General features: G+C 43.8%; 2 protein-coding genes across 4 annotated transcripts in view; both read left to right on the forward strand.

Annotated features, from left to right (window-relative positions):
* The first annotated feature begins 286 nt into the window (after positions 1–286).
* LOC119946748 (A-kinase anchor protein 8-like) lies at positions 287–110,377 on the forward strand. Of its 3 annotated transcripts, XM_038768184.1 has the most exons (15): positions 288–423; positions 40,733–40,804; positions 81,186–81,447; positions 81,574–82,012; positions 82,290–82,395; positions 82,516–82,583; positions 85,019–85,082; positions 86,374–86,482; positions 86,878–86,948; positions 87,237–87,366; positions 88,223–88,364; positions 89,216–89,321; positions 89,828–89,958; positions 99,278–99,373; positions 109,432–110,377. In XM_038768184.1, exons 1-15 carry the CDS (start codon positions 411–413, stop codon positions 109,792–109,794), a joined length of 2,172 nt encoding a protein of 723 aa, XP_038624112.1. In that variant the 5' UTR covers positions 288–410; the 3' UTR covers positions 109,795–110,377. The 3 variants fall into 3 exon arrangements, with proteins under 3 accessions (XP_038624114.1, XP_038624112.1, XP_038624113.1); XM_038768186.1 differs by lacking the exons at positions 99,278–99,373; positions 109,432–110,377 and adding an exon at positions 92,215–92,427 and having other exon boundaries at positions 287–423; XM_038768185.1 differs by lacking the exons at positions 86,878–86,948; positions 87,237–87,366 and having other exon boundaries at positions 290–423.
* A 22,945-nt stretch (positions 110,378–133,322) lies between these two features.
* LOC119946722 (A-kinase anchor protein 8-like) overlaps positions 133,323–144,179 on the forward strand; it is a 15,234-nt gene continuing 4,377 nt past the window's right edge. Inside the window, exons 1-13 of the mRNA XM_038768135.1 lie at positions 133,323–133,356; positions 134,241–134,502; positions 134,629–135,067; positions 135,345–135,450; positions 135,571–135,638; positions 138,074–138,137; positions 139,429–139,537; positions 139,934–140,004; positions 140,292–140,421; positions 141,278–141,419; positions 142,271–142,376; positions 142,883–143,013; positions 143,212–143,475. Of these exons, the coding sequence (XP_038624063.1) occupies positions 133,323–133,356; positions 134,241–134,502; positions 134,629–135,067; positions 135,345–135,450; positions 135,571–135,638; positions 138,074–138,137; positions 139,429–139,537; positions 139,934–140,004; positions 140,292–140,421; positions 141,278–141,419; positions 142,271–142,376; positions 142,883–143,013; positions 143,212–143,475 (1,926 nt within the window). The remainder of the gene's footprint in view (positions 133,357–134,240; positions 134,503–134,628; positions 135,068–135,344; positions 135,451–135,570; positions 135,639–138,073; positions 138,138–139,428; positions 139,538–139,933; positions 140,005–140,291; positions 140,422–141,277; positions 141,420–142,270; positions 142,377–142,882; positions 143,014–143,211; positions 143,476–144,179) is intronic.

Consider the following 144,179-nt stretch of genomic DNA (forward strand, 5'->3'; position numbering starts at 1 on the left):
GAAGTTAGTCAATCCGCTATTGGCCGTGCTTTCCGAGAAAGTTTGGTCTTCAGGAACTTCATCTTATAGTAGGGCCCTAAGTGACTTTCAGCCAATCAAAATACATAACGTCATCAGGGGCGGACCTTGCCTGCAACTGATTGGCAAATCTGCCGACTGACGACTATGAAATGACGTACAACTTGGTGATAGGTAGAAGTGGTGGCCAATGAAAAAGGAGGTCTCGGTGTCCTGCCAGTCTATTTGGGAGGCGGGTTAGGCGGAACTGACGCAAGGTTGGTGCAGGAAGAAAGCGGAGGAAGGGTGGCTGTCGGGACTCTGAGTGATTCGCTGGTCCGCGCCGTTGCAGCTGTTGCTGTCACTGCTAATTACTGCCATCTGCGCCACCATCGCCAACCCCATCACACATCATGAGCTACACAGGTAGAGCCGGGGCCCGAGGAATAGAAGTATAGAACGGGAACTGGAGCCTGCATTCCAGTAACTCTTGGGTCGGGGAAACCGGGGGTTGTCTTTCCCGCGGCTTCAAAATGGCGCCTCATCGGTTAGGCCCACCACCTCCTCAGGTGACTTTCTCTTTCCCTTTTTCAGCCGTAGGCCTTCCTTTCTCCTGCACGGTATTGTTTTCAGAATACCCTCAGTCCCCTCTAATATCTCTTCATAAACTTGTTCAACCTTATCCCCCTATCCTTTTGAGGCCCCCTGCCTAAAACCCAACTGAATTATTTTGCCAGCTTAAACCGTTTCCGAGTGTAATTTTGCTTAGTCCTCCAAGTTATTTTCCCCCATCAAAAAATTCAGAGTATTAAAAAATATTTTGTTGCAGCACGGTTTACCATTTTTCATATTCAGAAAAATCCGGAAAGGCCCACTTTGTTTCTGGCTTCATAATAGAAAGAGACGAGTACAGAAGTAACGAGAATGTTCATTCCTTCTGTTCAGGACAATAGGTGATGAATTGTAAATCAGATCCCTGTTTTATCCTAGTTTATATTACATTATCCCGTTCGTGACTTTTAAGTACTTACGTTTTTATCCCTAAAATTTATTCCGGACAAAAAAGGAAAGCAGTTAATTTTTTCTACAAAATTCATTTTTGGAAAGAAAATGAATTTTCATCCTACTCTGAATAACTTTAATTAAAACTAAGAACTGGATTCGAAATTACGGTGGGCTATGAAATAATAATATTATGACCTAATTAATGTTCACTTACCCCAGCGGCTAGAACAGTGTTTGACATATAGTAAGTTCTTAATAAATTACATAAAAAGTGAAATCTAAAGTGTTGAATGCCTACTTAAGTTATTGCACTCTTTGTGCCCCGATCTTGCCTACTATCACTGACACCCTTCCTACTTCCTTCCCCTGGCCTGGAGTTCTCTTTCTCTCCATAACCATTAGACCACCACGCTCCCCACCGTTAAAGCCTCATTATAGTCTTCAAGAGGCCTTCCCCGATTCAGTTTCCTTTTTTACCAGCCCCCTCTCTCTTTTGTGTCACCTTGGTGCTTGTGCACTTGGTTCTTTGACTTTTGAGCATCTGATACTCACTCCATCCTCAACCCCATAGCACTTATGCACACATCTTTAAATTAAATATTATAAATTATTCATATTAATGTCTGTGTCCCCTTGGAGCCTGTAAACTCATTGTGGGCAGGGAATGCTTCTACCAACTCTGTTGGATTGTATCCTCCCAAGCTCTTAGGACAGTGCTCTGTACATAGTAAGCCCTCAGTAAACACAGTTGATTAAGTGTTTTACTCCCTGGTGAAATTTAACAGGGGAAATAAGCAGTAATTATTTACATGTAATTCTATTTATTCTGATAATAATAATAATAATAATGGCATTTGTTAAGCAGTTACTATGTGCAAAGCACTGTTATAAGCGCTATTTTGACACCTGTCTACCTGTTTTGTTGTGTGTGTCTCCTTTCTAGACTGTAAGCCCGTTGCTGGGTAGGGACCCCCTTTATATGTTGCTGACTTGTACTTCCCAAGCACTTAGTACAGTGCTCTGCTCACAGCAAGTGCCCAATAAATACGATTGAATGAATGAATTTACATATAGTGGAGGTGAAAGAGTAAAGACTTGATGTATCTCTGTAAGGCTATAAACATATATATACATGAAATTGAACTTATAGTGAGTCTACAAATAAATCAGTGGCCAATCGGTAATCAATCTATAGGGAGGCACAAACCTTAAAATAAATTACTATGGGAGAAATGGCAGAGTATAAGCTTATGGACCATTAGAATGGGGTAAATATAAGTCCTTAAGGGGAACAGATAGTAGATAAAGAAGTGAGTAAATGCTGTGGAAAGGATGATGAATAGGGAAAATGAGGTCCTAGTTGCAAATAAGTGCTCTGGAAAAGTTGATATTTTAGGAGAGTTTTGAATTTGGGGAGAGATGGATTGTCATAAATGGGGAGGGAGTTCTAGGCCAGAGTAACAAGTGGACAAGGGGTCAGTGGCAAGGTAGATGCGATATAAATACAATGAATACATTGGCATTATAGGAGTGAAGTGTACAGGCTGTGTTACAGTTGGAAATAATCAGGAAATAAGTAGGCAAGGAAGAGAGGTTGGGTGCTTTAAAATCAATGGCAAGGAATTTCAGTTCAAACAGGACAGGTGAATGGGCAACCTTTGGGGGATTTGGAGGAGTGAGAAGACGTAGACTATTTTGTTTTGTTTTAAGAACGGTGATCAGGGCTGCCAAGAAATGTAGATGGGGTAAGACTGGAGGCAGGGAGATCAGCAAGAGCATTGATACAGTAGACAAGGTGGGTAATTACTTGGATCAGTGAAGCAGCATGGCTTAGTGGAAAGAGCCTGGGCTTGGGTTGTGGGTTTGAATCCCGACACCTCCACTTGTCAACTGTGTGACTTTAGGCAAGTCACTTAACTTCTCTGTGCCTGTTATCTCCTCTAAAATGGAGAGTAAGACTTTGAGCTTCAGATGGGACAACCTGATAATCTTGTATCTTCCCCAGTGCTTATAACAGTGTTTGGCACATAGTAAGCGTTTAACAGATACCATCATTTTTATTATCAGCATGGTAGCAGTTTAGATGTAGAGGAAGAGGTAAATTTTAGAAATACTGTGAATTAGAACCAATTAGAGGAAGAGGTAAATTTTAGAGATATTATGAAATTAGAACCAGTTAGATTTGGAGACAAACAGTTTGTGGGTTGAATGAGAGAGATGAGTTGAGGATGATTTTGAGTTTTGGGCTTGTGAGACAGAGGATGTTGATACTGTCTACACTGGTAGAAAAGTTAGTGTTTGGGTGGGAAGATAAGGAGTTCTGTTTTGGACGTGTTTAGCTTGAAGTGTTGTCGCGGACATCTAGGTATAGATATCGTGAAAGCAGGAGGAAATGCAAGCCTGCTGGGAGTCAATCTCTGATATTTATTATTATTATATTGTTTATTATTATTATTACAATGGTATTTGTTAAGCACTTGTGTGGCAGGCACTGGGGTAGATACAAGCAAATTAGGTTGGACACATCCTTGTCCCATGAGGGGTTAGCAGTCTCAATCCCCATTTTACAGATGTGAGCCAGAGAAATGAAGTAACTTGCCCAAGGACACACAGTAGACAAGTGGTGGAGTAGGCATTAGAATCCATGACCTTCTGATTCCCAGGTCTGTGCTATATCCACTGTGCTGTGCTGTTTCTCATGTATTTAGTATGTACTGTGTACAGAGTACTGTACTAAGTGTTTGGAAGAGTACAGTGTAACGGAACTGAGAGATACATTCCCTGTCCACCACAAACTACAGAGGGGAAAGAAGTTGGGCTTGGAGATGTAAATTTGGGAATCATCCACATAGTTGGTGCCACGGGAGTGAATGAGTTCTCCAACGGAGTGGTGTAAATGGAGACTAGAAGGGGACCCAGAATGGAGCCAGGAGGGATTCCCACAGTTAGAGGGTAGGTGGTAGAGGAAGAACTCACAGAAGAGACCTAGAAGGAGCATTGAGACATAAGAGGAGGTAGGGCAGTGTCACCGAAATCAGGGTTAGATTTTTCTAATATTGAAAGCAGCTGAGTGGTCAAGGAGGGTTTGGATGGACTAAGAGGCTGCTGAATTTGGGAAAGAGGTCACTGTTTAAAAGGTAAGTTTTTATGGGATGACGGGGGCAAAAGGATGAAGGGGAAGCATAGGTGGGGAAATGCTGATTTGAGGTAAGTTGAGAGTCCTGAAGATGGTGGGATTTTAAGATATCTTTAAAGATGGAGGCAATCAATTGTATTCATTCATTGTCAGTCATACTTATTAAGTGCTTACTTTGTGCGGAGCACTGTCCTAAGTGCTTGGAAAGTAGAATTCAGTAAATAAAGAGAGAAAAATCCTGCTCATAGCGGGCTTACAGTCTAGAAGGGAGGAGATGGACATCAAAACAAACAAACAGGCACCAATATAAATAAATAGAATTATAGATATGTACACATCAAACTAGTAAACAGGTATTAATGTAAATAAATAGAATTATAGACATGTACATGTATACACAAGTGCTGTGGGGTGGAGAGGTGGGGTAGAGCAAAGGGAGCGAGTTGGGGCAATGCCGCGGAGCGGGGGAGTTGAGGAAAAGGGGGGCTTAGTGTGGGAAGGCCTCTGGGAGGAGGTGAGCCTTCAGCTGGGCTTCGAAGTGGGGAAGTGTGATTGTTTGGCAGATTTGGGGAGGGAATGCGTTCCAGGCCAGAGGTAGGGCGTGGGCCAGGGGTCGATGGTGGGACAGGCAAGAACGAGGCTGGCTGTAGAAGGAGAGAAGGGAGGGGAGGCAGGAGGGGGCGGGGGGATGGAGAGCTTTGAAGCAGACAGGAGTTTCTGTTTGATATAAGCAATGACTGCAGATTCTGAAGGAGTGGGGTGACATGTCCTGAACTTTTCTGTAAAAAGATAATCCAGGAAGCAGTATCCTTTCCCCCCTCCACAGCACTTGTGGATATTTGTAAATATTTATTACTCTATTTATTTTAGTAATGGTGTGTAAATAGCTATAATTCTATTTATGTATTTTGATGGTACTGACACCTGTCTACTTGTTTTGTTTTGTTGTCTGTCTCCCCTTTCTAGACCGTGAGCCTGTTGCTGGGTAGGGACTGTCTCTATCTGTTGCCAAATTGTACTTTCCCAGTGCTTAGTACCATGCTCTGCACACAGTAAGCACTCAATAAATACGATTGCATGAGTGAAAGAATGAATGAAGGAATTATAGACTGAAGTGGGGAGAGACAGGAGGTTGGGAGATTAGAGAGGAGGCTGATGCAGTAATCCAGTCAGGATAGGATGAGTGATTGTACTAACATGATAACAGTTTGGATAGAGAGGAAAGGGTGGATCTTGGTGATGTCATGAAGGGAGACCAGCAGGTTTGGTGACAGATTGATCATTTGCGGTGTGCAGAGCACAGGCTAAAGCACTTGGTAGAGTACAATGTAACAGATTTGGTAGATGTGTTCACCCTCCACAAGACGCAGTCTGGAGAGGAAATGAATTGTAGTCTTTGGGAATGTTGGTTCTTTTACAAGTATTTTACATAAAGCCAAAATACTAGCAAATAAATTAGGCAAGGAACAGTAAAGAGATTCAGTACAAGAGAATATACTGAAAATCAGGTTTAAGATTTTGGAATTTTTATATATTTGTTAAGCACCTCCTATATGCCAGGCACTGTAGTAGTAGTAGTAATAATAATAATAATAACAACAGTAATTGTGATATTTGTTAAGTGCTTACTGTATGTCAGGCACTGTACTAAGTGCTGGGGTGGATACAAGCAAATAGGGTTAGATGCAGTCCCTGTCCCACCTGGAGCTCACTGTCTTCTTCCCCATTTTACAGATGGGATAATGGAGGCACAGAGAAATTAAGTGACTTGCCCAGGGTCACCCACTAGACAAGTGGCATAGTTGGGATTAGAACCCATGACCTTCTTGACTACTAGGCCCCTGCTGTGTCTTCTACTCCATGCTGCTTCTACAGTCCTGTACCAAACTCTGGGATTTATACCAGTTAACCAGGTTGGACTCAGTCCATGTCCCTTCGGCAGACTTCATCCTCATTTTATACGTGATGTAACAGGCACAGTGAAATTAAATGACTTTCCCAGTCACACAGCAGACAAATGCCAGGGCCGGGATTAGACGCCAGGTCCCCTGACTCCCGGTCCTGTGCTTTATCCACTAGGCCACACGGCTTCAAATGCCATGGCAAGTCCCACTGGAATTTCATAAATAAATTTGGTGACTAGATAAAATCGAACCAGAAAAATCAAATAACATGCGAAGCCAGTATCCTAGGATTATTTGAAATAGAAGTTTAACACCAGATTTGCAGGTATCTAGTCCAGTATTCACATTTCATGTAGGTTTTGTTTTATTGTGTTTGGGGTGAATGAGCTGCAAGTGTTGATGAATCAGAAAGGCATATTTGTGAGACTTGTAGAAAAGGAGTCTGGTCTAGTGCAAAGGTCCTGGGAGTCAGAGGACCTGATTCTGATCCTCGCTCCGCTGTTTGTCTGTTGTGGGTGACCATAAGAAAGTCATTTAATATCTCTGTATGTCATTTTCCTCATCTGCAAGCTCTTAGTACAGTGCTTTGCACACAGTAAGTGATCAATAAACATGATTGAAGGAATGAATGAATGAATGTAAAATGAGGATTAAATCCTCACTCCTATCTAAACTATGAGCCTTAAGTAAGACAGGGACTGATTATTTTGTATGTATCCCAGTGCTAAGTACAGTGCTTGGCACATAATAATAATAATAATGGTATTTGTTAAGCACTTACTCAATGCCAAGCACTGTTCTAAGCTCTGGGTTAGATGCAAGGTAGTCAGGTTGTCCCACATTGGGTTTACAGTCTTAATCCCCATTTTACAGATGCGGTAACTGAGGCCCAGGATGTTGAGTAACCTTCTCTTGACCCCACTGCCCCTTCTAGTTATCACCCTATCTCCCTCCTACCCTTCCTTTCCAAACTCCTAGAATGAGTTGTCGACACTTGCTGCCTTGAATTCCTCAACACCAGCTCTTGACCCCTTCCAATCTGGCTTCCGTCGCCTGTACTCCACCGAAAGAACCCTTTCAAAAGTCACCAGTGACCTTCTTCTTGCCAAATCCAATGGCTCCTACTCCATCCTAATCCTCCTCGACCTCTCAGCTGCCTTCGACACTGTGGATCACCCCCTTCTCCTCAACATGTTATCCAGCCTTGGCTTCACAGACTCCATCTCTCCTGGTTCTCCTCTTACCTCTCCGGCAGTTCATTCTCAATCTCCTTTGCGGGCTCCTCTTCCCCCTCCCGTCCCCTTACTGTAGGGGTTCCTCAAGGGTCAGTCCTTGGTCCCCTTCTGTTCTCTCTGCACTCACTCCTTTGGTGAACTCATTCACTCCCAGGGTTTCAACTATCACTATCATCTCAGTGCTGATGACACCCAAATCTACATCTCCTCCCCTGCTGTCTCTCCCTCCCTCCAGGCTTGTATCTCCTCCTGCCTGTAGGACATCTCTATCTGGGTGCCTGCCTGCCATCTAAAACTCAGTATATCCAAGACTGAACTCCTTATCTTGCTTCCCAAACCCTGTCCTTTCCCTCACTATCCCATCACTGTAGACAGCACTGCCATCCTTCCCTTCTCACAAGCCCACAACCTTGTTGTCATCCTGACTCTACTCTCTCATTCACCCCACACATCCAATGCATCATCAGAACCTGCCAGTCTCACCTCCACAACTTCGCCAAGATCCACCCTTTACTCTCCATCCAGACCGCTACCTTGCTGGTTCAGTCTCTCATCTTATTCTGACTGGATTACTGCATCAGCCTCCTCTTTGATCTCCCAGCCTCCTGCCTCATCCCGCTTCAGTCTGTACTTCACTCTGCTCCATTATCTTTGTAAAGGTAGGCTTTGGGCTTGTCACTCCCCTCCTCAAAAATCTCCAGTGGCTGTCTGTTAACCTATGAATCAAGCAAAAACTCCTCACTCTCAGCTTCAAGGCTCTCCATCACCTCGCCCCCTCCTACCTCACCTCCCTTCTCCTTCTACAGCCCACCCCGCACCCTCCGCTCCTCTGCCGCTAAGCTCCTTGCTGTGCCTCATTCTCTCCTGTCCTGCCATCAATCCCTGGCCCGCGTCTTTCCACTGGCCTGGAATGCCCTTCCTCCACACATCCGCCAAGCTAGCTCTCTTCCTCCCTTTAAAGCCCTACTGGGAGCTCACCTCCTCCAGGAGGCCTTCCCAGAATGAGCCCCCTTTTCCCTCTCCTACTCCCCATCCCCCAACTCTGCCCTACGTCCTTCCCCTCCCCACAGCACTTGTATATATTTGTATATACAGCTTTATTACTCTATTTGTTTTACTTGTACATATTTACTATTCCATTTATTTTGTTAATGACGTGCATATAGCTATAATCGTATTTGTTCTGATGATTTTGATACCTGTCTACATGTTTCGTTTTGTTCTCTGTCTCCCCCTTCTAGACTGTGAGCCCATTGTTGGGTAGGGACCGTCTCTGTATGTTGCCGACTTGTACTTCCCAAGTATTTATTACAGAGTTCTACACACAGTAAGCACTCAATAAATACGATTGAATGAATGAGTGAATGACTGTAAGGCATTCTGTTTCAGACACGTTTAATTTGAGGCATTAGTTAGACATCCAAATAGAGATGTCCTAAAGGCAGGAGGAAGTACGAGACTGCAGACGAGGAGAATGGTTAGTACTGAAGATGCAGATTTGGGAATCATCCAGAGAGGAAAAGATTGTAGGCTAATGTAAGGAGTACTTACCTGGGAGTTGGAAGATCTGGATTCTAATTCAGGCTCCACATTTGTCTGCTGTGTGACCTCGGACAAGTCTGAGCCACAGTTACCTCTGCTGCAAAATAATATTGTGGCATTTGTTTAAGTGCTTACTATGTGCCTGTCACTGTACTAAGCACTGGGGTACATACAAGGATATGGGGTGCACACAAGTCTTATCCCCGTCAGAGAAGCAGTGTGGCTCAATGCAAAGAGCATGGACTTTGGAGTCAGAGGTCATGGGTTCAAATCTTGGCTATGCCAATTGTCAGCTGTGTGACTTTGGGCAAATCACTTAACTTCTCTGGGCCTCAGTTATCTCATCTGTAAAATGGGGATTAAGACTGTGAGCCCCCGTGGGACAACCTGATCACCTTGTAATCTCCCCAGTGCTCAGAACAGTGCTTTGCACATAGTAAGTGCTTAAATGCCATTATTATTATTTTACAGGTGAGGGAACTGAAGAAGAGAGAAGTTAAGTGACTTGAAAATTGAAGACACAAGACCTATTCTCCCTCAGACTGGGAGCCCTGTTGTGGGACCTGAATACCCCTCCTTGGCACATTCATTAGTTCATTCAGTCGTATTTATTGAGTGCCTACTGTGTGCAGAGCACTGTACTAAGTGCTTGGGAAGTAAAAGTCGGCAACATAGTAAGCCATTAACAAATACCATTATTATTATCAGTATTATTTTTATTATTGAGATGGTAGTTGAAGATATGGAAGAGAATAAGTTCTCTAAAGGCAGAACTGAATGAAGACAGGCAGTGGTGTAGTGTTAAAAGTCCCTGAGAGGTTGAGGAGGATTAAGATGGAGTAGAGGCCATCAGATGTGATGGTAAGAAGGGGAATTGGTGACCTTAGGAAGGGCAGTTTCATGGAGTAAAGGGAATAAAAGCCAGTATGGTGTGGATCAAGGGGCGAGTAAAGGGAATAAAAGCCAGTATGGTGTGGATCAAGGGGAGAATTGGAGGAGAGGAAATGGAGACAGTGGATGTAAGCAACTCACTGAGTTTGGGGAGGAATGGTTAGAAAAAGATGGGACCAAAACTTGAGGGAGATATGGGGTCATGAGAGCTTTTTTAAGATGTGGAAGACATAAGCATGTTTGAAAACATTAGGAAGGAAGCCATTGAAGAGTAAGTGGTTGAAATGGCAGAAAAAGAAGGAAAAAGGCAGGAGGCAAGTGTTTTAATAAGATATGAATAAATGGGGTCAGAAGTCAGTCAGTCAGTGGAATTTATTGAATGCTTACCATGTGCAGAACACGGTGCTAAGCACTTTGGAGAGTACAGTATAACAATAAACATATTACATGCCAAAGCGAGCTTTCAGTCTAGAGGAGTAAAGAGATGGTAATATAAATAAATAAAATACAGTTATGTTCATAAGTCGTGAGGGGCTGGGAGGCAGGATGAATAAAGGGAGCAAGTCAGGGGAATGCAGTACGGAGAGGGAAAGGAGGGCTTAACCAGGCAAGGCATCTTGGAGGAGATGTGCCTTGAGTAAGGCTTTGAAGGGAGGAAGAGTAATTTTACGTCAGGCATGATGTGGGAGGGCATTACAGGCCAGAGGCAGAACATGGGCGAGAGGTCGAGGATGATTGAGGTACAGTGAGAAGGTTAGTATTAGGGGAGCTAACTGCACAGGCTGGGTTACAGTAGGAGAGTAGCAGGGTGAGGAAGGAGGGGGCAAAGTGATTGAGTGCCGTAGAGTCAATGGTGAGGAGTTTCTGTTTGGTGCATGAGAAGCAGCTTGGCTTAGTGGAAAGAGCCTGGGCTTGGGAGTCAGAGGTCGTGGGTTCTAATCCAGCCTCTGCCACTTGTCAGCTGTGTGACTTTGGGCAAGTCACTTAACTTCACTTAGTTATGTCATCTGTAAAATGGGAATAAAAAACTGATGGCATTTGTTAAGCATTTACTATGTGCAGAGCACTGTTCTAAGCACTGGGGAGGATACAAGGTGATTAGGTTGTCCCACATGGGGCTCACAGTTTTAATCCCCATTTGACAGATGGGGTAACTGAGGCCCAGAGAAGTTAAGTGACTTCCAAAGTTAAAAAGCAGACAGTGGCAGAGCTGGGATTAGAACCCATGGCCTCTGACTCCCAAGCCCGTACTCTTTCCACTGAGCCATGCTGCTTCTCTAAGACTATGAGACTGTGGGCCCCAGGTGGGACAACCTGATCACCTTGTATCTACCCCAATGCTTAGAACAGTGCGTGGCTCACAGTAAGCGCTTAACAAATACCATTATTATTATTATTATTATTATTATTATTGTTGTTGTTATGCAAAGGAGTGTAGACAACCTCTGGTGGTTCTAGAGGAGAAGGGAGACATATATCAAACATTTTTGTAGAAAAATGATCCAGGCAGGAAGAGAGAGGTGTGGACTGGAGTAAGGAGAGACAAGAGGCAGGAAGGTCAGCAAGGAGGCTGATGCAGTAATCAAGCAGGATAGGTAAAGTGATTGGATTAGAGTGGTAGCAATTTGGATGGAGATGAGAGGATGGATTTTAGCCAATGTTTGAAGATTGAACTGACAGGATTTAGTAATGGATTGAGTATGTCGGTTGAGTGAGGGCGAGGAGTCAAGGATAACACCAAGATTACAGGCTTTAGAGACAGGAATAATAAGAATAATGTATTTGTTAAGCTTTTAATATGTTCCAAGCATTGTTCATTCATTCAGTCATATTTATTGAGCGCTTACTGTGTGCAGAGCGCTGTACTGAACACTTGGGAAGTACAAGTTTGCAACATATAGAGATGGTCCCTACCCAACAGCGGGCTCACAGTCTAGAAGGGGGAGACAGACAACAAAACAAAACATATTAACAAAATAAAATAAATAGAATAGTAAATATGGACAAGTAAAATAAATAGAGTAATAAATCTGTACAAACATATATACAGGTGCTGTGGGGAGGGGAAGGAGGTAGGGCGGGGGGTGGGGAGGGGGAGAGGAATGAGGGGGCTGAGTCTGGGAAGGCCTCCTGGAGGAGGTGAGCTCTCAGTAGGGCTTTGAAGGGAGGAAGAGAGCTAGCTTGGTGGATGTGCAGAGGGAGGGCATTCCAGGCCAGGGGGAGGATGTGGGCGGGGGTTGATGACGGAACAGGCGAGAACGAGGCACAGTGAGGAGACTACTGGCAGAGGAGTGGAGGGTGCAGGCTGGGCTGTAGAAGGAGAGAAGGGAGGTGAAGTAGGAGGGGACGAGGTGATGGAGAGCCTTGAAGCCGAGGGTGAGGAGTTTTTGCCTGATTGTTCTAAGCACTGGGGTAGACACTAGGTAATCGGGTTGTCCCACTTGGGGCTCACGTCTTAATCCCCATTTAAGGGGTAGGAGAGGTGGTTGAAGCAAGGGAAAGGGCCAAGACTCGGGAATCGAGCAGGGAGAGGGCTCAAACCCAGGGGTCTCACGCTCAAGAGGCATTCCCAGATCTCACCCAGGAAAGATGGTGGTGCCATTTTACAGTGATGGGAAAGTCAAGGGGAGGAGAGGGTTTGGGGGAAAGATAAGAACTTCTGTTATAGACATGTTAAATTTGAGGTGACTGGAGGAGGATATCCAAGTAAAGATGTTTTGAAGGCAGGAGGAAATGACAGACTGCAGAGAGGGATAGACATCAGGGCTGAAGATGTAGATGTGGGAATCATTCATATAGAGGAAGCCATAATAATAATATTAATAATTATGGTATCAATTAAGTGCTTCCTGTGTGCAAGATATTGTACTCAGTGCTGGAGTAGATACAAGCACGTTTGATTGGACTTGGTCTCTGTCCCCTGAGGGGCTCACAGTCCCAATCCCCACTTTACAGATGAGGTAACTGAGGCACAAAGAGCCGAAATGACTTGTCCAAGGCCACACAGCAGATAAGTGGTGGAGTTGGGATTAAAACCCATGACCAAGTGAGTGAATGAACTCTCCAAGGGAGTGGATGTAGATGGACAAGAGAAGGGGACCTAGAAATGAACCTGAGGGACCTCCACAGTTAAGGGGTGGAAGGCAGAGGAGCCTGCAAAAGAGACTGGGAATGAGGAGCCAGAGAGATAGGGCAAGAACTAGGAGAGAACAGTGTCACTGAAGCCAAAGTTGAATTGTGTTTTCAGAAGGGAGTAGTCGATAGTGTTGAAGGCAGCTGAGTGGATGAGGAGCATTAGGATGGAATAGAGACTGTTGTATTATTATTATGCAAAATCATAATAATAATGGTATTTGTTAAGTGCTTACTATATGCCAGACACTGTTCTGAGTGCTGGGGTAGAATCAAGGTTATCAGGTTGTCCTACATGGGACTCACAGTCTTAATTCCCAATTCACAGATGAGGTAACTGAGACTTCCCCAAAGTCACACAGCTGACAGGTGGCTGAGTTGGAATTCGAACCCGTGACTTCTGACTCCCAAGCAAGCCCATGCTCTTCCCACTAAGCCACGCTGCTTCTCAGGCCTCTTAGACAATAGAGAAATGATTGGTGACCTTTGAGAGAGCAGTTTCTGTGGAGTGAATGGGATGGAAGCCAGATGGAGAGGGTCAAGGAGAGAATTGGAGGAGAGGAACTTGAGAGAAAGACTTCAGTCAACTTGCTCAAGGATTTTGGAGAGGTATGGTAAGAGGGCATTGGGGTGAGCCATGGGATCAAGGGAGGATTTTTTGGGGGGATAGGGGAGACATAGGTATGTATTTGTAGGTGGAGCGGGTAGATCTCTTCTTGGGTTCATGCAATAAAGTTTGGGAGAGTCAAACAGATAGGAGGAGGGAGGACTGGAGTGGAGCAGGGAAAATTTTAGGGAGATAATGCCTAATGGATTGAATTTTGTTAGTGAATGCTGCAGCCAGGTCATTAGGGGGTTATGTCCAGATCATATTGTGGAGCCCTCTAGGGCTTGGGGAACTGCTGAGTTCCCCCCAGCATTTCTGTGCATACCTTTAAACTCTTGCTTCATTCAGTCAGGGGTACTCATAGAGCACTGATGATACTATTCATTGTGCTGGGACTGTACTAAGCACTTGGGTGCCACATGGGGCTGCAGTCTTAATCCCTGTTTTATAGGTGAGATAATGGAGACAGTTGAAAGATGTTCCATGATCGCAGTGAGCGTACAGTGTAGAGAGGGAGACAAACATTACTATAAAAAAAATTGTAATATATAATTTTAAGATATGCACAAGAATGCTGTGGGATTGAGGGAGGGGCAAATACCAAATCCCCAAAGATAATAGGTCCAAGTGTAGAGATGACACTGGTAAGATCGGGAGCCAGAGAAAAGAGTGCTTAATTGGGGAAGGCCTCTAGGGGAAGTTGTAATCTTAGAAGGTGGAGAGAGTGGTGGTATGGTGTATGTGGAGAGGGAAGAAGTTTCAGGACAGAGGGAAGATAAGGGAAAACGATTGGAGCCGAGATAGACAAGATTGGGGCACAGTGAGTAAGCTGTCACTTGAGTGTGCAGGTTGGACTATAGTTGGAGATCAGTGAGGTGGGAAGGGGGACAGGTGTTTTAAAGGCTATGGTAAGGAGTTTCTGTTTGATGTAGAGATGGATAGGTAATCACTGCAAGGTTTTGAGGAGTGGAGAGACCTGGACAGGATTGATTGATTGATTGATTGATTGATTGATTGATTGATTGATTGATTGATTGATTTGGAAAATGATCTGGGCAGCAGAATGATGTATGGACTGGATGGGGGAGAGACAGGAAGCTGCAAAATAAGCAAGCAGGCAGGTTCAGTAGTCAAAATGGGATAGGATAAGTGTGGTAACAGTTTGGATGGAAAAAAAAGCATGGACTCCTAACTATGTAGTTAAGATAGAACTTACAGAATGTGATAACAGATTGAATAACAAGCACTTAGTTCAGTGCTCTGCACACAATAAGCACTCAGTACATATGTTTGAACGAATGAGTGAATGAGATGAGTTGAGGGCAGAACCAAGGTTACAGGCTTGTGTTTCCCCTGACCTGTGACTTATTATCATGTCTGACTCTTCTGTCAGATCGGGATCATTTATCCTAACTATTGCACTCTCCCAAATGCTTAATTCAGTGTTCTGTCCAATCAGTGAATACAGTATTTATTAAATGTGTATTTTGGTCTAGGAGGGACAGAAATAAATTTGACTTCTCTGCTAGTTTTAAAGGTAGTTGTTCTTCATTTACCATACTTAGAAAGTGAGAACTGGAGGGTCAGCCTTGTATTTATTGAGCGCTTACTGTGTGCAGAGCACTGTACTAAGAGCTTGGGAGTGTACAACACAACAGTATCACACATTTCCTGTCTACAATGAGTTTACAGTATAGAGGAGGAGACAAACATTAGAATAAATAAACTGCAGATATGCACATAAGTGCTGTGGGGCTGGGATGGATGATGAATAAAGGGAGCAAGTCAGGACGATGCAAAACGGAGTGAGAGAAGAGGAAAGTAGGGCATAGTCAGGAAAGGCCTCTTGCAAATGTGCCTTCCATAAAGCTTTGAAGTGGGGCAGAGTAATTGTCTGTCGGATGTGAGGCAGGAGGGTACTCCAGACCAGAAGCAGGATATGCACGAGTTTCTTTTTAATGGATGGGCAACCACTGGAGTTTCTAGAGGACTGAGAAAATATGTCCTGAGCATTTCTGTAGAAAAAATTATCTGGGCAGCAGAACGAAATACGGATTTAGAGTGGGGAGACACAGGAGGCAGGGAGTTCAGCAAGAAGGCTGATTTCAATAATCCAGAAGAAATAGGGTGAGTGATTGAATTATCATGATAGCAGTTTGGTTGGAGAAGAAAGGACGGATTTTAGTGAAATTGTGAAGGTGTAATCGAGAGGATTTAGTGATTGATTATGTGCATCACCTTGACTTGCTCCCTTTGTTCCCATCTCCCAGCCCCCTGCACTTATGTACATATCTGTAATTTACTTATCTGTATTGCTATTTGTCTCCCCTCTCTAGACTGTAAGCTTGTTGTGGGCAGGAAATGTGTCTATTTATTGTATTGTACTTTCCCAAGCTGTTTAGTAAAGTGCCGTGCACACAGTAATCATGCAGTAAATATGATTAAATAAATATCTTGAAGACTGAGTCTGCCAAAAGAATTGATTGTAATGATAGTAATTTGCACGTTCACAAATCTCTCCTTACAACCAGCAAAGTTTTCACGATCACAGAGTACAAGCAGACAGGTAAAATGCAGTATTGGAAATGTTAAATGAACTTGGAAAAACTCTAGAACAAGGGCAAGTATTGGCTGAATTAATCATGAGAATTAAGTAATTAAGTTTATAGCCATATGTAATTTACGTTTGTAATTTATTAATGTTCGTCTCCCCCTCTAGACTGCAAACTCCTTGTGGGCAGGTATCATGGCTACCAGCTCTGTTGTTTACACCTTCCCAAGCTTTGTACAGTATTCTGCACAGCGTAAATGCTGAGTAACTATCACTGATTGATTGAGAACTGACGGTAAGGTTTTGGATGCTGCTGTCCCCCAACTCACGAGTATGTAGAACTGACCCTGGAGCAGAATTTATTCATTCGTTCATTCAGTCAGTCAGTCACTTATATTTATTGAGCGCTTACTGTGTGAAGAGCACTGTACTAAGTGCTTGGGAAGTACAAGTCAGCAACATATAAGAGGTGGTCCCTACCCAGCAACAGGTTCACAGTCCAGAAGGGGGAGACAAACAACAAAACAAAACATGTAGACAGGTGTTAAAATTGTCAGAATAAATAGAATCATAGCTATGTGCACCTCATTAACAAAATAAATAGAGTAGTAAATATATACAAGTGAAATGAATAGAGTAATAAATCTACATATATATACAAGTGCTTTAGGGAGGGGAAGGAGAGGGTAGAGGGTAGAGGCAGAGTGAGGGTATGGGTACAAGGAGAGGAAAAAGAGGGCTCAGTCTGGGAAGGCCTCCTGGAGGAGGTGAGTTCTCATTAGAGCTTTGAAGGGAGGAAAAGAGGTAATTTGGTGGATGTATGGAGGAAGGGCATTCCAGGTCAGGGGAAGGACGTGGACCAGGGTCGACGGCAGGACAGGTGAGAACGAGGCACAGTGAGGAGGTTAACGACAAAAGAGTGGAGGGTGTGGCCTGGGCTGGAGAAGGAGAGAAGGGAGGTGAGGTAGGAGGGGGCGAGGTGATGGACAGCCTTGAAGCCAAGAGGAGTTTTTGCTTGATTCATAGGTTGTCAGGCAACCACTGGAGATTTTTGAGGAGGGGGGTGTCATGCCCAAAGCCAATCTGTACAAAGATAATCTGGGCAGCAGAGTTAAATATAGACGGAAGCAGGGAGAGACAGAGGATGGGAGATCAGAGAGGAGGCTGATGCAGTAATCCATTCAGGGTAGGATGAGAGATTGAACCAGCAAGGTAGCGGTTTGGATGGAGAGGAAAGGGCAGATCTTGGCTATGTTGAGGAGGTGAGATCAGCAGGTTTTGATGACGGATTGGATGTGTGGGGTGAATGAGAGAGTGGAGTTGAGGATGACACCAAGGTTGCAGGCTTGTGAGATGGGAAAGATGGTAGTGTCATCTAGTGTGACGGGAAAATCAGGGAGATGACAGGGTTTAGGAGGGAAGATAAGGAGTTCAGTCTTGGACATATTGAGTTTTAGATTAATTAACTCATTCAGTCGTATTTATTGAGTGCTTACTGTGTGCAGAGTACTGTAGTAAGCGCTTGGGAAGTACAAGTTGGCAACATATAGAGATGGCCCCTACCCAACAACAGGCACACAGTCTAGAAGGGGGAGATAGACAACAAAACAAAACATGTGGACAGGTGTCAAGTCATCAGAATAAGTAGAAATAAAGCTAAATGCACATCATTAACAAAATAAATAGAATAGTAAATATGTACAAGTAAATAAATAGAGTAATAAATCTGTACAAACATATACAGGTGCTGTGGGGAGGGGAAAGGAGGTAGGGTGGGGGAGTGGGGAGGGGGAGAGGAAAAGGGGCTCAGTCTGGGAAGGCCTCCTGGAGGAGGTGAGCGTTCAGTAGGGCTTTGAAGGGAGAAAGAGAGCTAGCTTGGCGGATGTGCGGAGGGAGGGCATTCCAGGCCGTGGGAGGACATGGGCCGGGGGATGACGGCGGGACAGGGAAGAACGAGGTACAGTGAGGAAGTTAGCGGCAGAGGAGTGGAGTGTGCGGGCTGGGCTGTAGAAGGAGAGAAGGGAGGTGAGGTAGGAGCGGGCAAGGTGATGAAGAGCCTTGAAGCCGAGAGTGAGGAGTATTTGCTTGATGCGTAGGTTGACTGGAAGCCACTGGAGATTTTTGAGGAGGTGAGTAACATGCCCAAGAGTGTTTCTGCACAAAGATGATCTGGGCAGCAGTGTGAAGTATAGACTGAAGTGGGGAGAGGCAGGAGGTTGGGAGATCAGAGAGGAGGCTGATGCAGTAATCCAGTTGGAATAGGATGAGAGATTGAACCTACAAGGTAGCGATTTGGTTGGAGAGGAAAGGGTGGACCTTGGTGATGTTACAGAGGAGACTGGCAGGTGATGGATTGGATGTGAGGGGTGAACAAGAGAGCAGAGTCGAGGATGACACCAAGGTTGTGGGCTTGTGAGATGAGAAGAATGGTAGTGCCATCTACAGTGACGGGAAAGTCAGGGAGAGGGCAGGGTTTGGGAGGGAAGATAAGGAGTTCAGCCTTGGACATACTGAGTTTTAGATGGCGGGCAGACATCCAGATGGAGATGTCCTGAAGGCAGGAGGAGACACGAGCCTGAAGGGAGGGAGTGAGAGCAGGGGCAGAAATGTGAATTTGGGTGTCATCAGCATAGAGATGATAGTTGAAGCCGTGGGAGCGAATGAGTTCACCAAGGGAGTGAGTGTAGATAGAAAACAGACCAAGAACTGATCCTTGAGGAACCTCTACCATTAGGGGATGAGAGGGGGAGGAGGAGCCTGCAAAGGAGACTGAGAATGAACAGCTGGGGAGATAAGAGGAGAACCAGGAGAGGACGGATTCTGTGAAGCCGAGGTTGGATAATGTATTGAGGAGAAGGGGGTGTTCCACAGTGTCGAAGGCAGCTGAGAGGTCGAGGAGGATTAGGATAGAGTAGGAGCCGTTGGATTTGGCAAGAAGGAGGTCATTGCTGACCTTTGAGAGGGCTTGAGAGTTTTGGTGGAGTGAAGGGAACAGAAGCTGAATTGGAGGGTGTCTAGGAGAGAGTTGGCGTTGAATTCGAAGCAGCGAATGTAGATGACTCGTTCTAGGAATTTGGAAAAGAAGGGTAGGAGGGAGATAGGCAATAACTAGAAGGAGCAGTGGGGTCAAGAGAGGGTTTTTTTTAGGATGGGAGAGACGTGGGCATGTTTGAATCAATCAATCAATCATATTTATTGAGCACTTACTGTGTGCAGAGCACTCTACTAAGTGCTTGGGAAGCACAAGTTGACAACACAGAGACGGTCCCTACCCAACAGTGGGCTCACAGTCTAGAAGGGGGAGACAGAGAATAAAACCAAACATATTAACAAAATAAAATCAATAGAATAGAAATGTACAAGTAAAATAAATAAATTGACTAATAAATATGTACTAATACAAACATATACATATATACAGGTGCTGTGGGGAAGGGAAGGAGGTAAGGCGGGGGGATAGAAGGGGAAGGAGGGGGCTCAGTCTGGGAAGGCCTCCTGGAGGAGGTGAGCTCTCAGTAGGGCCTTGAAGGGAGGAAGAGAGCTAGCTTGGCGGATGTGGAGATGGAGGGCATTCCAGGCCAGGGGGATGACATGGGCCAGGGTCGACGGTGGGACAGGCGAGAATGAGGCACGGTGAGGAGATTAGCGGCAGAGAAGCAGAGGATGTGGGCCAGGCTGTAGAAGGAGAGAAGGGAGGTGAGGTATGAGGGGGCGAGGTGATGGAGAGCCTTGAAGCCGAGGGTGAGGAGTTTCTGCCTGATGTGTAGGTTGATTGGTGGCCACTGGAGATTTTTGAGGAGGGGAGTAGCATGCCCAGAGCATTTCTGGACAAAGACAAACCGGGCAGCAGTGTGAAGTATGGGGCAGTGGCGTGAAGGCAGAGTGGAAGGAACCAGTGGAGAGTGAGTGGTAGAAGATGGAAGTTAAGGAGGGGAGGAGGGAATGGGTGGGAGTTTTCATAAGATGAGAAGGGATGGGGTCCAAAGCACAGGTGGATGGGGTGACACTTGAGAGAAGGGAGGAGATCTCACCCGAAAATACTGCTGGGAAGGATGGGAGAGTAGTGAAGAGGGTTGAGAGCAGTGGGGATGGAGAGGAACGAGGGGTGTCTGGGGAGCTCAGACCTGATGGAGTTAATTTTACTAATGATGACATTTATTAAGTGCTTACTGTGTGCAAAGCACTGTTCTTAGTGCTGGGGAGGTAACAAGGAGATCAGGTTGTCCCACGGGGGTTCACAGTCTTAATCCCCATATTACAAATGAGGTGACTGAGGTCCAGAGAAGTTAAGTGACTTGCCCAAAGTCACACAGCTGACATTTAGCAGAACTGGAATTTGAACCCATGAACCTGACTCCAAAGCCCATGCTCTTTCCACTGAGCCACGCTGCTTCTCGTAATGAAGCTCGCTGCTTCTTCAAATGAAGTAGGAGTCCAGATAGTTGCGGGTGAGGGATGGAGGAGGGGGAGGAATAGGGTTCCTGAGAAGGGAGTTAAATGTATGGAACAGCAGATGGGGATGATGGGCATGGGTGTCAATAAGGGAGGGAAAATAGTTTTGCCTGGCAGAGAAGAGGGTAGAGTTAAGGCAGGAAAGGATAAATTTAATCAATCAATCAATCAATCAATCAATCAATCGTATTTATTGAGCGCTTACTATGTGCAGAGCACTGTACTAAGCGCTTGGGAAGTACAAATTGGCATCACATAGAGACAGTCCCTACCCAACAGTGGGCTCACAGTCTAAAAGGGGGAGACAGAGAACAGAACCAAACATACCAACAAAATAAAATAAGTAGGATAGAAATGTACAAGTAAAATAAATAAATAGAGTAATAAATATGTACAACCATATATACATATATACAGGTGCTGTGGGGAAGGGAAGGAGGTAAGACGGGGGGATGGAGAGGGGGACGAGGGGGAGAGGAAAGAAGGGGCTCAGTCTGGGAAGGCCTCCTGGAGGAGGTGAGCTCTCAGCAGGGCCTTGAAGGGAGGAAGAGAGCTAGCTTGGCGGATGGGCAGAGGGAGGGCATTCCAGGCCCGGGGGATGACGTGGGCCGGGGGTCGACGGCGGGACAGGCGAGAGCGAGGTACAGTGAGGAGATTAGTGGTGGAGGAGCGGAGGGTGCGGGCTGGGCAGTAGAAGGAGAGAAGGGAGGTGAGGTAGGAGGGGGCGAGGTGATGGAGAGCCTTGAAGCCCAGGGTGAGGAGTTAGCAAACAAGGTTTGCTTGGTGTTTAGACTTTTGCCAGCAGCATTCAGCAACTGGAGCATAAGAGCGAAGGAGGCGGACAGTGGCAGTGATCCAAGGCTTTGGGTTAGTGGTGCGAAAGTGGCTAAAGGAAAGGGGAGCAAGCGAGTTGAGTTGAGTAGAGTGTACTCAGTCTACCTGGCACCCAAGGTGTTGCGAGCATCTTTCTTTTTAAATGTCAGTATCTAGATTACCTGTGTCACTAATTGCAAGAGAAGAACAGAATAAGACTTCCTCCTAAGGTAAATTTGTTCTGGATCAGCTGTTCCTTGAGCAAATCAAGATAGCACATTGGATTAAATTTGAAATTGTGACTAGAATCCTTCGCATCAGCTCAGTATAGGCAACCCACTGCCATTTTAACCTGATGGTATCATAGTGGGAAGTCCAAAATATGTAACATTTAATGTCAGGAAAGGAAATTATAAGTAAAATTGTTTGGGAGGTTCTTAGGAAGCTGTTTAAAGAGTGTTAAAAGGCTGTTTAGAACCATTGAAAAAAACTGTTTTAGGGGACCTGGTAAAATGAGTAATAATAATAGTAATGATGGTATTTATAATAATGGCATTTATTAAGCGCTAACTATGTGCAAAGCACTCTTCTAAGCCCTGGGGAGGTTACAAGGTGATCAGGTTTTCCCATGGGGGGGCTCACAGTCTTAATCCCCATTTCACAGTTGAGGGAACCGAGGCCCAGAGAAGGGAAGTGGCTCACACAAGGTCACACTGCAGACAAGTGGCAGAGCTGGGATTAGAGCCCACATCCTCTGATTCCCAAGTCCGTGCTCTTTCCACTAAGCCACGTTTCTTCTCTGCAACAAAGAACAGTACAGTAGGGTATCAGGACAACAGGACAGAAAAAAATCAAGATACCCAAGCTGTCCTACTACCTGTCAAATTTACAGGGTAAAAAAAAATCATCAAATGTAGGGAATGGGGAAAGTCATCCATTTAAAAATTTAGGTCCCTCAGTGAAACTAGGAAATTGATAAGAAGGACAATCTAGTGGAAAAAGAATGGACCTCAGAGACCCATCCTTCAGAAGCAGCGTGGCTTAGTGGAAGGGACATGGGTTTGGGAGTCAGAGGTCATAGCTTATCAGCTATGTGGCTTTGGTCAAATCACTTAACTTCTGTACCTCAGTTACCTCATCTGTAAAATGGGTATTAAGACTGTGAGCCCCACATGGGACAACCTGATCACTTGGTAACTTTCCCAGTGCTTAGAACAGTGCTTGGCACATAGCAAGTGCTAAACAAATACCATCATCATTATTATTAGAGTCAAGAGAATATGAGTTCTAGTATTGATTCCACTTCATGCCTGCTGAATGACCTTGAAAAGTTACTTAAACTTTTCTGGGCCTCAGTTTCCTCATATGGAAAATGGGGATTATATGTCTTTTCTCCCTCCTTAGATTGTGAGCCCAAAGCAAGTCAGAGATTGTGTCTGACGTAGTTATTTTGTATGTATCTTGGTGCCTAATACAGTGCTTTGCACTTATCATTTACCACAGTTATTATTATCATTTTTAAATACATAATGAGTCACATTTAGGGAAAGAGAAAATTAGTCACACCAAAAAAGATTGAAGAGAGCAGTGCATGAGGTACCAAATCAAATAGCAAGCAATAATTCAAATAGAGGCTTCTGATTAGGGAATCAGAGGGACATGTGGATAATAATAATAATAATAAATAAGAAAGATAATAGAGGTTCATAATATTTTAATTTGGTCTTTACTGAGGAGGATAGGTCACCAAATCCAAATTTAGCAAGCAGGTGAAATGGAACTGGATTAAAGATTGTGAACACAACAAATGTTTAATCTAAACTGATAATTTGATGTAAATAAGCACAAGACAAAATGGTATCCTGGAAGTTTTAAAAGTACTTAAGGGTAATTTGCAAGAAGCACTGTGGTCTAGTGGAAGGAGCTTGGGTCTGGGAGTCAGAGGCCCTGGATTCTAATCCCAGCTCCTGCACTTGCCTGCTGTGTGACCTTGAGCAAGTGATGTTAAACTTCTCTGTGCCTCTGTTATCTCATCTTTAGATGAAGTTAGGATTGTGAGCCCCACATGGGACACGGACTGGTTCCAACCTACCCCAGTGCCTAACTTAGCACTCAAGTGCCAGTAAAAAAAAAGAGACATACAAGAGAATAGTAGATGGCCTGTTGTAGCAGGGGACGAGTGAACCACCAGTATAACCTCTGTTTATAATAACAGTTTCAGAGGTGATTGTTGGAAACTGTAAATGAGAAAAATCTCATTTTTAAACCTGGTAAATTGTTAGAATCTGCAACATGACTTTTCATTTAAAAAAACATTGCTCAGTTGTTCTTTGAGGTTCTTTGAAGGGATTAACAAGTATGTGGGTAGATGGGAAATCAGATGACTTAATATATTTAGATAATTTTGAAGTCCTGTGACAGTTTCAACAACAGAGATTTTCAGTAAAATTGAGAAATCATGGGATTGTGGGGAAATTTTTTTTCACAGACAGAAAGCCAACCAAAGGATGGAAAACAAAGGAATTGATAAATGGCCACTTTTAGGATGAAAATGAAAATTTTCTTAACAATCTTCGTAAATGACCTTTAAACTGGCGGTGACCCTAAGTTTTTTGGATGCTGAAATGAAGGAGATAAACATCAGCAACATCATATAAAGCTGAGTAACTCAGCTAAAATTGTCATTTGTGTTTCACATGCAAGGGTAAGGAAATATATGTAGGGAAAAGCACACTAGGTTCTTCCAGAATATGAATTTACACTGCACATTTTTGATAGAATGCATTTTGACTGTTGGGAGAGATTGTCCACTTATGCAGATTGGTCTTGACAGAGCATGCTGTTGTGTTGGGGAAATGGTTATGCATGTAGTCAAGGTAATACTGTGATAGGGCAACTTTTCTGTAATGCAGGATTTTTGATAAGACAGTGCACAGCCTTTTCTTGTATAATGCAGTATTTGCATTCTTAAATCAATCAGTCACAAGTATTTATTGAATACCTTCTCTGCAGAGAACCTTTACTAGGAACTTGGAAGAGTACTACTGGGTCTACAATACAATGGTAGATCCTATCTGTGCCTTCATGGACCTTAGGTTCTAAAAGCAGGAGAGACAAACAGTAAATTTAGTTGCTGGTAGGGAAAGGAACTGAGTTTAAGGATATTAAGTGCTGTGAGGGTGGGGAAGGCGGTAGTTGCAAAATGCTTAAAGAGCAGGCCCAGTTAAATGGTATGTTACCTTCTTACTGTGCCTCCATCTCATCTGTTTCTCCCCAACCTCTTGACCACATCCTCCCTGTGGCCTGGAACCCTTTCTCCCCTCAAATCAGACAGATAATTTCTCTCCCCAACTTCAAAACCTTATTGAAGGCACATCTTCTCCAAACCTTCCCTAAGTCCTCCTCTCCTCTTCTCCCACTCCCTTCTGCATGTTTCTTTATTCATCCTCCCTCTTAGCCCCACAACACATATGTGTAAATCTGTTATTTATTTATTCATGTATTATTATTTATATATTTAAATTAGCGTCTGTCTTCCCCTGTAGACTGTAAGCTTGTTGTGGGCAGGAATGTATCTGTTCGTTATTATATTGTACTCTCCCAAGCGCTTAATACAGTGCTTTGAACACAGTAAGTGCTCGGTAAATATGATTGAATGAATGAATAAAATGATTCAGGTAGTAGATAGAGAAGTAGCATGGTATAGTGGATAGAGAGCATAAGCCTGGGAGTCAGAAGGTCGAAGTTCTAATCCCTGCCCCACCACTTGTCTGCTATGTGACCTTGGGCAAGTCACTTAACTTCTCTGGGCCTCAGATACCTCATCTGTAAAATGGGGATTGAGATAGTGAGCCCCAAGTAGGAGAGGGAACATGTCCAACCCGATTTGCTGGAAGCTACCCCAGGGCTTATTTTAGTGACTGGCACATAGTAAGCACTTAACAAATACTATTATCATTATTATTATTATTATTAATATTATTAATATTATTTAATGAAAATAGGGTTGGGGAAGAGAGCCTACTCAGGGAAGCCTTTCTCGAGGAGATTTTCGCAATGTTTTGTACATGGAAAGAGTGGTGGCCTCTTGAATATGAAGGAGGAAGTGTCAGGAAGGAGGGTGGGAGAGTGTGACAAGGGGCGGATGATGTAAGAGACAAGGCGAAGGCACAGTAAATAGGTTGGTGAAAGTGAAGGTTGGTGTAAGTGAAGTATCCTAACTGGGGTTTAGTGGGAAAGAAGCAAGTTTAATATGGAAAAAATTGACTGAGTGCCTTGAATCGAAGGTAAGGAGTTTCTGCTTTGTGCTGAGATTATTGAGCAGCCATTGTAGAGGGATTTTTGCAGAATGGTATTTTAGAAAAGTGAACTGGGCAGTAGAATGAATATGAACTGGAGAGGGGAAATGCTGGAGGTCAATCAGTGAGGAAGCTTGTCAAGATGCCAAGTGCTTGGGTCAGTGTGGCAGCACTTTGATAGAAAAGAAGGAACAAATTATTGTGATATGGAAATAGACTCAGCAGGATTTAGTGACTGAATATGTTATCATCCTCCCTTCAAGGCCCTACTGAGAGCTCACCCCCTCCAGGAGGCCTTCCCAGACTGATCCCCTTCCTTCCTCTCCCCTTCGTCCCCCTCTCCTTCCCCCATCTTACCTCCTTCCCTTCCCCACAGGACCTGTATATATGTATATATGTTTATACATATTTATTACTCTATTTATTTATTTATGTATTTTGCTTGTACATATCTATTCTATTTATTTTATTTTGTTAGTATGTTTGCTTTTGTTCTCTGTCTCCCCCTTTTAGACTGTGAGCCCACTGTTGGGTAGGAACTGTCTCTATATGTTGCCAACTTGTACTTCCCAAGCGCTTAGTACAGTGCTCTGCACACAGTAAGCGCTCAATAAATACGGTTGATTGATTGATTGATTGATTGATTGATATGTGGGTTGAAGGAGAGAGAAGAGGTGAGAATGACACCATGGTTGTAAGCCAAGAATGAAGAAACTTTTGGAATTAAAATGTCCTGCTGAAGAAACTTGCATTAAGGAGAAATCACATACTTATGGTCCAAACATTTAACTCCCTCCTCAGAACCCCTGTCCCCTCGCCTCCCCCATCCTTTGACCTGGCCACTTCAGCAAAATAGACAGTATCAGGCGTGACCTACTGAAAATCTCCCCTGCCCATCTCCAGTCCCTTCTTCAATTCCCCCATCTTTCCCAGCACTTTCTCTAGAAGAAATATCCTCCTTCTCTCAAAATCCACCCCCTCCACCTGTGCATCTTTAAACCTCATCGAAACATGTGCCCCCTCCCTTCTTCCCTTCATGACTGCCATCTGGAACTGTTCACTCTCCAGTGACGACTTCCTCATTGTTCTTAAACATGCCCATATCTTCCCTATCCTAAATAAGCCCTCCCTTGACCCCACAGCTCCCTCCATTCATCACCCCATCTCCCTCCTACTCTTTCTAACCAAAATCCTTGAGCAGTCTGCCTACTCTTGCTGCCTCAAGTGCCTACTCCCGCTGCCTCAAGTGCTTCTCTTCGAATTCACTCCTTGATCCCCTCCAATATGGCTTCTGTCCCCATCATTCCACAGAAACCACACTCCCAAAGGTCACCAGTGAAGACCTCCTTGCCGAATCTAACAGCCTTTACTCTATCCTAATCCTCTTCAACCTCTGAGCTGCCTTTGACACTCCCGTCTCCTGGAAACATTATCCAGCCTCGGCTTCACTCAGTACTGTACTGTACTCTCCTGGTTCTCCTTCTACCTCTCTGGATGCCCATTCTGTCTCTAATGTGGGCTCCTCATACCTAACTGTGGTGTTGACTCAAGTTTCAGTCCTGGATCCCCTTCTTTTCTCCATCTACTCTCACTTCCTTGGAAGACTTATTCACTCAAGTGGCTCCAACTCTCACCTCTATGCTGATGACACTCAAGTTTACATCTCCTGCCCTGATCTCTCTCCCTCTTGGTAGTCTCATTTCTTCATGTCTTCAGGAAATCTCTACTTGGATGTCCTCCCTTCACCTCAAACTTAATATGGCTAATACTGAATTTCTTGTCTTCCCACCCAAACCTTGACTTCCCACTCTCTTTCCCATCACTGTTGATGGCATCACCACCGTTCCTATTTCACAAGCCCATAACCTTGGCATAATCTTTGACTCCTCTTTCTCTTTCCACCCACACATTCAAGCCATCTCTAAATGCTGTCAGTTCTACTTTCAACATCGTCAAAATCCACCCTGTCTTCTCAGTCCAAACTTCTACCACATTAATGCAGGCACTTGACTTATCCCACCTTAATTATTGCAACAGCGCCTTGCTGACATCCCTGCCTCCCGGCTCTCCCATCTCCAGTCCGTACTCCATTCTGCTGCTCAAATCATTTTCTTTCAAAAACGTTCAGAACAGTTTCCCCACTCCTCAAGAAACTCCAGTGCCTGTCCACCTCCGCATCAGACAAGAATTTACCTCACTATTGGGTTTAAAGCACTTAATCACCTTCCCATGGCATCTACCTCACCTCACTACACTACTCTTCTACTACATCCTAGCCTGCACACTTGGTTTCTCTAATGAGGAACAGGACGAGAAGCAGCATGGCCTAGTGGAAAGAGCACAGGCCTGGAAGTCAGAGGTCATGGGTTCTAATCACAGCTCTGCCACATGTCTGCTGTGTGACCCTGGTCAAGTCACTTAACTTCTCTGTGCCTCTGTTACTTCATCTGTAAAATGAGAATCAAGATTGTGAGCCCCTTGAGAGACAAGGACTATGTCCAACTTGATTACCAAGTATCTACCCCAGAGCTTAGAACAGTGTTTGGCATATAGTAGGCACTTAATAAATACTACCATTATTATTATTAACACTAACCGTCTCACAGTACGTTGATCTCATCTATCTCGCTGCTGACCTCTCCCCCACATCCTGCCCCTGGCCTAGAACAGATTATTGCTCTCCCCTACTTCAAAACCATATTGAAGGCACATCTCCTCCCAGAAGCCTTCCCTGACTAAGCCCTTCTCTCCTCTTCTCCTACTCCCTTCTGCACTGCTCTTGCTCCTTCATTCATCCTCCTTCCCATCCCCAAAATACATGTTTATATATTCTGTTGTATTTTCAATAGTATATATAAATATATCTACTTATAGCTGTTATTTACTTATGTATTTCCTTATTTATATCAATATCTTTATCCCCCGCTAGACTGTAAGCTCGTTGTGGGCAGGCATATGTCTGTTATTATATTGTGCACATCCAAGTTCCTAGTGCAGTGCTTTGCACACAGTAAGTGTTCAGTAAATATGGATGGATGGGTGAATGGACAGATGGACAGACGGACGGACGGACCACTGTGTTTTGTTAGTGGAATGATTTTAAATTCTCAATCAACCAGTGGTATTTTTCGAGCACTTATTCTGCAAGTACCATATTAAGTGCTTGGAAGAGTACAATACAACAGAATTGGTGGATATGTTTCCTGACCAAAAGGTGCTTAAAATCTAGAAGGGGAGCTTACAATCTAGAGGCAGCATTCCTTCCAGACAAAAATGTGGCTAATCCAAACAAGTTACTAGTAAGAGAGGTGTAGGAAAGAAATAAATAGAAACTAAAGGCAAATTTTTGCTACTCTGGAAAACCATTTCTGATCAACACAACATTTGAAGGGTTTACAGCACTGAATAAAAATAATAATAAATGTGGTATTTGTTAACCACTTAAACTGTATGCTAAGCACTGGGATGGATACAGACAAATTGGATTGGACACAGTCCCTGGCCCAAATGGTTCTCACAGTCTCAATCCCCATTTTGAAGAGGAGGGGACTGAGGTACAGAGAAGAGAAGTGATTTGTCCACGTTCACACAGGAGACATTTGTGGTGCAGAGATTAGAACCCATGACCTTCTAACTCCCAGGCCCATTTTTTATCCAGAATGCCGTGCTGAAATACATAGAAAACTGTAGCTTCTCAGGTACCACATTAAGAACTTTTTGTCACCTCTGCATTTCTCTACTTGAATATTTCTATTCAGATGAGTATATTCTGCTATGTAAAAAAATATAAAATATATTGCAATATATATTTATAATTTTAACATATATTTATGGAATACTGATTGTGAACCCCTCCGTATTTTTCCCTTCTGTATTTCTTTTTTTAATGTCTGTGATTATTATGTCTGTCTGTCTCCCTTCTAAATTGTAAGCTTCTTGAAGGTAGAGATCATGTATACTAATTTTATTTTCTCCCATACAGTAGGTCTTTAATAAACATTACTGAGTAGTTTAAGCTATCAGCGTGGAAATATTGTTTTTATATATTACTATTATGTAGACTGTAAGATCCTTGTGAGCATGGCAATATCAATCTACTCTATTGTATTGCACAGTACAGCATGGTGTAGTGGATAGAGCCTGGATCTGGGAGTAACAAGGACATACGTTTTAATCCTGGCTCTCACCCTTCTCTGCTCTGTGATCTTGGGCAAGTCACTTCCCTTGTCTGCCTCAATTATGTCATCTTCAGAATGGGGATGGAAACTGTGATTCCCAAGTCCAACCCAATTTACTTGTATCTACCAAGAGCTTAGTACAGTGCTTAGAACAGTGCATGGCACATAGTAAGCACTTAACAAATACCATCACTGTTATTACAGTTTCTGTCACATAATAAGTGCCTAACAAATACCATAATTACTATGATTATTACTTTTCTAAATGCTCGACTGGTGTGCTGCACACAGCAAGCACTCAGTAAATGCCATTGGTTAATTGATTGATTGATTAATTATGAGTTTTTGCAGGCTATTTCAGAAGTAGAATGTTGTGCTGCTGAGTTACTGTGTGACCTACAGTACTGATGAAGGCTTTGTCTAAATTAAGAAAGAAACAGCTTACTTCCTGTACCTAGATCCGTGGAAGCAGTGTTGCTTTATGGATAGAGCACTAGCCTAGGAGCCAGAGAACCTGTGTTCTAAGCCCGCTTCCTCCACTTCCCTGCATGTAACCTTAGGCATGTCCTTAACAGCTCTGTGCCTCAGTTTCCTTAACTGTAAAGTGGGAATTCAGTGCCTGTCCGATCTCCTGTATAGACTCTGAGCCCCATGTTGGACAGGGACTGTGCCTTCCCTGGTTAATTTGTATCTATCCCAGCTTTTAGGATGGTTGTCACATAGTAAGTGCTTAATTATGACCATATAATAGATTATATTCCTCTGCAAACTACTGAATTTGGTTGAATTTGGTTCATTATCAAGCTATTCATAGTATTTATTGAATTCCTACTTAGTAATTGTTGAATGTGTTAAGTATTTCTTACATCCCTAGGACATAAGAATCAGAATGGATACAATACCTCGTCCAAATTAGGTTCACAGTTTTAAGTAGGACAGGGAGTAATGGTGTTTAATCTCGGTTTTACAGAAGAGGAAACTGATGAACAGAAATCAGTCAGTGCTACTTGTTATTCAGGGAAGGCTTCCTGGAGGAGAGATAATTTCAGCAAGGTTTTAAAAGATGGGGAGGGTGGTGCTCTTTCAGAAGTGAAAAGGGAGGGATCTCCAGGCGACTGGAAGAGCCTAAGTAAGGATAACAAGAGACAAGGGTGGGACACATTGAGTGGGTTCAAAGCTGGAGTTGGGTGCAGCTGGTTTGTGAGGATAGGTAAGGAGGAAAGAAATGATTAAGTCCCTTTAATATAGTAAATGGCTTGTTCATGATAATGCAGCTCACAAGTGGCAGACCCACAATTAAAATCCAGATCACCTGGCTCTGTGATCTTTTCCCTAGGCCACAGAGCAGTACTTGAAAGGGGAGTTAAAAGTGTTATTAATTAAAGAGCTCTTCCCTCAAATTGCTTACAGCCTAGGGATTATATTTGTCAATCATACTTCTAGATTCATAGGATTTCTTGAAAATTTTAATGAAGGATTTTTGGCCCTGAAAATTTGGTAGCCAAGGATGTAGAAACCGTAATAATTTCTTAGTATGTTTTTACATTTTCCAGTGATACATGGAGTTATAGATGTTAGGTGTGATCCTCATTGGTCCATTTACTCTAAATGAGATGCAGTTAATTTGGTTTCTGCAAAACCTTAAAAATCTTACCAAAAATTTTGTATAGAACTATAGAGCTGTTTATTGCTTAATCTCATTTCAGGTTATTGGTGGGATTGAGAGATTTTTATTAATGGTAAGCAGAGATGCTTAGTAGTAGGCAGCAATAGATAAAATAATAAGGTCCAGTGAATAGGTTAATTTGAAAGGAGGGAGGCATGTGAACTGAGGATTTAATGGGTGAAGACTGAGAAGAAGAAGCTAGGAGAGGGCTTTGATTGACTTAAAATCACTTATCAGGAATTTGTATAGTATGGAAAGAGAATGGGCAGTCGGAAATTTTTGAGGAAAGGGGGCATGTATGCAGAATGAAGTTTTTGAAAAATTATCCAGACATTAGAGTGCTCTCTAGATCAAAGACAGCTAGAGTTAGAGAGATCAGCAAAGAGGTGGTTGTATAAGTCATGCCAGAATTTGACAAGGATTAGGATTAGAGGGCAATATATGGAGTTGTTATAGAGGAAGAAACAACATGATTTTGTGAAAGATGTAATGTGGGGGTTGAAAGAGAGAGAAAAGTCAAGGGTAATACCCAGTTAATGCCTCTGTAAACTAGTTTTATACAGGGATCATGTCTTCTAATTCTACTGGTATTGTCCCCAGTACTTAGTACAGTGTTCTGCACATAATAAGTACTCAATAAATACCACTGATTGATTATCCTCCTTGCTGACCACCCTGCCTCCTGTCCCTTCCCTTTCGTATTCTCACTTCATTCTGCTGCATGGATCATTTTTGAGAAAAAATGTTCGGTCCATGTCTGCCTACTCCTCAGAGATCTCCAGTGATGGCCTGTTCATCTTCCTGTCAGAAACCCCTTACCATCTACTTTTACAGACTAAACTAATGAGCCCCCAACTGTCTTGCCTTTCTGATTTCATACTACAACCCATCCCACACTTCACTCCTTTAACACCATTTTACTTGCTGTGGTCATTTGTTTTTCTTACTACTAACCCCTTGCCCTTGTCCTTTCCCTGGCCTGGAACTCCCTACTCATTCTTTGGTGACAGACCAACACTCTCCATCTTCAAAGCCCTACTAAATATACCTTCGCTTGAAGGCCTTCCTTACTAAGCCTTCATTTTCCCTATTTGCCTTTGCACCTTTTTCTGTCCCTTTAGCCACTTGATTGTTACCCTTTTCTAATCAATCAATCAATCATATTTACTGAGTGCTTACTGTGTGCACAGCACTGTACTAAGCACTTGGGAAGTACAAGTTACCCTATTCTAATCCCACAGAACTTCTGTACCTATCCATTCCCTCCTTCTGTTGTTTATTTGAATGTCTGTCTCCCCTCTGCACTATAAGCTCCTTTTGGGGAGGGAACATGTTGCCCAGCTCTATTGTGTTGCTTTTTCTGAAGCACCTTGTACCATGCTTGCACACAATAAACATTCAGTACTATTAATGATTGATTTGGGGGCATGTGAACTGAGGGGATTGTGATGTTATCAACAGTCAAGTAATGGTTACTGTATGCAGAACACTGTACTAAGCTCTTGGGAAATTACCATACAGCAAACTGATAGAATTATCCCTGCCAATAATTAGCTTAAAGTAAGCATTAAAACATTAAAACAAATGTTAAACTAATAGTAATAATAAAAATTAACATATCTGTTAAGTGCTTACTTTGCACCAGGCACTGTACTAAGTGTTGGGGTGGGTACAGGAAAATCAGGATGGACACAATCCCTGTCCCACAGAGATAATAATAATGATAGCATTTATTAAGCGCTTACTTTGTGCAAAGCACTGGGGAGGTTACGAGGTGATCAGGTTGTCCCATGGGGGGCTCACAATTAATCCCCATTTTACAGAGAAGGTAACTGAGGCACAGAGAAGTTAAGTGACTTACCCAAAGTCACACAGCTGACATTGGTGGAGCTGGGATTGGAACCCATGACCTCTGACTCCAAAGCCCATGCTCTTTCCATTGAGCTACGCTGCTTCTCCGATCTCATACTCTCAATCCCCATTTTACAACTGAGACACAGAGAAGTGAATGGACTTGCCCAAAGCCGCACAGTAGACAAATGGTGGAGTCAGGATTAGAACCCAAGACCTTCTGCTTCCCAGGCCCATGCTCTATCCACTGTGCCGGGGTAGACTAATGATCTACCAGTGTTAGATTTTAAGGATATAAACATAAATGTACTTCGCTCCTCTGTAGCTAAACTTCTCACTGTAACTCCATCTCGCTGCTGACCTCTCGCCCACATCCTGCTTCTGGGCTGGAACGCCCTCCTCCTCAAATCCTACAGACAATTACTCACCCTACTTCAAAGCTTTTTTGAAGGAACACCTCCTCCAAGAGGAGTTCTGTAACTAAACGCTCCTTTCCTCTTCTTCCACTCCCTTCTGCATTTCCCTGACTTGCTCCCTTCCTTCAACCTCTCTCCCAGTTCCAAAGCAGATATGTATGTACATGTAATTTATTTAGTTATACTAATGCCTGTCTCCCCCTTTGGACTGTGAGCTCATTGTGGACAAGGACTGTGTGTATTTATTATTGTATTGTAACTCTCCCAAGCATTTAGTACAATGCTGTGTACACAGTAAGCTCTCAATAAATATGATTGACTGACTGACAGACTTCGGGGCTGGGATGACTTTTAAAGTGTTTAAGATGTACACAGCCAAATGCATAGGTGATGCAGAGGGGAGGGGAGGTAGGGGAAGTGAGGACTTGAAAGCCTCTTGAAGGAGATACGATTTTAATAAGGTTTTGAAGGTGGGAAGAATGGTCGTCTGAAGTGAAGACAGATTTCCAAGCCAGAAGAAGGATGAGGTAAAAGGATCAGTGTTGGAATAGAGAAGCAGCATGTCTAGTGCACTAAGCATGGGTCTGGGATTCAGAAGAACCTGGATTTGGGAAAGTTGCATAATTTTTTTGAGCCTCAGTTATCTCATCTGTAAAGTAGGGATTAAACTTGGGGGACATGGACTGTGTCCAGCTGATTAGCAGTATCTGCCCCAGCACTTAGTACAGTACCTGGCTCATAGGAGGAGCTAAACCTTGAAAAATAGTCAAGTTGAGAATAGAGAGATTGTTTATTAGAGAGATTGTTTGTTAGAGAAATTAAGTATGCTGATTGGATTGCAGTAGGAATCAGCAAGGTAAGCAGCAGTGGGAAGCAGCTTGGCTTAGTGGAAAATGCTTCCATTCGTTGTTTCTGACCCAATCAGCATTCCTCCTCTCCATCACTGAACCCTGGGTCTCCCAAGACAACATGGTCTCCCCTGCTGCTCTCTCCAGAAGGGGCCTCATGTTCTCCCACTCCCCCAAACTCATTGTGAAAGGAGGAAGTGTTGGTATCCTTCTAATACTACTAATAATAATGATGGTATTTGTTAAGCACGTACTATGTGCCAAGCACTGTTCTAAGCTCTGGGGTAGGTACAGAGAAATCAGGTTGTCCCCCATGTGTTCACAGTTTTCATCCTCATTTTACAGATGAGGTAACTGAGGCACAAAGAAGTTAAGTGAGTTGCGCAGTCACCCAGCTGACAAATGGCAGAGCCAGGATTAGAACCCATGACCCCTGACTTCCAAGCCCATTCTCTTTGCAAGTCACGCTGCTTCTCCTCGAACCCCAGTGCTGCTTTTGCGCCATCCCACCTCCCCCATCCTTTTTTTGCCCTTCCTTCGAAGCCCATATCATCTGCCTTTACAATCCACTCCAGATTTTAGTAATGGTTGTCTATTCATTCATTCATTCAATTGCATTTATTGAGCTTTTACTGTGTGCAGAGCACTGTACTAAGCACTTGGAAGGTACAAACCAGCACAGTCACTACCCAGCAGTGGGCTCACAGTTTAAAAGGGGGAGACAGACAAAAAACCCCAAAACAAGTAGACAGGTGTCAGTACCAGCAGAATAAATGGAATTATAGCTATATACACATCATTAATAAAATACGTTTATTTTACTGCTCCCCCCTCCCCCCAACCAGGTCCCACCTCCAACTTCATTAACCATTTTGGTCCCTTTTTCACATTCCTACTCTTTCTCCATACCTACTTAGATCCTTGGAAACTTCAATATCCACATAGATTAGATGCTCCTTATGTCCCTTCCACTGCCTGACATATCACTCCTCAACTCCACTGACCTCCTGCTTCTCCCCACCCCAACCATTCACCAGCTTGGACGCACACTCGATCTCATCAACTCTAGCTTCTGCACAGTCTCTACCCTTACCAACCCTGAAATTCCTGTATCTGACTACAACCTCTTCACCTGTCATCTTTCCTACACACCTCTTCCCCATAAGTCTGTGCTGTTCCCCTATAGAGACCTCCAATATTTGGACCCCATCAATTTTCTCAGATATCATGCCCCATTTAGCCTCCATACCCAAACTACCTTCCCTTGTTGACCACATTGATAGTCTCAGTACCACTGTCTCAACCAAACTGAACTCCCTCGTTCCCCTATCCCTTCTTCAGTCTTGTATCAGTAACCCCCAGCTGTGGATCAAATCAGGGCAGTTTCTATAGAGTGAAGGGGACAGAAGCCACATTGGAGGGGGTCAGGGAAAGAATCAGAGGAGAACTTCAGACAGCGGGTATAGACAACTTGCTCACCAAGTTTAGAGAGGAATAGTAGAGAGATTGGCTGATAACTATAGGGAGCTATGGGTTCAAGGGAGTTTTTTGGATAGGTGAGACAGAGGCATGTTTGAAAGCAGTGGGGAAGAAGCCATTGGAGAGGGAACAGTTAAAGATAGCACTTAGGGAGACAAGAAGGGACAGGGCAAGGGTTTTGATAAGGTGTGAAGTGATGGGGTTGGATGCACAGGTGGAGGGGCTGGAGATTGAGGGAGCAGGATATCTCCTGTAGAGATACTGCTAGGAAAGATGGGAGACTTGAAAAAGGGGCCAGAGAGGGGAGGGACTAGGTAGGGGCAGGGGAGATTTTCGGGAGATCATGCCTGGTAGTATGAATATTTTCAATAATGTAGGTGGCCAGGTCATTAAATACGGTTGAATTAGAGGCAAGGGATGGGAGTGGTGGGGGACAGGGGACAGTGAGGGCAGGGAATGTGTTTGCTTATTGTTATATTGCACTCTCCTAAGCACTTAGTGCGGTGCATACAGTAAGCAATCAGAATGAATGAATGAATGATTGATTTATTGATCGATCCATCAATCGATCATTGGGCCGGGATTCAGAGGATCTGGATTCTTACTGTGGCTACTCCACATATTTGCCATGGGACCTTCGGAGCCCTACCACAGAATTTCTTCTCCCACAGTTTCCACAACTACTGCTTGTGAAAATGTCCAACCTCTTCAACATGACTTCGCTCCTCTTTAGCATGCTCAGATCCTCTTGGCTGATGCCCTAACACCTCATGCTTAGTATGTCCCAAACTAAAGTCATCTTTTTTCTCGCCACTTCATTACTCTTCACTTTCTCATTCAACCCTGAATATTCAGTATGACAAAAAATCTATTTCTGTTGTTCCGTTTTCACGTCTCTAGAATGGGCCTTTTATTCTCCTTCCAAACTGCTAATATGCACATCCAAGCATTTATTCCACAATGAATATTACATCAGCTTCCTCGCCTTTGCTGCCTCCTGTCTCTCCCCATTCCAATCCTTATTTCACTCTGTGCCTAGATTTTTCTGAAAATTTGTTCAGTCCACATTCCTCAAAAACCTCCGAAGTTCTTTACTCTCTTCTGCATCAGAACAAAACTTCTTACTACTTTAATTCACTCAGTTTCTTACAGTGCTTTGTAAGCAGTTAGTAAATATGATTGATTGATCAATCAACTCAGTTTCCTACTTGTTTTTAATGGTATTTGTTAAGCATTTTACTAAGTATTGGTGTGGACACAAGCTACTCAAGTTGGAAACAGTCCGTGTTCCACATGGGGCTCACAATCAGTTTTACAACTTTGACTTCACTGACACTGTCCTCTCCTGCTTCTCCTTCTATCTCTCTGGCTACTCATTTTCAGTCTCTTCCACTGGCACTTCCTCTGCCTCCCATTCCCTAACTGTGGAGGTCCCTCAAAGCTCAGTACTGGGTCCCCGTCTATTCTCCATGTACAGCCACTCCTTTGGAGAATGCATTCACTTCCATGATTTGAACTATCATTTCTATGTATATATTCCCAAATGTACATTTTAGCCTGTACCTTTCTCTCCTTCTCTGCAGTCTCACACTTCTTCCTGCCTTCATGACATCTGTACTTGCATATCCTGCCAACATCTTTTTTTGTTGTTACTAAATACCTGCTATATCAAACACTGACTTCAAATTTAACAGGCCCAAAACTATTTGGTTCACCTTATCTTCCCACCCAAATCTTGTCTCATCCCACTTTTCCATCATTATAGACATCGCCACTAACCTTCCTAATATAATAATAATTGTGGTATTTTAGAGATCTTACAATTTTCCAGGTACTGTACTACACACTTGGCTGAATGCAAGCAAATCAGGTTGAACACCTCCCCCATCCTTTTTTTGCCCTTCCTTCGAAGCCCATATCATCTGCCTTTACAATCCACTATGGGCCTCACAGTTTCAATCTCCACTTTACAGATGCGATTTCAGAGCCCACAGAAGTGCAGTGACTTGTCCATGATCGTGCAGCAGACAAGTGGCAGAGGCAGGATTAGAACTCATGATCTTCTGATTCCCAGGCTTGTGATCTATCACAGCACTTAGAACAGTGCTTTGCATATAGTAAGCGCTTAATAAATGCCATCATCATTATTATTATTATTATCTATCCACTATGCCTTGCTGCTCCCTGTCCCACAAGCTGTAACCTTGGCATTATCCTCAACTCATTTCTCTCGTTTAACCCACACATTCAATCTGTCACCAAATCCTCTCAATTCAATTAGTCAATCAATGGTATTTATTTAGTGCCTACTATACACAGAGCACATTGCTAAGAATTTAGGAGATTACAACAGAATTAGCAGACATGTTCCATGCCCTTAATGAGATTACAGTCCTGAGGGGGAAACAGATATTATCATGAATAAATAAGCAGTTTAACCTTCATAACATGGGTAAAATGTGCCATTTCCTTTCCTTCTAAACTGCTTCTGTATTAATCCATGCACTTATCCTATTATAGCCTCCTTGCTGACCTCTCTGCCTCCTGTATCCCTGGTACTTTGCTCTGCTGCCCAGGTCATTTTCTTCAAAATATTTTAGTCCCTTCTGTCCCCACTCCTCAAAAACTTCCAGGGATTGCCCATCCACCTTTTTTTTAAAATGGTATTTATTAAATGCCTGCCATGTTCCAGGCAGTATACTAGGTGGGACACAGTCCATAACTCATGTAGGGTTCACAGTCTTAATCCCCAATTTACAGATGAGATTACTCAGGCTCAGAGAAGTTAAGCGACCATCCCAAGGCCATATAGCAGGCGAGTAGCAGAGCTGGGATTAGAAACCAGGTCCTTCTGATTCCTGGGCTTGTGCTGTCTCCAGTAGGCCACATTGCTCCATCACCTTTTCCACCTTCTTCAAACAGAAGCTCCGTACTGTCAGGTTTAAAACACTCAATCATCTCACCCTTCGTATTTTACTTCACTGTTATCCTGTTACGACTTTTATGACTCAGCTCACAAGCTTAACTCATCTATTGCCAACCTACTCACTGAACCTCCATCTTGTCTTTCTCTCTGCTGTTTCTTGTCCATGTCCTGCTTCTGGCCTGGAACTCTCGGTCTTTTCACATCTGACAGATGATCACTCTTCTCACCGTCAGAAGTTCATTAGAAACACATCTTCAAGTGGCCTAACCTGACTAAGCCCTCATTTCCTCTTCTCCTACTCAGTCATTTTACTCATATCTTGATCCGGTCTATCTTGCTGTTGATCCTCACCCATGTCCTGCCAGTGCCTTAGAAGTCTCCTTTCATATTCATATTCACTAATGCTCCTGTCTTAAAAGTCGTACTAACGTGTACTAAACCCACACATCTCCTTTTCTAGAGGCAGTGTCACACTAAGCCCTCATTCCTCTTCTCCCACTTCCTTCGTCATCATCGTCATCATCAACAGTGTTATTTATTGAGCACTTTCTGTATTAACAGCACTTTACTAATTGTTTGGGTGAGTTCCTTCTGCATTACCCTCACACTTGAATTTGTACCCATTATTCACCCTACCCTCAGCCCTACAGCAAAAATTCGTAATTTATTTATATTAATGTCTGTCTCCCCTTCACCACTCCCCCATAAACCATGAACTCCATGGAGCAGGGAATGCGACTACTAACTTTGTTATATTTTTCTCTCCCAAGCACTTAGTACAGAGCTCAGCACACAATAAATGCTCAATAAATGACTGACTGATTGATTGATTACCAAAGGAGTGAATATCCATTGAGACAATGAAGGGTTTGAGTTCAATCAAAGAGTAGAAACCAGAGGAAGAACTAGTGAGTGTATGAAATTCTGTATTTCCTCTTCTAGACTGTAAATTTCTATGGGCAGAGAACATGAATACTAACTCTCATTGTTATATAATACTCTCCCAAGTGCTTAGTACAGTACTGTGTACACAGTAAATGCTCAATAAATATGATTGATTGATTCTAGGATCTTTCGTTTCCCCTACGTACTCCCCCTTCTGCATTGTCTTTGTTTTTAGATCTGTACCTGCAAGCACTTTCACCCCACCCTCTATTTACCCTCACCCTGAGCTTTCAGTATTTATATACATAACTTTACACTCTACCATTTGCCCTGTCTGCAATTTATTTTAGTGTGTTTCTCCTTTAGAGTGTAAGGTTGTTGTGGGTAGGGATCATGTCTGCCGGCTCTATTGTAGTGTATTCTCCCAAGGACAAAATGTGTTGCTTTCTGCACAGTAAGTATCAATAAATACATTTGATTGATTGGTGTAACTGTAACAGGAAATATACATTTATATGTCTGACTTCAGTATTCTTTCCACAAGGGAATAGAATTTCCTTCATTAAATTTCACAAAGAAATTACATGTAGTCTAGTGAGCCCTTATTGAATATAGACTATTCAGCCTGAATTTTAAGCTTACTAATGTCCTAGGTGTGGATAATTTTAGGCCAAATTCACAGTTCATAATTGGCTGAGTTTCTGAGACAAACAAGGGTATAAGTAATTACACAGAAGATGTTTCTTTTTTTCTTCCTTTGAGAATTATAATTTGGGGTGTAAGCTCATAATAATCTTGATAGCATGCTAGAAAGAGTGCCTTCCAGTGTTGGAGGGGGCATGGCTTTATTAATCTTGTGCATTTTGTATAATTATTGTATAATTTATTTGTAGGAATAACATTATTTTCCATATCTGTAGGCTTTGTCCAAGGAACTGAAACCACTTTGCAGTCTACATTCTCTGATACAACTCAGCCCACCTCTGATTATGGTAAGTTTGGGGTCCCTCATTTGAAACTGGTTCATGGAGCCAGCCCCTTGTCCTCAGTTCCCATAAGAGTGGGCAGCAGAACAAAGAGTAGTACGGATACTAAAGTCTTAGCTCTCAGAAGGTGAACATTGATAATTTAAGTATAAAATAATTTGTGCACTCTAACAGTAGTATTTAACATTACATTTTGGAGAGCACTTTGCTAAGTCTTAGACGTGTACAACAGAAAGAAAGAATGTACTCCATGTTCCCAAGAAACAAAACAAAACCTATCTACTACACTGTTAAAATAAATCAAATGAATGGGTAGATATGTGTGAATACAAGGAGGGTATAAAAATTTTATGGATGTTGGCATTCACTCATGATGAAGGTGATGATGATATTTGTTAAGTGCTTACTATGTGCCAGGTACTGTTCTGAGTGCTGGGGTAGGTACAGGTTAATTAGATTGTCCCACGTGGGGCTCCCAGTTTTCATCCCCATTTTACAGATGAGGTAACGAGGCACAGAGAAGTTAAGTGACTTGCCCAAAGTAACACAGCTGACAAATGTCGGAGCCAGGATTAGAACCATGACCTCTGACTCCCAAGCCCAGGCTCTTTCCACTAAGCCATGCCGCTTCTCTAGATGTGGCTCATTATACTGGGAAATTAACTGGGGGAAGTTTACAGGGATAGGTACCTAAGAACCTAAGTACTCATTTTACCCCCTTTCTCTATAGCACTTAATGCGCATATTTTTCAACTCAGTTGCTTCACCTGCATGTAATTTATTTTAATACCTGTCTCTCTTATATAGCCTCCTTGAATGTAGGGATCATGTGTCCAAAACATAATTCCTTATTTTCCCTGTCCTCTTATCTTTCCTATTGCTGTAGACAACACCACAGTCCTGCCTGTCTCATAAGCCCAAAGTCTTGGCATCATCCTCAGCTCATACAAACTACATATTCTGTGTCACCAGATTCTGTCAGTTCTGCCTTCACGACATTGCTAAAATCCACCCTTTCCTCTCCATCCAAACTGCTACCACAGTGATCAAAGCACGTATCCTGTCCTGCCTTGATTACTGTATCAGCCTCCTTGCTGACCTCCCCACCTCCTGTTTCTCCCCACTCCAGTGTATACTTCACTCTGATGCATGGATCATTTTCTAAAAAACTGTTCAGCCCATGTTTCCCTGCTCCTCAGGAGCCTTGAGTGGTTGCCCATTCACCTCCGCATCAGAAAGAAACTCCATACCACCAGCTTTAAAGCACTCAATTGGTTTGTTCCCTCTACCTTACCTCACAGATCTCCTACTACAGCCCAGCCTACACAGTTCACTCCTCTATCTCCAGCTTGCCCTTTGTGTCACAGTCTCAGCTATCTCACCACTGATCCCTCTCCCAAGCCTTCTGTCTTGTCTGGAACTCCCTCCCACTGCATATACAATAGACCACCACTCACCCTACCGTCAAAGCATTATTAAGGGCACATCTCATCCCTGAAGCTTTCCCCAATTATTTCCTCTTTTTCTTTGCTCACGTTCCCTTCCATGTCGTCTGTGCATTTAGATCTGTGACCTTTGGCTATTTGGCATCCTCCTCCACCCTCAGGCCCATAGCACTTCCCATATATGTCCGTGATTTATTTATTTATATTAATGTCTGTCTCCCCCTCTAATAATAATAATGATGATGGCATTTATTAAGTATTTACTATGTGCAAAGCACTATTCTAAGTACTGGGGTGGCTCACAGTCTTCATCCCCATTTTAGAGATGAGGGAACTGAGGCACAGAAAAACGAAGTAGCCTGCCCAAAGTCACACAGCTGAGAAGTGGCAGGGGCGGGATTAGAATCCGTGAACTCTGACTCCCAAGCCCTTGCTCTAATTAGTAAGCTCCTAATTAGCTCAATGTGGGTAGGGAACATGTCTTTCAATTTGTTTACTCTCCCAACCACGTAGTACAGTGCTCTGCACATTGTAAGCACTCACTAAATTCCATTGAATATTTTAGTGATTGATTACTGTACTCTTCCAAGTACCTTGTATAGCGGTCAGAACAGTATAAGCACTTCATAAATTCTGCTTCACCCCCGACTTTCCCATCTCAGTGGATTTATTGAAGAATTTTAATTTCATTCATTCACTCAATCATATTTATTGAGCGCTTACTGTATGCAGAGCACTGTACTAAGCACTTGGAAAGTACAAATGGGCAACATATAGAGATGGTCCCTACCCAACAACAAGCTCACAGTCTAGAAGGGGGGAGACAGACAAAAAAAAACCCAAAACAAGTAGATAGTGTTGATACCATCAGAATAAATAGAATTATAGTTATATACATATCACTAATAAAATTAGTATAGTAAGTATGTACAAATAAATAGAATAATAAATATGTACAAATACATGCAAGTGCTGTGAGGAGGGGAAGGAGGTGGGGGGAGGAATTTGGAGAGAACTGCAGCAGGGAAAAAGTGTGAATGTGGGGTGGAGACAGGAAAGCAGGGTAGATACAGCAAAACGGCTGCCTTAGAAGGAACTAAGATTGAAAGTTGAGGAATAATGGTTGAAAAGAGTAAATAAGAGCAGAGGCAAGGATGCTGGGTGGCCTACTGGAAAGAGCCCAGGACTGTATGCTGTTTGACCTTGTGCAGATTTGTTTCTTTGTGCCTCAGGTTCCTCATGTTTGTAAAATGGTGATTTAATGCCCTGTGTGACAGGGACTATGCCTTATCAGATAATTTTATACATACCTCAGTGCTTATTACAATGCTTGGCACATAGTGAATGCTTAACAAATACCACAAGTCAAGTAAGATGTGGTTTTGAGTTGAAGAAGCTTCAGAAAAATGATCTGTAGGTGTGACATGTAGTATAGGTTGTAATGATGAGGTTGGGAGAACAGTAAAAAGGCCTTTAGCTGAGGCAGTAATAATAATAACTATGGTATTAGTTAAGGGCTTATTGTGTGCCAAGCACTGAGCTAAGCATTGGGGTTGATATAGGGTATTCAGGTTGGACACAATCTTTGTCCCACAAGTGACTCACAGTCTAAATAGAGGGAGTAGTATTTAATCCCCGTTTTCCAGATGAGGAAAATGAAACACATCGAAGTAAAGTAACTTGCCCAAGGTCACAAAGCAGACAGCTGGCCGACTTGGTGTTAGAACCCATATCCTCTGATTTTCAGGCCTGTTCTGTATCCTGTAAACCATGCTGCAGGGTGGAAAGCAAAAGTGGGGGTCTAGGATATGTGGTATGAGCAGATATGGAGGGAGTCAAGGAGATAGAGAGGAACTGGAACAGTGGGTGCATGAGAGACTGAAAATGAGAGCAATTGAAATGAGTGAATGAATGAGGGAGATGAGCAAAGGACAGTGCTGTAGTTACAGTCATGTGAGAGAGAATGATGTGTGATAGGAAAGTCAGCGGGAAGACAGGGTTTGCATTGAAAGATGAGAGGTTTGGTTTTGGACAAGTTAAGTTTGAAGCGTTGATGAGATATCCAAGTAGAGATGTCTTGATGGCAGAATGAAATGTAAGACTGCAGAGAAGGAGAGGTCAGGACTGGAGATGCAGTTTTGGGAATCATGTATAGGGAGATGGTAGTTGAAGCCATAGGAGTGAATGAGTTCTCCAATCAGTTAGTGAATTAAAGTGCATCAGCCTCCTTTCTGATCTCCCAGCCTCTTGCCTCTCCCCACTTTAATCCATACATCACTCTGCTGCCTGGTTGTTCTTTTACAAAAACGTTCAGGGTATGTCATACTTCTCCTCAAAAATCTCCAGTCGTTGCCTGTCATCCTCTGTACTGAACAAAAACTCCTCAGTATTGGCTTCGAAACTCTCCCTCTTTTTGCCCCTTCTTATTTCACCTCCGTTCTCTGTTTCTACATCCCAGCCTGCGCACTCCGCTCCTCTGGTGCCGCTAACTCCGCACTGTGTTCTTGTTTGTCCAGCCGTTGACCCCTGGACCACGTCCTACCTCTGGCTTGGAACGCATTCCCTCCTCGCATCCGCCAAACAATCACTCTTCCTCTCTTCAAAGCCTTACTGAAGGCTCACTTCCTCCAAGAGGCCTTCCCAGACTTAGCCCCCTTTTCTTCAGCTCCGTGTCTCTTCCATGTCACCTCAGTTTCCTCCCTTTTCTCTTTTCCTCACTGCGCCCCACAGCACTTAGGTATATATGTATAATTCTGTGTATTTATATTGATGCCTATTTATTTGTTTTGATATCTGTCCCCCCCCATTCTTCACTTGCCCAATGCAAGTGCTTAGTATGGTGTTCTGCACACAGTAAGCGCCCAATAAATATGATTGAATGAATGAAAATTACAAAGCAAGATTAAATGACTAAAATTGCTGTGGCTAGGTTCCAGGATCTCTTGTCGGCAGAGGTTTTTTTACTTTTTCCTCTCCTCCTCATCCTTCCTTCCCCTCCCCACAGCACTTGTGTATATTTGTACATATTTATTACTCTATTTATTTTATTAATGATGTGTATATAGCTATAATTCTATTTATTCTATTGGTATTGACACCTGTCTACCTGTTTTGTTTAGTTGTCTGTCTCCCCCTTCTAGACTGTGAGCCCACTGCTGGATAGGGACCGTCTATATGTGTTGCCGATTTGTACTTCCCAAGTGCTTGGTCTAGTGCTCTGCACACAGTAAGCACTCAAATACGACTGATTGAATGAATGAATGAATTTTTTAAAAAATAATCCCAAAATAACAACAGCAACAAAATCAATCAATTCAATCAATCGTATTTATTGAGCACTTACTGTGTGCAGAGCACTGTACTAAGTGCTTGGGAAGTACAAGTTGGCAACATATAGAGATGGTCCCTACCCAACAGTGGGCTCACAAAAAAGGTACTTGCTCCTTTCCCTTCAAGTTAAACAGGGGAGTAGGGTATCTTTTATCCAGTTAAAACTGTTGGTCCAGAGGGCATGCTCCAGCAAAGCAACCGTCAGCCACCATTCCTTTTCTCTCTGTGACTAATCTGCTGGACAGTGCATGGGTAAACTGGCATCTCACATTGCTCTTATTCTAAAGGGAAGATGACAGAGTTTGAATCTCCAATATGGTGGTTTTAGGGAATGATTCACACCCATCAGTCTATGAACTCTGTCTTGGCTCTACCACTTGCCTGCTGTCAGATCTTGGGCAAGTCACAACTTTTCTGTGTCTCATTTTCCTCCTCTGCAAAATGAGGATTAAATTCCCTCTCCTTTAGACTGAGAGTCCCATATGGTACAGGGGCTGTGTCTGACCTGATAGGTTATCTTGGAGATACCCCAGTGCTAGGTACAGTGTTTGGTACATACTAAGCATTTAACAACTTACACAATAATAGTAATTATTATTCTTCTGTAAATCAGTTCTAGAGAGCAGCTATTTTGTACTTGGGACTTGAGGCTCTGAAACATTGAGTCTGAGGCCTGTGCCATGTCCACCTCTTCTCCAGGACATGGTCCATATGCACATTGGACTTTTCAAATTCATTTACGTGGGTTGGTTTACTTGTGGTCCTGAAGAGAGAGGATTGGATTAAATGGCCATCCCTAGTCATTGCCCTTATGTTTTTAATATAAACCATGGAAAACAGTGTGTTTTGTATAATGAAAATCTTACGTTACCAACAAAGTTGTGTAGCTTCCAGTTGTTCATACATGATGGTACTCTTTCTGTAGTTGCATAATTTAAAAGTATAACTGTTAAGTATTGATTCATCAAATTCTGGGCCTGTGTTAATTGACATGGTTGAACCTAGCATAAGGTGAAGAGACTGTCTTTGTCCCACTGGCTGGTTCTTTAAGCCTTGGGGTAGCTTACGTGATCAGAATCAGCAGTATTTATTAAGCACCTATTCGGCAGAGTAGTTAGTGTATCATCATCATCATCAATCGTATTTATTGAGCACTTACTATGTGCAGAGCACTGTACTAAGCGCTTGGGAACTACAAATTGGCAACATATAGAGACAGTCCCTACCCAACAGTGGGCTCACAGTCTAAAAGGGGGAGACAGAGAACTAAACCAAACATACTAACAAAATAAAATAAATAGAATAGATATGTACAAGTAAAATAAATAAATAAATAAATAAATAAATAGAGTAATAAATATGTACAAACATATATACATATATACAGGTGCTGTGGGAAAGGGAAGGAGGTAAGATGGGGGGGATAGAGAAGGGAACGAGGGGGAGAGGAAGGAAGGGGCTCAGTCTGGGAAGGGTCTCAGTCTGAGACCTCCTGGAGGAGGTGAGCTCTCAGTAGGGCCTTGAAGGGAGGAAGAGAGCTAGCTTGGCGGATGGGCAGAGGGAGGGCATTCCAGGCCCGGGGGATGACGTGGGCCGGGGGCCGATGGCGGGACAGGCAAGAACGAGGCACGGTGAGGAGATTAGCGGCAGAGGAGCGGAGGGTGCGGGCTGGGCTGTAGGAGAGAAAGGAGGTGAGGTAGGAGGGGGCGAGGTGATGGAGAGCCTTGAAGCCCAGGGTGAGGAGTTTCTGCCTGATGCGCAGATTGATTGGTATTAGTGTATTAGATCCTATGGTTAGTCAAAAATACATTAAACAAGCTGCAACTCTCACCTTCCATTGGATACTTGGCTTCTCAGTTTTGGAGGACATTTGACATTTAGTAACCTTAAATATCTTGGGAAGTGCCTGTTTTACAAATGAAACAATTTTATTGGGTCATTGGTTGTTGTGACTCTCCATTAACATTTTCTTAACTTTTCTAGTAGTAACTTGCTGGGCTTTGCAAGACTTGGGCCTTGCCACACAAAGAAGACTGATTTAGGATATGAAAGAATTGCTTTAATTCAACAGAGATCATGGTGTCTTTCCATCCCTAGAAGTAAGATAGGTCCTGTAGCTAGACTTGTCCATAGATTTGAAAGTGATGATGCCAGGGAGGAGACTTGCAGACATGAATGTGAGTGTTTTTGAAAGAGGATCTCTTGCACATCCGACTTGTACTTCCCAAGTGCTTAGTACAGTGCTCTGCACACAGTAAGCACGATTGAATTGAATGAATGAATGTAAGCCTGGTGTGAGCTGGGATTGTCTGTTGCTGAATTGTACTTTCCAGGCGCTTTCTACAGTTCTGTGCACAAAGTAATCACTCAAACAGTGTGGCTTAGGGGAAAGAGCATGGGCTTGGGAGTCAGAGGTCATGGGTTTTAATCACGGCTCTGTCACTTGTCAGCTATGTGACTTTGGGCAAGTCACTTAAATTCTCTTTGTCTCAGTTACCTCAACTGTAAAATGGAGATTGTGACTGTGAGCCCCACATGGGACTACCTGATTAGCCTTTATTTTCCCCAGCTCTTAGAACAGTTCTTGGCACATAGTAAGTGCTTAACAAATACCATTATTGTTATTATAAATATGATTGAATGAATGAATGAATGAGTGAATGTTTACTACCGGCAGAGCACAATTCAAAGTGGTAGGGAGATTAGAACATATAAGTGTTGGTAGACATGTTCCCTGCTCATAAGAAGTTTACAGTCTAGAGGGGAAAGCAGACATTAATGTAAATTAAGTAAATAATGGGCATGTTCATTATCAACCAATCAGTGGTACTTATTGAGTGCTTATTTTGTACAGAGCACTGTAATAAATGCTTGGGAGTGTACCCTACAACAAAATCAGTGTTCACTTTACCTGCCCATAACAAGCTTACAGTATAGAAGGGAAGACAAACATTAATACAAATAAATTAATTGTGGATATGCATAATTAAGGGCAGTCTGTGACATTTACGAAAGTTTTCTCCAGCACCACATTTCAAAAGAATTGATGTTCTTTCTATCCTATTTTTTCACTGTCAAGCTTTCAGATCCGTACTACATTGTCACTGGAAGCACCATAGTATTGACAGTTTGTATTTTTATGGGAATTGTTACATCAGCGCATTTAATGACTTTCCTAGGCTCTTCATAGGAAGTCTTCCCTATTAATCTTTGGCATATTTCTTGACCTGGATTTCATTTATTGCTGATTATCGATCTCAGAAGAGAAAAATTGTCAACTAATTCAGTCTTCATCCACTACAAATGTGTTTAAACTTCCAGTTGTCATGGTCTTTGTTTTCTTGACATTCAAATGTAGGCTCATCTGTTTGCTCTGTTCCTTAGCGTTTAATAATAAGCCCTTCTAATCTTCACTTTCTGCTAGTAGGGTACTACCATCAGTATAATGAAGGTTGTTTATATTTTACTGTAGCATCCTGTTCTGCCTACAGGTTCGACAGCACTTAACAACAATAATAACAATAATAATAATAACCCATATCCTTATACTCTGCCACATCTCCCATATATGATAACAACAATAATTGTAGTGTTTTTAAAGAACTTACTGTGTGCAAGCCCTGTTTTGAAGTGTTGGGGACAAATAAATTATTTCAGCACACTCCTCAACACATTTTCTACTACTAAAGCCTAGTCTCTGCAAATCATGTAAAAACTCCCCAAATGTGAAATCATGGTACTTGAACCAACTATTGAAGATTTCACTGCAGGTAGTCAGAGCCATGACGAATGGAAAAACACCTGCACCCAATGGCATGCCTACTGAGATCTTCAAACATGGTGAGGAGATCCTCCTCAGACACTTCCTTAGCTGTTCTATAACATGCATCCCTGAGGATCCACCATGTATATTATCTTCAAAACAAAAGGCAGAAGATCAGATTATGCAATTATTGAAGTAGCTCACTGGTCTTCACTGACAGTAAAATCCCTCCTGGCTATCCTCCTGGGATGGGTATTAAAGAATAGCATTAACTAAACTCTCCTGGAATCAGAGGTTGGCTTCAATAACAGATTAACACAGATGGCATTATCTTTGCTGTGAGTCATGTTCAGGAAAAGTGCAGGGGATAACACCATATATTGTACTCTTCCAAGTACTTAATACAGTGCTGTGCAGTGCTGTAATACAGTCTTGTCTTGTCTTATGCCATCGAGTTGTCTCTGACCCGTAGTGACGACCGAGGACACATCTCTCCAAGCACGCCCCACTCCATCTGCAGTTGTTCTAGTAAGGTATCCATAGAGTTTTCATGGTAAAAATATGGAAATGGTTTACCATTGCCACCTTCTGCGCAGTAAACTTGAGTTACCACCCCATCATCATCATCAATCATATTTATTGAGCGCTTACTATGTGCAGAGCACTGTACTAAGCGCTTGGGAAGTACAAATTGGCAACATATAGAGACAGTCCATACCCAACAGTGAGCTCACAGTCTAAAAGGGGGGAGACAGAGAACAAAACCAAACATACTAACAAAATAAAATAAATAGAATAGATATGTACAAGTAAAATAAATAAATAAATAAATAGAGTAATAAATATGTACAAACATATATACATATATAAAGGTGCTGTGGGGAAGGGAAGGAGGTAAAATGGGGGGATGGAGAGGGGGAGAGGAAGGAAGGGGCTCAGTCTGGGAAGGCCTCCTGGAGGAGGTGAGCTCTCAGCAGGGCCTTGAAGGGAGGAAGAGAGCTAGCTTGGCGGATGGGCAGAGGGATTGGGGGCATTCCAGGCCCGGGGGATGATGTGGGCCGGGGGTTGATGGCGGGACAGGCGAGAACGAGGTACGGTGAGGAGATTAGCGGCGGAGGAGCGGAAGGTGCTGGGTGGGCTGTAGAAGGAGAGAAGGGAGGTGAGGTAGGAGGGGGCGAGGTGATGGACAGCCTTGAAGCCCAGGGTGAGGGGTTTCTGCCTGATGCGCAGATTGATTGGTAGCCACTGGAGATTTTTGAGGAGGGGAGTAATGTGCCCAGAGTGTTTCTGGACAAAGATAATCCAGGCAGCACCATAAAGTATGGATTGAAGTGGAGAGAGACACGAGGATGGGAGATCAGAGAGGAGGCTGATGCAGTAGTCCAGACGGGATAGGATGAGAGCTTGAATGAGCAGGGTAACGGTATGGATGGAGAGGAAAGGGCAGATCTTGGCAATGGTGCGGAGCTGAGACCGGCAGGTTTTGGTGACGGCTTGGATGTGAGGGGTGAATGAGAGATCAGAGTCGAGGATGACACCAAGGTTGCGGGCTTGTGAGACGGGAAGGATGGTAGTGCCGTCAACAGAGATGGGAAAGTCAGGGAGAGGACAAGGTTTGGGAGGGAAGACGAGTTCAGTCTTCGACATGTCGAGCTTTAGGTGGCGGGCAGACATCCAGATGGAGATGTCCTGAAGGCAGGAGGAGATGCGAGCACCTGTGACTCTCTCCCAAGCACTCAATGACTACGATTGATTGATTGATTGATTGATTGATGGATGGATGGATGGATTGATTGATTGATGACTCTACATTGACATCATAGGATTTTTTCAAAGCAGCCCTAAGCGCTGGCATTTTCTAAGCAAATTTGGCTGCTCTGAACAGTCATGGCTGGCCTTGTCAGAACAAGGTTCGTCTATATGTCTGATCCATTTCCAGCTGACAGTGAAGTAAAGGATTCAGCCATCAGTGGTATTTATTGAGTGTTTACTATGTGCAGAGCACTATACTAAACAGTTGGGTGAGTACGGTATGACAGAGTAGACGTGTTCCCTTCCCACAGCGTGCTTACAGTTTATTCATCAATTTATGGAGTGCTTACTGTGTGCAAAGCACTCTACTAAGCAGTTGGGAAAGTACAATATGACAACAAACAGACATATTTCTGCCCACAGCAAGCTCGCAGTCTACAGGGGGAGACAGTCATTAATAAGACTGTTGCCAGCTCGTACTTCCCAAGCGCTTAGTACAGTGCTCTGCACACAGTAAGCGCTCAATAAATATGATTGATTGATTAATAAGAATAAATAAGCAATTTATAACCTGTAATTTAAATATATGTACATAAATACTCTGATGTTGAGTGTGAGGCAAGTTTCAAATGCCCAAAGGTCACAGATTTCAGGGCACAGGTGATGCAAAAGGGAGAGGGAACCAGGGGAAAGTGGGCTTAATTGAGGAAGCCTTCTTAAAAAGGAGATGGGGCTTAATTGGCTCAGGTTTCTTGAAGGAAAAGTGACCTTAATAAGACTTTGAAGGTGGGGAGAGTGGTGATCTGTCACGTTTGGAGGGAGAGGGCTAGGCTGGGAGGACATGGGAATATGATTGATGATGAAAGAGACAATATTAGGCCACATGGTATATGAAAGGAATATTATTGTTTGTTAACAAGCAGCTATTGTAGAGGGTATAATTATGTAGAATACACTTGTACCTCTAGGAACCTCTCAACAGACTCTGATTATCATACAAGTTGTAGTTCTACTAGGCACTGAGATGAACCTCTCAGCCCCAAGATAAATGATCGCTCAGAACCACTCTTTCTTCAGAAATTCTTGGGAAAGCTCAAAAGTGAAATTTAGCACCAAGTTACATAATTTAAACCACCATACAGCACATTTAATGACAAAGCTCTTATATACTCTTTTTCCTTTTTAATTTGTGACTTATTTTTGTCTTTGGTTGAGACAGTCTTTTAGAAAAGCTTCCAATTATAAGCCTTCTTTAACTTGTCCTAATTTCATCATCATTAGTGGTATTATTGAGTCTGTATTGTGTGCAGAGCACTGTACTAGGTGTTTAGGAGAGCATAATATGACAGAGTTGGCAGACATGTTCCCTGCGCATAATGAGCTTACAGTCTAACTTGGGAAAGCTCATCTAGATACAGGGAGAGCCTCAGCATTTCAGGACTACTTCATTCTCTTCTACCCTTTCTCTGCCCCATAGCACTTATGTATGTATCTGTAATTTGATTTATTTCTCTTACGATCTGTTTTCACATATTGATGTCTGTCTCACCCCTTCTAGACCATGAGCATGTTGTGGGCAGGGACAACAGCATGTTGTTGTCTCTTTGTTGCTGTATTGTACTTTCCCAAGTGCTTAACAGTGCTCTGCACACAGTTAGCACTCAATAAATACAATTGAACATTAGGATCCCTAGTCACGTTTCCCTCTGAGCCTTTACCCTACTTCTGCAACCACCCACACCAGATGCCCATATTAATTAATATATGTCTCAGACATCTGAAGTATTGAAGTAGTGGTTTCTTTAAGGTAGAGTTACAGTACTTAAGGAAAACTCACGGTCTGCCTTGATCAGTACAGTAAGCAACATGCACAGTTTTACCCTAAAACCACATCCTATGCAGGCATTAGTAGGTTTTCAGAATGATTTCCAGATTCCCTGGTATTTTTTGAGCGTAAGCACAAATTTAAGCACTGTTAGCTTAATAACTTACTTAACTAATTTACTAAGCTGACTAAAGTACACCTTGTTTTTTACCCCTTTATTTTGGGAATGTACTTAGTCTTCAGTGCTCTGGCTTTAGGTCTGCTATGAAAAGAAGCCAAACAAAAAATTTTGCTTTGCCTGCATTTGACTTAGGGTTGCTCCTCAGTTTTCTAGATCAGCAAATTTTTCTCTGTTGTGGGTGCTCCAGATTCTCTTGCTATTTTACATCTTCCCAAATTGATGCCAAAGTACAGGTAATTCTGCCATTTTGGGTCTTCATTAATTCCTACTGCTGCAGATAAGATAGCTCAAAGATTTTGTGATTAATTATTGGTTCTGAATTTTTGGATGGAAGAAACTTCCCTTCTTTTGCACATTGCCTGAGACCCAGCAGCTTTTAAAATTGATCATAAAGGAGGCGGGGAAGTCTCTCTGATGGCCGTGGGAAATGTTTACTACATCGTTTTCATTAGCATTTTGGTTTATATGGCAAATTTTGTAGCTCTAGCACAAGGCATCCACGAAGCACTGACTGAGTGAATTAGTATCGTATCCCAAGGAAACTCTTTTCCCTCAGTTCAAGGGTGATTAATTTGTGGCTCACCCTGTCATTTTGAGTGATAGATGGTACTGATTTTTGCCTTTGTGCTTAGCTTTGCAAAAGTTTGAACTCCACCCATTGCTGTGTAATTGGTGTGAGTTGTAACAGCTGTTTTGCTCTTTGTAGGATATGCAACATGGAACACTGGTACAAACAAAGGCAAGTACGGGTGCATGTGTTTTGTCTTCTACAAGGAGAACTGAGTGGCAATTAGCCACCTGGATTGCAAGTTTTATTAGGACTACTTTGTACCTTTTATCAACAATGTCCTGAGTAAATTTTTTATCAGAGCTAGCCATGTGTTTGGCTTCCGTAGCATTATTATTGTCAATAACAGCATTTATTGAGCATCCTCTAGGCATTCTACACTAGAAAGCTCTTTTTGATTTCTATGCCTTCTATATTTCAAAGAATTCTAATAGGTAGTCAGTGATATGGGACAACTGAGGAACTTTTGAGTCATCTAAATGAATGTGATGTCACTTTCATTGTTCTCAACTTTCCTATGCAGAGGCTTTTTTAGTAGAACTAGAATGCATACCAGGCTACTGTCCTACTGCAACAAACTGCATTAGGTTTTCATCTTTGGGTTCTCGAGCTCTGGGAGGAAGGTTGTCAAAAATCATATTATAGATAAGGCAAAAATCCCTGGAAATATATGGCTAAGATTTAAAGATTTGACTTCTTTCACCCTTTAAAACACCAATCTGTTTTGTCCTTGATTCTTGAGAAGCAGCTTGGCTTAGTGGAAAGAGTATGGGCTTGGGAGTCAGAGATCGTGAGTTCTAATTCCAACTCCACCACTTGTCAGCTGTGTTCCTTTGGGCCAGTCACTTAACTACTCTGTGCCTTGGTCACCTCATCTGTAAAGTGGGGATTAAGACTCTGAGCACCACGTGGGACAACCTGATTACCATGCGTGGCATATAATAAGTGCTTAACAAATATTATTATTATTATTATTATTATTATTATTCCACTTCTCACTTTCCATCTCCTCTTTCATTCATTCATTGTCATATTTATTGAGTACTTACTGTGTGCAGTGCAGTGTACTAAGAGCTTGGAAGTACAAGTCAGCAACATACAGAGACGGTCCCTATCCAACAGGGGCTCAGTCTAGAAATTTCTATAATATTTCATCTTACCTCTCATTTCTTAAGCTTAGTGTCCTGCAAGACTTTGTGCCAGTGCCTGTGCATTTCTCCCTCTTCACACATACTCTCAAGTGACTCAACCACTCATAGGATTTCAGCATCCTTATGTGGGAGTAATTCATAAATCTGTTTCTAGCCCTGAAGTCTCTCCCTTCATTCATTCATTCATTCAGCCGTATTTATTGAGTTCTTACTATGTGCAGAGCACTGTACTAAGCGCTTGGGAAGTACAAGTTGGCAGCATAATCCCATGGAGGTACACTTCAGTGGCAGAAGCAAACCTATGCCATGTGGCAAGAAGGAAGATCCTGGCTGTCGGTGCCAGGCGCTAGTCCCGACTGCCCCGACCTCCTATGTGACCTTAGACATGGTGCTTACACTTGTCTGTGCTTCTGGTTCCTCCTTCGTAAGTGTGGACTAGACACTTCTTTTCTTTCTCTTTATCCTCCCCTTCCCCCCTGCCACTCCACTTTGACCATGAGCCACTGTGAGTCATAGAGGGCTGATCTGATTGTTTATTCCAGTGTTTGGTATGTATTGAGCACTAAAAAAAGGAACAGATAATGACGGTATTTACTAACACGAGTGCTAAGCAGCTGCTTAGGTGGCACCAATAGGAAAGGAGTTGGGGGGAAATACCCATTTTGAACAAGCCTTTACTGTGTAATTTTAACTATAACCTCTGGGGGGAGAGATTCAAAGTGGCCAATGAAACTTTTTCCATATTAACAAACAGCATTTGCCCTTTGTAACTACATAAAGTGCAATGTTTACGTCATGCTTTCCTCTTTAAATGACTCAACCTTAGGTTTTGAGGGAGAGGAGGTTACTGACCACAAAGGTACAGGAAAAACAAAACACATGCCCGGTCCCATTTGGCAAGATCAGCATGACAGACGGTCATTCCCTCTAATGGGGCTGAAGCACATTATGTTCACAGCCGCTCTAGTTAAATTCTTTGCATGTTAATAAAAACACACACACAAAACCAGACTTCAAAATCATCCCCCAGTTTTGAGAAATTTTAGTGTTGAAAGTTCTGCAGCTCTGAAACTGCCAGCAGGCCAGCTTAATGTCTAAGGCCAGATGGCAGTCTCCCCATTCACCACCACAGGCAACTGTGATCAAAAGAAGCCTACTGTCTAGCCCCTCTGAAAACAGAATGTCTGAGTCTCACCCCAGTTGGGAAGTGGTGTCTTCTGTCAGATGCAGCCACCTCTACAACAGCTGCCGCAGTTTTTGCACATGCAAAACATGTTCATCCAACATGAAATCTCCTTTTGCCCTCTGGACATCTCTATTGTGGTCATCCACCCAGCTTTCAAACTCAGTGTATCTAAAAATGAACCTCTCATTTTCCTCCTAAGCCCTCCTCCCAACTTTATTAGCAGTAGCACTGTCCTCCCCATGACCCAGGTCCATAACCAAGGTATTATACTTATATTGCTGTCATTCTACTTTCATATTGAATTTATTGCTAATATTTCTTTGTTTTTCCTCAGAAATATGCCATGGGTTTCCCTGCCTTTTCCATCCATAAGCCAGTTCCCCCATGCAAATGCTTGTCTTATCCTGAGTGGATTATTATTAACAGTCTCTTGCTGATTTTCTTGTCTCTAGCCTCTCCCTTCTTCAACCATATTCCATGCTTTTGCCCAGGTTGTCTTCCAGAATCTGTAATTTTCTGTAATATTCCCTTTTACAGCTCTTGGGTTTTCATTTTCCCAGTGATCAGTGAAGCCATTAGGAAATGATGTTACATTTCAGAAAGCACTTCCCTTTTTGAAATCCACCAGTGGTTGCCCATCTCCAGTTGCCCCAGACAAACATGCCTCAACACTGATTTTAAGGATCTTCCCTAGGTGTCTCGATATATTTGCTTTCCCTTCTTTGAAGTTTTCATTCACTTCTCAAATCCACCTTCTAACTATATTCCATTATCAACTCGTCCACTTTTGGAACCTTGCTTACATTTTGCCCCAAGATCTGGAGCTCCCTTACTCCACAAACCCACAGACCTTTTCTGCCTTCAAAACCAACTTTCTTTTTCTTTCTCTCTTTTTTTCTTTCCCTCTTTCTTTCTTTCCCCTTACTTCCTTTCCTTCTTTCCCTCTTTCCCCTTCCTTCCTTCCTTCCTTCCTTCCTTCCTTCCTTCCTCCCTTCCTTCCTTCCTTCCTCCCTTCCTTCCTTCCTCCCTTCCTCCCTCCCTCCCCCCTCCCTCCCTCCCCCCTCCCTCCCTCCCTCCCTCCCTCCCTCCCTTCCCTCTTTCTTTTTCTCTTTCTTTCCCTCTTTCTTTCATTCTCTCTCTCTCTCTCTCTCTCTCTCTCTCTCTCTCTCTCTCTCTCTCTCTCTCTCTCTCTCTCTCTCTCTCCCTCTCTTTCTCTCATATCCTTCCTTCTTGTTTGTTAAGTGTTTATTGTGTACAAAGCACTGAACTAAGTGCCTGGAAAGTACAATTAAGCAATAAAGAGAGTCAATCCCTGACCACACTGGGTTTACAGTCTAGAAGGGCAGGGGGGACAGGTATCAAAACAAGTTAACAGGCATAAATATAAATAAATTGAATTACAGACATGTACATATATACTCAAGTGCAGTGGGGTGGACAGAGGGGGTAGAGCAAAGGGAGCGAGTTGAGGTGATGCGGAGAGCAGGGGGAGCTGAGGAAAAGGGGGAGCATAGTATGAGAAGGCCTCTTGGAGGAGGAGAGACTTCAGTAAGGCTTTGAATGGGGGGAAGAGTCATTTGGCGGATTTGAGGAGGGAGAGTGTTGTGGGCCAGGGATCGATGGTGGGACAGGCAAGATCGAGGCACAGTGAGAAGGTTAGCACCAGAGGAACAAAGGCCGGGATGTTGGAGGAGAGAAGGGAGATGAGGTAAGAAGGGGCCAGGTGATGGAGAGCTTTGAAGCCAATAGTGAGGAGTTTTTGTTTGAAATGGAGGTTGATAGGCCACTGTTGGAGGTTTTTGAGGAGGGGGTTACATGTTCAGAACCTTTCTGTAGAAAGAAAATCCAGGCAGTGAAGTGATGATGGTATTTGTTAAGCGCTTACTATATGCCAAGCAATGTTCTAAGAGCTGGGGTAATACAAGGTTATCAGGTTGTCCCATATGGGGCTCACAGTCTTAATCCCCATTTTACAGATGAGGTAATTGGAGCACAGAGAAGTTAAATGACTTGTCCAGAGTCACACAGCTGACAAGTGGCTGAGCTAATATTAGAACCCATGACCTCTGACTCCCAAGCCTGTACTCTTTTCACTAAGCCACACTGCTTCTCAATAATGTATTTGTTAAGTGTTTACTCTGTGCCAAGCAATGTTCTAAGAGCTGGGGTAGATACAAGATTATCAGGTTGTCCCCTGTGGGGCTCACAGTCTTAATCCCCATTTTACAGATGAGGTAACTGAGGCACAGAGAAGATAAGTGACTTGCCCAAGGTCACACAATGGACAAGTGACAGAGCCAGAATGGACTGAAGTGGGGAGAGTCAGACGTGTTTAAAAATACATCTGTAGTTTATAAATTATATCAATCAATCAATCATATTTATTGAGTGCATACTATGTGCCAAGCAGTATTCTAAGCGCTTAGGAGAGTACAACAGAATTGGCAGAAGTGCATCTAAATCCCAAATCTACATCTCCAGCCCTAACCTCTCTCTTTCTCTGCAGTCTCACATTTCATCCTGCTCTCAAGATTTATCTTCCTGGATGTCACACTAACACCTCAAATTAAACGTATTCAAAAATGAACTCCTTATCTTCCCACCTAAACCCTTTCCTCCCTTACGCTTTCCCATCTCTGGAGACATCACTATCCTCTTACCTTACAAGCATATAACCCTATCGTTGTTCTCGACTCATCTCTCTCATTCCAGCGTCATTTTCAAACTGTCACCAAAGCCTGTCAGTTCTACCTTCACAACATTGCTAGAATCCACCCTTTTCTCTCCATCCATACTGCAACTGTGTTAATGCAGTCACTCATCCTATCCCACTTGGATTACTGCACCAGCTTTCTTAGTGACCTCCTAGCTTCCTGTCTTTCACCACTCCGGTCCATACTGCACTCTGCTGCCCAGAACATTTTTGTACAAAAACGTTCAGTACATGTCACTGCAGCATGGCTCAGTGGAAAGAGCATGGGCTTTGGAGTCAGAGGTCATGGGTTCAAATCCTGGCTCCACCAATTGTCAGCTGTGTGATTTTGGGCAAGTCACTTAACTTCTCTGTGCTTCAGTTACCTCATCTGTCAAATGGGGATTAAGACTGTGAGCCCCTCATGGGTAACCTGATCACCTTGTAACCTCCCCAGCGCTTAGAACAGTGCTTTGCACATAGTAAGCACTTAATAAATGCCATCATTATTATTATTATTCTCTGTGCCTCAGTTCCCTCATCTGTAAAATGGGGATGAAGACTGTGAGCCCCCCCGGGACAACCTGCTCACCTTGTATCCCTCCCCCCTCCCCCCCACCCCCTGCAGCACTTAGAACAGTGCTTGGCACATAATAAGGGCTTAACAAATGCCATCATTATTATTATTATTAATCTGGAATAACTCCAGTAGTTGCCCAGTGACCCCCACCTCAAACAGAAACTCCTCACCATTGGCTTTAAAGCACTCCATGACTTTGCCCCCTTCTACCTCACCATGCTTCTCTCTTTGTATAAACCGGCTTACACACTTCTACACACTTCGTTCCTCTAGTGCTCACCTTCTCACTATGCCTCAGTCTGACCTTACTCTGCTGCCCCCTCGCCCATGTTTGCCCTTGGCTTGGAACTCCCTCTTTCCTCATATCCGACTGACAGTTACTCTACCCGCTGCCTTCAGAGCCTTATTGAAGGCACATCTCCTCCAAGAGGCCTTTCCAGACTAAGCCCTATTTTTCCTCATCTCCCACTCCCTTCTGCATCACCCTGACTTGCTCCCTTTGCTCTTCCCCCATCCCAGTCATATGCACATATCTGTAATTTTATTTATTTGTATTCATGTCTGTCTCCCCACCTCCAGGCTGTAAGATTGTGTGGGCAGAGTGTGTGTCTGTTTATTTTTTGTATCGTACTCTTCTGAACACTTAATATAGTGCTCTACACACAGTAAGCATTCAGTAAATACGATTCAGTAAATTGAATGAGTTAATAAATTGAGTGCTTTAAAGCCAATAGAAGTTTTTGTTTGATGTGGAGTTTGATAGGCAACCCCTGGAGTTTCTTGAAGAGTGGGGAAACATGGTCTGAATGTTTTTGTTGGAAAATGAGTGGGTAAAAATGACAATGAAAAAGGTACCACCAGCCTTCCCTACACTCCCCATTCCTGCTGCCTTCTAATTCTGTTGTACTGTATTTTCCCAAGCACTTGAACAGTGCTTTGCACATAGTAATCGCTGAATAAATAAAATTGATTGAATAAATAAGTAGTGTAATGCCAGTAAGAGGAGTGAAGTTTTTTAGTTGGGCTAAAAGGTGATGTAGGAGTGGGTGAGTTGAGTGAGTGCTTTAAAGCCATTGATAAAGTTTCCATTTGCTGTGGAGGTGGTGGGCAGCCATTGGAGATTCTTGAGGAGTGGGGGACATATGGACTGAAGTTTTTCACTGAAAACTGGTCCAGGCAGCAAAGTGAACTATGGACTGGGGTGCAGTGGGGAGAGACAGGAGGTCAGGAGGTTAACAAGAAGGCAGATGCAGTAGTAAAGGTGGAATAGGATAAGTGCTTGGATCAGCATGGTAGCAAGTTTGCAAAGAGAGGAAAGGGGGGATTTTAGAAATGTGAAGGTAGAATCAGGCCTCATTTCCACTCTTCTCCCTCCCCTCTTTCGCCAAAGCTTTATATTGATGGTGTTGATGCGTGTATAGTTGTTTTGTTCTGTTGTCTGTTTCCCTGTTTCTAGACTGTGAGCCCGTTGTTGGATAGGGATTGTCTCTATTTGTTGTCAGATTGTGCTTTACAAGTGCCCAGTACAGTGCTCTGCACACAGTAAGCGCTCAGTGAATACGATTGAATGAATGAATGAATCAACAGGATTTGGTGGCAGATTGAAAATGTGGATGGAATGAGAGCGATGAATAGAGGACAACGCCAAAATTATGGGCTTGTCCAATAGGATTATGGTGTATTCTACAGTGATGGTCAAGACAGAGGGGAAACGGTTTATGTAGAGAGATAAGTAATTCAGTTTTGACAGGACATCCAGGTAGAGATGTCCTAAAGGCAGGTGGAAATGTGAAATTACATGGAAGGAGAGAGGTCAAGACTGGCGATGTATGTTTGGGAATCGTCTGTATAGATAATTGAAGCTATGGGAGTGAATGAGTTCTCCAAGAGAGTGGGTGTAGAGGGAGAATAGAAGGGTACCTAGAACTGAATCTTGAGAGAACCCCATTGTGAGAGGCTAGGAGTCAAAGGAGAAGCCACTGAGAAGGCATGGTCAGGAGAACAACCAAGAGAGAACAGTGTCAGCGAATCCAAGGTTGGATAAAGTTTCAAGAAGTGGGTAGCCATATCCCTGTTATCCTTTCCCAGCACCACACCTTGTCCTCCTCCCCCATGCCAGGCCTCGTCAGCTCTCTCATCCAACCCTTCGTCACCACTCACACCGTCCTCTCCCTCAGAACCTTCTCCACAGCATCAACCAAGTGTGGCTTGTGGAATTTCCTCTCCATCTTGGGGAAGTTTCTCTTTATCCATGAGTTGTTCCTGATCCTGTGACTATGCCTCCTCACCATCATCATCATCATCATCATCATCATCATCATCAATCGTATTTATTGAGCACTTACTATGTGCAGAGCACTGTACTAAGTGCTTGGGAAGTACAAATTGGCAACATATAGAGACAGTCCCTACCCAGCAGTGGGCTCACAGTCTAAAAGGGGGAGACAGAGAACAAAACCAAACATACTAACAAAATAAAATGAATAGAATAGCTATGTACAAGTAAAATAAATAAATAAATAAATAAATAAATAAATGAGTGAATAAATGAATAAATAAATAAATAAATGGAGTAATAAATATGTACAAACATATACATATATACAGGTGCTGTGGGGAAAGGAAGGAGGTAAGATGGGGTGATGGAGAGGGGAACGAGGGGGAGAGGAAGGAAGGGGCTCAGTCTGGGAAAGGTCTCAGTCTGAGACCTCCTGGAGGAGGTGAGCTCTCAGTAGGGCCCTGAAGGGAGGAAGAGAGCTAGCTTGGCGGATGGGCAGAGGGAGGGCATTCCAGGCTCGGGGGATGACGTGGGCCGGGGGTCGATGGCGGAACAGGCGAGAACGAGGCACGGTGAGGAGATTGGCGGTGGAGGGTGCGGGCTGGGCTGTAGAAGGAGAGAAAGGAGGTGAAGTAGGAGGGGGCGAAGTGATGGACAGCCTTGAAGCCCAGGGTGAGGAGTTTCACCAACACTGAAACCTGACTCTCCCCAGATGACACAGTCTCCCCTGCTGCTCTCTTCACAGGGGGCTTCATTTTTCACTACCCAGGACTTACTGGAAAAGGAGGAGGTTTTGGGGTTTTTTTGCATCCCAGTTTTGCTTTCGCATCATTCCATCACCCCCACATCCCTTCAGAGCTCATATCATCCACCTCTTCCACCCATTCCAGATTCTAGTAATGGTTATCTACTACCTCCACCTCCAACTTTTTTAACGATTTTGATTGTTTCTCACAATCCTTCTTTCTTTATGCATGCCAACATTGATCGTTGGGGACTTCATATTCATGTAGATGTTTCTGACATCCCTTCTGCTGCCTGCTTTCTATCACTCCTCAACTCCTGTGACCTCCTGCTCCACCCTACCTCACCCATTCATCAACTTGGATACACACTTGTTCTCATCATTTGTAGCCACTACAGTCTCTATCTTCGTCAACTCTGAAATCCCACTTTCTGATGACAGTCTCCTCACCTGCCTTCTCTCCCACACACCTCCTCCCCATATATCTGTGCTGTTCTGCCAGAGCCCTCCAATTTTTTTACCCCATCCAGTTTTCTCAACCTGTCATGCCCCATTTAGCCCTCATTTGATGACCAAATTGATGCTGTAAACACCACCCTCTACTGAACTCAACTCACTCACTCCTCTGTTTGTTGATCTCATACCACTAACCCACAGCCCTGGATCACCTGTTCAGTCTGCCTCCTTTGCTCTGGTGTAAGAGCCACACAGCACTGCTGGTGGAAATCTAGACAGTGGGCTGACTGTCCACTTCAAGTTTATCCTTGAGTACTTTAACTCTGCCCTCTCCTCTGCCCAGCAAAATTATTTCTCCACCTTTATTTACACCCATTCCCATTGCCCTCACAATTTCCAGACATTTTACTCCCTCCCCAAACTCCCTTTCCCCTCCGCCCCCACCGCCCCTTGCCCCTAATTGGAGAAAATCGACACTATCGGTCATGAGCTCCATAAAATTTCCCTGCCCCTCCCCACTTCTCCAATGCTCCCGTCTTTCCCAGCAGTATCTCTAGAGGAGAACTCTTGCCTTCTCTCAAAATCCACCCCCTCCACCTGTGCAACCAGCCCTATTCCTTCACACCTTATCAAAACACTTGCCTTCTCCTTTCTTCCCTCAATAACTGCCAACTTCAACTCTTCGCTTTCCAGTGGCTTCTTCCCCACTGTTTTCAAACATGCCTGTATATCCCCATCCTAAGAAAACCCTCCCTAGACCGCATAGCTCACTCCAGTTACTACATCATCTCCCTCCTACCCTTCCTCTCTGAACTCCTTGAATAAGTTGACTACACCTGCTGTCTCAAATTCCTTTCCTCTACTACTACTAATAATAATAGTAATGGTATTTGTTAAGCTCTTACTATGTGCCAAGCACTGTTCTCCTTGACCCCTCCAATCTGGCTTCTGTTCTCTTCACTCTACAGAAACCACCCTCTCAAAGGTCACCATTGCTTTCCTTCTTGCCAAGTCCAGTGGCCCCTTCTCCATCCTAACCCTCCTGCCTTCAACACTGTAAATTACCCCCTTCTCCTGGAAAAATTATCCAACCTCTGTGTCACTGAAAATATCCTCTCTTGGTTCTCCTCTTAATTTCCAGTCTCCTCCATTGGCTCCTCCTCTGCCTCCCTCCCCGTAATTGTGGAGGTCTCTTGAGATTCAGTTCTGGGTCTCCTTCCATTCTCCATCTACACCCTGTCCCTTGGAAAACTCATTTGCTCCCTTGGCTTCAACTGCCACCTGTATGTAGTTGTCACTCAGATTTGCATCTCCGACTCTAATTTCTCTCCCTCTGGAGCAGTCTTACATTTCCTCCTGCTTTCAAGATATCTCTACTTGGTGTCCTCCAGTCACCTCAAACTTAGTATGTCTAAATCAGGACTTCTTATCTTCCCTTGCTAATTTCCATGCTAACATGTCCTCCTCCTGAATTTTCCATCACTGTAGATGACACCACTGCCCATCGTAACCTTCATATTATCTCATTCAACCTATGTATTTATCCATGACTTAATTTTGTTGATTCGACCTCCATAACATTGCTAAAATCCATCCTTTGCTGTCCATTCAAACTGCTACCCTGTTAATCCAAATCCTACCCTGTGTTGATTACTGTATCAGCCTCCTTGCAGACCTCTCTGCTTCCTGTCTCTCCCAACACCAGTCCATACTTCACTTTGCTTTCTGGATCACTTTTCTACAAAAACATTCAGGCTTTGTTTCCCCACTCCTCAAGAAACTCCAGTGGTTACCCATCAACCTCTGCATCAAGCAGATACTCCTCACCATTGGTTTTAAAGCACTCAGTCAACTTGCTCCCTTCTCACCTTACCTCACTACTCATCTATTACAACCCAGTCTGCACACATCACTCCTTCAGTGCCAGCCTTTTCTCTGTACCTCAGTCCTGTCTATCTCTCCGCTGACTTCTCTCCCACATCCTGGCTTTAGCTTGGAATGCCCTCCCTCTTCATTGTACAGTCGATGACTCTCCCCCCGTTCAAAGCCTTATTGAAGGCGTATCTCCTGCAAGAGGCCTTCCCTGACTAAGCCCTCTGGATCTCTTCTCCCAGTGCTTAGAACAGTGCTTTGCACAGAGTAAGTGCTTAACAGATACCATCATTATCAATGACTTTCTGCCATTATTCACCCACTTCCCATCCCACGACACTTCTGTATATATCTGTAATTTATTTGTTTATGTTAATGTTTGTCTTCCTCTCTAGACTGTAGTCTCTTCGTGGGCAGGGAATGTGTCTCTTTATTGTTTTGCTGTACTCACCCAAGCTCCTAGTACAGTACCCTTGCACATGGTAAACTCACAGTAAATACTATTGACTGACCAACTGACTGACTGATTGGCAAGTCTAGTTGGATTAGGATAGATTTAGAGGCTATAATATTTGGCAAGAAGGTGGTCATTCATTACTGTAGAGAGGGCTGTTTTGGTGGAGTGAAGGAGGCAGAAGCCAGTTTGGAGAGGATGTAGGAGAGAATGGGTGGATAGGGTTGGAGACAGTGGCAGTTTTGGCAATAAAAAACTCAAGAAGTTTGGAGAGAATTGGAAGGAGTGAGATAGGTTGATAACTGGAGGGAGCTATGGGGTCAAGAGAGGGTTTTCTAGGTTAGGGAATACATAGTCATGATTGAAAATGGAAAATAATCCATTGGAAAATGAATAGCTGAAGATATCAGTCAAGGAAGGAAGAAGAAAGGAGTGTTTCAAAAAGTAATGAAAGGATGGGGTCAAGAAGCACAGACAGATGCAGAGGGTAGATTTAGAGATGAGGGGAGAGATTTCATCTTGAGGTACTGCAGGAATATAGAGTTGAAAGGGGATTGGAGAGGAGTAGGGGAGACTTTAGGGAGATCATGCCTAATGGTTTCAATTTTTTGATGAAGAATGTGGGTAGGTAACTGTGGGAAAGAGATGGTGGGGGAGGAAAGGACAGGAGGTTTAAAGAGGGAGTTAAAAATTTGAGAAGCAGCATGGCCTAGTGAATAGAGCACAAGCCTGGAAGTCAGAAAATCACAGGTTCCAATCGCAGCTCTGTCACTTGACCTTGGGTAAGTCAATTTCTCTCTGCTTCAGTTCCCTCATCCGTAAAATGGGTATGAAGACTGTGAGTCCTATGTCGGATTGGGACTGTGTCCAATCTGATTATCTTGTATCTGTCCAGGGCTTTAAATACTGCCTGGCATATAGTAAGGGCTTAACAGATACCAGTAGTACTTTTTTTGAACAGTTGTCATGGGCAGAGGGTAGGGTGGGAATGAATTAGATAGGAGAAATATTGTTTTCTGGTAGTGTAGAAGACCGACCTGCAGCAGATAAAAATAAGTGTAAGGTGGACAACATCAGAGAGATGTATGGATTTCCTCCCAGCAGTGCTCTGCAGCTTGGGCACAGAAGCAGAGGAAATATATTTTGGAGGTGATCCGAGGTATGGGACTGGTGCAGGGGCAGCAGAGCAAGGGAGTTGAGTTTAATAGAGAGCGTGGTGTTGAGGGTATTGATTTGTGTGTCAAGAGAAGGTAGTTTGGGTATGGAGACAAAATCAGGTAGTGTATTGGAGGAGTCATAAGAGGTCATGGGGGTGAGTGAATGGGAAAATGGAAAGTTTGAGGTTGTGGTCTGATATAAAAATTTCAGAATTGGTGAGATTAGAGATTGTATAGTTACTAGAGATTATAAAATCAAGTATGTGTCCCAGTTTCTGAATGTGTGAGGTGGGGTGGAGCAGGAGGCCATTGGAGTAGAGGAGAGAGAGAAAATAGACAGTGGAAGGATTACTGGGGACATCAACATGGATAAACAATGTGGCTTGGAGAAACAGTGTGGCCTTGAGAAGCTGTATGACATAATGCATCGAGTACAGTCCTGGGAGTCAGAGGACCTGGGTTCTAGTCCCAGCTTTACTACTTACTTTCTTTGTGACTTTGGGCAGTCACTTCACTTCTCTGTGCCTGTTACTTCATCTGTAAAATGGAGATGAGTGTGAGTCCCCTGTGGGACAGGGGTTGCATCTAACCTGATTAATGTGTATCTACCCCAGAGTTTAGAACAGTACTTGTCTCAGAGAAATCATAATAATAATGGTATTTGTTAAGCGTTTACTGTGTGCCAAGCACTGTTCTAAGCACTGGGGTAGACACAAGATAATCAGAATGTCCCACATGGGGCTTACAGTCTTAATCCCATTTTCCAAATGAGGTAATTGAGGCACAGAGAAGTTGTGACTTGCCCAAAGTCACACAGCAGACAAGTGGCGGAACCAGGATTAGAACCCACAACCTCTGACTCCCAAGCCCGTGCTCTTTCCACTGAGCTATGCTGCCAGTGGACATAATGATGATGATATTTGTTAAGTGCCTACTATGTGCCAAGCACTGTTCTTAGCACTGGGGTAGATACTGAGTTCTAATTCTGACTGCCGCTTGTCAGCTGTGTGACTTTGGGCAGGTCACTTCACTTCTCTGGACCTCAGTGACCCCATCTGTAAAATGGGGATGAAGATTGTGAGCCCCACTGGGGACAACCTGATCACCTTGTATCTAACCCAGTGTGTGGAACAGTGCTCAGCACGTAGTGAGCGCTTGGCAAATACCATCGTCTTTATTTATTATTCTTTCGTTCAGTTATTGAGCACCTACTGTGTGCAAAGCACTGTACTAAGCGCTTGGGAGAAGAAAATAGTAGAGAGGCGTGGCTCAATGGAAAGAGCCCAGGATTGGGAGTCAGAGGTCATGGGTTCCTATATATATGGGTTACCTGTATATATGTATATATGTTTGTACATATTTATTACTCTGTTTATTTATTTAATTTATACATATTTATTCTTTTTATTTTATTTTGTTAATATGTTTTGTCTTGTTGTTTGTCTACCCCTTCTAGACTGTGAGCCCACTGTTGGGTAGGGACTGTCCCTATGTGTTGCCAACTTGTACTTCCCAAGTGCTTAGTACAGCGTTCTGCACACAGTAAGTGCTCAATAAATACAATTGATTGATTGATTTCCACTGAGCTACGTTGCATAAGTGCTTAAAAGTACCATGAGTATTATTAATTGTTATCATTTGTATTGAAATCCCAAGGGTCAGTGTAGAGATGGAGAGTGAAAGAAGGAATGTGAGAAAAGGATCAAAATATTTTGCCGATTTGTATTCCCCAGGTGCTTAGTACAGTGCTCTGCACACAGTAAGTGCTCAATAGATATGATTGAATGAATTGTATAAATGAATCAAAATAGTTCAGAAAGTTGGGTGGGGCCAAGGGGCATGAACATGACTCGTAGATTCAAATGAAGGGAAGGAGTGGGATGGGGGAAATGGAATGACATTGGGGAATGAGAAAGAAGCTGATTCCTCCCCCTTTTCCATTGTGTCTGGCGGAATGGAAGAAGATGAGGCCTCCCTCTGGTAGAGGAGACTGTGTCATCTGGAAGAGAGCTCAGTTTCATTGATGACAAGGAGGAGCAGTGACTGGGTCAGGAATAGGTCAGTGATGAAGAGACAGAAGATTCCCCATGATGCACTAGGCTGAGACTTTGAGGTGAATGTGTGAGGTAGGAAGGGATTAAATTGGAATGAGCTGGTGGGGACCATTGCCGGGGGAGGGCTGTTGAAGATTGGCACTGGGACAGAATGACAGGAATGGGGTTGGGAAGAGTAAAGGGTTTCTGGGCTTAGGGGACAGGAGTTAGAAGTTCAGAAGGAGGGGACTGAAAGCATATTCGTGTGCTACAGTGCAACTGAAAAAATATGGAGCTGCAGCTGCTGATCTGTATTATATAATAATAATAGTAATGATGGGATTTATTATGCACTTACTGTGTGCAAAGCACTGTTCCAAGCGCTGGGAAGGTTACAAAGTTATCAGGTTGTCCCATGGGGGGCTCACAGTCTTAATCCCCATTTTACAGATGAGTTAACTGATGCCCAGAGAAGTTAAGTGATTTTCCCAAAGTCACACAGCTGACAATTGGCAGAGCCGGTATTTGAACCTATGACCTCTGACTCAAAGCCCAGGCTCTTTCCACTGAGCCACGCTGCTTCTCTATCTACAGTTTATTTATCATATCCATAATTTCTTTATTGTACCCATTATTCATTTATTATATATGTGTCTCTATTGAATCATATACCCATAATTCATTTATTAAATCTATTTTATTAGTGTCTGTTTCTTTTAGTAATTTATATATTATTAGTATTTGTTTCCCTGCCTAGACTATAAGTTCTCATGCACAGGGAATGTGTCTACCACCTCAGTTATATTGTACTCTCCTAAGCAATTAGGACAGTGCTTTGTATATGGTATGCACGCAGTATGATTGATTGATTGATTGATGGATGGATGGATGGATGGATAGATAGATTGATTGATTGACTAAAATCCCAAATCTCCAGGCAGTTAAAATCCCAAATCTCCAGCAAACCTTCCCTAAGAATAATAAATTCTATGATTCATTTTGAGAAGCTGCATGGCTTAGAGGAAAGTGCACGGGCTTGGGAGTCAGAGGTTTTGGATTCTCTGCCCAAAGTAAGCACTCAAGCAGCATGGCTTAGGAGAAAGAGTGTGGGCTTGGGAGTCAGAGGTCATGGGTTCTAATCTCGGCTCTGTCACTTGTCAGCTGTGTGACTTTGGACAAGTCACTTAACTTCTCTTTGTCTCAGTTACCTCGACTATAAAATGGAGATTAAGACTGTGAGCAACAACCTGATTAGCTTGTATTTTCCTCAGCGCTTAGAACAGTGCTTGGCACATAGTAAGTACTTAACAAATACCATTATTATTCTTATTATCCCACCTCTGCCACTTGTCAACTGTGTGATTTTGGGCAAGTTACTTGCCTCAGTTCCCTCATCTGTAAAATGGGGATTAAAACTGTGAGTCCCACGTCGGACAGCCTGACTTACCTGTATCTACCCCAGCACTTAGACGCTTGGCACATAGTAAGCACTTAACAAATACCATTATTATTATTATTATTATTATTATTATTATTATTATTATTATTATTATTATTATTATTATTACTATGCTCTTTTTTGCTGCTCCTTACATTGTTTAAATATGCCCATTCTCCCCAGATATGTTTTGAAGAATATCTGATTGAAATGTCTACTTTATTCATCTTGTTTTCTTGGCACGTGAATATTTCTGTGTCTGTCTCCCCCATTTGAATTTACGCTCTTTGTTGGCAGGATATTTGCTTCTTTTATAATTCTCAAACTCTTATTATAACTCATGGCATTCAGTAAATGGGAGTAAATATCACTTTTACTACTATGCTATTTTTGACACTACTGAAATTCCAGTTCTCTCATTTGAAGTCAAGGTGTGAATGAGTTGTCCTAGGAAGTGTGTTTATAGATGAGGAATAGAAGGGGACCCAGAACTCATCCTTGAGCAACTCTCACAGTTAGAGGGTGGGAGGCAGGGGAGGAGTCCATGAAAGAGAGTGAGAATAAGCAGCCAGGGAAGTAGAAGCAGATTAAAGACTGTGAGCCCTCTGCGGGACCACTGATTATCTTGTAACCTCCCCAGCGCCTAGAACAGTGCTTTGCACATAGTAAGCACTTAATAAAAATGCCATTATTATTATTAGATGGGGAACCAGGAGAGGACAGTGTCAGCAAGGCCAAGGTTGGATAGATTTCCAAGAAACATTGTTCAAGATAACCGAGAGGTCTAGGAGGATGACAATGAAGTAGACATCACAGGATTTAGCAAGAAGGTGGTCACTGGTGATCTTCATAACACCTGGAATCCATCTCTTCCTCTAAATCTAAATTGCTGCCATACTGATAGAAACACTTAAACTATTTCTCTTTGACTACTGCATCTACTTCCTTTATGAACTCCCCACCTCCTGTCTCTTCTCGGTCTAGTCTACACTTCACTCTTCTCCCAAGACCATTTTTTTGAAATACAGTTCAATCCAGTCTTCCCACATCTCCAAAATTTCTAATGGTCACTCTTCCATGTCTACGTTGTGCAGAAATTCCTCACCCACTCAGTCAGATTTCCTCCTTCTACCTTACTTTGCTATTCCCTTACTATAACCCAGTCCACACTCTTCACTCCTCAAATGCCAGCCTGTACCTCGATCTCTTTTCTCTCATCCCCAACACCTTACCCATATCGATTAATCAGTCAGTCAGTAAATCAGTGCTTTTTTATCAAGGGCTTACTGCATGCATAATACTTTGTTAAGCAGTTGAAGGAATACAGTTCAGTAGAGTTTGTAAACATGTTCCCTTCCCAAAGTTGCTCACAGTTATTAAAATAAGTATCAATTACTAAAGGGGTATAGATCCAATTGCAAAGGTGACACAGAAGGGAGAGGGAGAGGGGAAAAGATGGCCTTAGTTTTGAAAGTCATTTTGAAGGCAATGTGATTTTGATAAGGCCAGAGGGAGGATGTAGGAAAAGCATTGGCAGTGAGGTATGTAAATTATAAATACATATTATAAATCATTTATTTATATATTCATTCATTCAGACAGTCATCTTTATTGAGTGCTTAATTCTGTGCCGAGCACTGTACTGAGCTCTTGGGAGAATACAGTACAACAATAAACAGACACATTCCCTGTCCACAGTGAGCTTACATTCATTCAGTCATGTCTGTTGAGCACTTACTGTGTGCAGAGCACTGTGATACGCAGTTGGGAGAATACAATACAACAATAAACAGATTCCCTGCCCATAGCAAGCTTAGAGTCTTAGGGCGGGGAGACAGACATCATTATAAGTATATGACCCATATGTACATACGTACTGTATGGGTGGGAAGGGGGATGAGTAAAGGGATCATTTGAAGACGATGCAGAAGGGAGCTGGAGAAGAGCAAAGGGAGGCTTAGTCAGGAAAAACATCTTGGGGGAGATGTGTCCTCAGTAAGGCTTTGAAGGTGGGGAACAGTAATTGTCAGATTTGAGGACGAAGAATGATCCTGGTCAGAGGCATACAGGTGGGGGTCGGCAATAAGATAAATGAGATTGAGGTAGAATGAGAAAATTAGCATTAGAAGAGCGAAGTGTAAGGGCAGGATTATAGTAGGAGAGTAGTGAGATGAATGCCATAAGCATGTCTCACACCATCAGAAAGTTCCTGTAAAAGTCTGTCCCTGGTTCCGTTGGACACCTCTCTTACAGGTCCATGCCCATCTCACACTGTCAGGAACTTATTTTATATGTGCACCTCTCTTGCAGGTCAGATGTAAATTTGGGTGTCATCAAATTAGAAGTTATAGTTGAAGCTATGAGTTCTCCAAGGGAGTGGGTATAGATGGAGAATAGAAGAGGACCCAGAACTGAACCTTGAGGTGCATGCACAGTTAGTGGCTGGGAGGCGGAGGAGGAGCCTGCAAAGGAGACTGAGATTGAGTGGCCAGAGAGATGAGGAGAACCGGGTGAGAACAGTGTTAGTGAAGCTGAGGTTTGATAATGGTTCCAGGAGAAGAGGGTGGTTGGCAGTGTTGGTGGCAGCTGAAAGGTCAAGGAGGGTAAGGATGGAGTAATGGCCATTGGATTTGGCAAGAAGGAAATCATTGGTGACCTTTGAGAGGGCAGTTTCTGTGGAGTGCAGGGGACAGAAGCCAGACTGGAGGGGTCAAGGATAGAATTGGAGGAGAGGAATGTGATCCCACAGGTATGGACAACTCTCCCAAGGAGTCTGGAGAGCAATGGTAGGTGGGAGATGGGGTGGTAATGGGAGGGATCAAGGGAGGGTTTTTTTAGACGAGGAGAGACATGGGAAAATTGGGAAGCAGTGGGGAAAAAGCCATTGGAGAGTGAATAGTTGAAGATGACTGTTAGGGAGAGAAGAAGGGTGGGGACATGTGTTTTGATAAGGTGTGAAGGAATCAGGTCAGATCCACAGGTAGAGAAAGGCAAGAAATTGATAGAGATGCTGCCAGGAAAGATTGGAGAGTTGAAGAAGGGGCCTGTGCAGGGAGGGGCTGGGGAGATTTTAGGGCGATCCCTCTTGATAGTGTAATTTTCTTAATAAATTATTGGTGGCAAGAGATGGGGGAGGGGGAAGGACAGTGCAGTTGAAGAAGGAGTTAATTGGTAAGAGCTGTTGGCGTGGGTGTCACTATTGATGGAGAAATAATTTTTCTAGGCAGACAAGAGAGCAGAATTAAAGCACACAAGGATAAACTTGAAGTGGACTAAGTCTGCCTAATATCTAGATTTCTACCAGCAACATTCTGCGTCTCATTGACAAGAACAAAGGAGGCAGTCTCTGGAGGTGATTCAAGGCTGTGGGGTCATACAAGATCGAAGAAGGGATAGAGTAGTGAATGAGTTGAGTTCAGTAGAAAAGGTGATGTTGAGCATCAATTTGGTCATCAAGGTAAGGTAGTTTGGATAAGGAGACTAGAGTGGGGTTGACAGAAGTGTTGACAAAAGTGGATGGGGTCAAAAAATGGAAGGCCTCTATCGGGGAACAGTACAGATTTATTGGAAGAAGGTGTCTGGAAGAGTAGGCAAGTGAGGAGGTTGTGGTCATTTAAGAGGGATTTTAGAGGTGGTGAGAGTAGAGATTGTGTAGGATGATGAGATCAAATGTGTGTCCAAGTTGGTGAGTGGGTGAAGTGGGGTGGAGCGGGAGGTCAGTGGAGTTGAGTACTAATAAAAGGCAGGCAGTGGAAGGAACATCGGGAATATATATGGAAGCAGCGTGGCTCAGTGGAAAGAGCCCGGGCTTTGAAGTCAGAGGTCATGGGTTTGAATCCGGGCTCCACCACATGTCTGCTGTGTGACCTTGGGCAAGTCACTTAACTTCTTGGAGCCTCAGTTCCCTCATCTGTCAAATGGGGATGAAGACTGTGAGCCCCCACGTGGGACAACCTGATCACCTTGTATCCCCCCCAGCGCTTAGAACAGTGCTCTGCACATAGTAAGCGCTTAACAAATGCCATCATTATTATATATGTGGGTATTGAAGTCCCGAAGGATCAAATGAGGAATGGAGAAAGAGAGAAGGAATGTGAGAACGTGATCAAAATGGTTAAAAATGTAGGTGGAACCTGGGGAGAGGTTGATGACCATTACTAGCATCTGGAATGAGTGGTAGAGGCAGATGAATTGGGCCTCGAAGGAAGGGAAAGAAAGGGATGGGGGAGGTGAAAGGGTGTGAAAGTGGCATTGGGGTGTGAGAAGGAAGTTAACACTTCCTCCTTTACCAGTGAGGCTGGGCGGAGTGGGTAAAGATGAGGGCCCCTCTGGGGAGAGCAGAAGGGAAGACCAGGTCATCTGGGGAGAGCCAGTTTTCAGCAGTGGCAAGAAGTAATGACTTGTTGAGGAAAGGGTTGAGACTGAAGGGGAGCTTCCCTATGTTGTACCAGGGGTTCCATAGGCCACCCATGGATGAGGCTATTGCAGGGGGCGTCCTGAGGGAAGGGAGGGTATGAGAAAGGGGCGAGGTTGTAAGGGACTGTTTTGACGGGGGCCAACTAAAGGGGAGGGGGGTGAGGAGTAGCATAGAGACAGGATAACAGGATGGGACAGGGAGGAGGGGTGATGATGGTGGTGCAAGGGGTGGGGAGGAGTTGGGTGGCAGAGGGGGTGGGGGAGGTGTAATTGGAGGTGAGGACTGGATGGGCTGACTAGAGCGGCGGGGGCATTGAAGGGTCATGGATGGTCGGTGAAGTTTAAGCATTGTAGTTGAGGTAAAAGGCAACAATAACTACTGTATCTGGTGATATGTGACAGATGAGGGTATGAGTGCAGGTTGTTTGAGCAGGGAGTTAAACATAATGGCATGGGCAATGGGCATAGAATTCAGTATAAATAGAGCATTGTTTCTGGGCAGGGAGAGGGCAGAATTAAAGCAAATGAGAATAAATTGGCGATGGATGAGATTGATCTCTGGATTTCCAGCAGCAGTGCTCCAGCAACTTGAGGACAGGAGTGTAGGAAGCATTCTGTGTCAGTGAACCAAAGTGATGAATTCAAGGTATGAGATTGGTAAAGATATAGGGGAACAAGGGAGATGAGTTCAGTGGAGATGGTGGTGTTGAGCGAGTCAAGTTGGGTGTCAAAAGAAGGAAGTTTGGTTATGGAGAGCAAATGGGGCATGATGATATTAAAATATTGGAGGGGGTCCAAAGATGAGTGGTTCTAAGGGAAAACAGGACAGATTTGCTGGGATGGGATTTTCGAGAGAGGTCAGGTGAGGAGGTTGTGATGAGATAGAGGGATGTCAGAGGTAATGAGGGTAGAGATTGTACAGTGACTAGAGATCATCACCTTGCCCCCCTCCTCACCTCGCTACTCTCCTACTACAACCCAGCCATCAAACTTGGTTCTGCTAATGCTAACCTTCACTTTTTACCTGTCTCATTTGTCTCGCTGCCGACCTCTCACCCATATCCTACCTCTGGCCTGGATTGCCCTCCCCCACTTCAAAACCTTACTGATAGCACATCTCCAAGAAGGCTTCCCTGACTAAGCCCTCCTCTCCCCTTCTCCCACTCCTTTTGTGTGCCATTTTTACTCCTTCATTCATCCTCCCTCCCATCCCCACAACACGTATGTATAAGTCTATAATTTATTTATTTATTCATATCAATTTCTGTCTCCCCCTCTAGTCTCGAGCTTGTTATGGGCCCGAATTTGTCTGTTTGTTGCTATGTTGTACTCTCCAAGCACTTAGTAAAGTATGGAGAAACAGTGTGGCTTAGTGGAAAGAGCAAGGGAGTCAGAGGTTGTGGTTCTAATCCCAGCCCCGCTACTTGTCAGCTGTATAATTTGGGGCAAGTCACTTAACTTCTCTGTGACTCAGTTACCTCGTCTGTAAAGTGGGGATTAAGACTTTGAGCCCCATGTAGAACAACTTGATTACCTTGTATCTACCCCAGTGCTTAGAACAGTGCTTGGTACATAGTAAGCGCTTAACAAATACAGTAAGCAGCTCACACTAAGCACTCAATAAATATGATTGAATGAATGAGTGAGCTAGTGAGTGAATGAATGAATGAATGAATGAATGAATGAATTAATTAATTAATGAGGGAGATCCCGTCTGTATCCAAGCTGTTGAGTGGGTGAGGATTGGAGTGGAACAGGAGGTCAGTGGGGCCTAGGAGTGATAGGAAGTGGGCAGTAGAAGGGTACACATCTTGAGCTGCCAAACGCTGCTGGCGAAAGTCTAAACACCATGCCAACCTCGTTCACTACAAGTTTATCCTTTCCTGCCTTAACTCAGCCCTCTCCTCTGCCAGACAAAACTATTTCTCCTCCCTTATTGACACCCATGCCTATCGCCCCCCCACCAGCTCTTCCGTACATTCAACTCCCTTCTCAGGCCCCCGGTTCCTCCCCCTCCTCCTTCCCTCACCCCCAACAATCTGGCCTCCTACTTCATTGACAAAATTAAATCCATCAGGTCCGACCTCCCCCAAGTCATTTCCCCCCCTTCTCCAGCCCCCCGGCTGTCAACACTCTCTGCTACTCTCCCATCCTTCCCAGCAGTATCCTCAGAGGAGCTCTCATCCCTGCTCTCAAGTGCTACTCCGGCCACCTGTGCTTCTGACCCCATTCCCTCTCATCTCATGAAATCTCTCGCTCCATCCCTTCTCCCCTCCTTAACTTCCATCTTCAACCGCTCACTCTCCACTATTCCTTCCCCTCTGCCTTCAAACATGCCCATGTCTCTCCCATCCTAAAAAAACCCTCTCTTGACCCCACCTCACCTTCTAGTTATCGCCCCATATCCCGCCTACCATTCCTTTCCAAACTCCTTGAACATGTTGTCTACACGCGCTGCCTCGAATTCCTCAACAACAACACTCTCCTCGACCCCGTCCAGTCTGGCTTCCGTCCCCTACATTCCACGGAAACTGCCCTCTCAAAGGTCACCAGTGACCTCCTGCTTGCAAAATCCAATGGCTCATACTCTATACTAATCCTCCTCGACCTCTCAGCTGCCTTCAACACTGTGGACCACCCCCTTCTCCTCAACACGCTATCTGACCTTGGCTTCACAGACTCCGTCCTCTCCTGGTTCTCCTCTTATCTCTCCGGTCGTTCATTCTCAGTCTCTTTTGCAGGCTTCTCCTCCCCCTCCCATCCCCTTACTGTGGAGGTTCCCCAAGAATCAGTGCTTGGTCCCCTTCTGTTCTCGATCTACACGCACTCCCTTGGTGACCTCATTCGCTCCCACGGCTTCAACTATCATCTCTACGCTGATGACACCCAAATCTACATCTCTGCCCCTGCTCTCTCCCCCTCTCTCCAGGCTCGCATCTCCTCCTGCCTTCAGGACATCTCCATCTGGATGTCTGCCTGCCACCTAAAACTCAACATGTCCAAGACTGAACTCCTTGTCTTCCCTCCCAAACCCTGCTTTCTCCCTGACTTTCCCATCTCTGTTGACGGCACTACCATCCTTCCCGTTTCACAAGCCCGCAACTTTGGTGTGATCCTGGACTCTGCTCTCTCGTTCACCCCTCACATCCAAGCCGTCACCAAAACCTGCTGGTCTCAGCTCCTCAGCATTGCCAAGATCCGCCCTTTCCTCTCCATCCACACTGCTACCCTTCTCATTCAAGCTCTCATCCTATCCCGTCTGGACTACTGCATCAGCCTTCTCTCTGATCTCCCATCCTTGTGTCTCTCCCCACTTCAATCCATACTTCATGCTGCTGTCCGGATTGTCTTTGTCCAGAAACGCTCTGGGCATGTTACTCCCCTCCTCAAAAATCTCCAGTGGCTACCAATCAGTCTGCGCATCAGGCAGAAACTCCTCACCCTGGGCTTCAAGGCTGTCCATCACCTTGCCCCCACCTACCTCACCTCCCTTCTCTCCTTCTACAGCCCACCCCGCACCCTCCGCTCCTCTGCCGGTAATCTCCTCACCGTACCTCATTCTCGCCTGTCTCGCCATTGACCCCTGGCCCATGTCATCCCCCGGGCCTGGAATGCCCTCCGTCTGCCCATCTGCCAAGCTAGCTCTCTTCCTCCCTTCAAGGCCCTACTGAGAGCTCACCTCCTCCAGGAGGCCTTCCCAGACTGAGCCCCTTCCTTCCTCTCCCCCTCGTGCCCCTGTCCATCCCCCCCATCTTACCTCCTTCCCTTCCCCACAGCACCTGTATATATGTATATATGTTCGTACATATTTGTTACTCTATTTATTTATTTATTTATTTATTTTACTTGTACATATCTATTCTATTTATTTTATTTTGTTAGTACGTTTGGTTTTGTTCTCTGTCTCCCCCTTTTAGACTGAGCCCACTGTTGGGTAGGGACTGTCTCTGTATTTTGCCAATTTGTACTTCCCAAGTGCTTAGTACAGTGCTCTGCATACAGTAAGCTCTGAATAAATACGATTGATGATGATGATGATATTGAAGTCCCCAAAAATCAATGTTGGGGTGATGAGAGAAAGAATTTGAGAATGTGATCCAGGTGATTCAGAGAGTTGGAGGAGGGGCATTAAGGGTGGGCGATAAATCTCCAGTGGTTGCCTGTCAATGTTTGCATGAAGCAAACATTGTTTTGTTGGCTTCAAAACTCTCCATCACCTTGCCTCCTCCTACCTCACCTCCCTTCTCTCCTTGTACAGTCCAGCCTGCACACTCCAAGAGGCCTTCCCAGACTGAGTCCCCCCATTTCCTCCACTCCTCTTCCCCATTACCCCCCTTCCCCACAGTACTTGTTTATATTTGTACATATTTATTAATCTATTTCATTAATGATGTGTATATGTATATATATAGTTCTGTTTATCTATTTGGATGGTATTTAAATTTCTATTTGTCTATTTTGATGGTCTACATTTTTTGTTGTCTGTCTCCCCCTTTTAGACCATGAGCCCGTTGTTGGGTAGGGATTGTCTCTATCTGTTGCTGAATTGTACTTTCCAAGCGCTTAGTAGAATGAGTAGTATTTATTGAGTGCTTACTGTGTGCAGAGTACTGTACTAAGCACTTGGGAAATACAAATCGGGAACATATAGAGATGGTCCTTACCCAACAGTGGGCAGTAGAGGACCTGACTAGTAACGATTGGGTGGTAGAGGTGGATATTAATGGCTTCAAAGGAAAGGAAGGAGAGGTACGGGGCAAGTGGCATTGTGAGGAAGTTGCATTGAAGGGAGCAGGAAACCCACTTCTCCCCCATTCTCAGTAACTCCTGCGGATTGGAAGCTCAGGCCCACTCTAGAGAGAGTGGCAGGGGAGACACTGTCATCTGGAGTGAGTTAAGTTTCAGTAACAGCAAGCAGGATCAGTGACTGGGTCAAGAACAACTCAAGAATGAAGGTAAGCTTTCATTTTTCCATAGGTAGCCCTTGACCAAGGCTGTTATGAGGATTGGAATGGAGATGAAAAGATGGATTGGATGTTGGGGGATGGTTGGATGTTGGGGGATGAGGCGAACTACTGGGAGGGAAGGGCAGGGATGCTGTGCTGATCAGGGGGGAGGGATTTAGTGGACATGGTTCATTCATTCATTCAATCGTATTTATTGAGGGCTTACTGTGTGCAAAGCACTGTACTAAGCGCTTGGGAAGTACAAACTGGCAACATATAGGGATGGGCCCTACTCAACAGTGGGCTCAGAGTCTAGAAGAGGGAGACAGAGAACAAACAAAACATATTAACAGAATAAAATAAATAAAATAAATATGTACAAGTTAAATAAATAAGTAATAAATACGTACAAACATATATGCATATATACAGGTGCTGTGGGGAAGGGAAGGAGGTAAGGCAGGGGGACAGAGAGGGGGAGGAGGGAGAGAGGAAGGAAAGGGCTCAGTCTGGGAAGACCTCCTGGAGGAGGTGATCTCTCAGTAGGGCCTTGAAGGGAGGAAGAGAGCTAGCTTGGCGGATGTGGGGAGGGAGGACATTCCAGGACAGGGGGATGATGTGGGCCGGGGGTCGACGGCAGGACAGGTGAGAACAAGGCACGGTGGGGAAATTAGCGGCAGAGGAGTGGAGGGTGCGCGCTGGGCTGTAGAAGGAGAGAAGGGTGGTGAGGTAGGCAGGGGTGAGGTGATGAAGAGCCTTGAAGCCCAGGGTGAGGAGTTTCTGCCTGATGAGTTCAAAAGAAGTTAAGTGTTATAGGAGAGGTTTTCAGCAGCAAAAGCTCTTTCATATAGGGTTCTGTTGACTTTGCTGAATTGATTGCATGTCCCTTGATCCCTGAGAGCAAAAGTGAATTGAGCAAGAGCAAACAGGCAACTGTTAATTTGTAAAAAAAGATGGTTGTTTTTCACCAGTTGTCCAACAGGTTCATCTGTTGTTCTGTATTCTCCACTGCAGCCAGAAGTGGCAGCAGATAGAGCTGGAACAGGGAAAGGTCTCCCTCTCTGGACTGTAAGACCATTGTGGGTAGGGAGTGTGACTCTTTATTGTTGTATTGTACTCTACCAGGTGTTTAGTACAGTGCTCTTTACACAGTCAGCGCTCAGTAAATGTGATTGAATGTAAGAAGGAAGGAATTGAAAGAATGGCGACTCCTTGGTTGCAGAAGCAGTTCGAGAGTGAGTTATATGTGTCTGAAGTTCAGAGGTCCAATGGTAGTATGACTGTGGAGAGAGAAATTGAGCAGGAACAGTTGTCAAATAGTTCTTGACAAATAGTAAGTGCTTAACAAATGCCACCATTATTAATAGTAAAATGAGGACTTGGAAGGTTTCTTGGAGAAAATGTGATTTTAATAAGGCTTTGAAGGTGGGGAGAGTGATGGTCTGTCATACACAAAGGGGGAGGGAGTTCTAGGCTAGTAGGTTGTAAGAAAGAGGTCAGTGTAGAGATAGATTGGATTGAGTTACAATGAAACTGTTGGTGTTGGTGTTTGAAACTGGTGTTTGGTTGGTGTTGGGAGAGCACAGTGTATGGGCTGCGGCATTGTTCGTAATCAGCATGATATTAAAGGAGGGGGTGAAATGATTGACTGATTTGAAGCCCAGAGTAAAGAATTTCTGTTTGATGTGAAGGTGGATGGGCAATCATTGGAGGTTTGGGGGAGATATGAACTGAACAGTTTTATAGAAAAATGATCCAGGCAGCAGAATGAAATATGAATTGGAGAGGTAAGGTTGCCAGGAAGTTGGTGCAGTAGTAAAGCCAGAAAATGATGACTGCTTGAATCAACATGGAAGCAGTATGGTTGGAAAGGAATGGATGGATTTCAGGATTTTAGGAAACTAAAATTTACAGCATTTTCTGATTTTTACCAGGGGAACCTTTCCACTACTGGATTTACAGTAATAGAAAATGTTAACTCCTTGCAATTGGTACTTTTGTTTTAAAAGAGTTTCCTACACTAATCCGGATCTAAATTATTATCTAAAAGATCTTTTGAACCTAATCGATCACATTGAAATTTATGCTTAATTGGAATTATCATTTTTTCTTATTTCAGGTTATGAAAACTATAGTTATGGATATGGATACAGTCAGGATAACACTTCCAACTATGGGTATAATATGGCCACCTCAAACTCTTGGGAAATTCCTAGTACCAACACAAATGCAAACCCCAGTGCTTCTACAAGTTCCAGTACTGATACTGTTTTATCCAAAATTAACCAGAGTTTAGACATGGTGACCCAGCGTTTGGATATGGTGTCTCACCTAGAAATGGACATGATGCAAGGAGGCCTATATGGTTCAGGCGGGGATAGGTGAGTAAAGTTCCTGAATTGAACTGAATTAGTAACAGGATTGTGTATGTTTCTAAAGATATAAAATGCTTTTAAGTATTGCAGTCTTGCCTCTCATGACTGACGGCATTCTGTGTACTTTTTAAGGTTTGATTCCTATGATGCATATGACTCGAGAGCAACACTAAACGATCGTGATATCTACAGATTTGATTACGACTATAGTGAAATTGATCCAGAAATGGAAATGGCTTATGAAAGCCACTACGATGCTTACCGGGAACAGTTTCAAATTCGTGATTCTTTTGGCCAGAGGGCGCAAGGTTGGGCCAGAGATGGCCGCACTAATCGCTCAATTGCTGCAAGCTACGGACGAATGTGGGATGACCCTATGGCAGCCCGGAGCCATTGTGGCCCTGGCTCCTCCCGGCTTCCATCTCTCTTCTCCCAGAAGATTATTCCTGAGTATGGCATGTTACAAAGTATGAGAGGAGCATATGGGAATATGCGATTTGGATTTGGATTTGGCAGTGGCCTGAAGCAGATGAGAAGGACCTGGAAAACATGGGGAAATGCTGATTTCAAAGTAAGTATCCAGCTTTAATTTGAGGGTCTACCTTCTCTTGCAGATACTAAGTTATTTGGAAAGTGCACTCAGTGTGTTGCCTGGTCTTCTACCTTGTTAGTGCTGTGGCTTCAAAATCATTATTGTATATTATTCAGTAATTCTAAATGTGGAGTGGAATTTAAACAGCAAAGCAAAATTGAAACGTTTTGCAATTTGGAAAAGAATGGAGGTAATTGAATTTAGGCCATAGATCATACAATACTTCACCTTTTGGGGCTGATATTGTCTTCTACAGCCACAGAAGAAGAAGAACAAGAAGAGGAAACAGTCAAATAGTACTGATGAACCAGACAGCAAGGCAGCTAAAACTGATGGCTCTGACAACAGTGACTCGGAAAATGGTAACTTACTGGTATTTAGCTGTGGGCTTTTAATGATTGTTTTTCCTCTCTTTTATATGTTGTTTTTATTCTACATAATTGAGCTTTTAGTCTTCTGAAGTGCTGTCCATTGTCTTTCAGATGAAGGCACTGAAGGGGAAGGAACAGAGACTGTGGAAGCATCTGAAAAAGTTGAAAAAAGTTCTAAAGTAAGTTAATTCAGGGAAGTGGTCTAATTTCTCCGCCAAGATACAGGCCAATCCTCCCTTTCTCTGTGTAAAAAGAAGGGATAATGAGAAATTGTGGTTAAGCTTACTATGTGCTAAGATCCAGGCAAAGGAAATTGGTAGACTTATTGGTGACTGTGAGCTTGTTGTGGGCTGTTTTATTGTTTATTGTACTCTCCCAAGTGTGTAGTATAGTGCTTTGCACATAGTAAGCCTCAGTAAATAGGAGGGAGGCAGTGGGGAGGAAAGAGGGAGGCAGGCTGGAGATAAGTGGTATTTATAAACCAAGTACTTATGATGTTTAGAACCACAGGTTAGAGCCACAGGTTTGAAAGAACTCTGGAAAACTGTTGCTAAGTTGATTCAACTCAGTGAGCATGGGACATGGGGAATTTCTAGATTAAGTCTGTACAATTTTTATATTTTTTACTCAAAATCAGTCAGTCAGTTGTATGTGTTGAAGAGTTACTTTGTGCAGGGTACTGTACTAAGTGATTGGGAGAGTAGAAGCCAACAGAATTGGTAATTATGTTCCTTGCCCACAACAGTACAGTTTAGAAGGAATAGAAATTCATTTGCATTTAGACTGCTGGAATTTAGATATTCAATCAACTGTATGTGCCAGATAATGTTCCTTGTAACCAGGTTGTTTATTTGCTCTTCATCCAGGCTTAGTAGGGAATGCTGCGAGTAGGGGATGTAACATCAACATCATATTTTGTACCTGTACAGGCCTGCTTACAGACAGCATATTTGCTTCCAACCTGAATCTATGTATTAATCAATCAGTCAATCAATCAATTGCATTTATTGAGTGCTTACTTTGAGCCGTTATTTGGGAGAGTACAGTATAACAAAATTGGCAGACTAGTTCTATGCCCATAATGAAATTACGGTCTAGAGCGGTAGACACATTCTAGAGGGGGACATCCAACTTCGCTTCTGGTACCTGTTATGTCTCGTCAGGTAAACTGCAGGTGTGGACATCTCTACAGAGAATCACAGTGAAAAAATGATAATTCTTCCTGGGCAGTGGAATCAACAAATAGACTAAAGAGTAGAGAGTGCACTATTTTTCTAAGTCTGATCTCCACAGCCCCAGTCCCTCCAGCTGCAACTGAGGTTTAATCGTACCTCTCAAGAGCAGCCTTCTTCCCTCATTTCTTCCATTTGGCATTCAATTTCCTATGGTACTGTAACTGTTTCTTGGGGCTTCCCACCACTCAAGGGCTCTCTTCTTCCCCAGGATGTATCTGGGTATGGAATTTTGCTTCACATTCCATCCTCTTAGTTTGCTGAGGGATTTAGTCCCTCTCCCTTTTATCTTGTACATAATGTTACCAGTAACTGTTTCATCAGAAATAGTTACTGAAATAGTGGCCTAGTGGATAGAGCACGGGCTTGGAGTCGGAAGGACTTGAGTTCTAATCCCAGGTATGTCACCTGTCTGCTGTGTGACCTTTGACAAGCTGCTTCTCTCTGCCTTACTTACCTCATCTAAAAAAGGGGGGTTAAGACTGTGAGCCGTATGTGGAATAGAGCTGTGTTCAACCTGATCACCTTATACCTATCCCAGCAGTTAGTACAGTGTTTGGTACATAGTAAGCTCTTAACAAATACCTTTTTTAAAAAATCTTAATTCAATTAAAAGTGTTTATTGAATGTAAACCACTACACTAAGCCTTGGATAAAAGTTGCTGTTGGAGAGTTATTGTGGAGAGAGAGGCAATGGTCTCCCTCAATTTGATAAAATGGTTTAGTTGCTGCCTGGCAGTCCTCTAACCCCTCACTCCCTTTTTTCTTACCTCTGTTTCCCTTTTTCCAGTCACCTTCCTTTTCCTTTCCTGTAAAGTTGGAGTTATGAAATCACTTAGGCTTGCAGAATATACTTTTTGGAGGTTTGTGGCTCTAATGGCAGTCAGTAGTTCCACTTTTGGGAAGGGCAATCTGGAGATTGGAAGCCAAAGCCTTGGTTTTGTTTCATCTCACACCTCACCCAAAGAAAAGCCCAAAAATTGGCTTCTGTCTTAATTACCAGGTTATGAATTGGCAGAAAGTCCTTTTTCCCTGTAGAAGATTTCTGTCCCAAGTCTATCCCCAACTTGCTCTGTCTCTGGTACTAAAGCCCTCTCCTTGCCGTACCCTCTGTTGAGACTATCCTATGAATTCCACAGCCCCAGGGGCTTTTATGTCAGAGGGACTGCATTTAACTCCTGTTTCAGACCCCCATACTCAAACCATTATTTCTCCCTTTGCAACTTTGCTCCAGTTAGTTTTAGGTCATGTTAGATAAATTACTATTAGGCAGATTTTTAGAGACTATTCAAATGTACAAGAAGGTGTAGGACATCCCTGACTTGAAAATTCTTGTAATCCATTATCTGAAGAGGTGGTTTTAATCATGTGAATTGGTTTAGGAAGGAGAAGATGATGAAGGGAAAGATGATGGGAAAGAAGATGGAAAACCTGATCCTGAGAAAGGTAAGCAGCTGCAAGCACATAATGTATTTCATACTGATTGTTCCCTTGGTTAAAAGTCCTAATTAAGTTGTGTCAGTATGAAGGAGCTCAGGACTGCAGGAGTTCTTGGAGGTGAACTTTGTAGAAGAACTATGTTCCTCTCCCTACTCTTACTCATCATTGCCCTTTGCCTGGAACCTCTTGCCCTGGACTCATTTAACAGTGACTTTAAGATAGGCAATCTTCTTAACACTGCTTGTTTAGAGTGAGGATCACGTTGTACAGTGTCTGATTGCCAGTAAAAGAATAGTCAACTCTTGAGACTCTTTTGCTTAATCCTATAGTAATACCAAGTTGCACCAAAAAGCAACATGGCTTATTAGGTAGATCCCGGGCCTGGGATTCAGGACCTGGGTTTTATTCCTGTCTCTACCACTGACTTAACTGCTATGCGACCTTGGGCAACTCTTAACTTCTCTCTGCCTCAGTTATCTCATCTGTAAAACGGGGATTCAGTCTGTTCTTCTTCCTACTTAAACTGTGAGCCCACTGTGGAACCCGATTGTCTTGTAACTACTCCAGTGCTTAGAAAAGTACTTGATGCATAATAAACACAAATATCACAATTATTTTTATCATTACATGTTAGAAAAAGGCAGATAAAAAATGAGCCTGTCCTTACATTTTTAATCAATCAGTAGTATTTACTGAGCACTTACGGTGTGCAGAGCACTGTAGAAATACTAAGCTTTGGACTTGACAAGAAAGTAGTCATCAGTGACCCTTGAAAGGGGGCCATTTCTTTGTGGTGAAAGGAGAAACTAAATTGGGGTCAAGGAGAGAATTGAGGAGAGGCAGTGGAGGCAGTGGGTATTGACAGCTCATTCAAAGAGTTTGGTAAGAGTCAGATGGGGCAGTAACTGAAGGGATATGAGGTTATGGGAGGGTCTTTTTTCGGATAGGGGTACATGAGTATATTGAAAGCCATGGGGAAAGAGAAGGTTAAGTTGATTTCTGTGTGGCTACTTGTGAATCCTTCTCTAGATATAGATATGAATGTGGAGACTCTTGGAAGCAAACAGAGGTTCAGTGGGTTGTGAGAACAGGAGAAGGTCAGCTCTCATTTTTGTCCAAAATTCACCTGTAAAATAGTTGTCTAGATTAACTTTAGATATAGTTTAGAGCTGTTCATTTCCTTTTAAAGAAGTTGACTTGGTGATCTTGCTGGTGGCTGTGGGGTGGCCCTAAATCAGTCCTGTTTGCCTGGAAGTGAATGTGTAGGTACTTTGATTTTCCTGTTCTTTTTTTGCAGGAACCCTGACAATCCAGGAAGAGATTAGTCAGATCAAACGGAAGTTGCAGGCTGGCAAGAAGACACAGGAGAGACAGAAGAAACGGCAACGAGACCGCATGGTGGAAAGGTAAGATTTTCTTTTTTCCCCTTCCCCCGCTTTTCCCTAACCCCCAAATTCTGCCCTGGTTGACCTTTGGGTGTCCTAGAGCTCCAAAGAGCCTGTTTCCTACTACTACCCTAGAAACTTCCACCCTACAGCCCTTGGGGTTCTGTTTCCCCAAGGATCATTGGAACCAGTAGAAAAGGGTGTTGTATTCAAGAAACATCCTCCTCATTTCTCTCTCTTCTGAGAGGGGCAGTGTTACCATGGTACTTGGCACCAGCTCTTCCGTGCATGGACCCTGCTTCCCATCAGTTGGGCTCCCTTGGGCTTTGGCTGAAAACCCAAGAGCTGACTGATCACCCTCCTTTTCCCATTCCCAACCCCTCAGAGGCCGCCTTGTAACTGTTCTGCTTCTCCAGCTCGGGACCCGACACTGCTTGGCACCTTTGTCCAGAAGCTCCAGCACTTAGGGCACTATGCATGCCCAGAGGTACTGAGGGGTCCCCAACCCCTGGGGGAGGGGGCCAGCTCAGCAAAGACTCCAAGGCACCTTTCTGGCCCCCATCTTGTGGCCAATAAGCTGGCACTGTGCCTGGGAGAGGCAGAAGCGCCAAAAGAGGGAATATCGACAGCTTTGGGCCCTGCCCAGTCAATCAGAAGCTCCCTCTCCTTTGTGTTGCCAAGCTGGCAGGATCAGCCTATTAGCTTGCCTCAGCGTGTGCCTAGTGGGAGGCTGAGCCTTTTACTCCCCCCTGCTGTCGGGTCTATTTGCCCTCAGGGCCCCCGCACTGGTGCTTGCCTCCGCCTCAAGTTCTTGCTCTTGCTGGATCTTCCTCTGCCAAGTCGGCGCCGGGCCCCTGGGCTCTTCAGACAAAGCTGTTCCCGTGGCCCAGTTATGGATGGCAGAGGTAGGAACCCGTCCTGAGTCCTCGGTAGAGGCTGGCCTCCTCCGTCCCTTGCCGCAGTTGGCATTGAGCCTGGGCCCTCCCACCTCTCCTCTGGGGAGTCTGCTTTAGAGCCCTAAGTCTCTTCCATGCAAGTGGCTTTCTAGCTGCTATCTTGTTGGCAACTTTCTTCCAGGTTAGACTGTCTATTCTTGAAACAGGAAAATGAGCGGTAGCCACAGAGGCAGGGTCAGAGTTGGGCCCAGTTCCCTCCCGCTGTACCAAGCAAAGCTGAATTAAGGAGGAAGTCCCAGGAGGATACAGATTCTCTCAGTTGGGCCTTAAAGAATCAATTACGTTTCTGCATTATAAGGACCAATACCTTTTCTTCCTTTTCTCTGCCCAAACTGGTTTCCTGTAGTGCATTATTTCCTTGTACAGAGCAGGTGTCCCCTGGCCATTATTGGTCCTTCTTATATGAGTTGGAAGCTGATCCCCTGCTACTGCCCCTTTGTCAGCACTTCCTCCTAGCTGGTTAGAATATTTATCCCTAGTGTCCTATAAGGAACCCAACTTGACCAACATTGCCTAGTAAATCTTACCTGCAATTAACCTATCGTACACCTTTTGGGTAGATTTCCTTCCCTTGCAGATCCCTTAAATTTGTGAGTGGGAGAGAGATTTGGATCCTAAAACTTGCCTTCCCCCTTACTACTCCCAAAAGAGCCAATGAATACCTTAGGCACTGGAGAACAGAGGGTTGGGGTAAACCTGCTTTATTTTTAGGGCTTTCAGCCCTTCTAGAGCAGGGAGGATCAGTTGCTGGCAGCAGTGCCTCCTCGGTAAACTTTCCCCTAACGGTTGCCACTTGTCTCTGCAGGATTCAGTTTGTGTGTTCATTGTGCAAGTATCGTACTTTCTATGAGGATGAAATGACCAACCATTTGGACAGCAAGTTCCACAAGGAACACTTCAAGTTTGTGGGTACCAAGCTACCCAAGCAGACAGCTGACTTTCTGGAGGTGAGTCTGTCTCTTCCTTCGGCCAGTTAATAACACTGACCTCCCCTATGTCTCCAAAAATTTCAGTTTTCCAGGTATTTTCTATTTGTTTTTTTTCACCCTATTTTTAATTGACCCAAAAGAGTATGTGTTAGGCCATGTAGAATGGAAGAGAGAATAGACCAATGTATAACAAAACAATAATTTGCTCTGTATGTTTAATGTAAGATTAGAACTGGAAGCTGAAGGTTCAGATTCTGAGATTCATTCTTAAAGTGTACTGTTCAGACTCCTCCACTTCTCTTCTGGTAAAAGGGAAAAGATAACTTTCACCTCCCAGAAAGTTTTGGAGTAGGTCTGAAGGAAAAACTAGAAGTTAAAGTAAGGTCTTGGGAAGAGTGGGGTCAGATATCTCATTCATTAGGGTACTCTGCTTATCACTGGATAAAAGTACAGTACGGTAAGATTTTAAAAAGATGCAAAACAAATCTAAAAAAATGAAAACAGATTAAATAACTAAAAATAAGAACTTTAGCAGTTTTCAAGTTCTTCACTGGTCCGGCAGACTGGTCCAAAACCCAACAGCCAAAACCTTTTGAGCAATCTAAAGGCTTAAAAGTTGTGGGTGAAGCTCTGCCTTCTATGTGTCCTGCTTCAGCGGGACAGGAGAAGACCCCTCCCTGTCCCACCACACCAGATGACGTAGAGGCCTTGACAGTCCAGTCTGATTGATGGAAGAGGAGCCACTGAGGCCACAAGACTGCATCCATGTCTTCTGCCTGTTCTGCTCCAGCTGGAGAGGACCCACCAGATTACATGGGGTTGCGGGGAGGGTTGTGTTTTCAACTATAATTTTTTATTGATCTTGACAGGAATATGTAACCAATAAAACCAAGAAGACAGAGGACCGACGTAAAGCTATCGAAAACCTCAATGGTGTGATCCAGCAAATTTATAAAGACCAAGATCTCACTCAAGGTGATAGTCCCAAGAGGAGAAGATGAAACTGAGGGAAAGGACTTAGTTTAAAAGACTTTGGAATGCTCAGCTGTTATGGCTTGTTTGGCTTATCTTTGCTTCAGATAGGAATTATACCCCACTCTTCTTGGTTTTCTCTCTCAGAGAGAGTGATGGTCCCTCTGGAGACCAGGTTCAGCATTAGTTTGTCTCTTTATGAGCTAACATGTCAGAGCTCTGGTTGCTCAAGGTAAACAGTAAATCAGAAGGGCAAGATCATATACCTCCTGAACTAAATGTGACTTACTGGGAAAGTGATTCATCTGCTAGTTAGGTGACCCCCAGCCAGTGGAGTCTCTAGGCTTCCTTGTGTCAGCAACCTGTGAGTCCTCTTTCTCTATTCACTGATTAAAATACTAGATTTAAACTAACCTCCAGAGGGGCTCTTATTTCAGATTGCTTTACTTAAGCAGTCCCTTGATTACAACTGAAGAGCTGCTCCTGAAAATAAAATTATTCTGTTGCAGAAATTGGTATGGAACACTTTGTGAAAAAAGTAGAAGCAGCTCACTGTGCAGCCTGTGACCTCTTTATCCCCATGCAATTTGGGATCATACAGAAGCACCTCAAAACAATGGAACACAACCGCAACCGCAGGGTAAGTTGGACATGCTTTCAATCTCAGACACTCAAACAACTGCTGGTATTTTTCAAGAATTTAGTGTGTGCAGAGCACTATGTTAAGCATCTAGGTCAGTTCAATGGCAATGATGGGCATTCCAGTGGGAATGGAGGCAACAATCCTGGCTACAACTGGAACCAGTATGGCAATTTCAGCCCTATTTGAAGCAAACAGAAAGAAGGCTATGACACAATCTTGGCAGCATTAGTTACTCTTATTCCAACTTCAACAACACTGCTGGTGGAGGTGGGGGTCTTTCAGATGCTGGTTGTGAGAGAAAATTCAGTGAGTGTACCTAATGGGAGAATTGAAGAAGGAGCAGAGGATATTAGGGATGTGAAGAACTCCAAGGACAAAATCTACTTAAGGGAGAGGCATCTCAGTCACTCTTATGATCAGGACAAGACTGGGGAGATGAGGAGCCAATCACCCCATCTGGTAATTGACAGGCCTATTCTGAGCTAAATACAAACTACTGGATCTACATCTAAATCTACGTTGCCAGCCCTGATCATTCTCCCTCTCTCCAGTCTCCCATCTCCTCCTGTCTTCAAGACCTCCCATCACCTCAAACTTAACATGTCCAGAACTGAGCTCCTTATCTTCCCACCTGCATGCTATCCTCCCCCTAACTTTCCTATCACTATAGATGGTACCACCATCCTTCCTGTTTCACAAACCCATAACCATGGCATTATCCTTCACTCCTGTCTGTCATTCAGTCCATACATTCAGTGCATCACCACATCCTGTTCGTTCCACCTTCACATTACTAAAATCTTCCCTTTTCTCTCCATCCAAACTGCTACTGAATTAATACAGTTATTCCTCCTGTCTCGCTTGGATTACTGCATCAGCTTCTTGCTGACCTCCCAAACTCCTGTATCTCCCCACTCTAGCCTGTGCTTCACTCTGCTGCCTGGATCACTTTCCTACAAAAATGTCACCCTGCTTCTAAAAACACTCTAGCCCCTCACCATTGGCTTTAAAGCTCTCTGTCACCTTGCTCCCTCCTACCTCACCTCGCTTCTCTCCTTCTACAACCCAGCCCGCACACTTTTGTCCTCTAGTGCTGCTAACCTTCTAATTGGGCCTCAATCTTACCTGTCTTGCCACCGACCCCTAGCCCACATCCTGCCTCCGGGTTGGAATGCCCTCCCTCCTCAAATCCATCAGACAGCTACTCTCCCCCTTTCAAGCCTTACTGAAGGCACATCTCCGAGAGGCCTTCCCTGACTAAGCCCCACTTTTGCTCATGTCCCACTCCCTTCTGCATTGCCTTGACTTGCTCCCTTTTCCCTCCTGCCTCCCTGTCTCACAGCACTTATGTACATATGTGTAATTTTATTTATTTATATTGATATCTCTGTGCTGTAAGCTTGTTGTGGGCAGGGAATGTCACCGTTTATTGTTATGTTGTACTTTCCAAAGCACGTAGTACAGTGCTCTGCACACATTCAGCCCTCAGTAAATACAGTTGAAAGGCTTTGAAAGAATGAACTGCATCCTCTCTCTTTCTCCTTGAGCACCCTGATGGGTTATGTTCAGTATTCATTCCTACTACCCAATTTTATTGGACAAAACACAAAGAATAGACAAAAGCAGAACATTAAGTGTATGCAATATGGTGAGCGGAAAAAATATATATTTGCAGGAAGAGAGAACAGAAGTGTTGCAAAGACATAGTGAAGGTGTATGTGTGCCTCTATGTGGTACAAGCCCAACACCTCACCCTCCTTTCCAAATAGGCATTGGTGAAATGAGGAGCAGCGTGGCCTGATGGAAGAGCACAGACCTGAGAGTCAGAGGATCTTAATTCTAATCCCTGGCCTGCCAGTTGCCTGCTGCAGGTCCCTGGGCGAATCACTCATTCATTCATTCATTCAATCGTATTTATTAAGTGCTTACTATGTGCAGAGCACTGTACTGAGCACTTGGGAAGTACAAGTTGGCAACATATAGAGACAGTCCCTACCCAACAATGGGCTCACAGTTGTATCTTATGTTTCCTCATCTGTAAAATGGGGATTCAAAGCACGTTCTCCCTGGCACTTAGACTCTGAGTCCTGTGTGAGACAGGGACTGTGTCCCACCTGATTACACTGTACTGAGCACTCAGTGCTTAGAACAGTACTTTTCACATAGATGTGTGTAACAAGTACCATGATTATTATCAAATGCTAATGGCAAGAATTCTGGCACAATGTATCTTTATATCTTTTTTGTCTTTAGCTAGTTATTATAAAGAACTCTGCTCAACTTTTTTCTCCTGTCACCAATTATTACATTGGAAAAAAAAGACGTGAATCTTCTACCTAGAAGCTGCTGAGGGGAGCTGTCTTGGAGTTTCTGCAATCATATGAGGAATCCTGCCATGTCACACATTTTGTGAAAATTTGTTTACGTAGCCTGGGTGACATGTTTTACAATAGAAAAATGGTATAAGTGCCTACGTTAATAAAATAAAATGATATTAGGGCTTTCCTTTTTTTTCCTGGAAAATTGCCCCTTCTTACAATCTCACGCCCTAACCCCAAATTTGACATGGGGGTATCCATGGTGTAATGGATAGAGCATGGGCCTGGGAGTCCAAAGGCTGTAGGCTCTAATTCCAGCTCCACCACTTACTTGTCTGCTGTGTGACCTTGGGCAAGTCACTTCACTTCTCTATGTCTCAGTTTCCTCATCTGTAAAATGGGCATTGAAACTGTCAGCCCCACATAGGGCAGGGACTGTGTCCAACCCAATTTGCTTGTATCCACCCCAGCTCTTAGTACAGTGCCTGGCACACTGTAAGCACTTAGTAAATAACAGAATTATTATTATTAGCATTCAATCAATCCTGTTTATAGAATGCTTACTGCATGCAAAGCACTGTACTAAGTATTTTGGAGAGCACAGTATATCACCAAACAGACACAGTCCAGCCCACAACAAGCTCACAGTCTAGATGGGGAGAAATCCAAAATGGGCCAGGGCTTATTGGGAAATCCACTAGTCTTAATACAGTAGTAACAACTAAGTGAATAACAGATGTACTTCTAGACTGTAAGCCTGTTGTTGAGCAGGGACCATCTCTACATGTTGCCAACTTGTACTTCCCAAGTGCTTAGTACAGTTCTGTGCACACAGTAAGCACTCAATAAATACGGTTGAATGAATGAATGAATGTACTCTCTCTTTCCTAGGGAGATAGACTCCATAAATATGGCTTAACTGAGAAGCAACGTGGCTCAGTGGAAAGAGCACGGGCTTTGGAGTCAGAGGTCATGGGTTCAAATTCCAGCTCTGCCAGTCGTCAGCTGTGTGACTTTGGGAAAGTCATTTAATTTCTCTGTGCCTCAGTTCCCTCATCTGCAAAATGGGGATTAAGACTGTGAGCCCCCCGGGGGACAACCTGATCACCTTGTAACCTCCCCAGCTCTTAGGACAGTGCTCTGCACATAGTAAGTGCTTAATAAATGCCATTATTATTATCTATAGTTTTAAAGTCAAATTCCCACTTCATCATTAATACTTATATAATAGCATCCATGTTTGCATGTGTGCCTGCTAGGAACAAATCATAATAAAGCCAAAAGGTTCCAACTGTGTCATCCAGGAACTTACACTGAAAGGAAGGATGGTATAACACACACCTGGGGGAAATCAAAAGAACCTTGATCTGTTATTTTAGTTGGATTTTTCTTTTCTGTGGTGTTTCTATTAAGGTCTTTTTATGGAGAGAAGTGAAGAAAGGGAAGAAGAATGAGTGAGCCAGCTCACTGTTCAGCTCTGACCTTGCCCAGTGGCTACAGGATCTCGCCACTGTTTACCATCCCTTGGTACTTGTCATTCAGAGAAAGGGGAAATGGGATGAGTGTTATTAGGCACTCTGTCTTGTTTATTTTACCTTGCTGCCCCAGCTTTTCACCTCCTGTAGTTCGGCTGTGTAATTGCTTTACCTGTTTTAGGCTCCACAGAAAGGTTTTAGCACAAAGTCTTTTCATTGGTGTGAAAAATCGAATACCTGCAACAGCCCTTAAATATCCCATTCACTCATTCATTCATTCATTCATTCATTCATTCATAAAATTCATTCACTCATTCAATCAATCGTATTTTTTGAGCACTTACTGTGTGCAGAGCAATGCAATAAACACACACATCCACACACTCTACCCATAGCGAGTTTACGGTCTGGATGGGTGTGGGGGCAGACATTAATATAAATAACTTAGAGATACGTACATAAGTCCTGTAGGACTGGGAGGTGGGTGAACAATGGGATGAATTCAGGGTGAAGCAGAAGGGAGTGGGAAAGGAGGAGAGTGGGCCTTAGTCAGAGAAGGCCACTTGGAGGAGATGTGCCTTCGATAAGGCTTTAAAGAAGGGAACAGTGTATGTCAGATTTGAGGGAGAGTGTTCCAGGCCAGAGGCAGGACGAGGGTGAGGGGTCAGTGGTGAGGTAGGTGAGATCAAGGCACAGTGAGAAGGTTGGCATTAAAGGAGTGAAGTGTGCGGGGTAGGTTGTAGTAGGAGGATAGCGAAGTGAGGTAAGAGGGGGCAAGTTAATGGAGTGCTTTAAAGTCAATGGTGGGTAGTTTTTATTTGATACGGCAGTGAATGGGCAACCACTGGAGTTTTTTGAGGAGTGGGTTGACATATCCTGAACATTTTTGTAGAAAAATGATCCTGGCATCATTCTCAAAAGTGTTAAGCAAAACCCTTAGGTTCAAATTGATGCAGGTAGCAAGTGCTCTTTTCTTTCCTTATTGGGGAAGAAGAGTTCCAAATTCTTTTTGATCCCACTTTACCTGAGGCTAGATATTGAAGCAACTATCTGCCTTCCTGATGCACATCCGGTAAGAAAGGAAAATGAACTGTTGAATAATCATCAGGTGAAATGGAGTGACTGTTGAACTTCATTCATTCATTCATTCATTCATACAGTTAGTTCAGTTGTATTTATTGAGCACTTACTTTATGCAAAGCACTTTACTAAGCGCTTGGGAGAGCACAGTATAACAACAAACAGACACATTCCTGCTGGCAATGAGCTCACTGTCTAGAGGGGAAGACAGACATTAATATAAATAGATAGATAGGTATAGATAAATTGTAGATTTATAAAGAAATATCCATATGTGCTGTGGGAATGGAAGGGAGGATAAAAACAACAATAATAATAATAATGTTATTTGTTAAGCGCTTGCTATGTGCAAAGCACTGTTCTAAGTGCTGGGGAGGATACAAGGTGATCAGGTTGTCCCGCCTGGGCTCACAGTCTTAATCCCCATTTTACAGATGAGAGAACTGAAGCCCAGAGAAGTTAAGTGACTTGGCCAAAGTCACACAGCTGACAAGTGGTGGAGATGGGATTAGAACCCACAGCCTCTGACTCCCAAGCCCGGGCTCTTTCCACTGAGCCATGCTGCTTCTCTTGTGATAAATGAAAGAGCAAGTAAAGAGTGGCGCAGAAGGAAGGGAGAAGTCAGGGAAGGCTTCTTGGAGGAGATGTGCTGTCAATAAGGTTTTGAAGTGGAGGAGAACAATTATCTGTCCGATTTAATGAGGGAAGGCATTCTAGGCTAGAGGTAGGATGTGGGTAAGAGGTCAGCAGTGAGATAGATGAGACTGAGGTACAGTGAGAAGATTAGCACAAGAGGAAACGAAGTGTACGGGCTGGGTCATAGTAAGAGAGTAGTGAGGTGAGAGAGGTGATTGCTTTAAAGCCAGGTGATTGCTGGCTTTAATTGCCAGGTGATTGCTTTAAAGCCAGTGGTGAGGGGTTTTTGTTTGATGCAGAGGTGGATGGGTAACCACTGGAGTTTCTTGAGTGGGGAAATGTTTTCAAAGGAAAATGCAGAAGGGTGGCAGAATGGAGTGGGGAGTGGGGAGAGACAGGAGACAGAGAGGTCAGCAAGGAGGCTGATACAATAATCAAGGCAAGATAGGATCAGTGCTTGCATTAATGTAGTGGTTTAGACAGAAAGGGATGGATTTTGGCGATGTAAAGGCTGACTGGCAGGATTTAGTGATGGCTTGAATATGGTGGAACAAGAGAGAAGAGTCAAGGATAATGCCATTTTAAAGTAATTTTATAGTTTGGAAACTTACTTCATAGTTGGGAAAAATCTTATTAGTGTTCAGTTTTCTTCCAGCTAGACTAGAAAGATTCTTCAGACAAGTTTCATATTTCTGTACGTGGTGTGTGTCTGGATTTGGAGTAAGTTCTTAGACTTCTTATGACATGGTTGTAGCCCCTGCCCACCACTCCACCTTTCCTTATGGTATTGGTTAAACGCTTACTGATAAATAGTGTCAAGCACTGTCCTAAGCACCAAGAGAGATACAGGTTCATCAGGCAGGATACAGCTCCAAGCCCACATTCATTCATTCATTCGATCGTATTTATTTAGTGCTTACTGTGTGCAGAGCACTGTACTAAGCGCTTGGAAGAAAGTTCAAGTACAAGTAAAAGTACAAGTTGGTAATGTATAGAAACGGTCCCTACCCAACAATGGGCTCACAGTCTAGAAGGGGGAGACAGACAACAAAATAAGACATGTGGACAGGTGTCAAGTCATCCGAATAAATAGAAGTAAAACTAGGTGCACATCACTAACAAAATAAATAGAATAGTAAATATGTACAAGTAAAATGAGTAGAGTAATAAATCTGTACAAACATATGTACAGGTGCTGTGGGAATGGGAAGGAGGTAGGGTAGGGGAGGATGCAGGGGGGAGAGGAAAGAAGGGGCTCAGTCTGGGAAGGCCTCCTGGAGGAGGTGAGCTCTCAGTAGGGCTTTGAAGGGAGGAAGAGAGCTAGCTTGGCGGATGTGTGGAGGGAGGGCACTCCAGGCCAGGGGGAGGACGGGGGCAGGGGGTTGACGGCGGGACAGGCGAGAACGAGGCACAGTGAGAAGGTTAGCGGCAGAGGAGCAGAGGTTGCAGGCTGGGCTGTAGAAGGAGAGAAGGAAGGTGAGGTAGGAGGGGGCGAGGTGATGGAGAGCCTTGAAGCCGAGAGTGAGGAGTTTTTGCCTGATGCGTAGGTTGACTGGTAGCCACTGGAGATTTTTGAGGAGGGGAGTAACATGCCCAGAGCGTTTCTGCACAAAGATGATCCAGGCAGCAGCGTGAAGTATAGACTGAAGTGGGGAGAGCCAGGAGGATGGGAGATCAGAGAGGAGGCTGATGCAGTAATCCAGTCGGGATAGGATGAGAGATTGAACCAGCAGGGTAGTGGTTTGGATGGAGAGGAAAGGGAGGATCTGGGCGATGTTGCGGAGGTGAGACCGGCCGCTATTGGTGACTGAATGGATGGGTCACAGAGTGGGTCACAGCCTTGGTAGGAGAGAGAGCAGGTGTTGACTCTTCACTTTGCAGTTGAGGAAACCAAAGCCTAGAAATGGTAAGTGACTTCCCCAAGGGACACAGCCAGCATGTGGAAAGGCTGGGATCAGAACCCATGTCCTCTGGCTCCCAGGTCTGTGCTTTATCCAATAGGCCATGTTGTTTCCTTCACCACATCTACCCTACCTCATATGCTCTGGGCAGAGTTGGATCCGACCTTCCTTGGGTGTCCCCTGGAACTCCTGCAACCAGGGTTTCAGCCTTGGGGCATCCTGGGACCCAGGCTCCACCCTGCATTTTGGGGTCCAGTGGGAGATCCAACCTGGCACCCAGCCTCTACCCAGCATCCAAGCCCCAGATCCTGGTCACATGGTAGCAAAGAGTCCAGAATAGTAGGTCCCTCAATGCCCTGCCAGGAGGAGTGGACACTAATGCCAGTGACCACTGATTGGCTGAGGGAACTAATTGGTAGCTCAGCAGTCAGTGGAAGGAAATGGAGGAATTGTGCTGGTGTGATGGTCTGGGAGAGGGACCTATCCCACCTTGACTGCTGTATTAGCTTCCTTGCTGATCTCCCTGACTACCGTCTCTGCCTGTTCCAGGCCATATGTCACTCTACTACAACACAGCCCACACATGCCACTGTCTTAGTGCCAGCTCACTCTCCTGCCCCCATCTTATCTATCTCTCTTCTGACCCTTTCCCCCATTCTCCCTCTAGTCTGGAACTAGTCCCCTTCAATATACACCAGACCTCCCCTTTCCCCACCTTTTAAAGTTACATCTCCTTCAACTGGCCTCCCCGGATTAAGCCTCTTTTCCCGATCTCACTTTTCCTTCTGCATAGTCTGTGCACTTTGATATTTGGCCCACCCACAACCAACCACCACTTATGTACAAATCTTTTAAGTTATAAATTATAAATTACTTATTCATATTAACGTCTGTCTCCCGCTCTAGACTGTAAGATGGTTATAGACAGGGAATAGGTGCGCTAATACTGTTGGATTGTACTTTCCAAGTACTTAATACAGTGCTCTCCACATAATAAGTGCTCAATAAATACCACTGATGTACTGATTGATTGAAGGGACCTTCCCCGATTTAGCCCTCTTTTCCCCTGCTCATTTTCCCGTGTGATACTGTTGGATTGTACTTTCCAAGTACTTAATACAGTGCTCTCCACATAATAAGTGCTCAATAAATACCACTGATGTATTGATTGATTGAAGGGAACTTCCCCGAATTAGCCCTCTTTTCCCCAGCTCATTTTCCCCTGTGCATCATCTTTGCCCTTGGAATCTGGGACTTTGGAGTCCCACCTTCAAAAGCACAGCACTTACATACATGCCTATAGAGTATGTATTATAAATTATTTATTTGCAGTTACACTTATTAATGCCTGTTTCCCCCCTCTAAACTGTAAGCTCACTCTGGGCAGGGCATGTTTCTTCCAAATTTGTTCCGTTTGTACTCTCCCAAGTGCTTAGTTCAGTGTTCTGTGTACAGTAAACGCTCAATAAATTCCAGGGATGATGCCAGTGATGACGATGATGATAGTGATTACGATGACAGAAACAGATTGGAGGGAGTTAAGGAGAGGAATGGAGGAGAGAAACTTGAGACAACGGTGTAGACAGCTCTCTCAAGGAGTTTGGATAGGAATGGTAGGAGGGAAAGGGTGATAACTGGAGGGAGCTGTGGGGTCAGGGGAGAGTTTTTTTTACAAGAATGGATCGTGTACGTATGTTCAAACACAGTGGGGAAGAAGCCATAGATGGTTTACACATTCTCTGCCTGCACGGAGCTTACAGTCTAGAAGGAAGAAGATAATTTGTGTTAATTAAAAAAAAAAACTAATGACTTGTGCCTCCAGGTAATATTTTGGTACTGACTGGTTTGCCAAAAGCCCCTTGACTGAACTTCCAATCAGTCTTACACATGTGCTTTATCTTTTTAGCTCATGATGGATCAGTCAAAAAAGTCATCACTTGTTGTCGCTCGCAGTATCCTCAACAATAAACTCATCAGCATGAAATTAGAACGATACCTTAAGGTAAGCCCTGCCAAAAATCTGCCAACCTCCCGGTATTGTCATTGAAGACTGGTTATTGATTAGACTATAAGCTCATTGTGGGCAAGGAATATATCTGTTTTTTATTATATAGTGCTCTTCCAAACACTTAGTACGGTACTTTGTACACAGTAAGTGCTCAATAAATGCCAGTGATTGAATTAATTAATTAAAGAATGAATGCTGGAATCCAGGCCTTTTCATTATGGACCTCTAATAAGGCAGTGGGGAGAAAGAATTTAGTTTCTTCTCCTTGGAAATTTATCCAGTCTTAGCTTCACTGACATTGCCCTCTGTTCATTCGCTCAGTCAATCCTATTTATTGAGCACTTACTGTGTGCAGAACACTGTACTCTAAGTGCTTGGAAAGTACAATGCAGCAAATAGTCACTGCCCCCACTGGCCAACAGGGGGAGACAGACATCAATACAAGTAAACAAGCATCAGTATGATTAAATAGAATCACAGCAATATACATATATACATAAGTGCCGTGAGAGGGGGGAGAGCAAAGGGAGTGAGTCAGGCTGACGTGGAAGGGAGTGGGAGCTGAGTAAATGTGGGGCTTAGTCAGGGAAGGCCTCCTAGAGGAGGTGCACCTTCAGTAGGGCTTTGAAGAAGGGGAGAGTGATTGTCTTTGAGGAGGGAGGGTGCCCCAGGCCAGAGGTAGGAGGTGGTCCAGGAGTCGGCGGTGAGACAGGTGAGAGCGAGGCACAGTAAGAAGGTTAGCACCAGGGGAGCAGATTGTACAGGCTGGGATGTAGAAGGAGCAAAGGAAGGTGAGGTAGGAGGGGGCAAGGTGATGGTGAGCTTTGAAGCCAATAGTGAGGAGTTTTTGTTTGATACAGGGGTGGGTAGACAATCACTGGAGATTTAAGATAATCCAGGCAGTGGAGTGAAGCGTGGACTGGAGTGGAGGGAAGCAGGAGGTTGGGAGGTCAGCAAGGAGGCTGATGCAGTTGTCTATGTGGGGCAGGGTGCATAATTGTACTAACGCAGTAGCGGTTTGGATGGAGAGGAATGGGTGGATCTTGGCAATGTTTTAAAGGTGAGACCGACAGGATTTGGTGATGGATTGAGTTTGTGGGGTGAATGAGAGAGCTGAGTCAAGGATGACACCAAGGTTATGGGCTTTTGAGACGGGAAGAATGGTTGTGCCATCCACAGAGATGGGAAAGCTTGGGCAAGGACAGGTTTTGGGAGAGAAGATAAGGAGCTATGTCTTGGACATATTGAGTTGAGGTGTTGGGAGGACATCCAAGTAGAGATGTCCTGAAGGCAAGAAAAGATGCGAGCCTGGAGGGGGAGGACAGACAACAGGGGAGGGGATGTAGATTTGGGTATCATCTGCATAGAAATGATAATTGAAGTCATGGGAGCAGTTGAGTTCTCCAAGGGAGTCAGTGTAGATGGAGAATAGAAGGGAACCCAGAACTGAACCTTGAGGGACCCCCGCCGTTAGGGGTTCATTCATTCATTCAGTCAGTCAGTCGTATTTATTGAGTGCTTACTGTGTGCAGAGCACTGTACTAAGTGCTTGGGAAGTACAAATCGGCCACATGTAAAGACGGTCCCTACCCAACAATGGGCTCACAGTCTAGAAGCGGGGGAGACAGACAAAAATCAAAACAAGTAGATAGGTATCAGTACCATCAGAATAAATAGAAATATAGCTATATACACATCATTAATCAAATATATATAGTAAATATGTAAAAATAAAATAGAGTCATAAATATGTACAAATATCAGCGCCTAGTAATAATGATAGCATTTATTAAGCGCTTACTAGTACAGTGCTTTGCACACAGTAAGCACTTAATAAATGCCATCGTATTATATACAAGTGCTGTCGGGAGGGGAAGGGGGTAGGGCAGAGGGAGGGAGGGGGGCAATGGGGAGGGGAGGAGGAGGATAGAGAGGAAAAAAGGGGGGGCTTAGGGAAGTCCTCCGGGAGGAGGTGAGCTCTCAGTTGGGCTTTGAAGGGAGGAAGAGAGCTAGTTTGGCGGATGTGTGGAGGGAGGGCATTCCAGGCCAGAGGAAGGACGTGGGCCGGGGTCAACGATGGGACAGGCAAGAACGAGTCCCAGTGAGGAGGTCAGTGGCAGAGGGGCAGAGTGTACGGGCTGGGCTGTAGAAAGGCTGGGAGGAGGAGGGGGAGGAGCCTGCAAAGGAGACTGAAAGTGCATGGCCAAAGAGATGAGAAAAACCAGGAGAGGACAGAGTTAGTGGATCCAACTGAGTGGATCTGCTGAGGAGATGGGGATGGTCCACAGAGTCAAAGTCAGCTGAGAGGTCAAGGAGGATTAGGATGGAGGAGGAGCTGTTGGATTTGGCAAGATGAGAAGACGAGATCATTGGTGACCTTTGAGAGGGCAGTTTCAGCGGAGTGAAGGTGATGGAAGCCAGACTGGAGGAGAGGAATTTGAGGCAGTGAGTGTAGATGACTTGCCCAAGGAGTTTGGAGGGGAAAAGTAGGAGAGAGATGGAGGGGTATGTTGGAAGGCAGTAGGGAAGAAGCCATTGGAGAGTGAGCAGTTGAAGGTGGTAGTTAGGGAAGGAGGGAAGGGACTCCACCTATCTGACTGACCTTTCCTTCTGATTCTTTTGCTAGCTACTCCTTTGCCTCTCGTCCTCTCACAGCAGGGATCCCTTGAGGCTCAGTTCTAGGTTCCCTTGTATTTTCCTTCTACACCCACTCCCTTGAAGAATTCACTCTTTCCCATGACTTCAACTACCATCTCTATGCAGATGATTTGTGAATACATATCTCCAGCCATGACCTCTCCTTTCCTGCCATTTTGCATTTCCTCCTGTCCACAGGACATCTCTACCTGGATGTCCTGCTGATACCTTAGACTAAGCATGTCTAAAATTGAACTCCATATCTTCCCATGCAAAAACCCTGTCCTTCCCTTGTCTTTCCCATCACTGCAGACAATACCACTGTCCTCCCGGCCCGTAACCTTCATATTGTCCCGGACTCATCTCTTTCCCATATATTCAGTAAGTCACCAAAACCTGTGGGTTCTACTTTCACAACACTGTAACATCCTAGCTTTGCACTCCATTCAAACTGGTACCGTGCAGATACTATCCTACTTTGATTTCTATATCAGCCTCCTTGCTGGCCTCCTTGCCTCCTTTCTCTCCCCACTCCAGTCCATACTTCACTTTGATTCAAAGGCCATTTTTCAACAAAAACATTCTGAACATGTTTCCCCACTCCTCCAGAAGCTCCAGTAGTTGTCCATCCTCCTCCACATCAGAGACTCCTTACCATCTGCTTTAAAAGCTCTCAACCAGCTCCCCCCAACTTACCTTGTCTATACTAATGAATGACTCTTCCTCCCTCTAGAATACAAGCTTATTGTGGGCAGGGAATGTGTTATATTGTGCTCTTCCAAGCACTTAGTGCAGTGCTCTGCATACAGTAAATGCTCAGTAAATACAATTGATTGACTAAACTGACCTCAACTCAACAATCTCCTACTACAGTCAGCCCACACCTTCCGCTCCTGTAGCACCAGCTTGCTCATTGTGCCCCACTCATGTCTGTCCCAACACCCACTCCTTTTCACCTATCTCCTCCATAGCCTGGAATTCCCTCCTCTTCCATATGTGGTAGACCACCACTCTCCCCACCTTCAAAGCATTACTTAGGTCACAACCCTTCCAAGAGATCTTCCCCAATTAAGCCCTCTTTTCCCCGGCTTGCCCTCTCTTATGCATTCATTCAATCATATTTATTGAGCACTTAATGTGTGCAGAGCGCTTGCGAAGTAAAAGTCTTGGGAAGTACAAGTCATCTACATATAGATACAGTCCCGTCCCAACAACGGGCTCACCGTCTTGAAGGGGGAGACAGACAACAAAACAAGTAGACAGGTGTCAGAACCATCAGAATAAATAGAATTATAGCTATATGCACATCATTAATAAAATAGAGTAGTAACTATGTACAAGTAAAATAAATTTTAAAAAATAAAGTAAAACTGTGCATTGTCTATACACTGAATCTGTGACCTTTGGACATTGTATAGTCAAGCCATCCCCAGCCCCATAGCACTTATAGCTATATCTTTAAATTACACATTATAAATTACTTGTTTATATTAAGGTCTGTCTCCCCCTCTTTGACTCAAGTTCACTGGGGGCAGGGAATGTGTTTACCAGTTGCACTGTATTGTACTCTCTGAAGTGCTTAGTACTGTGTTCTGCACATAGTAAGCACTCAATAAAATACCATTAATGTTAAAATACCATTAATGTTATTAGTATTAATAACAGTAATAATACAGTGATACTTGTTAGCTGCTTACTATGTGTCAAGCACTGTTATGAGTACTGGGGTAGATGAAGGCTAATCAGTTTGGACACGGTCCCTGTTCCACATGGGGCTCAGTTTTAATCCCCATTTTACAGATGAGGTACCTGAGGCCCAGGGAAGTTAATTGACTTGTTGGAGGGCCCACAACAGACAAGTGGAGAAACCAGGAATAGAACCCCCAAGTCCCCTTCTGACTCCTGGATCCATACCCTATCCAGTAGACCATGCTGCATTGATTGATTGATTGATTGATTGATTGATTGACTGACTGATTGATTGATTGATTGATTGATTGATTTGGGGCCCTGACTGGAAATTGTGACAGGTCTTTTTGAAGGTAATTGTAATTGTAGGGAAATTGTTAGTTATAGAGTTTTTGCAGTTCTCTTCTTCAGAAAGTCAGCAATATTTCTATGGATTATTAGAATCAGTTCAGTTTTTAGTTTTCTAAAGCAGGGAAGTTAGACACTTGGTCTTCAGCCTCATATTGTCCCTGTGAAATTCCTGTGAATACAGAAGAAAGTTGGTGGCAGCAGGGATACAAGTGACGTAAGGCATTTTTTGAGTCTGTATAGACTCCAGCTTTGGCAACTAGGCTTCTAATTCATGTTCTTTACTGAAGGAGCTTATGCTGTTGTTACCTCTATGTTTCCTCTGTTAATGACATAAATGTTAGGGGATAGCTCTGCACACAGTAAGTGCTCAATAAATACAATTGAATGAATGAATGAATAGCTTTTGTGGCAGGAATAGCTTCTGTAACACAGAGCCAAATCTTTTGGAAGGCTTAATGGCAGAATGCTCACCCGCCACCAAGTTTTTGCTTGCATTGCTCTGTAGGAGAAAAATTGTGTGCAGATTTTTTTCCTTTGTTTGCTTCTCAGTGTTTCTCGTCTTTCTTGGTATCTTTTCAACTTGTCTCTCTGCTCACACGCTTCATGCCCATTCCTCCTTAATTTTGCTCAACTCCCATAAACGCCCCAATAATAATAATGCTAATGTTAATCACCATCCAGGCTCGTGTCTCCTCCTGCCTTCAGGACATCTCCATCTGGATGTATGCCTGCCATCTGAAACTCAGTATGTCCAAAACTGAACTCCTTATCTCCACTGCCCTCTCCCTGACTTTCCCGTCACTGTAGATGGCACTACCATCCCTCCTGTCTCACAAGCCTGCAACTTTGGTGTCATCCTCGACTCCGCTCTCTTGTTCACCCACATATCCAATCCATCATCAAAACCTGCCGGTCTCACCTGCACAATGTTGCCAAGATCCGCCCTTTCCTCCCCATCCAAACTGCTACCTTTCTGGTTCAGTCTCTCATCCTATCCCGACTGGATTACTGCATCAGCCTCCTCTCTGATCTCCCATCCTCCTGCCTCTCCCCATTTCAGTCTATACTTCACTCTGCTGCCCGGATTATCTTCATTCAGAAATGCTCTGGGCATGTTATTCCCCTCCTCAAAACTCTCCAGTGGCTGCCTGTCAACCTATGAGTCAAGCAAAAACTCCTCACTCTTGGCTTCAGGGCTCTCCATCACCTTGCCCCCTCCTACCTCACCTCCCTTCTCTCTTTCTACAGCCCAGCCTGCACCCTCCACCCCTCTTTCTGCTGACCTCCTCACTGTACCCTGTTCTCACCTGTCCCGCCATCGACCCCCGGCCCATGTCCTTTCATTCATTCAGTCGTATTTATTGAGCACTTAACTGTGTGCAGAGCACTGTACTAAGCGCTTGGGAAGTACAAGTTGTCAACATATAGAGATGGTCCCTACCCAACAACGGGCTCACAGTCTAGAAGGGGGATAATGTTGGCACTTATTAAGCGCTTACTATGTGCAAAGCACTGTTCTAAGCACTGGGGAAATTACAAGGTGATCAGGTTGTCCTGCAGGGGGCTCAGAGCCTTAATCCCCATTTTACAGATGAGGTAACTGAGGCACAGAGAAGTTAAATGACTTGCCCAAAGTCACATAGCTGACAGTTGGCGGAGGCAGGATTTGAACCCATGACCTCTGACTCCAAAGCCCATGGTCTTTCCAATGAGCCACGCTGCTTCTGTAAGGAAACCCCTGGCCTGGAATGCCCTCCCTCCACACATCTGCCAGGCTAGCTCTCTTCCTCCCTTCAAAGCCCTACTGAGAGCTCACCTCATCCAGGAGGCCTTCCTAGACTGAGCCTCCTTTTTCCTCTCCTCCTCCCTATCCCCCCACCCTACCTCCTTCCCCTCCCCACAGCACCTGTATATATACTTGTGCAGATTTATTACTCTGTTTATTTTACTTGTACGTTTTTACTATTCTATTTATTTTGTTAATGATGTGCAGATAGCTCTAATTCTGTTTGTTCTGATGATTTTGACACCTGTCTACATGTTATGCTTTGTTTTGCTTTGTTTTGTTTTGTTTTGTTTTGTCTGTCTCCCCATTCTGGACTGTGAGCCCATTGTTGGGTAGGGACTGTCTCTATATGTTGCCGACTTGTACTTCCCAAGCGCTTAGCACAGTGCTGTGCACACAGTAAGCACTCAATAAATGCAATTGAATGAATGAATGAATGAACATAACTGTATTCTGTTTTTGATCAGTTTCTTCATTTTTAAAAATCTTGGAAATATATCCTGTGCTGTTTACATTGTTATGGGAAGTTATAATTTGTGTAGCACCCTTCAACCAAATAGTTTATTTTCAAGGAATTAAAATAGAGTGAGCCCGCTGTTGGGTAGGGACCGTCTCTGTATGTTGCCAACTTGTACTTCCCAAGCGCTTAGTACAGTGCTCTGTACACAGTAAGCACCCAATAAATACGATTGAATGAATGAATGAACAGGATTATTAAAGAAAAGTCAAAGAAAATAAAGGCTTGAATATTAAAGTGACTTGTTTGGCTGGCCTGATGAGAAAGGTTCAGGATTAGCTAAAGGAAGCAGTGTATCTTAGTGGAAAGAGTCTGGGCTGTAAATCAGAGGAGCAAGGTTCTAATCCCTTCTCCTTTTGTCTGCTATGTGACCTTGAACAAATCACTTAACTTCTGAGTCACTTGTAAAATGGGGATCAAGCCTGTATCAAGGGGATCAAGACACTGTTAATCTAGTGTCTACCCCACTGCTTAATACTGTGTTTGGCACATTCATTCAGTTGTATTTTTGAATTTTTGAAGGACTAAGCAAGTCCTTAACAAATATCATTATAAAAAAGGAACCCATCTGAAGACCGTGACTACTGGGGCAGTTTCTGAGGTGGATGAGGTGGTAGTGATAGTGACAGCAGTTGCCATTACTTTTTTTTTTCCCATGGTATTTGTTAAGCGCTGTATGTGCCAGGTACTGTACTCTGAAAACACTTTACAGGCTATGTTTAGTAAGCTCTATTTTGTCCCTTTTCCTTAATATACTGCCTTGAAACCACTGAGTACAGTACAGAGTACAGAATAAGCACTGGAGTGAAAATATAAACTCATTAGATGGGACAATGTCCATGTCCCACATGGGCCTCACAGTCTTAATCCATATTCTACAGGTGAGGTAACTGAAGCACAGAGAAATTAAGTGACTTGCCCAAAATCACTCAGCAGACAAGTGGCAGAGCTGGGATTAGAACGCATGTCCTGCTGACTCCCAGGCCCATACTCTATCCACTAGGCCACGCTGATTCCTGTTATATTAGTTTAAGTGATTAAAGAGTATAATTTGGGGTGCAGGGGCAGTTGTGAAAAAAAATGGATTTACAAGATTATCTTCAGGAGTGTTTAGAAGCTAACAGTTATGGTGACGTTTGGGAAGAAAAGGATTTTTGAGGAGTGGAATGGTGTTGTGCAAAAAAAGATAGATTGTAAGCTGCTTGTGTCTACCAGCTCTGTTTTGTACTTTCTCAAGCGCTCTGCACACAGTAAGTGCTCTTTGAATTCCATTAATTGAGTGACTGATTAATCTAAAAATGGGAGCCATTTGATGGATGAGACCTCTATGAAAACTGTTATAATATACCAGTTAGAACAGGATAAGGGTGTGATTTCAGTGATAGTAAAGGGGTAAATATGTGAAAATTATACTGGAAGAACTGGGAGAGTAAAATCAGAGTCAGAGAGTTTCTAGAAAGAGTATGTCAATTAGTGACCATGGTTTCAAGGCTGCCAGTGTATTAAGGAAAACAGACAAAATAGAGTCAAAACAATAAACTCAAAAAATAGTTTATAAATATAGCCTGTGGAGTGTTTTCAGAGTTGAGGTGGATTGTTTCCATTAATGTGAAAGGCCCAATATTCATGTGGCAGCAGGCCTGTTAATCAGTGGTATTTATTGAGGGGCTTACTTGTGCAGAGTACTGTAGTATGTACTGGCATGTTTCCTGCTCACAAGGGGGTTACAGTCCATTGGACTCTAAGAAGGCAAAAGAGAGAAAATTGAAAGTAGCCAGGGTGTTTATCCTGTTCAGGGTCCTTGGACAGAAGGAGTAGTTGGGAGAGGGGGTAAATATTCAGTCATCCCTTGATTTTTACTTTATCAGTAAGAGACACTTATGCTCATATAATGGCAGAGGCAAAATAGGAGAACTGGGTGGAAATATTTTTTTTAAAAAAATAGGAGAACTGGGTGGAAATATTTTTTTTTAAAGATGAAAGGGAATAGGATCCAAATTACAGGTAAGAATAGATTTTTAAAGTAAGTGGGAGTTTTTTGTGTGTGTATCTGTGATACAAATGGGAAGAGGAAATATTAGCGTAGTACAGTGCTCTGCTCACAGTAAGTGCTCAATAAATACGATTGAATGAATGAATGAATAGTAGAGTCATGGGATGATATGAATTTTCATGGAAAAAGTTTAGTTCCTGATTCCCTTTTTTAATAGTGTGATTTATGAGTTAATAATTGAGTATTTGTAATTTGTAGTACTTTCTAAAGTTCTTCCTGCGTATGACTTTATCCTCATAGGCAGCCAATACAAGGAATGAATTTGATAAGCTAGACAGGGAACCTGTTTGCCAGCTCTACTGTATTGTACTCTCTGGGAGTCAGAAAGATGTGGGGTCTAATCCTGGTTCTGCCACCTGTCTGCTGTGTGACCTAAGGCAAGTCAGTGCTTAGAACAGTGCTTTGCACATAGTAAGCACTTAATAAATTCCATAAAAAAAAATTCACCTAACTTCTGCAGCTCATTTACCTCATCTGTAAAATGGGGGTTAAGACTGTGAGCCTCATGTGTGGCATGGACTGTGTGTGACCTGGGTATCTTGTACTGACCCCAGTGTTTAGTACAGTGCCTGGCATTGGCTTCTAGACTGTGAGCCCGTTGTTGGGTAGGGACCATCTCTATATGTTGCCAACTTGTACTTCCCAAGCACTTAGCACAGTGCTCTGCACACAGTAAGCGCTCAATAAATACGATTGAATGAGTGAATGAATGGCACTTAACAAATACCATTAAAAAAAAGGAGGAGAAGAACTGGAGGCTTTTCACTCAATGTTGATGCTTTAACCATACAATTAAATTATTTTTTCTTACCTTTGGAATTTATTTCTTTTCTCCTTTCCAGTTCTTTATTCACTGCTACTTCCTAATCTGTCCTCCGGGGGAGAGGGGAGGGGAAGGGACGAGGTTAGAAAGGGTAGGATAACTGGCTCAGGAGAACTTTCATAGGCTGGCTTGCTGCATCTCTTATTGGAAGGAATTGGGTGATATCACTGACTGCATGCTCTGTTTAACCTAACAGGGTGAAAATCCCTTCACAGATGATCCAGAGGAAGAAAAAGAGCAAGAAGATGTAGATGGAGGTGAGGGCCAACTCAGCAGAAACCTGGAGGAAAGAGCAAGTATAGCAATGGAAGAAAACAAGAATAAAGAGGAAAATGACATCTTTGGAGTGGTCAACCCCCAAACAAGAATGCCATCTGAAAGGGAAGGGAGATCTGGAACCAGAGAATTGGTAATGGAGACCACAATTTTGCCTGAAGGCAGTAATGGGAAACAATCTGATTTAGACATGCCTCCAGAGGAAGAACCTGTGCCTTTATTAGGGCATGTGCATCAACAAATCCGGGGAATTCCTGGACTAGATATGGATGCAGATGATTAGCCAAGTTCCTGAAGTGTTTAGAAGGAATAGGGCCTGTCTTGTTTTAGACCTGATATTAATTTTTTTATTAAAGTAATGATAACTTAGGCTTCCCAGGTTGATTGTCATTCTCTCTCCCCTGGCTGTATTAAGAAGCCTTTCTATGTAAATGGTTTTGGAAATCGTTTTTTTGTTTGTTTTTTTAGGGTTTATTTGTTTTATACCCAGACCCCATCATAATAGCTCAATTTTGTGTCCCTGAAATTCAGAGACTGCCTTTCCTGCAAGTGCCACCCGTCATGGCGCATGGGCACAGACCAGTTGTCTAGATGAATCTTGGAGAAGACGTCTTCCTAGGAAACATAATTTTAAGTATATTGATCAGTGTGTGCAAACCAAGCTTCCTAATGGGAAAGGGAAATGACAGTGGTTTTTAAATTTTTGCCTGTAACATATCTTCACCGGTTTTTTGCAAGTGACAGTGACATTTTGTTTAGTCTCTCCCCATTATTGCAATTGAAATGATGTGGCCAGTCATATTTGTAAAACTTTTTCATTGTAGATGAATGTCCTCAACCAGACCAGATAAAATACTACCAAAAGCTTTTGTCTAAGTGTCTTCCTTTCTGAAGAATTGGAGAAGAGTACGGGAGAGAAACTGCTACTCCAGTCTTGAGTTGAAGGTTTTTAGTGTTTGTTCAATCAATCAATTGTATTTATTGAGCACTTACTGTGTGCAGAGCACTGTACTAAGCACTTGGGAAGTACAAGTTGGCAACATATAGAGACAGTCCCTACCCATCAGTGGGCTCACAGCAGAGTTGCCTGTCAGAAAAAATAAAATCTGTTACCTCTTATTGCTCTCCCAAGAGTTTTAGGAAAGAATCCCATTCTGCTTGAACCTGTTGGAACCAGCTGTATATGTTTTAGGAATCCAGCAGTTCCCAAATGGTCTTATAATTGCTGCAGGAAATGATCACAGTTTTCAAGGAATGCCAGGGCTAGGGTACATCCTGAGAGCCCTAAATTTGGAACCACAAAGCATTCATGCAGAAGTAGTTACGCAGCAACTACTGAAGGTTCTAGAGGAGTGCAGAAACATGGACTGAACATGTTGTGGAAAAATGAGTGAAGTGTGGAATGGATTGGGGAAGACACTAGGGGCAGGGCAGTCAGAAAGTAGGCTGATGCGTTAATCAAGGAGGGGTAGGATAGCTACTTAGATTAACATGGAAGCAGTTTGGATGGAGAGGAAAGGGTGTATTTTAGCAATGTTGTGAATAGCAATGACTGAACCAACTGTAAATTCAGTTGGTGAGCCCACTGTTGGGTAGGGACTGTCTCTATATGTTGCCAACTTGTACTTCCCAAGCGCTTAGTACAGTGCTTTGCACACAGTAAGCGCTCAATAAATACAATGGATGATGGTGATGATGATAGATTGAATATGTGTGTTGAATGAGGGAGATGAATCAGATAACACCAAGGTTAAGGGCTTTGAGACAGGTAGGATGGTGATGCTGTCTGAAGTGATGGAAAAGTGAGGGGGAGGACAGAGTTTGGCTGGCAGAAGGAGTTCAGTTTTAGAATCTGAGGTGTCAGCAAGACCTCCAAGTAGAGATGTCCTGAAGACACTCAACCAGCTCTCCCCTCTATCTTACCTCACTGATCATGTAAGTCCATTTTAGCTCTCAACTTCACTCCTTTTCTGCCATTGTACTTTTATTATTACACCACTGACCCTTTGCCCAAGACTGGCCTAAAAGTCCCTTCCCCTTCATATCCAATAGATTATTACTCTCCCCACCATCAAAGCCCTCCTAAAATCCCATCTCCTCTAAGAGGTGGCTGTAAGACCTCATTTCCTCTATACCCTCCCCTCTGTGCTGCTACGCCCTTGGATCTGTACGCCTTAGCACTTTCATTCATTCAATTGTATTTATTGAGCGCTTACTGTGTGCAGAGCACTGTACTAAGCACTTGGTAAGTACAAGTTGGCAACATATAGAGACTGTCCCTACCCAACAGTGGGCTCACAGTCTAGCAGTCTAGTACAGTCTAGCACTTACCACCCTCTGTCCCATAGCACTTAATTGTTACACTGCCATTTCCTCTACCTGTAATTTATTTTAATCTCTGGACTACACACTTCTTGAGAGCAGGAAATCTGATTACCGACTCGATTGTACTTTCCCAAGTACTTAGTACTACACTGTGCATATTACTGCACTGTGCATATAACACATGATCAATATCATTGATTAAACAGGAAGAAAAATATACAATGGACAATGAATTAATGGTATTTATTGAGTGCATACATGTGCCCACAAGAAAATTAAATTTGTGTGGGGAGGAGGGGTCAGTACAGTGCTCTGCACATAGTATTATGTGTGAATGCACATGTGTATGTGTGTGTGCGTGAGTAGAGAGATTCCAGGTCCTCAGAAATTAATTAGGGAAGGCTTGTTGGCTTGGACATGGGCCCTGTCATAAATGAATCTCTCAATCTCTGTTCTCCGCATTTTGCAGATCAAGAAATTGAGGGCTACAGAAGTTAGGTGACTTCCCAAGACCAAACATTCTTCCCTCCCTAACAGCCATCTGAAACTGTTCACTTTCCAACAGCTTCTTCCCCACCATTTTCAGGCATGCCTATGTCTCCCCTATCAAAAAAACAAATAAACAAAAAAACACCCCCCCTTGACCCCACAGCTCCTTCTAATTATTGCCCCAGGTAGGAGACCTCCTATAGTTTCCTTCCAGATTTCTTGAATTAGCTGTTTATACCCATTGACTCCTCTTCTGTCTTCCAGTTCTCTCCTATCTTCCATCCAGTCAGTGTTCTACATGCTTCAATCCACAGAAACAGCTCTCTCTTAAGGTAACCAGCAGCATGAAGTGCGTGGCTCAGAAAGAACACGGGCTTTGGAGTCAGAGGTCATGGGTTCAAATCCTGGCTCTGCCAATTGCCAGCCTTGTGACTTTGGGCAAGTCACTTAACTTCTCTGGGCCTAAGTTGCATCATCTATGTTCATATATGTTGCATCATCTATGTTCATATCATATATGTTGCCAATTTGTACTTCCCAAGCGCTCAGTACAGTGCTCTGCACATAGTAAGCGCTCAATAAATACTATTGATGATGATGATGATCATCTGTAAAATGGGGATTAACACTGAGCCCCCCGTGGGACAACCTGATCACCTTAATCACCTTATAAACTCCCCAACACTTAGAACAGTGCTTTGCACATAGTAAGTGCTTAATAAATGCTGTCATTATTATAACCAATAACTTTCTTGCCAAATCTGATGACCTCTACTGTATCCTAATCCTCCTACGCTTCTCAGCTGCCTTTGACACTGTAGATCACCCCCGTCTCCTTGAAACTTTATCCCACCTTGGCTTCACTGATCCTGTCTTCCTGGTTCTCCTTCTATCTCTCTGACCTTTCCTTCTCAGATTCTTTTGCTGGCTAGTCATTTATCTCTCACCCTCTCACAGTGGGGGTCCCTTTAGGTTCATTTTTAAGTCCCTTCTATTCTCCATCTACACCCATTTCTTTGGAAAACTCATTCACTCCCTTGGCTTCACCTATCATCTCTATGCAGATGATTCCCAAATCTACACATCCAGCCACAACCTTTCTCCTTCCATACAATCTTGCATTTCCTCCTGCCCTCAGGACATCTATCTGGACCCTGGAAACTAGGTATAACTTCTCACCCAAATCGTCCTCTTCCCATCACTGAAAACAATATCATTACCTTCGCTATCTCACAGGCCCTAACCTTGGCATTGCCCTGGACTCATCTCTCTTATTCCACTCACATATTGTCTGACAACAAATCATTCATGAAATTGCCAAAATCCAACATTTTCTCTCCACCCAAACTGCTACGATGCAGATCCAAGCCCTTATCCTATCCCCTCTTGATTACTGCAATTGCATTCATGCTGATCTCCTGGCCTTCCTTCTCTCCCCACTTCAGTCCATTCTTCATTTTGCTGCATGGATCATTTTTCAACAAAAACTTTTCGTCTATGTTTCCCCACGCTTCAAGAACTTCCAGTGGTTACCCATCCAAATCCATAGCAAACAGAAATTATTTACCATCGGTTTTAAAGCACTCAATCAGCTCTCCCCTCATACTTCACTTCACTGATCTACTACAACCCAGCCTGCACACTCCTCTAATCTACTTTCCATGGACTTTCTTAACCTCGTGACTTTGGTATTTGGAGTTGGGCTCTTTTCTTATGGTTTAGAGGATACAGTATGGGCCTGGGAATCACAGGTTTTGGGTTATAATCTCGGCTCTGCTTCTTATCTTCTGGGTGACCTTAGGCAAGTTGCTTCATTTCTCTGGGCATTAGTTTCCTTGTCCATAAAATGGGGACTAAATCCTTCTTTCCTATTTAGGCTGTGAACCTCATAAGGGATTGGGAGAGTATCTGATCATCTTCTATCTACTCCGACACTTAGTACTGTGCTCTGTACATCAATCAATCAATCGTATTTATTGAGCGCTTACTGTGTGCAGAGCACTGTACTAAGCGCTTGGGAAGTACAAATTGGCAACATATAGAGACAGTCCCTACCCAACAGTGGGCTCACATTCTAGAAGGGGGAGACAGAAAACAAAACCAAACATACTAACAAAATAAAATAAATAGAATAGATATGTACAAGTAAAATAAATAAATAAATAAATGAATAAATAAATAAATAAATAAATAAATAAATAGAGTAATAAGTATGTACATACATATATACAGCTGCTGTGAGGAAGGGAAGGAGGTAAGATGGGGAATGGAGAGGGGGATGAGGGGGAGAGGAAGGAAGGGGCTCAGTCTGGGAAGGCCTCCAGGAGGAGGTGAGCTCTCAGTAGGGCCTTGAAGGGAGGAAGAGAGCCAGCTTGGTGGATGGGCAGAGGGAGGGCATTCCAGGCCCGGGGGGATGACGTGGGCCGGGGGTCGTTGGCGGGACAGGCGAGAGCGAGGTACGGTGAGGAGATTAGCGGCGGAGGAGCGGAGGGTGCGGGCTGGGCTGGAGAAGGGAGAAGGAAGGTGAGGTAGGAGGAGGCGAGGTGATGGAGAGCCTTGAAGCCCAGGGTGAGGAGTTTCTGCCTGATGCACAGATTGATTGGTAGCCACTGGAGATTTTTGTACATGAGTGCTTACTTGCACTCATTAAATACTACAGTACAGTACACAGTAACTTTGATTCAACAGTTAAGGTGCAAGTTGAGTCCTCAAAATTCAGACTAAATCCACTCAAATCTAGGACTTGTACAAAATAGAACTCTTCATTTTTCTTCCCAAACCCTTTCCCCATCATTTCCTCATCACTAGACAACATCACCATCCTCCCTGTGTCCCATGCTTGTCATTGTCCTCGATTCATATCTTTCATTTAACCCACACAGTAAATCTATCACCAGTCCAGTGGGTTCTACATTTAAAACATCACTAATATCCACCCTGTCTTGTCCATTCAAATTACTATGCTGATCCAAGCATTTATCCTATTCTGCTTTGACTTCTGAAACTCCCTCCTTGCTGACCTTTCTGCCTCCTGTTCTACCTGTTCCTGTTCCTGTTCTGATCCAAGTACTCACTCATTCATTAATTCGTATTTATTGAGCACTTACTGTGTGCAGAGCACTGTATTAAGTGCTTGGGATAATACACTATAACAATAAACAGACATATTCCCTGCCCACATCTAGATTACAATCTAGAGGGGGAGGTAGACAATTTAAATAAGTGAATTACAGATATGTACATAAATGTTGTGGCAGGGGATGAATAAAGGGAGCAAGCCAGGGTGATGCAGAAGGAACCAGGAGGAGAGGAAAGGAGGGCTTTGTCAGAGAAGGCCTCTTGGAGGAGATGTGCTTTCAATAAGTCTTTGAAGTGGGTAATTGTCTGTTTTGTATGAGGAGGGAGGGCGGTCCAGGCTAGAGGCATGATGTGGGCCTCCATTGATCCTTTGTTCTCATCCTCCGTCTGGCATGAATTCCCTCCCCCTTCAAAAAACTCAGACCAGTATCTTCAGTATCTTCAAAGCCCTAGCAAAAGCACATTTTCAAGAAACCTTGAAGTTTTTCCTAGGGAGGGTTCTTGCCTACCATCTACCAACTGATGTACTGAGCTATCTCAGGCATTTAGTATGGTGCTATCTACACCCCATAAGTACCAATGATTGATTGATTGATATCTTGACTAATCTCTCATTTTCCTACCATATTTTCTCTCTGACTTGTGTAAACTGTGCACTCGGTCTGGTGTACCCCTTTAGGACTTTGATTCTCACCCAAACCATAACCCTGCAGACTAATGTAAGTATCCTTAGACTTTGCTGCTTATCTGCAATGTATTTTAAAGTCTGTCTCCTATAGACTTTAAGCTCCATGAGGTCAGGGATCCTGTCTACCAACACTATTGTATTGTATGGCTCCCAAGAACTTCATTCATTCCTTCATTCAGTCGTATTTATTGAGCGCTTACTGTGCAAAGCACTGTACTAAGCGCTTGGGAAGTACAAGTCAGCAATAGATGGTCTCGACGCAACAGTCTAGAAGGGGGAGATAGACAGCAAAACAAAACATGTAGACAGGTGTCAAAATCATCAGAACAAACAGAATTAAAGCTATATGCACATCATTAAATAAATGGAATAATAAATATGTACAAGTAAAACAAAAATAAATCTGTACAAATATATATATACAAGTGTTGTGGGGAGGGGAAGGAGGTAGGGCGGGGGGATGGGAAGGAGGAGAGGAAAAAGGGGGCACAGTCTGGGAAGGCCTCCTGGAGGAGATGAGCTCTCAGTAGGGCTTTGAAGGGAGGAAGAGAGCTAGCTCGGCAGATGTGTGGAGGGAGGGCATTCCAGGCCAGGGGAAGGACGTGGGCTGGCAGTTGACAGCGGGACAGGCAAGAACGAGGTACAGTGAGGAGGTTAGCAGCAGAGGAGTGGAGGATGTGGGCTGGGCTGTAGAAGGAGAGAAGGAAGGTGAGGTAGGATGGGGCGAGGTGATGGAGAGACTTGAAGCCAAGAGTGAGGAGTTTTTGCTTGATGTGTAGGTTGACAGGTAGCTACTGGAGATTTTTGAGGGGAGTAACATGTCCAGAGCGTTTCTGCACAAAAATAATCTGGGAAGCAGAGTGAAGTATAGACTGAAGTGGGGAGAGAGAGAGGAGGATGGGAGATCAGAGAGGAGGCTGATGCAGTAATCCAGTCGAGATAGGATGATAGACTGAACCAGCAAGGTAGCAGTTTGGATGGAGAGCAAAGTGGCGATGCAACTTAATGCAAGACCCTGCATACAGTAAGTACTCAGTAAATATGATTGATTGATTTATTGGATTTCAAAAGCCTCAAGCTTAGACTGAGAGCCCCTTGTGGGACAGATCCTATTTAATGTGTTTCTACCCCAGTGCTTAGATTAGGGCTGGACATATAGTTGTTCTGACAACTTGACACCTGTCCACGTTTTGTTTTGTTGACTGTCTCCCCAGTCAACATCGTAACCTTCATATTATCTCATTCAACCTATGTATTTATCCATGACTTAATTTTGTTGATTCGACCTCCATAACATTGCTAAAATCCATCCTTTGCTGTCCATTCAAACTGCTACCCTGTTAATCCAAATCCTACCCTGTGTTGATTACTGTATCAGCCTCCTTGCAGACCTCTCTGCTTCCTGTCTCTCCCAACACCAGTCCATACTTCACTTTGCTTTCTGGATCACTTTTCTACAAAAACATTCAGGCTTTGTTTCCCCACTCCTCAAGAAACTCCAGTGGTTACCCATCAACCTCTGCATCAAGCAGATACTCCTCACCATTGGTTTTAAAGCACTCAGTCAACTTGCTCCCTTCTCACCTTACCTCACTACTCATCTATTACAACCCAGTCTGCACACATCACTCCTTCAGTGCCAGCCTTTTCTCTGTACCTCAGTCCTGTCTATCTCTCCGCTGACTTCTCTCCCACATCCTGGCTTTAGCTTGGAATGCCCTCCCTCTTCATTGTACAGTCGATGACTCTCCCCCCGTTCAAAGCCTTATTGAAGGCGTATCTCCTGCAAGAGGCCTTCCCTGACTAAGCCCTCTGGATCTCTTCTCCCAGTGCTTAGAACAGTGCTTTGCACAGAGTAAGTGCTTAACAGATACCATCATTATCAATGACTTTCTGCCATTATTCACCCACTTCCCATCCCACGACACTTCTGTATATATCTGTAATTTATTTGTTTATGTTAATGTTTGTCTTCCTCTCTAGACTGTAGTCTCTTCGTGGGCAGGGAATGTGTCTCTTTATTGTTTTGCTGTACTCACCCAAGCTCCTAGTACAGTACCCTTGCACATGGTAAACTCACAGTAAATACTATTGACTGACCAACTGACTGACTGATTGGCAAGTCTAGTTGGATTAGGATAGATTTAGAGGCTATAATATTTGGCAAGAAGGTGGTCATTCATTACTGTAGAGAGGGCTGTTTTGGTGGAGTGAAGGAGGCAGAAGCCAGTTTGGAGAGGATGTAGGAGAGAATGGGTGGATAGGGTTGGAGACAGTGGCAGTTTTGGCAATAAAAAACTCAAGAAGTTTGGAGAGAATTGGAAGGAGTGAGATAGGTTGATAACTGGAGGGAGCTATGGGGTCAAGAGAGGGTTTTCTAGGTTAGGGAATACATAGTCATGATTGAAAATGGAAAATAATCCATTGGAAAATGAATAGCTGAAGATATCAGTCAAGGAAGGAAGAAGAAAGGAGTGTTTCAAAAAGTAATGAAAGGATGGGGTCAAGAAGCACAGACAGATGCAGAGGGTAGATTTAGAGATGAGGGGAGAGATTTCATCTTGAGGTACTGCAGGAATATAGAGTTGAAAGGGGATTGGAGAGGAGTAGGGGAGACTTTAGGGAGATCATGCCTAATGGTTTCAATTTTTTGATGAAGAATGTGGGTAGGTAACTGTGGGAAAGAGATGGTGGGGGAGGAAAGGACAGGAGGTTTAAAGAGGGAGTTAAAAATTTGAGAAGCAGCATGGCCTAGTGAATAGAGCACAAGCCTGGAAGTCAGAAAATCACAGGTTCCAATCGCAGCTCTGTCACTTGACCTTGGGTAAGTCAATTTCTCTCTGCTTCAGTTCCCTCATCCGTAAAATGGGTATGAAGACTGTGAGTCCTATGTCGGATTGGGACTGTGTCCAATCTGATTATCTTGTATCTGTCCAGGGCTTTAAATACTGCCTGGCATATAGTAAGGGCTTAACAGATACCAGTAGTACTTTTTTTGAACAGTTGTCATGGGCAGAGGGTAGGGTGGGAATGAATTAGATAGGAGAAATATTGTTTTCTGGTAGTGTAGAAGACCGACCTGCAGCAGATAAAAATAAGTGTAAGGTGGACAACATCAGAGAGATGTATGGATTTCCTCCCAGCAGTGCTCTGCAGCTTGGGCACAGAAGCAGAGGAAATATATTTTGGAGGTGATCCGAGGTATGGGACTGGTGCAGGGGCAGCAGAGCAAGGGAGTTGAGTTTAATAGAGAGCGTGGTGTTGAGGGTATTGATTTGTGTGTCAAGAGAAGGTAGTTTGGGTATGGAGACAAAATCAGGTAGTGTATTGGAGGAGTCATAAGAGGTCATGGGGGTGAGTGAATGGGAAAATGGAAAGTTTGAGGTTGTGGTCTGATATAAAAATTTCAGAATTGGTGAGATTAGAGATTGTATAGTTACTAGAGATTATAAAATCAAGTATGTGTCCCAGTTTCTGAATGTGTGAGGTGGGGTGGAGCAGGAGGCCATTGGAGTAGAGGAGAGAGAGAAAATAGACAGTGGAAGGATTACTGGGGACATCAACATGGATAAACAATGTGGCTTGGAGAAACAGTGTGGCCTTGAGAAGCTGTATGACATAATGCATCGAGTACAGTCCTGGGAGTCAGAGGACCTGGGTTCTAGTCCCAGCTTTACTACTTACTTTCTTTGTGACTTTGGGCAGTCACTTCACTTCTCTGTGCCTGTTACTTCATCTGTAAAATGGAGATGAGTGTGAGTCCCCTGTGGGACAGGGGTTGCATCTAACCTGATTAATGTGTATCTACCCCAGAGTTTAGAACAGTACTTGTCTCAGAGAAATCATAATAATAATGGTATTTGTTAAGCGTTTACTGTGTGCCAAGCACTGTTCTAAGCACTGGGGTAGACACAAGATAATCAGAATGTCCCACATGGGGCTTACAGTCTTAATCCCATTTTCCAAATGAGGTAATTGAGGCACAGAGAAGTTGTGACTTGCCCAAAGTCACACAGCAGACAAGTGGCGGAACCAGGATTAGAACCCACAACCTCTGACTCCCAAGCCCGTGCTCTTTCCACTGAGCTATGCTGCCAGTGGACATAATGATGATGATATTTGTTAAGTGCCTACTATGTGCCAAGCACTGTTCTTAGCACTGGGGTAGATACTGAGTTCTAATTCTGACTGCCGCTTGTCAGCTGTGTGACTTTGGGCAGGTCACTTCACTTCTCTGGACCTCAGTGACCCCATCTGTAAAATGGGGATGAAGATTGTGAGCCCCACTGGGGACAACCTGATCACCTTGTATCTAACCCAGTGTGTGGAACAGTGCTCAGCACGTAGTGAGCGCTTGGCAAATACCATCGTCTTTATTTATTATTCTTTCGTTCAGTTATTGAGCACCTACTGTGTGCAAAGCACTGTACTAAGCGCTTGGGAGAAGAAAATAGTAGAGAGGCGTGGCTCAATGGAAAGAGCCCAGGATTGGGAGTCAGAGGTCATGGGTTCCTATATATATGGGTTACCTGTATATATGTATATATGTTTGTACATATTTATTACTCTGTTTATTTATTTAATTTATACATATTTATTCTTTTTATTTTATTTTGTTAATATGTTTTGTCTTGTTGTTTGTCTACCCCTTCTAGACTGTGAGCCCACTGTTGGGTAGGGACTGTCCCTATGTGTTGCCAACTTGTACTTCCCAAGTGCTTAGTACAGCGTTCTGCACACAGTAAGTGCTCAATAAATACAATTGATTGATTGATTTCCACTGAGCTACGTTGCATAAGTGCTTAAAAGTACCATGAGTATTATTAATTGTTATCATTTGTATTGAAATCCCAAGGGTCAGTGTAGAGATGGAGAGTGAAAGAAGGAATGTGAGAAAAGGATCAAAATATTTTGCCGATTTGTATTCCCCAGGTGCTTAGTACAGTGCTCTGCACACAGTAAGTGCTCAATAGATATGATTGAATGAATTGTATAAATGAATCAAAATAGTTCAGAAAGTTGGGTGGGGCCAAGGGGCATGAACATGACTCGTAGATTCAAATGAAGGGAAGGAGTGGGATGGGGGAAATGGAATGACATTGGGGAATGAGAAAGAAGCTGATTCCTCCCCCTTTTCCATTGTGTCTGGCGGAATGGAAGAAGATGAGGCCTCCCTCTGGTAGAGGAGACTGTGTCATCTGGAAGAGAGCTCAGTTTCATTGATGACAAGGAGGAGCAGTGACTGGGTCAGGAATAGGTCAGTGATGAAGAGACAGAAGATTCCCCATGATGCACTAGGCTGAGACTTTGAGGTGAATGTGTGAGGTAGGAAGGGATTAAATTGGAATGAGCTGGTGGGGACCATTGCCGGGGGAGGGCTGTTGAAGATTGGCACTGGGACAGAATGACAGGAATGGGGTTGGGAAGAGTAAAGGGTTTCTGGGCTTAGGGGACAGGAGTTAGAAGTTCAGAAGGAGGGGACTGAAAGCATATTCGTGTGCTACAGTGCAACTGAAAAAATATGGAGCTGCAGCTGCTGATCTGTATTATATAATAATAATAGTAATGATGGGATTTATTATGCACTTACTGTGTGCAAAGCACTGTTCCAAGCGCTGGGAAGGTTACAAAGTTATCAGGTTGTCCCATGGGGGGCTCACAGTCTTAATCCCCATTTTACAGATGAGTTAACTGATGCCCAGAGAAGTTAAGTGATTTTCCCAAAGTCACACAGCTGACAATTGGCAGAGCCGGTATTTGAACCTATGACCTCTGACTCAAAGCCCAGGCTCTTTCCACTGAGCCACGCTGCTTCTCTATCTACAGTTTATTTATCATATCCATAATTTCTTTATTGTACCCATTATTCATTTATTATATATGTGTCTCTATTGAATCATATACCCATAATTCATTTATTAAATCTATTTTATTAGTGTCTGTTTCTTTTAGTAATTTATATATTATTAGTATTTGTTTCCCTGCCTAGACTATAAGTTCTCATGCACAGGGAATGTGTCTACCACCTCAGTTATATTGTACTCTCCTAAGCAATTAGGACAGTGCTTTGTATATGGTATGCACGCAGTATGATTGATTGATTGATTGATGGATGGATGGATGGATGGATAGATAGATTGATTGATTGACTAAAATCCCAAATCTCCAGGCAGTTAAAATCCCAAATCTCCAGCAAACCTTCCCTAAGAATAATAAATTCTATGATTCATTTTGAGAAGCTGCATGGCTTAGAGGAAAGTGCACGGGCTTGGGAGTCAGAGGTTTTGGATTCTCTGCCCAAAGTAAGCACTCAAGCAGCATGGCTTAGGAGAAAGAGTGTGGGCTTGGGAGTCAGAGGTCATGGGTTCTAATCTCGGCTCTGTCACTTGTCAGCTGTGTGACTTTGGACAAGTCACTTAACTTCTCTTTGTCTCAGTTACCTCGACTATAAAATGGAGATTAAGACTGTGAGCAACAACCTGATTAGCTTGTATTTTCCTCAGCGCTTAGAACAGTGCTTGGCACATAGTAAGTACTTAACAAATACCATTATTATTCTTATTATCCCACCTCTGCCACTTGTCAACTGTGTGATTTTGGGCAAGTTACTTGCCTCAGTTCCCTCATCTGTAAAATGGGGATTAAAACTGTGAGTCCCACGTCGGACAGCCTGACTTACCTGTATCTACCCCAGCACTTAGACGCTTGGCACATAGTAAGCACTTAACAAATACCATTATTATTATTATTATTATTATTATTATTATTATTATTATTATTATTATTATTATTATTATTACTATGCTCTTTTTTGCTGCTCCTTACATTGTTTAAATATGCCCATTCTCCCCAGATATGTTTTGAAGAATATCTGATTGAAATGTCTACTTTATTCATCTTGTTTTCTTGGCACGTGAATATTTCTGTGTCTGTCTCCCCCATTTGAATTTACGCTCTTTGTTGGCAGGATATTTGCTTCTTTTATAATTCTCAAACTCTTATTATAACTCATGGCATTCAGTAAATGGGAGTAAATATCACTTTTACTACTATGCTATTTTTGACACTACTGAAATTCCAGTTCTCTCATTTGAAGTCAAGGTGTGAATGAGTTGTCCTAGGAAGTGTGTTTATAGATGAGGAATAGAAGGGGACCCAGAACTCATCCTTGAGCAACTCTCACAGTTAGAGGGTGGGAGGCAGGGGAGGAGTCCATGAAAGAGAGTGAGAATAAGCAGCCAGGGAAGTAGAAGCAGATTAAAGACTGTGAGCCCTCTGCGGGACCACTGATTATCTTGTAACCTCCCCAGCGCCTAGAACAGTGCTTTGCACATAGTAAGCACTTAATAAAAATGCCATTATTATTATTAGATGGGGAACCAGGAGAGGACAGTGTCAGCAAGGCCAAGGTTGGATAGATTTCCAAGAAACATTGTTCAAGATAACCGAGAGGTCTAGGAGGATGACAATGAAGTAGACATCACAGGATTTAGCAAGAAGGTGGTCACTGGTGATCTTCATAACACCTGGAATCCATCTCTTCCTCTAAATCTAAATTGCTGCCATACTGATAGAAACACTTAAACTATTTCTCTTTGACTACTGCATCTACTTCCTTTATGAACTCCCCACCTCCTGTCTCTTCTCGGTCTAGTCTACACTTCACTCTTCTCCCAAGACCATTTTTTTGAAATACAGTTCAATCCAGTCTTCCCACATCTCCAAAATTTCTAATGGTCACTCTTCCATGTCTACGTTGTGCAGAAATTCCTCACCCACTCAGTCAGATTTCCTCCTTCTACCTTACTTTGCTATTCCCTTACTATAACCCAGTCCACACTCTTCACTCCTCAAATGCCAGCCTGTACCTCGATCTCTTTTCTCTCATCCCCAACACCTTACCCATATCGATTAATCAGTCAGTCAGTAAATCAGTGCTTTTTTATCAAGGGCTTACTGCATGCATAATACTTTGTTAAGCAGTTGAAGGAATACAGTTCAGTAGAGTTTGTAAACATGTTCCCTTCCCAAAGTTGCTCACAGTTATTAAAATAAGTATCAATTACTAAAGGGGTATAGATCCAATTGCAAAGGTGACACAGAAGGGAGAGGGAGAGGGGAAAAGATGGCCTTAGTTTTGAAAGTCATTTTGAAGGCAATGTGATTTTGATAAGGCCAGAGGGAGGATGTAGGAAAAGCATTGGCAGTGAGGTATGTAAATTATAAATACATATTATAAATCATTTATTTATATATTCATTCATTCAGACAGTCATCTTTATTGAGTGCTTAATTCTGTGCCGAGCACTGTACTGAGCTCTTGGGAGAATACAGTACAACAATAAACAGACACATTCCCTGTCCACAGTGAGCTTACATTCATTCAGTCATGTCTGTTGAGCACTTACTGTGTGCAGAGCACTGTGATACGCAGTTGGGAGAATACAATACAACAATAAACAGATTCCCTGCCCATAGCAAGCTTAGAGTCTTAGGGCGGGGAGACAGACATCATTATAAGTATATGACCCATATGTACATACGTACTGTATGGGTGGGAAGGGGGATGAGTAAAGGGATCATTTGAAGACGATGCAGAAGGGAGCTGGAGAAGAGCAAAGGGAGGCTTAGTCAGGAAAAACATCTTGGGGGAGATGTGTCCTCAGTAAGGCTTTGAAGGTGGGGAACAGTAATTGTCAGATTTGAGGACGAAGAATGATCCTGGTCAGAGGCATACAGGTGGGGGTCGGCAATAAGATAAATGAGATTGAGGTAGAATGAGAAAATTAGCATTAGAAGAGCGAAGTGTAAGGGCAGGATTATAGTAGGAGAGTAGTGAGATGAATGCCATAAGCATGTCTCACACCATCAGAAAGTTCCTGTAAAAGTCTGTCCCTGGTTCCGTTGGACACCTCTCTTACAGGTCCATGCCCATCTCACACTGTCAGGAACTTATTTTATATGTGCACCTCTCTTGCAGGTCAGATGTAAATTTGGGTGTCATCAAATTAGAAGTTATAGTTGAAGCTATGAGTTCTCCAAGGGAGTGGGTATAGATGGAGAATAGAAGAGGACCCAGAACTGAACCTTGAGGTGCATGCACAGTTAGTGGCTGGGAGGCGGAGGAGGAGCCTGCAAAGGAGACTGAGATTGAGTGGCCAGAGAGATGAGGAGAACCGGGTGAGAACAGTGTTAGTGAAGCTGAGGTTTGATAATGGTTCCAGGAGAAGAGGGTGGTTGGCAGTGTTGGTGGCAGCTGAAAGGTCAAGGAGGGTAAGGATGGAGTAATGGCCATTGGATTTGGCAAGAAGGAAATCATTGGTGACCTTTGAGAGGGCAGTTTCTGTGGAGTGCAGGGGACAGAAGCCAGACTGGAGGGGTCAAGGATAGAATTGGAGGAGAGGAATGTGATCCCACAGGTATGGACAACTCTCCCAAGGAGTCTGGAGAGCAATGGTAGGTGGGAGATGGGGTGGTAATGGGAGGGATCAAGGGAGGGTTTTTTTAGACGAGGAGAGACATGGGAAAATTGGGAAGCAGTGGGGAAAAAGCCATTGGAGAGTGAATAGTTGAAGATGACTGTTAGGGAGAGAAGAAGGGTGGGGACATGTGTTTTGATAAGGTGTGAAGGAATCAGGTCAGATCCACAGGTAGAGAAAGGCAAGAAATTGATAGAGATGCTGCCAGGAAAGATTGGAGAGTTGAAGAAGGGGCCTGTGCAGGGAGGGGCTGGGGAGATTTTAGGGCGATCCCTCTTGATAGTGTAATTTTCTTAATAAATTATTGGTGGCAAGAGATGGGGGAGGGGGAAGGACAGTGCAGTTGAAGAAGGAGTTAATTGGTAAGAGCTGTTGGCGTGGGTGTCACTATTGATGGAGAAATAATTTTTCTAGGCAGACAAGAGAGCAGAATTAAAGCACACAAGGATAAACTTGAAGTGGACTAAGTCTGCCTAATATCTAGATTTCTACCAGCAACATTCTGCGTCTCATTGACAAGAACAAAGGAGGCAGTCTCTGGAGGTGATTCAAGGCTGTGGGGTCATACAAGATCGAAGAAGGGATAGAGTAGTGAATGAGTTGAGTTCAGTAGAAAAGGTGATGTTGAGCATCAATTTGGTCATCAAGGTAAGGTAGTTTGGATAAGGAGACTAGAGTGGGGTTGACAGAAGTGTTGACAAAAGTGGATGGGGTCAAAAAATGGAAGGCCTCTATCGGGGAACAGTACAGATTTATTGGAAGAAGGTGTCTGGAAGAGTAGGCAAGTGAGGAGGTTGTGGTCATTTAAGAGGGATTTTAGAGGTGGTGAGAGTAGAGATTGTGTAGGATGATGAGATCAAATGTGTGTCCAAGTTGGTGAGTGGGTGAAGTGGGGTGGAGCGGGAGGTCAGTGGAGTTGAGTACTAATAAAAGGCAGGCAGTGGAAGGAACATCGGGAATATATATGGAAGCAGCGTGGCTCAGTGGAAAGAGCCCGGGCTTTGAAGTCAGAGGTCATGGGTTTGAATCCGGGCTCCACCACATGTCTGCTGTGTGACCTTGGGCAAGTCACTTAACTTCTTGGAGCCTCAGTTCCCTCATCTGTCAAATGGGGATGAAGACTGTGAGCCCCACGTGGGACAACCTGATCACCTTGTATCCCCCCCAGCGCTTAGAACAGTGCTCTGCACATAGTAAGCGCTTAACAAATGCCATCATTATTATATATGTGGGTATTGAAGTCCCGAAGGATCAAATGAGGAATGGAGAAAGAGAGAAGGAATGTGAGAACGTGATCAAAATGGTTAAAAATGTAGGTGGAACCTGGGGAGAGGTTGATGACCATTACTAGCATCTGGAATGAGTGGTAGAGGCAGATGAATTGGGCCTCGAAGGAAGGGAAAGAAAGGGATGGGGGAGGTGAAAGGGTGTGAAAGTGGCATTGGGGTGTGAGAAGGAAGTTAACACTTCCTCCTTTACCAGTGAGGCTGGGCGGAGTGGGTAAAGATGAGGGCCCCTCTGGGGAGAGCAGAAGGGAAGACCAGGTCATCTGGGGAGAGCCAGTTTTCAGCAGTGGCAAGAAGTAATGACTTGTTGAGGAAAGGGTTGAGACTGAAGGGGAGCTTCCCTATGTTGTACCAGGGGTTCCATAGGCCACCCATGGATGAGGCTATTGCAGGGGGCGTCCTGAGGGAAGGGAGGGTATGAGAAAGGGGCGAGGTTGTAAGGGACTGTTTTGACGGGGGCCAACTAAAGGGGAGGGGGGTGAGGAGTAGCATAGAGACAGGATAACAGGATGGGACAGGGAGGAGGGGTGATGATGGTGGTGCAAGGGGTGGGGAGGAGTTGGGTGGCAGAGGGGGTGGGGGAGGTGTAATTGGAGGTGAGGACTGGATGGGCTGACTAGAGCGGCGGGGGCATTGAAGGGTCATGGATGGTCGGTGAAGTTTAAGCATTGTAGTTGAGGTAAAAGGCAACAATAACTACTGTATCTGGTGATATGTGACAGATGAGGGTATGAGTGCAGGTTGTTTGAGCAGGGAGTTAAACATAATGGCATGGGCAATGGGCATAGAATTCAGTATAAATAGAGCATTGTTTCTGGGCAGGGAGAGGGCAGAATTAAAGCAAATGAGAATAAATTGGCGATGGATGAGATTGATCTCTGGATTTCCAGCAGCAGTGCTCCAGCAACTTGAGGACAGGAGTGTAGGAAGCATTCTGTGTCAGTGAACCAAAGTGATGAATTCAAGGTATGAGATTGGTAAAGATATAGGGGAACAAGGGAGATGAGTTCAGTGGAGATGGTGGTGTTGAGCGAGTCAAGTTGGGTGTCAAAAGAAGGAAGTTTGGTTATGGAGAGCAAATGGGGCATGATGATATTAAAATATTGGAGGGGGTCCAAAGATGAGTGGTTCTAAGGGAAAACAGGACAGATTTGCTGGGATGGGATTTTCGAGAGAGGTCAGGTGAGGAGGTTGTGATGAGATAGAGGGATGTCAGAGGTAATGAGGGTAGAGATTGTACAGTGACTAGAGATCATCACCTTGCCCCCTCCTCACCTCGCTACTCTCCTACTACAACCCAGCCATCAAACTTGGTTCTGCTAATGCTAACCTTCACTTTTTACCTGTCTCATTTGTCTCGCTGCCGACCTCTCACCCATATCCTACCTCTGGCCTGGATTGCCCTCCCCCACTTCAAAACCTTACTGATAGCACATCTCCAAGAAGGCTTCCCTGACTAAGCCCTCCTCTCCCCTTCTCCCACTCCTTTTGTGTGCCATTTTTACTCCTTCATTCATCCTCCCTCCCATCCCCACAACACGTATGTATAAGTCTATAATTTATTTATTTATTCATATCAATTTCTGTCTCCCCCTCTAGTCTCGAGCTTGTTATGGGCCCGAATTTGTCTGTTTGTTGCTATGTTGTACTCTCCAAGCACTTAGTAAAGTATGGAGAAACAGTGTGGCTTAGTGGAAAGAGCAAGGGAGTCAGAGGTTGTGGTTCTAATCCCAGCCCCGCTACTTGTCAGCTGTATAATTTGGGGCAAGTCACTTAACTTCTCTGTGACTCAGTTACCTCGTCTGTAAAGTGGGGATTAAGACTTTGAGCCCCATGTAGAACAACTTGATTACCTTGTATCTACCCCAGTGCTTAGAACAGTGCTTGGTACATAGTAAGCGCTTAACAAATACAGTAAGCAGCTCACACTAAGCACTCAATAAATATGATTGAATGAATGAGTGAGCTAGTGAGTGAATGAATGAATGAATGAATGAATGAATGAATTAATTAATTAATGAGGGAGATCCCGTCTGTATCCAAGCTGTTGAGTGGGTGAGGATTGGAGTGGAACAGGAGGTCAGTGGGGCCTAGGAGTGATAGGAAGTGGGCAGTAGAAGGGTACACATCTTGAGCTGCCAAACGCTGCTGGCGAAAGTCTAAACACCATGCCAACCTCGTTCACTACAAGTTTATCCTTTCCTGCCTTAACTCAGCCCTCTCCTCTGCCAGACAAAACTATTTCTCCTCCCTTATTGACACCCATGCCTATCGCCCCCCACCAGCTCTTCCGTACATTCAACTCCCTTCTCAGGCCCCCGGTTCCTCCCCCTCCTCCTTCCCTCACCCCCAACAATCTGGCCTCCTACTTCATTGACAAAATTAAATCCATCAGGTCCGACCTCCCCCAAGTCATTTCCCCCCCTTCTCCAGCCCCCCGGCTGTCAACACTCTCTGCTACTCTCCCATCCTTCCCAGCAGTATCCTCAGAGGAGCTCTCATCCCTGCTCTCAAGTGCTACTCCGGCCACCTGTGCTTCTGACCCCATTCCCTCTCATCTCATGAAATCTCTCGCTCCATCCCTTCTCCCCTCCTTAACTTCCATCTTCAACCGCTCACTCTCCACTATTCCTTCCCCTCTGCCTTCAAACATGCCCATGTCTCTCCCATCCTAAAAAAACCCTCTCTTGACCCCACCTCACCTTCTAGTTATCGCCCCATATCCCGCCTACCATTCCTTTCCAAACTCCTTGAACATGTTGTCTACACGCGCTGCCTCGAATTCCTCAACAACAACACTCTCCTCGACCCCGTCCAGTCTGGCTTCCGTCCCCTACATTCCACGGAAACTGCCCTCTCAAAGGTCACCAGTGACCTCCTGCTTGCAAAATCCAATGGCTCATACTCTATACTAATCCTCCTCGACCTCTCAGCTGCCTTCAACACTGTGGACCACCCCCTTCTCCTCAACACGCTATCTGACCTTGGCTTCACAGACTCCGTCCTCTCCTGGTTCTCCTCTTATCTCTCCGGTCGTTCATTCTCAGTCTCTTTTGCAGGCTTCTCCTCCCCCTCCCATCCCCTTACTGTGGAGGTTCCCCAAGAATCAGTGCTTGGTCCCCTTCTGTTCTCGATCTACACGCACTCCCTTGGTGACCTCATTCGCTCCCACGGCTTCAACTATCATCTCTACGCTGATGACACCCAAATCTACATCTCTGCCCCTGCTCTCTCCCCCTCTCTCCAGGCTCGCATCTCCTCCTGCCTTCAGGACATCTCCATCTGGATGTCTGCCTGCCACCTAAAACTCAACATGTCCAAGACTGAACTCCTTGTCTTCCCTCCCAAACCCTGCTTTCTCCCTGACTTTCCCATCTCTGTTGACGGCACTACCATCCTTCCCGTTTCACAAGCCCGCAACTTTGGTGTGATCCTGGACTCTGCTCTCTCGTTCACCCCTCACATCCAAGCCGTCACCAAAACCTGCTGGTCTCAGCTCCTCAGCATTGCCAAGATCCGCCCTTTCCTCTCCATCCACACTGCTACCCTTCTCATTCAAGCTCTCATCCTATCCCGTCTGGACTACTGCATCAGCCTTCTCTCTGATCTCCCATCCTTGTGTCTCTCCCCACTTCAATCCATACTTCATGCTGCTGTCCGGATTGTCTTTGTCCAGAAACGCTCTGGGCATGTTACTCCCCTCCTCAAAAATCTCCAGTGGCTACCAATCAGTCTGCGCATCAGGCAGAAACTCCTCACCCTGGGCTTCAAGGCTGTCCATCACCTTGCCCCCACCTACCTCACCTCCCTTCTCTCCTTCTACAGCCCACCCCGCACCCTCCGCTCCTCTGCCGGTAATCTCCTCACCGTACCTCATTCTCGCCTGTCTCGCCATTGACCCCTGGCCCATGTCATCCCCCGGGCCTGGAATGCCCTCCGTCTGCCCATCTGCCAAGCTAGCTCTCTTCCTCCCTTCAAGGCCCTACTGAGAGCTCACCTCCTCCAGGAGGCCTTCCCAGACTGAGCCCCTTCCTTCCTCTCCCCCTCGTGCCCCTGTCCATCCCCCCCATCTTACCTCCTTCCCTTCCCCACAGCACCTGTATATATGTATATATGTTCGTACATATTTGTTACTCTATTTATTTATTTATTTATTTATTTTACTTGTACATATCTATTCTATTTATTTTATTTTGTTAGTACGTTTGGTTTTGTTCTCTGTCTCCCCCTTTTAGACTGAGCCCACTGTTGGGTAGGGACTGTCTCTGTATTTTGCCAATTTGTACTTCCCAAGTGCTTAGTACAGTGCTCTGCATACAGTAAGCTCTGAATAAATACGATTGATGATGATGATGATATTGAAGTCCCCAAAAATCAATGTTGGGGTGATGAGAGAAAGAATTTGAGAATGTGATCCAGGTGATTCAGAGAGTTGGAGGAGGGGCATTAAGGGTGGGCGATAAATCTCCAGTGGTTGCCTGTCAATGTTTGCATGAAGCAAACATTGTTTTGTTGGCTTCAAAACTCTCCATCACCTTGCCTCCTCCTACCTCACCTCCCTTCTCTCCTTGTACAGTCCAGCCTGCACACTCCAAGAGGCCTTCCCAGACTGAGTCCCCCCATTTCCTCCACTCCTCTTCCCCATTACCCCCCCTTCCCCACAGTACTTGTTTATATTTGTACATATTTATTAATCTATTTCATTAATGATGTGTATATGTATATATATAGTTCTGTTTATCTATTTGGATGGTATTTAAATTTCTATTTGTCTATTTTGATGGTCTACATTTTTTGTTGTCTGTCTCCCCCTTTTAGACCATGAGCCCGTTGTTGGGTAGGGATTGTCTCTATCTGTTGCTGAATTGTACTTTCCAAGCGCTTAGTAGAATGAGTAGTATTTATTGAGTGCTTACTGTGTGCAGAGTACTGTACTAAGCACTTGGGAAATACAAATCGGGAACATATAGAGATGGTCCTTACCCAACAGTGGGCAGTAGAGGACCTGACTAGTAACGATTGGGTGGTAGAGGTGGATATTAATGGCTTCAAAGGAAAGGAAGGAGAGGTACGGGGCAAGTGGCATTGTGAGGAAGTTGCATTGAAGGGAGCAGGAAACCCACTTCTCCCCCATTCTCAGTAACTCCTGCGGATTGGAAGCTCAGGCCCACTCTAGAGAGAGTGGCAGGGGAGACACTGTCATCTGGAGTGAGTTAAGTTTCAGTAACAGCAAGCAGGATCAGTGACTGGGTCAAGAACAACTCAAGAATGAAGGTAAGCTTTCATTTTTCCATAGGTAGCCCTTGACCAAGGCTGTTATGAGGATTGGAATGGAGATGAAAAGATGGATTGGATGTTGGGGGATGGTTGGATGTTGGGGGATGAGGCGAACTACTGGGAGGGAAGGGCAGGGATGCTGTGCTGATCAGGGGGGAGGGATTTAGTGGACATGGTTCATTCATTCATTCAATCGTATTTATTGAGGGCTTACTGTGTGCAAAGCACTGTACTAAGCGCTTGGGAAGTACAAACTGGCAACATATAGGGATGGGCCCTACTCAACAGTGGGCTCAGAGTCTAGAAGAGGGAGACAGAGAACAAACAAAACATATTAACAGAATAAAATAAATAAAATAAATATGTACAAGTTAAATAAATAAGTAATAAATACGTACAAACATATATGCATATATACAGGTGCTGTGGGGAAGGGAAGGAGGTAAGGCAGGGGGACAGAGAGGGGGAGGAGGGAGAGAGGAAGGAAAGGGCTCAGTCTGGGAAGACCTCCTGGAGGAGGTGATCTCTCAGTAGGGCCTTGAAGGGAGGAAGAGAGCTAGCTTGGCGGATGTGGGGAGGGAGGACATTCCAGGACAGGGGGATGATGTGGGCCGGGGGTCGACGGCAGGACAGGTGAGAACAAGGCACGGTGGGGAAATTAGCGGCAGAGGAGTGGAGGGTGCGCGCTGGGCTGTAGAAGGAGAGAAGGGTGGTGAGGTAGGCAGGGGTGAGGTGATGAAGAGCCTTGAAGCCCAGGGTGAGGAGTTTCTGCCTGATGAGTTCAAAAGAAGTTAAGTGTTATAGGAGAGGTTTTCAGCAGCAAAAGCTCTTTCATATAGGGTTCTGTTGACTTTGCTGAATTGATTGCATGTCCCTTGATCCCTGAGAGCAAAAGTGAATTGAGCAAGAGCAAACAGGCAACTGTTAATTTGTAAAAAAAGATGGTTGTTTTTCACCAGTTGTCCAACAGGTTCATCTGTTGTTCTGTATTCTCCACTGCAGCCAGAAGTGGCAGCAGATAGAGCTGGAACAGGGAAAGGTCTCCCTCTCTGGACTGTAAGACCATTGTGGGTAGGGAGTGTGACTCTTTATTGTTGTATTGTACTCTACCAGGTGTTTAGTACAGTGCTCTTTACACAGTCAGCGCTCAGTAAATGTGATTGAATGTAAGAAGGAAGGAATTGAAAGAATGGCGACTCCTTGGTTGCAGAAGCAGTTCGAGAGTGAGTTATATGTGTCTGAAGTTCAGAGGTCCAATGGTAGTATGACTGTGGAGAGAGAAATTGAGCAGGAACAGTTGTCAAATAGTTCTTGACAAATAGTAAGTGCTTAACAAATGCCACCATTATTAATAGTAAAATGAGGACTTGGAAGGTTTCTTGGAGAAAATGTGATTTTAATAAGGCTTTGAAGGTGGGGAGAGTGATGGTCTGTCATACACAAAGGGGGAGGGAGTTCTAGGCTAGTAGGTTGTAAGAAAGAGGTCAGTGTAGAGATAGATTGGATTGAGTTACAATGAAACTGTTGGTGTTGGTGTTTGAAACTGGTGTTTGGTTGGTGTTGGGAGAGCACAGTGTATGGGCTGCGGCATTGTTCGTAATCAGCATGATATTAAAGGAGGGGGTGAAATGATTGACTGATTTGAAGCCCAGAGTAAAGAATTTCTGTTTGATGTGAAGGTGGATGGGCAATCATTGGAGGTTTGGGGGAGATATGAACTGAACAGTTTTATAGAAAAATGATCCAGGCAGCAGAATGAAATATGAATTGGAGAGGTAAGGTTGCCAGGAAGTTGGTGCAGTAGTAAAGCCAGAAAATGATGACTGCTTGAATCAACATGGAAGCAGTATGGTTGGAAAGGAATGGATGGATTTCAGGATTTTAGGAAACTAAAATTTACAGCATTTTCTGATTTTTACCAGGGGAACCTTTCCACTACTGGATTTACAGTAATAGAAAATGTTAACTCCTTGCAATTGGTACTTTTGTTTTAAAAGAGTTTCCTACACTAATCCGGATCTAAATTATTATCTAAAAGATCTTTTGAACCTAATCGATCACATTGAAATTTATGCTTAATTGGAATTATCATTTTTTCTTATTTCAGGTTATGAAAACTATAGTTATGGATATGGATACAGTCAGGATAACACTTCCAACTATGGGTATAATATGGCCACCTCAAACTCTTGGGAAATTCCTAGTACCAACACAAATGCAAACCCCAGTGCTTCTACAAGTTCCAGTACTGATACTGTTTTATCCAAAATTAACCAGAGTTTAGACATGGTGACCCAGCGTTTGGATATGGTGTCTCACCTAGAAATGGACATGATGCAAGGAGGCCTATATGGTTCAGGCGGGGATAGGTGAGTAAAGTTCCTGAATTGAACTGAATTAGTAACAGGATTGTGTATGTTTCTAAAGATATAAAATGCTTTTAAGTATTGCAGTCTTGCCTCTCATGACTGACGGCATTCTGTGTACTTTTTAAGGTTTGATTCCTATGATGCATATGACTCGAGAGCAACACTAAACGATCGTGATATCTACAGATTTGATTACGACTATAGTGAAATTGATCCAGAAATGGAAATGGCTTATGAAAGCCACTACGATGCTTACCGGGAACAGTTTCAAATTCGTGATTCTTTTGGCCAGAGGGCGCAAGGTTGGGCCAGAGATGGCCGCACTAATCGCTCAATTGCTGCAAGCTACGGACGAATGTGGGATGACCCTATGGCAGCCCGGAGCCATTGTGGCCCTGGCTCCTCCCGGCTTCCATCTCTCTTCTCCCAGAAGATTATTCCTGAGTATGGCATGTTACAAAGTATGAGAGGAGCATATGGGAATATGCGATTTGGATTTGGATTTGGCAGTGGCCTGAAGCAGATGAGAAGGACCTGGAAAACATGGGGAAATGCTGATTTCAAAGTAAGTATCCAGCTTTAATTTGAGGGTCTACCTTCTCTTGCAGATACTAAGTTATTTGGAAAGTGCACTCAGTGTGTTGCCTGGTCTTCTACCTTGTTAGTGCTGTGGCTTCAAAATCATTATTGTATATTATTCAGTAATTCTAAATGTGGAGTGGAATTTAAACAGCAAAGCAAAATTGAAACGTTTTGCAATTTGGAAAAGAATGGAGGTAATTGAATTTAGGCCATAGATCATACAATACTTCACCTTTTGGGGCTGATATTGTCTTCTACAGCCACAGAAGAAGAAGAACAAGAAGAGGAAACAGTCAAATAGTACTGATGAACCAGACAGCAAGGCAGCTAAAACTGATGGCTCTGACAACAGTGACTCGGAAAATGGTAACTTACTGGTATTTAGCTGTGGGCTTTTAATGATTGTTTTTCCTCTCTTTTATATGTTGTTTTTATTCTACATAATTGAGCTTTTAGTCTTCTGAAGTGCTGTCCATTGTCTTTCAGATGAAGGCACTGAAGGGGAAGGAACAGAGACTGTGGAAGCATCTGAAAAAGTTGAAAAAAGTTCTAAAGTAAGTTAATTCAGGGAAGTGGTCTAATTTCTCCGCCAAGATACAGGCCAATCCTCCCTTTCTCTGTGTAAAAAGAAGGGATAATGAGAAATTGTGGTTAAGCTTACTATGTGCTAAGATCCAGGCAAAGGAAATTGGTAGACTTATTGGTGACTGTGAGCTTGTTGTGGGCTGTTTTATTGTTTATTGTACTCTCCCAAGTGTGTAGTATAGTGCTTTGCACATAGTAAGCCTCAGTAAATAGGAGGGAGGCAGTGGGGAGGAAAGAGGGAGGCAGGCTGGAGATAAGTGGTATTTATAAACCAAGTACTTATGATGTTTAGAACCACAGGTTAGAGCCACAGGTTTGAAAGAACTCTGGAAAACTGTTGCTAAGTTGATTCAACTCAGTGAGCATGGGACATGGGGAATTTCTAGATTAAGTCTGTACAATTTTTATATTTTTTACTCAAAATCAGTCAGTCAGTTGTATGTGTTGAAGAGTTACTTTGTGCAGGGTACTGTACTAAGTGATTGGGAGAGTAGAAGCCAACAGAATTGGTAATTATGTTCCTTGCCCACAACAGTACAGTTTAGAAGGAATAGAAATTCATTTGCATTTAGACTGCTGGAATTTAGATATTCAATCAACTGTATGTGCCAGATAATGTTCCTTGTAACCAGGTTGTTTATTTGCTCTTCATCCAGGCTTAGTAGGGAATGCTGCGAGTAGGGGATGTAACATCAACATCATATTTTGTACCTGTACAGGCCTGCTTACAGACAGCATATTTGCTTCCAACCTGAATCTATGTATTAATCAATCAGTCAATCAATCAATTGCATTTATTGAGTGCTTACTTTGAGCCGTTATTTGGGAGAGTACAGTATAACAAAATTGGCAGACTAGTTCTATGCCCATAATGAAATTACGGTCTAGAGCGGTAGACACATTCTAGAGGGGGACATCCAACTTCGCTTCTGGTACCTGTTATGTCTCGTCAGGTAAACTGCAGGTGTGGACATCTCTACAGAGAATCACAGTGAAAAAATGATAATTCTTCCTGGGCAGTGGAATCAACAAATAGACTAAAGAGTAGAGAGTGCACTATTTTTCTAAGTCTGATCTCCACAGCCCCAGTCCCTCCAGCTGCAACTGAGGTTTAATCGTACCTCTCAAGAGCAGCCTTCTTCCCTCATTTCTTCCATTTGGCATTCAATTTCCTATGGTACTGTAACTGTTTCTTGGGGCTTCCCACCACTCAAGGGCTCTCTTCTTCCCCAGGATGTATCTGGGTATGGAATTTTGCTTCACATTCCATCCTCTTAGTTTGCTGAGGGATTTAGTCCCTCTCCCTTTTATCTTGTACATAATGTTACCAGTAACTGTTTCATCAGAAATAGTTACTGAAATAGTGGCCTAGTGGATAGAGCACGGGCTTGGAGTCGGAAGGACTTGAGTTCTAATCCCAGGTATGTCACCTGTCTGCTGTGTGACCTTTGACAAGCTGCTTCTCTCTGCCTTACTTACCTCATCTAAAAAAGGGGGGTTAAGACTGTGAGCCGTATGTGGAATAGAGCTGTGTTCAACCTGATCACCTTATACCTATCCCAGCAGTTAGTACAGTGTTTGGTACATAGTAAGCTCTTAACAAATACCTTTTTTAAAAAATCTTAATTCAATTAAAAGTGTTTATTGAATGTAAACCACTACACTAAGCCTTGGATAAAAGTTGCTGTTGGAGAGTTATTGTGGAGAGAGAGGCAATGGTCTCCCTCAATTTGATAAAATGGTTTAGTTGCTGCCTGGCAGTCCTCTAACCCCTCACTCCCTTTTTTCTTACCTCTGTTTCCCTTTTTCCAGTCACCTTCCTTTTCCTTTCCTGTAAAGTTGGAGTTATGAAATCACTTAGGCTTGCAGAATATACTTTTTGGAGGTTTGTGGCTCTAATGGCAGTCAGTAGTTCCACTTTTGGGAAGGGCAATTTGGAGATTGGAAGCCAAAGCCTTGGTTTTGTTTCATCTCACACCTCACCCAAAGAAAAGCCCAAAAATTGGCTTCTGTCTTAATTACCAGGTTATGAATTGGCAGAAAGTCCTTTTTCCCTGTAGAAGATTTCTGTCCCAAGTCTATCCCCAACTTGCTCTGTCTCTGGTACTAAAGCCCTCTCCTTGCCGTACCCTCTGTTGAGACTATCCTATGAATTCCACAGCCCCAGGGGCTTTTATGTCAGAGGGACTGCATTTAACTCCTGTTTCAGACCCCCATACTCAAACCATTATTTCTCCCTTTGCAACTTTGCTCCAGTTAGTTTTAGGTCATGTTAGATAAATTACTATTAGGCAGATTTTTAGAGACTATTCAAATGTACAAGAAGGTGTAGGACATCCCTGACTTGAAAATTCTTGTAATCCATTATCTGAAGAGGTGGTTTTAATCATGTGAATTGGTTTAGGAAGGAGAAGATGATGAAGGGAAAGATGATGGGAAAGAAGATGGAAAACCTGATCCTGAGAAAGGTAAGCAGCTGCAAGCACATAATGTATTTCATACTGATTGTTCCCTTGGTTAAAAGTCCTAATTAAGTTGTGTCAGTATGAAGGAGCTCAGGACTGCAGGAGTTCTTGGAGGTGAACTTTGTAGAAGAACTATGTTCCTCTCCCTACTCTTACTCATCATTGCCCTTTGCCTGGAACCTCTTGCCCTGGACTCATTTAACAGTGACTTTAAGATAGGCAATCTTCTTAACACTGCTTGTTTAGAGTGAGGATCACGTTGTACAGTGTCTGATTGCCAGTAAAAGAATAGTCAACTCTTGAGACTCTTTTGCTTAATCCTATAGTAATACCAAGTTGCACCAAAAAGCAACATGGCTTATTAGGTAGATCCCGGGCCTGGGATTCAGGACCTGGGTTTTATTCCTGTCTCTACCACTGACTTAACTGCTATGCGACCTTGGGCAACTCTTAACTTCTCTCTGCCTCAGTTATCTCATCTGTAAAACGGGGATTCAGTCTGTTCTTCTTCCTACTTAAACTGTGAGCCCACTGTGGAACCCGATTGTCTTGTAACTACTCCAGTGCTTAGAAAAGTACTTGATGCATAATAAACACAAATATCACAATTATTTTTATCATTACATGTTAGAAAAAGGCAGATAAAAAATGAGCCTGTCCTTACATTTTTAATCAATCAGTAGTATTTACTGAGCACTTACGGTGTGCAGAGCACTGTAGAAATACTAAGCTTTGGACTTGACAAGAAAGTAGTCATCAGTGACCCTTGAAAGGGGGCCATTTCTTTGTGGTGAAAGGAGAAACTAAATTGGGGTCAAGGAGAGAATTGAGGAGAGGCAGTGGAGGCAGTGGGTATTGACAGCTCATTCAAAGAGTTTGGTAAGAGTCAGATGGGGCAGTAACTGAAGGGATATGAGGTTATGGGAGGGTCTTTTTTCGGATAGGGGTACATGAGTATATTGAAAGCCATGGGGAAAGAGAAGGTTAAGTTGATTTCTGTGTGGCTACTTGTGAATCCTTCTCTAGATATAGATATGAATGTGGAGACTCTTGGAAGCAAACAGAGGTTCAGTGGGTTGTGAGAACAGGAGAAGGTCAGCTCTCATTTTTGTCCAAAATTCACCTGTAAAATAGTTGTCTAGATTAACTTTAGATATAGTTTAGAGCTGTTCATTTCCTTTTAAAGAAGTTGACTTGGTGATCTTGCTGGTGGCTGTGGGGTGGCCCTAAATCAGTCCTGTTTGCCTGGAAGTGAATGTGTAGGTACTTTGATTTTCCTGTTCTTTTTTTGCAGGAACCCTGACAATCCAGGAAGAGATTAGTCAGATCAAACGGAAGTTGCAGGCTGGCAAGAAGACACAGGAGAGACAGAAGAAACGGCAACGAGACCGCATGGTGGAAAGGTAAGATTTTCTTTTTTTCCCCTTCCCCCGCTTTTCCCTAACCCCCAAATTCTGCCCTGGTTGACCTTTGGGTGTCCTAGAGCTCCAAAGAGCCTGTTTCCTACTACTACCCTAGAAACTTCCACCCTACAGCCCTTGGGGTTCTGTTTCCCCAAGGATCATTGGAACCAGTAGAAAAGGGTGTTGTATTCAAGAAACATCCTCCTCATTTCTCTCTCTTCTGAGAGGGGCAGTGTTACCATGGTACTTGGCACCAGCTCTTCCGTGCATGGACCCTGCTTCCCATCAGTTGGGCTCCCTTGGGCTTTGGCTGAAAACCCAAGAGCTGACTGATCACCCTCCTTTTCCCATTCCCAACCCCTCAGAGGCCGCCTTGTAACTGTTCTGCTTCTCCAGCTCGGGACCCGACACTGCTTGGCACCTTTGTCCAGAAGCTCCAGCACTTAGGGCACTATGCATGCCCAGAGGTACTGAGGGGTCCCCAACCCCTGGGGGAGGGGGCCAGCTCAGCAAAGACTCCAAGGCACCTTTCTGGCCCCCATCTTGTGGCCAATAAGCTGGCACTGTGCCTGGGAGAGGCAGAAGCGCCAAAAGAGGGAATATCGACAGCTTTGGGCCCTGCCCAGTCAATCAGAAGCTCCCTCTCCTTTGTGTTGCCAAGCTGGCAGGATCAGCCTATTAGCTTGCCTCAGCGTGTGCCTAGTGGGAGGCTGAGCCTTTTACTCCCCCTGCTGTCGGGTCTATTTGCCCTCAGGGCCCCCGCACTGGTGCTTGCCTCCGCCTCAAGTTCTTGCTCTTGCTGGATCTTCCTCTGCCAAGTCGGCGCCGGGCCCCTGGGCTCTTCAGACAAAGCTGTTCCCGTGGCCCAGTTATGGATGGCAGAGGTAGGAACCCGTCCTGAGTCCTCGGTAGAGGCTGGCCTCCTCCGTCCCTTGCCGCAGTTGGCATTGAGCCTGGGCCCTCCCACCTCTCCTCTGGGGAGTCTGCTTTAGAGCCCTAAGTCTCTTCCATGCAAGTGGCTTTCTAGCTGCTATCTTGTTGGCAACTTTCTTCCAGGTTAGACTGTCTATTCTTGAAACAGGAAAATGAGCGGTAGCCACAGAGGCAGGGTCAGAGTTGGGCCCAGTTCCCTCCCGCTGTACCAAGCAAAGCTGAATTAAGGAGGAAGTCCCAGGAGGATACAGATTCTCTCAGTTGGGCCTTAAAGAATCAATTACGTTTCTGCATTATAAGGACCAATACCTTTTCTTCCTTTTCTCTGCCCAAACTGGTTTCCTGTAGTGCATTATTTCCTTGTACAGAGCAGGTGTCCCCTGGCCATTATTGGTCCTTCTTATATGAGTTGGAAGCTGATCCCCTGCTACTGCCCCTTTGTCAGCACTTCCTCCTAGCTGGTTAGAATATTTATCCCTAGTGTCCTATAAGGAACCCAACTTGACCAACATTGCCTAGTAAATCTTACCTGCAATTAACCTATCGTACACCTTTTGGGTAGATTTCCTTCCCTTGCAGATCCCTTAAATTTGTGAGTGGGAGAGAGATTTGGATCCTAAAACTTGCCTTCCCCCTTACTACTCCCAAAAGAGCCAATGAATACCTTAGGCACTGGAGAACAGAGGGTTGGGGTAAACCTGCTTTATTTTTAGGGCTTTCAGCCCTTCTAGAGCAGGGAGGATCAGTTGCTGGCAGCAGTGCCTCCTCGGTAAACTTTCCCCTAACGGTTGCCACTTGTCTCTGCAGGATTCAGTTTGTGTGTTCATTGTGCAAGTATCGTACTTTCTATGAGGATGAAATGACCAACCATTTGGACAGCAAGTTCCACAAGGAACACTTCAAGTTTGTGGGTACCAAGCTACCCAAGCAGACAGCTGACTTTCTGGAGGTGAGTCTGTCTCTTCCTTCGGCCAGTTAATAACACTGACCTCCCCTATGTCTCCAAAAATTTCAGTTTTCCAGGTATTTTCTATTTGTTTTTTTTCACCCTATTTTTAATTGACCCAAAAGAGTATGTGTTAGGCCATGTAGAATGGAAGAGAGAATAGACCAATGTATAACAAAACAATAATTTGCTCTGTATGTTTAATGTAAGATTAGAACTGGAAGCTGAAGGTTCAGATTCTGAGATTCATTCTTAAAGTGTACTGTTCAGACTCCTCCACTTCTCTTCTGGTAAAAGGGAAAAGATAACTTTCACCTCCCAGAAAGTTTTGGAGTAGGTCTGAAGGAAAAACTAGAAGTTAAAGTAAGGTCTTGGGAAGAGTGGGGTCAGATATCTCATTCATTAGGGTACTCTGCTTATCACTGGATAAAAGTACAGTACGGTAAGATTTTAAAAAGATGCAAAACAAATCTAAAAAAATGAAAACAGATTAAATAACTAAAAATAAGAACTTTAGCAGTTTTCAAGTTCTTCACTGGTCCGGCAGACTGGTCCAAAACCCAACAGCCAAAACCTTTTGAGCAATCTAAAGGCTTAAAAGTTGTGGGTGAAGCTCTGCCTTCTATGTGTCCTGCTTCAGCGGGACAGGAGAAGACCCCTCCCTGTCCCACCACACCAGATGACGTAGAGGCCTTGACAGTCCAGTCTGATTGATGGAAGAGGAGCCACTGAGGCCACAAGACTGCATCCATGTCTTCTGCCTGTTCTGCTCCAGCTGGAGAGGACCCACCAGATTACATGGGGTTGCGGGGAGGGTTGTGTTTTCAACTATAATTTTTTATTGATCTTGACAGGAATATGTAACCAATAAAACCAAGAAGACAGAGGACCGACGTAAAGCTATCGAAAACCTCAATGGTGTGATCCAGCAAATTTATAAAGACCAAGATCTCACTCAAGGTGATAGTCCCAAGAGGAGAAGATGAAACTGAGGGAAAGGACTTAGTTTAAAAGACTTTGGAATGCTCAGCTGTTATGGCTTGTTTGGCTTATCTTTGCTTCAGATAGGAATTATACCCCACTCTTCTTGGTTTTCTCTCTCAGAGAGAGTGATGGTCCCTCTGGAGACCAGGTTCAGCATTAGTTTGTCTCTTTATGAGCTAACATGTCAGAGCTCTGGTTGCTCAAGGTAAACAGTAAATCAGAAGGGCAAGATCATATACCTCCTGAACTAAATGTGACTTACTGGGAAAGTGATTCATCTGCTAGTTAGGTGACCCCCAGCCAGTGGAGTCTCTAGGCTTCCTTGTGTCAGCAACCTGTGAGTCCTCTTTCTCTATTCACTGATTAAAATACTAGATTTAAACTAACCTCCAGAGGGGCTCTTATTTCAGATTGCTTTACTTAAGCAGTCCCTTGATTACAACTGAAGAGCTGCTCCTGAAAATAAAATTATTCTGTTGCAGAAATTGGTATGGAACACTTTGTGAAAAAAGTAGAAGCAGCTCACTGTGCAGCCTGTGACCTCTTTATCCCCATGCAATTTGGGATCATACAGAAGCACCTCAAAACAATGGAACACAACCGCAACCGCAGGGTAAGTTGGACATGCTTTCAATCTCAGACACTCAAACAACTGCTGGTATTTTTCAAGAATTTAGTGTGTGCAGAGCACTATGTTAAGCATCTAGGTCAGTTCAATGGCAATGATGGGCATTCCAGTGGGAATGGAGGCAACAATCCTGGCTACAACTGGAACCAGTATGGCAATTTCAGCCCTATTTGAAGCAAACAGAAAGAAGGCTATGACACAATCTTGGCAGCATTAGTTACTCTTATTCCAACTTCAACAACACTGCTGGTGGAGGTGGGGGTCTTTCAGATGCTGGTTGTGAGAGAAAATTCAGTGAGTGTACCTAATGGGAGAATTGAAGAAGGAGCAGAGGATATTAGGGATGTGAAGAACTCCAAGGACAAAATCTACTTAAGGGAGAGGCATCTCAGTCACTCTTATGATCAGGACAAGACTGGGGAGATGAGGAGCCAATCACCCCATCTGGTAATTGACAGGCCTATTCTGAGCTAAATACAAACTACTGGATCTACATCTAAATCTACGTTGCCAGCCCTGATCATTCTCCCTCTCTCCAGTCTCCCATCTCCTCCTGTCTTCAAGACCTCCCATCACCTCAAACTTAACATGTCCAGAACTGAGCTCCTTATCTTCCCACCTGCATGCTATCCTCCCCCTAACTTTCCTATCACTATAGATGGTACCACCATCCTTCCTGTTTCACAAACCCATAACCATGGCATTATCCTTCACTCCTGTCTGTCATTCAGTCCATACATTCAGTGCATCACCACATCCTGTTCGTTCCACCTTCACATTACTAAAATCTTCCCTTTTCTCTCCATCCAAACTGCTACTGAATTAATACAGTTATTCCTCCTGTCTCGCTTGGATTACTGCATCAGCTTCTTGCTGACCTCCCAAACTCCTGTATCTCCCCACTCTAGCCTGTGCTTCACTCTGCTGCCTGGATCACTTTCCTACAAAAATGTCACCCTGCTTCTAAAAACACTCTAGCCCCTCACCATTGGCTTTAAAGCTCTCTGTCACCTTGCTCCCTCCTACCTCACCTCGCTTCTCTCCTTCTACAACCCAGCCCGCACACTTTTGTCCTCTAGTGCTGCTAACCTTCTAATTGGGCCTCAATCTTACCTGTCTTGCCACCGACCCCTAGCCCACATCCTGCCTCC

Source organism: Tachyglossus aculeatus, chromosome Y3 (assembly GCF_015852505.1).
Source record: "Tachyglossus aculeatus isolate mTacAcu1 chromosome Y3, mTacAcu1.pri, whole genome shotgun sequence".
In the NCBI taxonomy this organism is placed as follows: domain Eukaryota; kingdom Metazoa; phylum Chordata; class Mammalia; order Monotremata; family Tachyglossidae; genus Tachyglossus; species Tachyglossus aculeatus.

Coding starts and splice junctions, on each gene's coding strand:
- LOC119946748 (XM_038768184.1), top strand. Junction 82,584..85,018: donor AAGTTGAAAAAAGTTCTAAA/GTAAGTTAATTC, acceptor GAATTGGTTTAG/GAAGGAGAAGATGATGAAGG. Junction 85,083..86,373: donor AAAACCTGATCCTGAGAAAG/GTAAGCAGCTGC, acceptor CTTTTTTTGCAG/GAACCCTGACAATCCAGGAA.